The sequence below is a fragment of the Electrona antarctica genome, assembly GCF_951216825.1.
Source record: "Electrona antarctica genome assembly, chromosome: 6".
NCBI lineage: Eukaryota > Metazoa > Chordata > Actinopteri > Myctophiformes > Myctophidae > Electrona > Electrona antarctica.
This window is the reverse complement of record NC_136811.1, coordinates 35,785,286-35,907,181: the sequence shown is the minus strand read 5'-3', so window position 1 is coordinate 35,907,181 and position 121,896 is coordinate 35,785,286. Positions and strand designations below refer to the sequence as shown.

Here is a 121,896-nt window from a genome sequence, read left to right as displayed (position 1 = left end):
TGCAGTGACATTCTCTCTTGATCTATGCAGAAAACAAGGTCTGTGGTGAACATAGGCCCAGAGAGATCTTCACTTTTTGCTCTATGACATACATACACCTGTTAATATCCCAGCCATTATGTTTGAACGTGTTATGTCCTTTTTAAGGACCTTTGTTTGCAAATGTTCATAGTTTATCCAAAACAAACAAATGTCAGCAGTGTCAACCAATGGATTGTCCTGCCTTTATACTTCCTTTATTGTGATCAGGACAGTTAGCAGCGGCATCATGGGGATTCCCCCTGTCTACCACTGAAATTATGTCAGAGCTCCCCTCTATATGAAGACAACAGAAACTTTGATGCATATCATGACGTGGTTTCTGAGGTGGGAAAATTCACGTTTCAAAAGATTTTACAGTGGGTGCGCCCTCACTACCCACACATGATACACAGACTTGTGCATTTCCCCTGTAAACTTGTGTTGTGCACTTGCATTTTGCATCTCCCTGTTTGACTTTAGGCCTATGACAGTGTTGTTATGTTCTGATAAGGGACTAAATTATTTTCGCTCCTATGCCACCAAAATGTGGAACGCCCTACCAATAGTCATTAAGACATGCGAATCCCTTGACTACTTCAAAACCACTCTCAAAGGGCACCTACGGACAGCTGTAATTCGAAACTGGCCCCCGTAAAATCTGAATTCCCTGCACCACCCACCCACCCCTTTTCCCCCTCACTGTATATGTTTCTTTTCCCTTTTTACCTCCTTTATGATGAATTCCTGTTCTGTTCTTTGGCTAAATAGAAATGTATATTTGTACATCTCTAAATGTTTTGATGAATTGAACAAGGTGGACCCTCTTGTAGCCTAAACAAGTGTAATGCTTTATTAGGTCGTCCACTCACAGTTAACAGTTTTTGTATTGAGTTGTGCTTGAAATGTACTGTAATTCTGCAAACTGTTAATACATACTTCAATCAATCAATCAACTATCTATGACAAGCAGTTTGTACATGAGACTCTTTGGTTTTTATGTTGCTCATAATGTAATCACCTACTCTAAGTCACCGGTGGCGGCTTCCCTGTTGTAAATGTTACATTTTGTCAAAGGATTGTAGCGTGAACCGCCATTGCTGTGTGCTTGCTGGAAGCAGTCTATACAGTTGACTTACCGGTAAGTCAATATTTGGGCAGTTAGTGAAACATGATGAAACTTACAGGTTGTACCTTTAACATCCTCAGCACATGACTGAATAATCACCTATAGTCTATTGCATAATAGTGTCATATTGTGCTATGGTGTGCTAATAAACATCTAGTGCTAGGGCTATATAGGCAACCACATACAGTAGGTTAGAAACGCCACTGTCACTGTGCAAAGTGGAGATTGCCCAATCCATTTATTGACATACTGCAAATCTTCATTGGTTGGAGGCCAAACCAATCAAATGAGGCTTTCTGACAGAATTCCCTCTGGGTTAACGTCATGAACTGGAGTACTTCATGTACTGAAAGATTATCCATAACTTTCCTCAGTTTACACTAATGCCACTCAGTAACCGGTGTATGACATTTGAGAGTATTATAGGTTGTATAGCCAAAGGCATATTATTGTGATCCTCCTCCTGGCTGGCTGCATGTCGGCTCGGAGTGTGCTTGAGCAACACACTAACTGATCCTGATGAGCAGGTTTGTGCCTGGCATGGTTTCCTCCACTGTCAGTGTGTGAATGTGTGTGAATGGGTGAATGTGAAATATATTGTAAAGTGCCTTGGAAAAAGGCTCTATACAAATGCAGTCCATTTGCAATGTGTGCACTGCAAAAGAGCCAGGTGACCTTAAACAATCTAGGACATTTATATACTGTATATATGGCCTTATTGTAGTGACCATCAGCCATGTGCCATCAACAACCAGTTGTCCTTACTGTAGGTCCAGAGGCCTTGAACCTACATCCTATCAGGCAGAACATCCTATCAGGTGCTTCTGACAATCTTGAATGAGCTCTTGCGAGCTCCTTATTGCCCTATAGGTAGTTGCCTACTTTGCCCGTTCATACAATTTGGTCTTTTTGGACTAAAGGGTTCTGGAACAATGGGTTTCAGTTGGCCCTGATGTTGGTTCAGCAAGTACCCTTGAATGATGTCTCATCTATCATAAACACCGGCCTTTCCATCTGCTGGATATCGGCCTCTTTGAAACTGGCAACAGTATTGCTTCCCCAATCCCCACATAATGAAAAACAGAAACGGAAAAAAGGTTAAAGAGTCTGGATAATGTAGGGGAGAGGAAGTAAACATGATGCAACAATTACCTCACAAGTTGCAATACCTACCCAACCAGGCCGGCCTAAACTTTCATCATTTTAGGGGCAAGGCCACTTGGCTTTTGACGTTCTCGTTTTTATAAAACAATGATTCTAAGTCCACGGAAATAACGATTTATTTTATTTTAAAATGTCAGAATCTAAACAGAATACTGGTGTATTGAAAGCATATAGCATAAAGAGACAGGATAATAGGTAGTGTGGCATCAGAGCATATTATTTTTTGAGGGACAAAAAGGCCAAACTGAGGAGCCACTGCGGCCATGGCCTTCATGGCCTCCATGAAATTCCTGACAGATTTATGCCTTCTATTCACAGCACATAAAAATATGATGTTGATCTGACAGACAACAGAACTGGAGTGGAAAATAATAAATGTTGAGATAATAAACCAAACACTAGATAAACACTGTATGTATATGACAATATGACATAGCTGAAGCTTAGCCTAATCATGAATAGAATACACATGTTAGTCATCAGCACACATTCTCTTCAATTTGTATAATACCATTCATTGGGATGTCACTTTTAAAGAGAGTGAGCTAATGATCAACAACAATGGCAAACACATTGTCCTTGATGTGTAATTAATTTATTGGATAAACAATGAATTCGTGAACATCAATGTGCTAACTCAATTGAGTACCACAGACGAAAAACAGTCTTAAGTCCAAATTTCAGACTGACCCCTCCACGAAAAGGCCTCGTTGTCCTGAACCCTTATCTATCATTTATATATTATGGATCATTAGTGTGGACTTAGACTGTTATTCGTCTGTGGTACTCAATTCATGCTCACTCTGATCAAATACAATACATTATAAACTGTTCATTTGCTAATATTGTTCTGGCATTTGCGTCAGTGAGGTGTGAGGAACTGATTCTTGCATATTTGTTGTTTGGGGAGTTAATTTCACTTTCTATCTAATCCTTTGTACCTGTACCAGGCGCATGCACTGATGCACATGTGGAGCTTCCAAAAGACTGCATCCGTGTCAGGGACAGTCAACACAGACCTATTTCTCATTGCATTCGTACAGTTGAACTTTGTGATCTAGTGTTGTTACGCTGTTGATAGAGTGAATTGGAACACGAGTGAGGTCAATTGTGATGTTATAACTAAATTGACCCCAAGGTGTCAGCCAAGGCACATTAACACACCTGACTCGTGCTAACCATTTATTTTGTACTGTCAATTTCTTTGAATTATCCAAAATATACTGAAGATGAAAATATTTAATACCACAGAATACTTTTTCATACATAGGCTACAGTCAATGAGGATGATGAATGTACAGTAGCTGATTTTCTTTATATCCAACAAAGCATGAACCAAGTGAACCATACTGTGTAAAAGAAAAGGGGGTAAAGAAGGAAAAAAATAAAGAAACATTTATGTTGGATGGTCATTGTGAAGAAGATTATATCAATAACTATCGTTTAATTGAAAATGTTACACAGGATGTGTTTTACCTGCCAAAATTGAGCTGTACAAATAACTCCATGCTATTACTGACTTGAGTCTCTCCTACACGTAAAAAATAATGAATTATTGATTGAACAAAAATATTTAAGTCAGCCAACAATCATTTACCACTTGTTCAAACACATTCACCACCATCCCACTGACTGGTGTATATTTGTCTTTATCTACTGCAGTTTGGTGGAACATGCCTGCAGCAGAACATCCGTTGTACACGTCACCCACCCACACATTAGCGTCCAAATTGCATTATGTAGGCTATTGTAAGTAAAGTCTCACAGTAAGAGTCCATGTCAAGCCACAAATCCACATGTTCATGACTCAAATCAAGCCTCAAGTCTGCAGCTTTGGTTGCTCATCATCCCACACAGTGCATAACCCCTCTTACAGTAGGTGACAGAAACGTTAATGCATGAATCGCATAATAAACAACAATCCATGGATTCAGACAATTCAAAATGCATAAACAACAATCCATGGATTCAGACAATTCATCATTCAAAATATTATACCTCAGGTCTTCACATTTTTGGACACTATAATACAGTAGTTTGTTCAAGAACGTACTGTATAATGGTTTGCATTGTGATAAGTAAAAGTAATTACAAATATAGGACCAGCTCTGGAATATAATATTTCAGTATTTTAGAATATTTTGTTTGACAGAATGTACTACCTTAATTTCTTTCACTGTTACAGAGAAGGAAGCTGCAGTAAACATTAGTGAAGAACTCCTTGTGGTGCGTTCCAGTGACCAGAAGGTAAAAAAGTGAAGTTCAAGGAAATGTACCACAAAACAGCAAAATCCTGCAATGCATTGTGGAGATGAGTGAGACTACATTGCAATTACCTTTAAGATGTCAATAAAAATAAATATAGGATTAAAAAGAAGCATCAAAGTGAAAGAAACAAATCGTTACAAATACCTAAGTGGGTATGTGAGTGTTGACGACACGTCTACCTGCAAAACTCTGTAAATACAAATGTACAGTATAGCTTTCAACAAGACTGTTTTACAATCACAGACACACACACACACACACACACACACACACACACACACACACACACACACACACACACACACACACACACACACACACACACACACACACACACACACACAAACCTTTTTGTTGAGGTAGCCTGACGAACGCATCCATTCCAAGACAAGCTGATTCTTTTTTAAATGTTTTCACCACCTCAGGGTCCACATCACTCTGACGAGCTACAAGGAAAAACAGTTCCGTAAAGACACTGTTTTGCCCAGTTTAGAACATTTCTATACATTCTGATGCGTGATCACCATCTCCGGCTCTTACGCTAAGCAAAGCAAAGTTCTTTGTTTACCCAGGGTGAATGGACTAAGCTCGAGATGCTTGTTTACAGCCAGACCCTGCTCATAGAACACGCTGTTCTTCTACTGTGTGCTGCTCTATCAGGGAATATTGTGTATACATTCTATTGTATATTGCATAATATCGTAATTTGTTTGTAAGAGACTATTTTGGTTGTAGCATATTAGGTGGAGCCACAGCTGTATTTATATTAATTTAAGACAACGTGGGTTCATATATTTTACACGCATCACTTTCAAGCTCTCCTATAGCCTTAATAAAGCTCTAAATCCAGAATCCAGATCACAGTAGTGGGTCAAAGTATAATGAAGATGAATGACCAACCATATAGTAAAAATCTGCTGAGGGCATCTTCAGACTCCTTCTCATTCCTTGGGGGCTCTATTTCCTGGAGAATGATGCACTGGGAGCAATTCAACCATTCCCCACTCCACACCAGGGTCCGCCGCAAAGGACTCCCTGGATCAACACCAACAAAGTGGGAATTGTGTGTGTGTGTGTTAGGTTACTATTAGTCTCTCGACAGGAAAAGAGGGCGCTGTTTTTCTTTTGTTTTGCCAATGGGTTCCCAGATTGGGTTACTGATAATTACCTTCAAGTTCCATGTCATCTCTCCCAGGATGAATATGATAAGTCCATGTGGCATTGTGACACTTATCTCCACTAAAAAAGGGGCAATGAAAAGGGGCACATTGAATATCAAAGTAGTTTAATAAACCAATATAAATGTACCAAAAAACGAGTTAGCTTCCACAAAATATTGCAAAACTGAATTTCTGAAAAGCAGCTTTCAAACATGGAGATTATAAAGTAAATCACATTGTAACTTATAAGAAGTCATGATGTACTTCTTTGGTCAAGGGGTGCACGGACATCCACAAATTGCAACGGGTGCAGGATCCAAAAGAATAACTAATTAAGGAAAGACTACCTGACGAAGGCCCCTGAGGCCGAAACATATTGTTTTCTGCTCTGTTGTTAATAAATTGTTAAAAACAGACAGCCCTACCTTAAATATTCACACTTTACTGTAGTTATAAGGTTACCTGTTCTGACAATAGTTTACACAGATCTGCACACAAGCATAATATTGCTTTGGTTGTGTCAATAAAGAGGATCCTTTTGATCATCTTGTGAACTTCACTGAAATTCTCTTTTCAAACATACTGGCATGCTGCATAATTGGTTCATTTCTATAGGAACAGTACAGGTCATATTATCTCACATATGTATGGCTCCAGTTAGCAGCAGAGTGCCTTTGACTGACATCTCTTCTGCCATAAACACAGTACTGTCCATCGGCTTGAACATCTGGATATCAGCCTCTCTGTGACTGACCACTGCTATAAAGTACCATTTCCCTGTATACTGAAAAAAAGGGAAAGAATAGAGGATATTGTACAATCGCAGTAACTACTACTAAAACGGGAATGAACTGCATTAAGGCCGAAGAATCTAAATAAAAATGTGATTTTGCATCTTACCTTTTGAGTGGTTAAATTGCTGGCAGACAAACTGACTGGAGTGGAGCAGGACAGAGATTGTGATAATAAACTAAACACATGGAAAATGGATGACAATGTTTCATTCAACATTATTGTAGTCAGAACCTATTGTCAATTATCCTTAATAGAATGTATCTGTTGTATCTGTCCTGACACTGTGACACATTCAATTAGTTTTGACTAGTAATATCCCAGGATGTCACTTTTAAAGAGGTTAGAGAGCTGACATACAGTAGGTAATCATTAACACAATTGCAAATGAACACAACGTCCTTGAGGTTTGTTATGTGTTGACGATTAAGTTCTCTTCATTATTGACTTCACTTCTTGAATAAAAACACGTTACAAACGTAATGTTTCTTCAATACTGATACTGAATAATAATTCAGTATCAATAATAATTTACTAGTACACATATGGGTGACAATAATGAACAGTGGCAGTATACAGGCACAATAAGCTCTATGAAACACGGCAACGTAAATCGATTTACTCTGTTTACATACTCAAGTTAGTCTGGCAATCATTAAAGGCAGTGTTAAAAAATAGCTAATATAAAAATATATAATAGCTCTATATTCCAATAGCAACCATTGCTATGTTTGTTCAGTATACGTGGTCTCTTGGTCTTTAGTAAAGATACAATACAGTAATACACTGTCCAGTGTAATAATTACAATCAGAATATTTTTTAATTTGTACTTTTTTTGTCCCCACACGTCTCAATATTTGCCATTGACAATGAAAGGAGAAATTGGGTCAAACCACACAGCTCATATTTGCCATTGATAATGAAAGGAGAAATTAGGTCAAATGTCTGCCAAATATGACATAAATTTGTACGATGACAAGAGCGCCCCTCACTTCACACAGGTGATATTTTTTAAACAAATAATCTTGGATTTCTTCTGAAAATACTTTTGTTTGCAAGTATGAACTTAAGTACTATGTTGAAATTATACTAAACTTTATACAGTCATAAAGTTCAGGGGCTTTAGGCCCCTTGTGATGTGTAGGAAATAGGATGTTTTCTGCAAGGTTAGCAGAAAACATCCTCATGAGGGCTGTGCCAGGCTCTACTATGCTAAACAGCTACCAATGTTAGGGGTAAATTTCTTTTAAGTGTCACTGAATGCTGAAACATCCATAACAAGTAGTAAAGTTATGATAATAATCACCATGCAATGGATGCATCTCTTAATTTATTTAGGTAGACAGAATAAAGAGACAAAGTCTACACAGTGAATGAGATGTTTTTTTATTTTATATCTTCTAGGTGAGCAACAGGAAAGACTTGTATTGATGACTAAGTATTATTTAACCAGAACAGGTCTGAACAATTTAACTGCATATATATATATATATATATATGCATGTTTAGACCATTCTACAGTGCGTTAGAACTGTAAACCAATTACACAGGAGCTAGAAAGAGTGGGCACTGGTCCATGTAACAGTTGGTAGGGTGGCACACAAGAGCGGCAAGCCAGACCATTTGGTCTATGGATAATCCTGAATACTTCATCAGAAAGAAGAGATGCAATAAAATAAAGTCAAATTATTCTTCTGTCATATCTATCCTACTGAACGTTTTGCCAGAGAAAGAAAGGCAGGGGGTTAAGTAGGCTTACTTTGGCAAATATTATTCAGCTGCAGGCTTGAAGGGGAATTAATTTACATGCGCCTCTGAAAAGTTAATACCAAAAGTTTTCAGTGCACACTAATATAAGCCGATTAAGTGAATAGAATTCTATGTTGACCAGGTAGGTAATCTTCCTACGGTGGTGGTTCTATGTTTCTGGTTCTTTAGCAGTCATTTATTAGAAGAGGCTTCTCTGGACATGTGTTGTAGGTTGTTCATTCCCCCTTCAGCACGGACACTAGCTCTCCACTCTCCTTCAGTTCCTTGAGTATGTCCAGTCCTCCAATCAAGTCTCCCTTCACATAGAGCTGAGGGTAGGTCGGCCAGTTGGAATATGTCTTGAGACCCTGACGCACCTCTTCGTCTTGCAGAATATCAAACGTGTCGTATGGGACCCCTGTATTATTCAAAATCTCCAATGTCTGCCTGCTGAACCCGCATTTCGCTTCTTCCTTGTTGCCTTTCATAAACAGCATAACTGACCCCTGGTTGATTAAGCTCTTCAACCGGTGTTCCAGGGTGACACTCTTGGGACATGTGTTCTCAAGTTCCCCGGACTCGGCCAGCTCTTTCACTATGTCAAGCCCCCCGACCAGCTCTCCATTGGCATAGAGCTGAGGGTAGGTGGGCCAGTTGGAGTAGGTCTTCAATGCCTGGCGAACCTCTTCGTCGGACAAGATGTCAAAGCTGCTGAACTGAATGTTGTTCTCTTTCAACAGCGCCACTATCTGCCGACTAAATCCGCAGCGAGGCTCCTGCGCGGAGCCCTTCATGAAGAGCATGCAAGGCGCCGCGTTGAGCAGCTTCTTCAGGCGCTGGTTCATGTCGTCTGCGGGGGGCCCCTGGCCGCCGTCTTGCGGGCCCGACGACACGGCCAACCGTTGGATCTTTTTGGTCAGCTCCGGAGCGTGTGCGCCGTCGAGGCGGTCAACCTTCTCTCCCGACTTGAACAGGAGGAACGTCGGGACCGACGCGATCTCATACTTCTCGGAGAGCTCCGGCACGGCCTCGGCCTCCAGCTTGATGAAGGTGGTGTGCGTGTGTTCCTTGGCCAGTTCCGCCATCACCTCGTTCATCTGCGCGCACTGAGGGGCCCATTCTGCCTGGAAATGAACCACGGTCAGACATTTTCCAGCTTTGGCTAGAAAGTCTTCAAACTGCTGCTGGGACGTCGCCTCCACGAGATTCGCCATTTTCCTCGAGCTCTTCGACCGCTTCCAGTGTTCTTCAAACGTCACGTCCGGGCTGTTACATACATACATGTCGTTACAGGAAAATGGGCGACCCGTTGAAATATTTCACGACAAGGGTACCTTAGTGCGTTTAAGCAACGGCAGAAAAAGACTATTGAAATTAACTTATTTCTGATAAACATTACTGTTATAAATGTATTGTGAATAGAAATATGACGTCAGTAGTCTATGACGTATTACTCCAAATGTGGGCCAAATCCCAGCCCAGAGCATGAATAAATAAACAAACAAACAAACCAAAAAAAGTGAGTTTGTGCCATTGATCCGTCCAGTGGTTGTGAGATTACGGACACCGAAGGCCACTAGGGCGCGTTCGGATATAGCGCACTGAGCCCACTGCGCAATGCAAACTAATAGGCGAGTGCGCTCCGGTGTGGTATTTCCGAACGCGCCCGTTACAGTCCAAACTAACAGCGGTCTCTGGAGTCACACAATTCGATAGGTAACTAATTGCGGAGTTGTAGCGCCAGAAAAAAAAACAACAACAGCCCAAGCGCACAGCGAGCTAAGTCTTTTCTAGCAAGTACCAGAGAACTCAGTACCAGAGACTTAATTTACATGCATGGCACTGGAGATAAATAGCCGCATACGTTAAATAAGTTGAAGAAAGATTGCTTGACTTTCAAGGTAACTTTAACAAACACACTGTAAACCACATGGACCATAATGTCTTTCCAGCTACTTTCATAATGTAGCCTTCTTTACACTTCCGTTGTTACAAACCTCAGTGAGTGCACTGCTACTGCTAGCCAGGTGCTAACGGTAGCTGCTCGTTGTGAAATGTCCATATATTACACGTTGTGTTGCTGACACTGTATCCCACACTGGAAGGTGTCGTGTATGCAGCTGTCGATATTTACTCAACGCATTATCATAGCTAGCTGCCAACTGTCTATACGTTACTTTTCATTAGCTGACGCTAACGAACTGATTAGCTTCGATTTAGCAACCCCCTTGTTCGCATTATAGTAGGTAATTTCTTATCGTTTTATGCTCCCCTGCTGTGAAATGCACTCCGGTATATTTTGGTTTATTAATAAAGTTTGTGAAATTGCGTCGTAATACTCATTGACTTGTACGTTATAAGCCAACATATGGGCATGATGTGACTATTCTACATGGCAAACTATGCTGGCCAATGGCCATTTCATAAAAGCCCTGATTTCACCCTAATTTTATTACATATTTGTTTTAGAATAGCGTCTACTTCGGGTTTTGGTTGGACTCGTTACTTTTTCCAAGTTATATGAGAGGCATAAGTAACGTATAGACAGTTGGCAGCTAGCTAAAGTAACTGGATATCACAATCTCCTTGTAAGGCCATAATTACTACCAGTGCAGGTGACAGTCACGGATGTGATGTGGAGCTCAGCTACATGTATTTCACCTTTTAATGCTTCCCTGATGACACAGATTTACCATGGAAGAACAAACTGGTGACATAGAGGTGACAGTCAAAACATTAGACTCTCAAAGCAGAAGCTACACCGTACGTGGTCAGGTAAATATTCAATTCTCCTTGCCCTTATTATTGACATTTAGTTGTTTTCAATGAATTCAGTGTACTAGCAGTGAATGATTATGCCTGGCATTGTGAGCTTGTAGATCAGCTATTTTCACTATTTTCTTTCCTCCACCATTGTACAACGAAGTATAATACAGGGTTAAGTGGTTAATCACAACCATACTAATCAAATTAGTCAATTATAAAAAATCTATTCCTATTTATTTGTGTCAATCCAATCCGTTGGTATAAGACATTTTTTGTAAATTATATCTATACAATAAACGTATTTTAATCTACAAAAGCTAGCCTAAGTCTGTTATTGTTTCTAAATACCGGTTTTGATATATTTTCGATCAATTGCCCAGGCCTAATCCAAAGTGAATTTGTTTTATCTGGCCTGCCTCAGTTGACAGTGAAAGAATTCAAGGAACACATCGCACCTTCAGTGGGGATTCCTGTGGATAAACAGAGGTTGATCTATCAGGGCAGAGTCTTACAAGATGAAAGGACCCTGGCAGACTATAGTAAGTAATGCAGTAGCATTGAAAACAAAGCAGAACATGGTATTAGTATACAGCACTGCCTGTTGGCAAATCTCTCTTACAATCATTCGTCTTTGATACTACTAGATAGTACTTGTCTTGGCATTAGGACTGTGCTTTCTGTTATAGACATGTTCAGCTGAATTATGTTATTAAAGCATCACAGAACCTGTTTTAGGTCTCCTTCACACCTAATACTTCGGTAGACTCGATGCGAATGGGCGGAGAAGTTGCGATTCTTGCATATTTAATTTGCTGTGGTTTGCCTTCACACTGGCTGTGTCAAGTGCAGCAAGAAAAAGCGGCAGGGAATTTTATCAATGTGTTCAATTCATAAAATACACAGTGAAAGCTATGGTGTTAAAAAATATACTTCGAGTAATAGTTAGGACTTTTGACGTAAAGTGAGGTGTGTGTGTGTGTGTGTGTGCGCGTGTGCGCGCACGCACAGCGGAGACGGGAGTGCAAAATGAATGATCCGAAGTTTACAATAGTAAACTCCCAGAGTCCCATTGTTCCCACAGTGGAGAATCATTTGGAGCCTTTCACAGCTTTTTTATTGGCAAACTCTGAAAGTTACAAGTTGGTTTATTGTACAGGATTGTTCCTACTAGTGCATCCATTAGCTTAGTTATTTCTCTGCTGTTCTTCCAGATGTGGCTGGAAAAGTGATTCACCTTGTGGAGCGGGCGCCGCCTCCACCTTCCCAGCCCGGGTCAGGGTCAGGAGGCAGCTCAGCTGACAGTGGAGCCTCCTCATCCAACCAGGGGACCTCCCAAGTACATCCACATGACCGCAATGCCAACAGCTATGTCATGCTGGGCACCTTCAATCTCCCTGTTAATATCATGGATCCTCAGCAAATGCAGGTAGGGCTGTTGGGTTCATTGTATTTTGTATGTGTTTCTAGAAAGTAGAACATGCATATCCAAACTGGTAAACTGGTGCAGGGCAGAGATTATTATTATTATTTTATTTTTTTGGCTTTTCTGCCTTTATTGATAGGTTCAAGTGAAGAGTGACAGGAAAGAGGGAGGGAGAGACAGGGGGAGAGACATGCAGTAAAGGTCGGCATGAGCGGGACTCGGAACACGCGACACACTGTCGGGCCTATGCGCCTGGACCACTAGGCCGGCGGGCGCCCCAGGACGGAGAATTAAGAATTAATTAAATAGGTTAGCATTGAGATTCTGATAAACAGCTGAAGCCTTGTGATGCACTGAAATGAAAATTCTTGTCTGAAACTGAAACCGAAAATAAGGAAACACTTGGCTGAATACCGAAATACAGAGAATGCATGTTGTTTTTTGCTGTTCTAGCAGGTGATGAAAGATAGGCATATACTGTATAGTACTGTCTGGACAGTTATAATGTATTTTTAAAGATCAGTCGAATATTGTTTTATGTATATAGGTAGGTAACAGGTACTGTATGTCGGACAGTCCTAATATACACTACTCTGAACACACAAGGGACAAAGATACAAAGTTCGCGTGACAGAAGCAGAGATGAATAGGAACTAATGAACCAAGTTACCAGGTAGACGAACCTAACGGAAGGGGGAAGATAAATGGAGACGGAGAGATTTGGAAAGAAAGACAAGAAGTTTAGACATTTGCACCAGTAGCTTACTTATTGGTCTGGTGTTTTTTACTGAGAGAGATTCCCTTTAGTTTAGATAAACCTGAGTCGCAACCTCTTGTTTGTAGATCAGCTATATTCATATATATTCGACACAACATGTCGTATGACTAAATATAAATTCACATTGTCTATACAGCACCAGCCATTCCCACATTCATATTGGGTGATTATATTATTGGCATTGCTATTGTTTATTTTCAGCCAAATCATTTTGGCTGTTCAATGTTCGGTGCATCTCTACTTACAATGATTCTTCAACATTAAGCACAGTGGGAACAAGCAGCTTAACAGTGTGTGGACTCCACCTTTTTCTTATATGTTCATGTATGTTACCTTGTGTCAGGACAGCCACAATTATAGAAGGAGCATGAAATATATGCTGTTATCTCCTCCATTCAGATGTCTGTTCAGCAGATGGTTTCAGGCATGGGAGACAATGCCAGGAACGCCAGAGTCACAACCAGCACTGGGGTAAGTGGCTGGGCCAGCTGCATATACAGAAACACCCACGTCCCATTAGCCACTTTGTTGTTGAGTATTATTTATTTTCATGTATTTCTCAGACTAACGGATCCATGAATGTACACATCGATGTGGACCAGTCAGTGCAGAGTGAGCCCAGACTGAGGCTGCTATTGGCAGAGAACCTGCTTAGAGACACAACTACCCTCATCCAGAGAATGGAGGTAAGAGCTCAAATGTTTCAAGAGTCAAGACTCACAACTGGTTCAAAAGCACATCAAGCCAACCTCTTAATACCTGTCAGGGAGCGGGCACGCGTATGTGTTAAAATTACCTTATATGTGACATTTTCAGGGCCAGCCGAGTGATGCACCTGCCCAACCAGATTCAACTCCTGCTGCTCCTCCCCCGGGTCCCTCCTCCTCATCCACCAACTCCACTCCCTCTCCCTCTGCTCAGCCTATGGACACCTCCCCGCCTCCTTCCACTCCTCCTCCTCTCCCCACATCTTCTGCCCAGCCCGAGGGACCAACCCCCCATGCTGGACCCAAGTAAGACACCCTACACTTTGTTCTCTCTCTTTTTTTTATGACTCAATGTTTATTCCTTTTTTTCAAATTGTACACAGAAAAAAGGAGATGCATGTAAATACAAGAATCAGACATACAAATAGACAACAAATGAAACAAAAACAAGACAAAAAGTAAATTCAATACAGTACAATTGGGACCACCCCTAAGTTCCTGATTCTCCTTTAAATGAACTCCTTTCTTCATCCTATAGTCATCCCAGCCCAGCTGAGCTAGTTGAGATGCTGTCTGAGCTGAGGCGAGTGGAGGGGAGGCTACAGCCCTTTATCCAGAGAGCCCACACCATCATGGAGACAGCTACCACTGCTGAATACAATAATACAGTAAGCTTTATTCTACCATAGACTCATTCAACCAGTGAAAATTCCTGTTGCTATATACAGTACATAGCAACATCTACAATAAATGACACAGATGCTTTCCCGGTTTCCAAGGTATAACTACGTATAAGCTTTCCCGGTCTTAATGGCTTAAAAGGCAACTGCCCACATGTTTCGACCTCGGAAGGTCTTCGTCAGGGCGAAATTACTTATATATATATGTATTATATAGAATATGTTTTAATTGCGATACAGTTAAATGGAAACTTAAAGTGTACTACGTCAGTTCCATTGATCCAAGCCGGAACATGATCGATTGATCGATCATTAAAATAAAAATGCTCTGAAAATGCATCCGGCCTACCCATGATCTGACCATTCTCACAAAATGTTCAAAAATAGCAGATGTACATAACAAGCTTGCTTCGTGCCACGCTGTGGGATTGTACACCCTCTATTTTTGAGAACCACTGTTCTAAAGAGTTTACTGAAAAACGTGCTATACACTGTATGCTGGAACATGGATTTTAATGGGTTAAGCTGATGGGTGCTGTGTTAAGGCGTCAGATGAGTGGGCTGCGAACACCTTCGAGATTTTCAAGTTGACCCTGATCCAGTGTCGAAAGAATCAGGGGCATTCATAGAGGATTTTGAATTAATTTCACCATCAGTTGATGCTTCAAAACCATAATGAGTAAAGTCGCTGGACTCATTTGTATTGTTCAAACAGTTCTTATATTACATGATTTAAAAAATATGGGATCTATGGGATTTTGAATGGAAAAATATCATGTGGTATTTAACATCAGACTTCAGCACTCTATTTTGTGCCCTCGCACTCCATCAGGTCTGGTAATGCCAACATCCTGGACAGAGGCCTCTATCTGCATATCCATATATTTATAGTTGGGCAAGAATGGGGTTTTCATCTTTGATATACTGTATTTCAGAGGTGCTCAGAAAGTCAATGAACCAGATTTCATATCCTAAACAGGAGAGAGAGGAGGACCAGCGCATTCTTAACCTGGTGGGGGAGTCACTCCGTCTTCTTGGAAATGCTCTGGTAGCCCTGAGTGACCTGCGCTGCAACCTACTGAGCCCAACCCCCCGCCATTTGCATGTGGTCCGGCCCATGTCCCACTATACTAGCCCAGTCACTATGCCTGGATCTGTGCACCACCACCACATCCCACTGCATGTAAGTGAAGTTCTTATGTAGGTATGGAAAACAATATTGTTGTACATGAGCAGTGTTAATTTTGTTGACTAGTAAGACCAAAGGTCTAAGATGTAGTTGACTAAGACTAGACTAAGACTAAACCATTTCAGATGACTAAATAGGACTAAAACTAAATGGCATATTCAAAAGACTAAGACTAAATCAGAATTTGCTTTCACAATTAACACTACATATGAGCTATATTTGTTTTGGCAAGCAATTACTTTCAGTTCTAGTTCCACTATAGATTTTGTGGAATTTGTGTTTTTTGCTGATTGCTGAGTGACATTCTCTGAACAATACCAACAGGTCAACCTGGGTGCCACGGTGACTATGGCACCCAATGGCAATGAGGGACAGGCACCGCCCGCTCAGCCAGCCAGCCAGTCGGAGCAGGCAGGTCAGGGACAGACCTCTTCCCCACAGACTCCTTTGTCCAATCAGCAGGCTGGACAGGGACATGTTGGCCCCCGGGTCATCAGGATCAGCCACCAGACAGTACCGGTGGTCATGATGCAGATGAACGCGGACGGTGTGTTGTCCCATACCCGCCACTGATGGAATGCTCTACTACTTGCCCTGTGGCATCCCATTGGAATGGAATTATTGGTCTTTGCTATACCATCACACTGTGTTCTTTAATATATTGCTGCAAAAATCTTGTTGAATTTGCATTGATCCAAAGTGTGAAAATGTCTTAGAATTCTTTTAAATCTTTTTGTTGTTGTTGAATTGTGGCTCTGTAATTTTGCGTGTGGTGCATTGCAGAGATTATTCATTACTGCTGAGAGGAGCTTACATTACACTTTTGTGTTTGTTGGCTTGCAGGCCCTGGTGCTAACCCTCCAACAGCAGGACAACAGGCCCCTCCCCCACCTCCTCTTGAGCCAACCCCAGAGTTCATGCGAAACGTCATGCAGCAGATCAACCAATATGCTGCTGCCATGGCGGTCACCTATGCCAATGCACCCGTTGGGGTGGGCCAACCTGGCCCACCCCAGCCCACCCCTCCTGGGTCCACCTCTACGGCCACCTCCTCCACTACCACCACTGGGCCCAACACTCCCACCACAACCCCTACCGCCCCACCACCACCTCCCTATACCAGCCCCCACACCGCCCCACCACCACCCCCCTATACCAGCCCGCAGCCTCAGGCCAGGGTGGTGTTCACTCGCCCGGCCTTTGCACCTGGCATGCCCCCTCCGGCCTTTGGAACCCGGGGAGCCACAATCAATTTGAGGGCTGCCATGCCAGGCCAGCAGCCAGGACAGGTGGGAATTATACTGTAATTATTTGTCATCTCCGCCAGGCTGGAGCGGCTGGGAATTGTGGCTCAGAATGGTGGATGAAACTCAATATCAGTGTTGCAAATGCAAACAAACAATTCCTGTAAAACCATGCCCACTGCAGGGGTGTGTTAAACAACTCAAAGAGCAGTTCATTACATAACATTATTAATTACAGAGTCGGTAGTCTTTTTGCTGGAATAACTTAACTCACTCAGTGCCACAGGACGCCTTATGATGCCTCCCCATTTTATGTAATTCATTCATGCATATGCTAATTATGGTAGATTTATTTCCTCATGAAGGCACAGAACATCACAATCAACTGATTGTCAGCTGTAGTCTGTGCAATGTGTGCAGATGCAACCTTTTAACACCGGCGTCTCCCAATCTGATCTCGCAACACAGTATGTAATAATCAGGACACACCAAGCAGACTTGTTTGATGTGTCATGCCTTAAGACTCGAAATAATCCACTGTCTTTTTCCCACAGGCCTTCAACCCTGCTGCCCTCAACCAAATGATTAGTGGACTGGTTGGACAGCTTCTGGTGCCAGGCCAGATGGGTAAGCAAGTGCAATTGCAAGATTGGTGATCGGAGCAGCAATAACTCAGAAGAGATAATCACAAGTCATAATGAATATACCACTACTTTATAATTCTCCTTTATCTTCACAGCTGGACAAACGGTCACCTCCTCTCACACAACATCTTCATCGTCATCTTACTCATCATCTTACTCATCATCATCATCCTCGTCTTCCCCATCCTCCTTTTCTTTCTCGTCTTCCACCGGAGGCCAGGGTCCTCCACCCTCCTCAGATTCCACTGCTCCACCAGGCCAAGATGAGGCTACACCCAACCAGCCTCAGCCCAACTCCCAGGGGTTGCCCCCAGAGCTCAGCCAGCTCCTCGGCTCACTGCTTGGAGGCTCTGCTGCAGGAGGCATGACTGGTATGGGGCATGGCGGGGCCCCATCTATCACAGTCACCACATCTGGTGTTCCGGCCTTCATCCAGGGAGTGTCTGACTTTATGCAACAGGTCAGTGGTACATTGATAGGTGTGTAATCTGTACGATCCGCAGTGTTATGTTACACAGCTAAGACAGCTTGCATGTGGTGACCTTGTCAACAGGACACAGATGGGTCAGGAAAAATAAATGATCTTTCAAAAATAGAGATGGCAGGTTGAAAGTGTTTAATGAAGAATTCTTCATATCCTTTTCACTTCCAGGCATCCCAGCCTGTCTTCTCCACTCCCCCTTCTGCCCCAGGCTCCACACCTGTACCCCCCACAGGAACCACCCCTGGTCCTAATGTCCCCACAGAGGCAGAGGCCCTCAACCCAGAGCTGTTTACAGGCATTGTTCGGGGCGTCCTCACCACCATGATGGGCTCACTGGGACAGGCCCAGAATGATACAGAGAGTATTGCCCAGTTCATGCAGAGGCTCTCACAAAACTCCAACATCTTTGTCAGCCCTGAGGATCCTGCTGGAGGACCTGGAGGTCAGAATGAATCAAATCTAATGTCCTTCATTTTGTTGCTCATCGGTCACTAGTTGTTTTTGCTTTTCCTGTTCATTTTCTTGTCTTTTAGTCTATCATGTTTATTGTTTAGAGCCCTTTCCTTCCCACTCTGCTAATTTGCAACTGAAGGCTTCCCCATTCTTGGTTTTCCCCTTTCCCAAATGTTAACCATGTGAAAATATTATGTAATCATCTGGTGGAGTATATCATGTAAATATGTATACAGTAATTATCTGCTTTTGCTAAAGTGACACTTTATTTCCACTTTATTTACTCATATTGGGGGTATTATTGATATCTACTGTTCCCTTGCCTCTTCCCTCCCTCCTCAGGTTTCTTCAGTGAGCTGCTGACATTGGTGTGTCAGACGTTCACCATGTCAGACCTGGTGATGCTGCTCCATGGCCAGCACCAGCCCCTGGGCCGCATTCAGCCCCAGCTGGCCCAGTTCTTCACCCAGAACTACCTCACTGACAGGGAGCCCACTGACCAGAACATAGCTGTCAGTATCACTGACTCTCCACCTAGTAGTGCTGTTCAATTGACTGAAAATATATCCAAAACCGATATTTAGAAACAATATCCGACTTATAAGTTATAACCATATAATAGAAGCAAGTCTTTTTTGAATAAATGTATATATTTTTGTTTTTGTTTTGTTTTGACAAAAACAAATGTCTAATAGATCTACAAATAATGTGATTAACCACTTATGCCCTGTATTATACTTTGTTGTACGATGGTGGCATGCAAAAATAGTGTAAATGGCAATCTAGCTCACAATCTATCTGGATGCAACACGTGATTTTGCAGATCTGCTTTTTTATTGTTGTTTATTAATAGTAATCGAGACAAACATTGGAAATATAGCACGTGATGTTGATTTGAAGTCATATCGCACAGCCCTACCACCTATTGTACAAAACCCAGTTGAAACAACCCAGACCTGAGTTTTCTGAAAAATGTATTTTCTATGTTAGTGGTTCTCAAACCTATTCTGCTGAAACACCCAAAAATGTTTTGCTTTAAAATATTATTAATTATTTTGCACACATTTTCATGTTTCAAAAATAGATCTACAAACGCGATATGACCTTGTATTTGTATATCTGCAATTGTTGAATGGCCAAAGTATAAAATCCTGCTGTTTAGCTCAAATCTAAAATGACACTGATGCTTTCCCGGTCTTGGGTTAATATCAGACCTGACTCTGAGTTACTTTTTTCCTCAGTTGGATCTGTCCACCCAAACCTCATAAACCCCATCTCTATTTTCACACTTAGGCTGCTGCTGACACACTGGTCAACGAACTGGAGGAGGACATCACTGAAAGCTTTGTAAGTCTCCTGCGATACCAAATCTGGATTTTGACTTCATCGTATGATGGAGTATGCATAAAAACCTGTGAAGGTGTGAAATTTCACCGTACGTTCACCTTCTCTTATATCCATCAGAGAGAGTCTTCAGTCAGTGTTTTGGAGGGCGTTGATGTCACGCAGACCAACATGGCCTTTTTCAGACAGCAGCTGACACGCATCGCTACGCATATTTTACGCTGTACCGGTAAGCACTGGGCCCTAGTAGAAAACACTGCGTTGTCTCAATATTTATCAGTAAGTACTGGGCCCCTGTAGAAAACACTGGGTTGTCTCAATATGTACCAGTAAGCTCTGGGCCCCAGTTTGGGCTTTGAAAAGAGTTCAGTTGGCAGTAGGGCTGGGCAATTAACTGAAAACATACCGAAAACGATAGAACCAATTTCCGACTTATAACCGAATAATCAAGAAGCAAGGTTATTGTTTCAATATTATTTTTTGTATATATCAATGAATTGACATGAAGAAATGTTTTTAAGATATATTTTTATTGGATAGTACAGTATGGTGACAGGAAATGGGGAGAGAGATGGGTGGGGGGGGGGTGACCCGCAGCAAAGGTTGTCGGGATCGGTTGTCACATAACAGTTTCTGTGACGACCATATAAGGCAGCTTTAGGGAGTGATATTTGGTTCATCTTACTATCATTATTGCAGATATACTGTACATAAGGAACAACAAAACAAAAGAAGTATAATGTGTTGTGAATGAGAACTAGACGAGGAACCATTATTATGGTAAGTTAATAATGGTTAATTTGTGTTTGTTTCACACAGATCAGTCGTTTGGGCTCCGGCTGCTGCAGATGTGCAACCAAGCTCTGTTTGAGTGTCTGGCCCTCAACCTGCACTGCCTGAGAGGAGACCAGGCTGCCCTCACTGCAGTCATCAACCACCGCATAGTCCGTACACTCTCAAACATACCCTAACATACCCTAACATACCCTAACCCTAACCCTCAACCTGCACTGCCTGAGAGGAGACCAGGCTGCCCTCACTGCAGTCATCAACCACCGCATAGTCCGTACACTCTTAACCCTAACCCTAACCCTAACCCTCAACCTGCACTGCCTGAGAGGAGACCAGGCTGCCCTCACTGCAGTCATCAACCACCGCATAGTCCGTACACTCTTAATCCATTGAGACCTGGAACGCATCCATGTCACGTTAGCGTTTAACCACATTAACCATTAAACCCTTAAACCCTTAAACCCTTAAACCATTAAACCATTAAACCCCTTTTGGTGTTTTAAACATTATGTTATAATTTAGCTATTGAAAAATAGCAGATCTACAAGCTCATAGCGCGGTCTGGTATTTTTGAAAAATCGTAAAAATGCGGCACAAATCTATGAATATATATTCTTTCAGAGCGAACGTTTTTTTTATTTCGACGTCAGGCCTGAATGGGTTAAACAAACCCATTCTCACTCATCTCTCACTTTATTATTGAGTTTATTCTTAAGTACACACACACACACGCGGCGCATATATATATATATATATATATATATATATATGCGTGTCAGCTAGGTCGGGAGGTAACGGGGTGCATGGCCAAAAATGCCCTAAGGACCTTTCAGAATTGATAGTAGATTGATATCTTTTAAATGCTCTTCTGTCAGTCAGCCTTTATTTGATGTCATCAATCGGGACCATATGTCACGTTTAGCAAATCAATTGGTTTATGCGCCAACTTGTTAGCGTTAGATGTTTGGTAGATATTCAGTTAGAGCTTGATGTCCTACTGCTGCCCTCTTGTCATTCCAGCGAAGGATGTCGAGTGACATGAGCCCCAGTCTGATTAACTGGATGACCAGCATGATGACCATGCGGCTGCAGGTCATCTTGGAGCACATCCCGATCACACAGGAGCAGATCCAGACATACATAGTCCCCACTCAGGTAACACACACACGCATTCAAAAGGCACAGATTGGTTTCCCTATCTGTCTGTCTGTTGTATTCCTTTTATCTTAGATAATGCTGTTCTGCTAAATGCAACAGAAACACCCACATAACATGCCACACTGTGAGAGGAAAAGCATACCCATTTACATTGTCCCATGGCAGCCACAGATCCTGTTACATTAGACAACTGGTCTGAAAATAAATATTGCATGATATCCTTTCACAGAGAGACCAGTCTTCTGCGAGTGATACACCAGAGCCTGAACGGGCACAAAGTGTAAAGGTAAGCACTGTGTTGTCATCTACTGCCCTCGAACCTGAAATCAGTCGGTTAAATAAGTAGACAAGTAGCAACTTTAGATTCTTCTTGGTGTCTTCATTTTGTTTTGGTTTCTTTGCCCCAGATGGAGGACAGCCGTTCTCCGGCTCCAGCCGCCACAGCCGAGGAGGCCATGTCATCACGGGAGTCATCGCGGGAAACGGCGTTGCCAGGAGACGTTGGGGCCTCGGGAGGAGCTGCGCCATTGGGCGGAGCCATGGCTGCAGCAGGGGCTGAGGGAGGGAGGGAGGAGTCTGTCAGAGACTCAGAGGCCTGGACAGCTGCTGTACCGCCTGTAAGAACCCTTAACTGCTCTTTGTTCATAATGTGGTTTTTAAAGATGTGACCATGCAGCTAGTATATGCTGGACTGTCAGTCCAAAATGTACGTTCTGGTCTGATATGACCTGCCTCTGCTCTGAGCAACTGTAATAGAAGATGCTCAATCCATCTCAGTTGGGAGGGGCGTGCGTGCGCTGGCTTGCGTAGATGCACATAACACTTCGATTATTATTGCATCTAGTGTTTCACTGCTGATTGCTGAAAGTAAATGTACTAAAATGATCCCTGCTGAGCCATTGTTTATCATTCGCCTATGATTGTAGGAGTGGGTGCCCATTATCAGATGTGACCTGATCACCCAGAGGAAGATGAAGGCCCAGCCTCCGTTGTCTGATGCCTATGTGCACGGCATGCCTGCCAAGCGAAGGAAGGTAACGTGTTGCATTGTTATGAGTTGTGATGCTTTATGATCTGCTATATTTAAAGAATCTTGTAAAAAACATTAATAATTTTGAAACCTTTTTAACGTAGAAGAAAAAAGTCTTTATGCACACCTATGAAGGACTGGAGAAGTAGAAAAATGGAATCCCACACACTGTCTTCACTTACAGAATTTTATTGAGCAACGTTTCGGTCGTTCAGATCTTCATTAGGCATGATTGATGCCTGATGAAGGTCTGAACGAACGAAACGTTGCTCAATATAATTCTGTAAGTGAAGACGGTGTGCAGGATTCCTTTTTTTTCCTACTCCCGAAACCCTTTTAACAACACAAGGCTTCGCTTATGGGGGTTCCCATAACAAAATCTTTTCAGATGGAGGTCTGCTGCCAAATACATATCAACGAAACGTTGCTCAATATAATTCTGTAAGTAAAGACGGTGTGCAGGATTCCATTTTTTTCCTACTCCTCCCGAAACCTTTTTAACAACACAAGGCTTCGCTTATGGGGGTCCCCATAACAAAATCTTTTCAGATGGAGGTCTGCTGCCAAATACATATCAATTCAGTGGTCCTTGACATGAACAGGTTTGAGAACCACTGACCCATGTGTGTGTGTTTCAGACAGGACAGGGAAATGGAGCCATCCTCTCCCTCTCTGACGCAGTGAGTCAGGCAGCCAGGACAGCAGGAGTGAAACCCCTTACTGATCCTGACAGGCTGCAGGAGGAGCTAGAGGACCATGAGATCCAGGAGGCCTATGCAGAACAGGTATTATCATTCATCATTTGAATCAAGCTACTTTAAAACTGTAACTAGTTAAGCTACAGGTTACTTTTCATAATATCATCGCTGTTTTTTTTTCCTAATGTTTTTTCTTTTTACACACACACGCACGCACACACACACACACACACACACACACACACACACTTTGCCCACACACACTTTGACTCGACTTTTGAGGTTTATCAATTCAAATGATCGACATCTGCCATTTTGGAGAAATTACTTAGTAATGCCTCGATGATGTGCGGTCCGACATAATCAGAGGACCAGACAGAGAGGCGTGATTCTTGTCTCGGTGAAATGCTAACTCGACGCGCCCATTTCCTTGTCTGGTCGTCTCGAATCGCTTAATTGTTTTAAAAAAAATGACAGATCTACAAGCTCACAATGTGTTGCATTGCCACGTATTGTGAGCTTGTAGGTCTGTTTGGCACTTTTGTGTAAGATGACAAAGTAGGGTATTCATTTACAAGAAAAACAGCAACGATATGTAACTACTAAACTCTTTTTACTTACTTTTAGTAAGTAGCTAGCTAAATTGGGTTTTGTACCTAATATTTTGCTAGCTAAATTTGGTTTTGTACCTAATATTTTGCTAATGTGGATGATCTCTGGTCAATTCTGTCGGTAAGGAGTGATAATAATGATTGCTTTGTCCTCTTAGGTTAAAGCAGATCTCAAGAAGCGAGTGAGGGACGATCCCAATTTCAGCTCTCAGCAGTTCCCCAATGCACACAAAGCCTTCTCATCAGACTCATAATGTTTTTATTGCACACTTGATAACTTAACAAATCTGACACTCATAATTAACCTGCAAGCACTCTACTTGACCCTGCTCTTTGTATTTCTGTTAATTACCATTTAATGCAGCTTCACTACCAAAATGTAATAATTGTGTTAAGTCTTTTGATCAATTTTCACCTTGAGATTAATTGCCTCTGGCTAATATGTGACTACTCTCCTAGTGCCTATTTATTGGTTTGTGTTCATTTCTTTATTTTGGCCCATCTCATAGCTGAGATCATGCTCCTTAAATCATTTTCAAATACGTTTTCACTGAACCTAGTCATTTTATTTCCTTCGGGATACATTTGTATCAGTACATTGTATTTTCACGAACCATACTTCTTTTGCTTCCTGTTCCTTGTCTTGCCCAGTTGCCCTGTTAATTAGCTTGGATGATGATTATTTGGCTCTTATTTTAGCCCTCATCTCTTGATACCTTTCATGTCGAGAGTATACTTACATGTAATAAAATGCTGTTTGGTACATTAATGTACAGTGGGCTTAATAAAAAATATTGATATACACAGCATTATTCTACTTAATCATACATACAATCATAGTACATACAGCGGTGGTGGATCAAGGGTAGAGTGGCCGGTAGAACAGCTGGATGGGAAATGTGAGGTTCCCAGTTCGATTCCGGGCTCCCCCAGAGTTAGTGTCAAAGTGTCCTTGAGCAAGATGCTGAACCCATAATTGCTCCCAATGTGCAGGTGCCTTGCATGGTCCGCCATCGGTGTAAAAAAGTGTGTGAATGGGTGAATGTGTGCACAATCGCTTTGGATAAAAGCGCTATATAAAATGCACCATATTTACCATATATTGGTTCAATGTACATTACTTTGGTCAAAGGCCTAGAAGGGCCAGAATGAGCAGACAAAATAGCGCATTAAGCTTTTATCAAAATACTTTTTGTTTTAAGCCAAATATAACGCATTAGAATGTCCAAATGCGTGAGGGCTGGTATTTTGTACCATTACTTTTTCAGTTATTTTTATATATATTGTATTTGGAAGTGAAATATATCCCTAGTACTCATATAGCCTATTGAAAATTAGTCGCAGGTAAGAAATCTCTGTCCTTGCTTATTGTTTTGTGCACATGATAAGGTTTCACACGCAAAGTATTCATAGCATTCATACTAGTCATTTAAAAGTACCGGTTCGTAAATGTACGAGACAATCAGAAGATAAGAATGTTTTGACTGACACTATCTGTTTACTGTATCTGCCACATCATGCGCTACGACACTGGACACGGACAGAGACCGTGATCATGACGATAGGAGGAAACCGTATAAATGGAATGACTGAATATGTACAGTGTAATTTGACTACAGCCATTGTAGCCTGAGGTAAGTGACCGATTTATCAATTCTAGTCTTGTAGACTAATTGTTAGAGCCCAATTACACTGTACATATCCAGTCATACAGTTTCCTCCTATCGTCATGATCACGGTCGCTGACCGTGTCCAGTGTCCTATCGTTTCGTGGCAGATACAGTATGTATTATGTGATTATTTTGCTGAATTGTATCTCTTCTTTTTTCTTTAGAGTTTAGACCTTCCCATTACTTGGTGCTAATGTTTGGTATGGTAATAACAACCCTGGATATGTCCACTGTCAATGAAATGGGATGTGAAGGAGGAAGAACTGTGACGATATTGTCATGGAATGTAAATGGATTTCCAAAGAAAAAGACAGCAGTGTTAAATCACCTTAAATTCCTGCAAGCTGATATAGTGTTTCTTCAGGAGACTCATATTGGTACAAACAAAGACAACCCCCTATCTACTTTGACTGTTGACCACAAATTGAGTGCAGATTACAGCTGGGAAATCTTCACATTGTACAAAGCCAACAGCCGTGGGGTTGGGGTGCTGATCAGAAACAATGTGGGTGTGGGGGGGGGGGGGGGGGGTCAGGATTTCTGAGGATACTAAAGGAAGGTACATAGTCATATCTTGCACAATTTCAGAGGAAGAGTTTGTTTTTATTAACATCTACAACCCAAAAGATGAGAAGATTGACTTTGTTGGTAACAGTGACATCTCTTTCATGCATCCAAAATCTGGTAATTTGATAATAGGAGGAGACTTCAACACTGTCCTTGAGACACATTTTGATAAGACTTCTGATATTAAAAATCGTTCTCACATAGATATGTTAAAATCACTGAGGGTATTTTTAGAAAAGGCCAAGTTGGTTGACATGTGGTGAAGTCTTTACCCAGATGCAAAATGCTTCACTTACTTTGGTGACTCAAAAAAGGGGAAACCAAGACTATTTCTTTGTCCCGATAGAGGTCTTGTTCAGGGTGAGAGGGTGCAGAATTCATGACAGACCTCAACATGCAGGCAGGCAAGACTATATTTCTGACCATGCCCCCATTTCAATGAAGATTCAAATAGATGATAGTAGGTGGCAATTTAACAAGGCTATATTAGAGGAGGAGAACAGTGTCGAACATCTTTCAGCAACAATCCAAAGCTTCTCAAGAAGAGTCATCAAGAGAAAAGCAGACGAATGGCCTTGCTTGAAGGCAAGACTGAGCATTGAAGCTGTCAGTTGTGAAAACATTAGAAGTGAACAAACCGAATGTAAAAGACTCAAGCAAGGTGCAACATTTTCTGCTACCATAGCTAAACATGATGCGTCAGATGGAACAGCTCATAGATTGGTCTTGCAGGAGCAGACAGAATATGGAGGTAATCAAAAAATAAATACATTTGAGCTTGTGTATGTTTGTTGTTTGCACAAATTGTAACATGTATGTACCGATGTACAAGATGAAATACAACTTGTTTCTATCAGATTTTGTTTTGCCTGAAACACTGATTGTGCTTTTCCAATACCTGTACTGTAGGTTCAACCTTAATGAATGAAGGGGTTCCCCTTGCACCACAGCAAAGTAAGAAGACAGACCTTCTGAAGTTCTTGGATAATCTGCACAACAGAGGGAAATTTGAGGAAATAGATCCCATTCTAAATGCCATTTTAGGTGAGGGAATTTCAAAGAAAGAAATTCTGTCATCCTGTCACTTTGTGATTCAGATGAACCACACCCAGATGGCTTGCCTGTCAAATTCTACCAATATTTCTCACACCAACTCCTTGACTATCTTCAAATATTTTTCAACAAGCTCCTCAATACCAAAGCAGTCACTTTTAATTTCAGTGAATCATTCATTATTGATTCTTCTGCATCTGTTGACCACAGTTACTGCAAAGGTCTGTTACAGCAAGTGTTCAACTGTGACTATGAGATTTTGACATGGATTCTTGCTGAGAGATTGCACAGTGTTATAGATCATCTTCAAAACCCAGGCCAACATATCCCACATCATCATATTCAAGCTTGCATTGAAACTCTTGAGAAAGCAAAAGTCAGCAAAAGTCCTATCCTAGCAGTTAGACTGAAATTAAATCCACAGACACCGGATTTGGTTTATTTGTTACAGAGGCTGCAGTATCACAAGATACCAGAAGGATTTCAAACGGTTCTGAAGCTATTATTAAATGGTCGTAGTAATGACTTAAGGTGGCCTTACACTAGCCGATAATCGGGCATTTGAAATCTGACAGCACCACACACTACAGGATAATCGGAGCGGGGGCCGAGCAAATATCAAACATTCTTGATGTTGATCGGGCCGATCCCGATCGCGCGCGGGGGGTGCCCGATTGAGTCGGGCACCCCCCGAGCGTCAAAAATGCCCGATTATCGGCTAGTGTAAGGCCACCTTAGACTCACAGGAAAGAGGTTTAAGAACTGGGTGTCGTCTTACTCTAATTTTAGTACAGATCTGCCTGCATTCCCTTATCCAAGCCATTAATAGAGAGGAGACAGTTCAAAGTGGTGATAAGGTTAGGGACAGTGATAGGATGAGAGCATTGATGGACTCTGATAAGGCTGTGTTTTTCATTCCAAATCAATGCCAAACTGTTGAGGCCTTTGAGGAAGCACTCATGAGCTTTTTGGCCAATTCTGGCCTTGTGGTTGTCGATCACAGATGTTCTGAAATCCTCTCTGTTGGGTTTTCAGAATCCTTAGTATATTCAAAGGTGTTGAAGCAGTTCAAAAATGTCTCTTGATGGATTTTGGTGCCATGGTAACTTTATAGGCTAGAATCTAGAGCAGGGGTTCACAAACGTTCAGGACCCTACCTCACACTTGATTTATAGTGCAATTTCAAAGTTTAAATAAAGCATACATTGGTAGCCTTTAATGGGTACCGGTATATTTATTAGGATGCCGATTCTGTGTCTCATCAATGTAGTTTAAAGGTTACAGAAAGATGTTTCTGAAATATTACAGCTGTGCCAGATTCTGCTTTCATGTTCATGACTGGATAAAATATGTTGGCTAAAGTAGAATAAATAAACGAAATAACGAAACATTATGCTAACATGAACAAATGGCAAATGCTTGGAATCTGACTGAATTTCAAAATGTCTAACCTGCGACACACAGACACACACACAGTTGCCAATTATAAAAGGACTACACCTAAATACATATTTTAATTCTAAAAGGCACCTATTGATGATCAAAAAAATATACCGGTATATTTCCATGCTCTAGGCCTATCACATTTTTGCATATTGCGGGTTGGTGTCATCGATTGGCTAGTAAAGAAAGATTTCAAAACTTCTGCAGTGCTTTATTTTACAGAACAATTGAACATTGACCATACAATGCCATGCCTCCATGAGCAGAACAGAACACCGACTACATAACCAGAACGATTCATTACTCTGAGAGTAATACTCTTGTACACAGACCAGATTAGCACTGTGTACATGTCATGACTCTAGGGTCTCAACCATCAGTCTCAACTTTGGTCTAGTTACTCTAGTACAGTAACCTGACTCCGCCAGATGGGGCAGCAAAACTCTGCTGCCCCATCTGGCGGAGTCAGGTCACTAGTACAGTACATCACAACAAAATCAAAGGAAAGCACCACCTTGTGGCACTATTTAGAATTGCAGTAATACCATTATTTATAAATTATGACCGTTTTAAAGTACTAAAAACTAAAGGTCAGTGCCTTAAGGTTGTTTGATATCTAATGTTGATAGCTACTATGATGAAAGCATTCATTTGTATATACATCTTTAAATGTAAAATGGAATAATCAAGATACTAAATAATAATATAATATAATATTTTCAATGAATTGAGGACACCAATGGAAACAGGCCGAAAGGCTTTTCTGGTTTCATCCTTTTAGCAGACCTTGTATTGTACTGTACTTAGAACAACAAAACCATGAAATAAAGAAACTCAAACTTTATACAAGAGTGCAGATATTCCCTTTTTCTATTGTACTGAACTTCCCTGTGCCTGTCCTAAGGAACTGTTAATAAATGTAAAACACAACCGGATTAGGCACTGCAAGGAACACTTGGGATAGATTTAAATGTTTAAATTAGGGATATTTACAAAAAGAAAAAAAAGTGCCACATGACATTTTTTGGACAGTTAAATAAAAAGCATAATAAGCAATGTAAAGATTTAAACACATTTAACCAATTAAACTTGTTTAAACAGTGTTCCAGACTCAACAATGTCTTGAATATGCCTTGGTAAACAGGTCAGACCATCAGAGTCATTAGCTATTCAGGAATTTAAACAAAGTGTATTTCCTGGTTGCCATCCTGCTTGGGTAAAAAGGAATGTATCTTTGGCACCGACTGACTGGGTCCTGTGTCACTAGCTACTCTCTAATGGTTCAGAATCTTCTGATCCATAAAGCTACAGCTGATAATTTCGAGATGTCAGGTGTCTCCTAAAACTAGTACGCTCTTGAAAGTCCATGGTTGAGAGAAAGTTATCAGATTCCTTTCCTATTGTTAGCCATTAGTCAATAAAAAAGATGCAAGATCCTGTATGATTGGAAACCAATCATTCCAAATTAATCAACTACTGCTTGTTTTTATTAAATACAGCATTTCTAAGTGATTGAGTCTATTACTGCATTGAACTCTACACGGTAAAACCCTGAGTTAATTTAACTCTCGTTTACAAGATATTATGGTGTAGTTCAATGTTGTCAAAATGCTGTGGAAGCTGGGTTTGCATTTCTGTCTTTTAGACAACAGACACCACTGTGTGGTTACAAAATGCAAGCACAGCTTTGAACGAGTCCAGAGCTAATCCTGAAACATGATCTTCTCTGCACTCTATTTGCATAAGGTGTGTGGGGTTAGCATACAGCAATTCTCAACGTCTGTCACTTTGAGTCAGATTAGGATCTAAAGTGGTAGTTGTCCAATTTCAGAGAGGCCATTCTGTGTCAATCCCAAACTATGATAAAACAATTAACAGCATAAGAGATTTACACAGAAATGCAAGATTTGGTTTATTAAGACCTTAGATGTCACAGAAAGGCCTCAGGATTCGAACGAGGATCCTTCATATTTCTGTATCTGTGAGTTAGCCAAACTCCCAGGATCTGAAACAATGTGTAGAGAATCCTTATGTTAGGAAGTTATGGAAATATCTCTGTATAACTACTAGCCAAAAAAAAGAAAGATAAACTGATAATTCTAATTGACACCTTTTTGATCAACAGCTTACATGAGCACTAAAACCCAGTTTGCTTTGTCAACATGGCAGTTTACTCACCTCGGTAAAACTAAAGAAGAGCCCAACTCCGCCCACAAACTGTAAAACCGCCCCAGCATACTTCTCGATGGTTACTGAACAGGTGGCACAAGAGACAACACTCTCGTGGAAACAAGTCTACAGAAGGAAATGAAGTTACAAATTCAGCCATTGTAAGCTTCTATGTGTTACTTGAGATTAAGTTGCTGATGACGACGACACAAAGAAATTATCAATTGGAAACTTACAGCAGCACATGTGCCATTATGGTCCACATGAGTAAAGCCACAGCAGTTAAGTGTCTTCTCCACATCTCCCTGGGTGCTCAATGATCTGTTCCATCCAGCCTCCAGGAGGAGGTCCTATCGGGTGAACAAAAATCAAAGAGGAAAGACCAAATAATTAAAAACATAAGCACTCATTTAAAAAGGGCTACTTCACAAATGTCTTTAACCTGAATCCTATCATTCTAATTGTGAGAGAGTTAGAGTTAGGCTCAGCTTTTTTTGTCTGCTTTTGATTTTGTTCTGATTTTCACAACAGTTCAGGATGAAGACAAATCTGCCAAGTAGCAAATGTCTTAAGTGCAAAACAAAGCATGGAAAGAAAACATGATTAGATTTTTTCTTTTTTCAATATCCCAAACTTTTTCAGTTTATGTAGATGGGTGTGTAGACTATACACATCTGGGTTTAACCAAATAACTTACTGTAGGTCAGAAACAAAATGTATTTAAAGGGTTAGTTCAGATTTTTGGACTTAAAGGACAACTTTAGTTTTTTTTCAACCAAGGTTCATGTTTTAGGTTGTTATTAGAGAAAGTATAAGATGAGTGTTCTTTTTTTCCCCCCATTTGCTGCTTTCTTTCGTTTTAGCGATTTTAGCTATTTTTGACAGGGGGGTGGGGGCATTCGAATGGGGCTAAATGTATATATATATATATATATATATATTTTTTTACAAAATGTTATAGCAATTTTTTTTTTTTTAATTATTTACTATAGTCCTACTAGACCCCAGGAAATTACATCTGGCTACAAAAGATCTGAATGTGAAGGGGGTGACAAACTGACCTGTTGAGCCATACAACAAATTATGCTAGTTTTGTGGATTTATTTATTTTTCATGCATGGCCCCTAGATCCCCACCAAATGACCGGAACTACTTAATATTCACCAAAACCAGACCAGCACTTCCACCACGGGACTCAGGGAATACCTTTGCAACCACTATATTATGGGCAAGTATTTTCTCCAAAAATCCGAACTAACAGCCAAATATTCACAGCCCACCTGTGAACAAATATCTAAATCAGTGTATCCAAACACCCCCCTGGAACTTGGAAGGGTACCAATACATTAGTGGAAGACACTAAAGACAGTATTTATTTGAAATTCATACATTAATTGAGAATACATACGTACCTGTTGTTCTTTATTGAGAGTCAGACAAGCGCAGGACACAGAAAACTGCACTACAAACACCATGAACAGGATAACCATGTACTAGGCTAATTTAAGGACAATAAAACAATAGGGTCAGAAGGTGAGTGTCATTATAGTACCCTATCAACTATCAAGATTCCTGTTGTACTGTGTTACATCCTATATGATGCAACACAGAATAACAAATAGGCGCATACCAAACAAGCTAAGGAGAGAAGTATCTATTTATTTTTGTATTCCAAGGACAAGGCAATTAAGCCCTATATAATACAACAACTGCAATTCAAACTTCCTAAAACCTGACCTATTCCCTAGTTACATTAGTGGTACATGTGAATAACTTAAGCAAATCATTTTAGTTAACAGACCTAAGTGAACTGTGCTGGCACAAAGTGTTCTTTAAAACTACTATACAAGAGTAGTCTCTTGCTAAATAATAATAATAAAGAATACATATTAACTTTCTGCTTATTGTGCTTAATGTGCTCCTACACAAACAACCTGGACAAACATGATGCAGGATACAAAAAAGAGCAGGACTTGGTGGTGATTCAGAGCACCACAGAGGCCCACAAAGGCGACCAAAAACAGGAAGGTGCCCACTCCAAGAATCCCTGCCACCACCCTAATGCTGGAGACCATACCGAACCATTTCCCCCACGCTGCCACTCCAATCAGCATCAGGCTCACCATCTGAGACAAAACAATGTGGACGATGAAAGAAAGCTGATTAAAAATACTTTTAAGTTGTTAAGAACACTCACGCGACAATTTATGTCAATACACCATATGGCTTACAGGCGCCGCTTACAGCAGGCACGTACACGCAGTCTGAAACATTTACCTTGCAGCAGGTTATATTTGATCAACTTAAAACTACAAAATCCACACCCGACATATTCAATCACCCCCGGTCCGGAGCATCCTGATCACATATGCTACGTCTGCGTCATACGATACCACACTCTGTTCCAAACTGATCGAACAGAAGAACATCAGTTATTTTGTTCGTTTTCTCCCCCTTGTTTCACCCGCTTACATTTCAGATGATAAAACAATCAACAATGCCACACAATGGATAGTTTACTTACAACATATAATATGTTGAGAGCACACAGAGAAGTCCTGGTGCAAGTGTATCCACCACAAACCATAGTCGCTCGTTGGGATTGGGAACTAGTGGGAAGGAAGCCTCTTTTTCTCCAGCTGCTAGATGCACTGTGCACACACTGACACACACATCAGACAGAGTGCACATTGTGCGCAACAGGTGTAATCCATGGGGCATTGCCCAGAGGCGATGTTGCATGCTGATTGGACAGTTACCTCGAAGTGTCGCTTACGTCTCAGTACACTGTTTCTCAACGTTTGGTCCGGGGCCAAGCAGGGATCCAAATGGAAATATTAATAATAATAATAATAATAATAATTATTATTATTATTATTATTTTAATTTTTGGGAACACCAATCTACTCTAGATCTCGGCCAGCCTAATATAAATACAACTTAACAACTATTTAATTATATAAACTGCAGTCTACATCATGTCATATATGGGACGGGACTGCACATTAAGTGCACATGCAGTGGGGGCTGTGGAAAAGCCCATAGCATAGAGCCCAGGGGGGGTTTAAACTACTCGGTGCTCTGATCCGGTCAAGAGCCCGACTTTACCGTATCCGGTCATTTGCAGACACACACACACACACACACACACACACACACACACACACACGCACACACGCACGCACACACACACGCACGCACGCACACACGCACACGCGCACACACACGCACACGCACGCACACATACAATACATACGTATACGTTCAAGCATCGTTTTCGTATCCGCCCCAAGTCCAGGCCGGATCAGCAAACTTCAAAGAGAATTGATCCCGGTCGAATCAACTGAACTTTCTAGACTTCCGTGGAACGAACTAAACTTAAAATGAGAGGGGGGAGGGCTATTATGTGCACTGAAGTTTGAAATAGTGCTTAACTGTATTATTTAAGAATATATCATATCTATATAACCATCATTTGAATTCTTAACATTGCAAGATGAGTCATATGGTTGATGACCGAGATGTTTGAAGTCACTGGAATAAGTATGTTACCCTCACCCCTTAAATGATGGTACAGACCGAACGAGTGCCTGCCTGCTGTGAGTGTGCTTCTAACATGAGCTTCTCCCTATCACAGTACACAACAAAACACATTTAACAATTAATTTGGAGTGCTTATTTTCTTTCGCGCTGTCATAGTCTCCTAGGCTGCACGTAGAGTTATATCCACAATGTCTGCTCCAAAGAAGGGAGACTTATCCGTCTCCGAAAAGGAATTGTTTCAGGTCATTACTGCAGGTAAGCCTCTTTTGCTAATGCTAGTAGCTACTAAGATCTAATAAGAAACTCGCTAGCCCCATCCATCTGTGAGTCTGTGACCCCCCAGTGCCCCCACCCCCTAGCCTTGGATCAAGACTATCATAGACGTATTTTGTGGTTCCATATGGGGCTAGTACTAGTAGACATGTCAAAATAGATCAAACACATCTATGATAGTCTTGATCCATGGCTAGCTAAAAGCCAATGTTGAACAACCCATCTGTGAATATTTCAATATAGTTAAGTTAATTAACTTCACTCCTTTGGTAAGCATGTACCACTGTCAGATTGCTGTCAATCATGAATGTATGCATGATGCTAGCCGCAATTTGCAACTCTAGATTTTATTTTATAATGGGATGAATCTAGAGTTGCAATACCCTCTATTGACTCCCTACTCATCCAAATGCTTTTGCGATCTGCTTGTATTAAACGACGTTAAACTCGCCAACATTGCAGCTGTATAGAAAACTTGAATTATCCTCTTTCAATCTGCCAAGCGTTTGTTTCATAAAAACCCACCGTAGACATGTTATGAGCTACTTTATGTCAATAAATTGACAGGTGAAGTGTTGGAGTTTGGAAGCACTCGTTTTAATTAAAGGGTCGCGCAAACAGGTGGTACGCAGGGACGTTCAGTGACTTCGACGAGTGCTTCCAAACTCCAACACTTAGAAAAATAATCACCTGCACAGACTTTCTTGACAGAAAGTAGCTCATAACATGTCTACGGTGGATTTTTATGAAACAAAAGCAGATTGAAAGAGGATAATTCAAGCTTGGCCCAGAGCTGCAATGTTGGTGAGTTTAACGTCGTTTAATACAAGCAGATCGCAAAAGCAAATTAGATGAATGGAGGGTATTGCAACTCTAGATTCATATCCCATTAAAAAAAAATCTAGAGTTGCAAATTGCGGTTAGCATGATGCAACAATATATATTGTTTGTCTCAGGGAATGTTCAAGAGGCCTCAAGACTCCTGGGCTGTAAAGATGTCAGAGTCAACTGCTTGGATGAGGTAAAAGGTTCTAGATTTATAGACATTTAGGCTACAGAAAGTTTGCTCAATGTCATCTTGTCACCTCCTCCATAGTATTGCCCACACTTTGGTAGCCCGTCTGTCTGATTCTTATTTTTGTGTGCATTTAATGCAGTCTGGTGGTGATGTTGCAATGTTTTTATAATGATGATAACAACTTCAAGCAGCAGCAGCTTTGTGTGACAAAAAGGGAGTAAGTAGCAGTAGTAAGAGACTGAAGGGCTTTAGAGGAGGTCCTTTTGTGTTGGGTCTTTGTTAGTCTAATGCCTGTCAAAATCAGGTGTTAACTGAACCATGTAAATGTGTTTATTCTTTCACTAGTCTGACATTTGAACATTTCTCAGCATTTACTTTGTTTGCGTGTTCCAATTTTCCATAAGTTCCATTTAAGCATAATACATTCTGTAACGTCTACTTGTGAGCCTGTGTATTGAACGTTCACAGTTTATTGACAGCTATTTGGTCTCCTCCGCAGTATGGAATGACGCCTCTCATGCATGCTGCCTATAAGGGAAAGGCAGACATGTGTAAACTGCTCCTGCAACATGGAGCTGATGTGAACTGTAATGAACACGAGCATGGATACACAGCGCTGATGTTCGCTGGCCTATCAGGTACTGTGTTCAGATGCCGTCACCTCAAATAAGAAAGTGTATAGATTGGGGGGTGTGTGTTGTAACTTCCCTGCCTTTCTGTGCCTTCAGGGAAAACTGACATCACATGGATGATGTTGGATGCGGGGGCAGAGACTGACGTGGTGAACTCGGTTGGGAGGACTGCTGCTCAGATGGCTGCTTTTGTAGGTATGATTGATTGATTATTTTATTTACAGGTCCTGCACACAAAGTGCCCAACCCTCATTATACCTATAAGACACCATTTTACGTTTACGGCATGTACAGTATAATACATTCAATCACAGCCCAGAATTATACAGTGTTATGTCTTCTAACCCAAGCTTGACAAATCAAATCTGCCACAACAAAAGCTCCTTTAACAAAATAAACATATCTCAATTTTCGCATAATCCTCTAACTCAAGGAATTACTACAAATAACAAATGTCTCTATGTCATCATATTTAAAACAAAAAGTGAACCTCATTTTCAAGTTCACAGAGACAAACGGTATCTCTCTTCCTCTGAAGTGGCATTAAAGCTGCCAGTATCCAATGGTAATGTTCCTGACCGTATTGGTGCACAGAGAGATTGTTGTCTTTTGTTTAATTATGAGCCGTGAACATCTCCGTTATTATCAAAAACCTTAATCTGGGGAAATAATCTGAGATATAAGGGTTTAAAAAAATTAAGAGAATATGCCCTTTCTCATTCTTTTTTGCACCTAGTTTTATGCATGTCTTTATGTCTTCTCTCTCTTCAGGGCAGCACGACTGTGTTACTGTGATCAACAACTTCTTCTCTCGGGCAAAACTAGACTATTACACCAAGCCCCAAGGGCTGGAGAAAGAGCCCAAGCTGCCTCCCAAGCTGGCTGGGCCCCTCCACAAGATCATCATGAACACCAACCTCAGCCCTGTCAAGGTAAGACCAATGTCCCATCTAAAGCTGCATGCAGCTGTCGCACACTTCTACGGAATGGTTTGCGCACAAGAAATATCCGCAGCGCAATAAATAATAGTTGTGTATTGTGTCACTCGCTCACTGGCACACAAACATGTCCTGCATGTTTAGCACAATCCCCGCCGCCTTAATTTATGAATTAATCCTGTGTTGCCACGGTTTTCCCCCTTTCAACCCTTATTTTGAAGATCCAAAATACCACGACCGGAACCAGATGTTGACATAATGGTGTGTGTGTGTTGTCGGATTAGGTGTGGAATTAATAGCTAATAAAAAGGTCATGATTGTTAAGGGCTTGATTTCATTCTTATCTGTGCGGTACCACGTGCAAAACTAATTATATCAAGCCTAGGCATTATTTAACTGAAATATCCAGAGACAATTTCTTCTTCTTTTTTTAAGAACCACTAATTATTCCTATCCCACAGTTACCCTTATTCCATTGTCTTACTTTATACAACATTCCATTAAACTCAGGTTGTCAGATATACAGTACTGATAGAGCTGACATGATTATATGGGCACATTTCCTAATAATGAACTCCCTTTTCTGTGGAGTTTCTTAACCTCAGACTTCCCAGTAACTGACAACATTGACGTACTTCCACGGAACAGTGCAAGGTTTAGTGCACTGTTCCGTTTAAGAAAAAACAAAATCTTCACTTTGCTACATTACTAAATGCATGGTCAGGGACCACGTCAAGGTGGTTACATTGTACAAGTGAGATTTGTTTATTTTTGGAACACGGTTCATAATCTTATTCTTCATCATAGTATGTGACACGTCACACAATGCTAGGCTTAAAATGACCCTATGGTATTTTCAACAGAAAAAACTTCCGTGAGCCAGGGGAAAAACAGAGTGACGCCAGGACTTTGATACTCTATAATAGGGGCTGCCCCGTGACGATGTTTCTCCTTTTCTTCCTCATACCTTTTGATACTTAATCGCTTCCTTCTATTGCTCTGCATCCACCCGCTAAATATTAGCATGGCATCTTCATCAGGTTATCTGACAAAGATGTAATCTGACATCGATATATTTATTTTATTTATATTTTTAAGCAAACCGTCTGCAATTACAATACAAGTTTTTACAATAAAGAAATATAGGCATGTAAACTACTACAAATATGTAGTTGTATGATACCAATATATAATGTAATTAATAGATATAGTGCAATTTATTAAAAGTAATTAACTGAAGCTACTTGTAAAACAAAATGAAGAATTTGTCATAATCTAACGCTAAGGGGTTGGACAGGTGGTGCCAAGGTGGTTACATTGTACGGATCAGATTTGTTTATTTTTGGAACACAGTTCATAATCTTCATATATGACACGTCACACGATGACCCTATGGTATTTTCAACAGAGAAAAGAACTTCTGTGACCCAGGGGAAAACGGAGTGACGCTAGGACTTTGCAGTCTCCGGATCTGCAAGAATCCCCTACTCGCAATAGTCGCCAAACACGTTTATCTGCATTCACTAGAGAACCTGATATAACCTCCAGCTAATAAACAGTATATCATAGTGTAGAGCGCCGAAGTGCTGATGTCACTACTCGTCCCCTCGATTCCCCTGGTTCACGGAAGTAATTTCTCTAGTATGGAGAATAACATGGGATCATCTTAAAATCGTTTCATATAAGCAAGCTGTCTCGGACTCTCGGTGTTATTGTCATGGATGTGTCTCTGTATCGTTTGCGACCATCAGTCACTCATATATGATACAGTCTGTTTCTAACGAAAATGTAACTAATTCAGTAGCAGTAACAATAGCGTTTTCTCTGATTCTGATTCTTCATATCCATATGAGTGCAGCGGCCTGGATGATTTGTTTATGTTTCAAACACAGTTCTTATATGAAGCAATGCAAATAAAAAGTACATGAACCTGTGGATTTGAGCCCTCTACCGATATTGACGTTTTTACAGCATGGCTCTGTAGGAGGCTAGCCTTCTAGAAGGAGGTGTGTGTGTGTGTGTGTGTGTGTGTGTCTGTCTGGAGCTATTCTCGCAAACTGCTAGACCGATCGATCAGTAGGATGCACATGCAGATCCGACATGCGGAAACAACGGTCGGACATGCAGTCGAACATGCGCTGCTCCTGTGCTTGCGGTTATGGTTAGGTTAGGGTTTGAGGTAGGTTGTCGGTCTAATGACAGTCGGACCAATAGTATGTCGGAACTAAAGCCAAGCCTGTACCCTCGATCAGTGCCAAATGTTTTGTACAATTTTCCAGTAGGCCAACTTAAAGGACCACTTCACCACTTTTCAACCAATCTTCATATAATAGGTCCTCACTAATAATCATGATAAAATGGCACAATTCTTTTCTACTCAGTCTGTGTCTCATAACAGTGCTGTGGGCAGTTCAGAAACCCGTCCACCAGTGACATCGTTAGGCAGATCTTTTTTTACAAAAATGTTTAGATTTGTATTATCGTGAGAATGATGGCTTCCATTTTCACATTGCAACTTTTCAGGACTAGAAAGCCTGCAGTTTCTATTAGCTTGGATTCCCCATCCATCGATGGACGGGTTTCTGAACTGCCCACAGCCCTCCTATGAGACACAGAAATGTGTCTCATAGGAGGGCTGTGGGCCCTCTTTTTTCTTATTGTCTGAGTTATATTTAACTTCATGATGAGGTACTGAGGTATAGTGCAAATTTGGAAAGATTCTGGGTACGCAGACAGAGCTATAGTACACACACACACGCGCGCGCACACACACACACTTCATTACGCCTGAGGGCGAGAAGCGACCTGGCCCTAAAGGGTGAGGTGCAAGCGTGCACCTCGCATCCGCCTGGGTGACAGCAGATTGCTGGGCGAGTGCTGGTGCTTTGGAATGGGGGATCAAATCAACATATCTGCCTGGGTGACAGCAGACTGCTGGGTGAGCGCTGGTGCTTTGGCATGGGATCAGATCTTAATTTTCGGGCCTGTTGAGAACTCTAGTTTTCCGGCTGCACTAATAACTTTGGGGCAGGCTTGTCTAGAGTTTAAATGGCCAGGTATCAGTCAAAAGGGAGACATCGAAGAGGAAGGAAGGATGGATGGGGAAGGATCAACATATGGAATGTCGGAACAGGTCAGCTCCATATATGGAGACACATGGGCCTCAATTTTCAATCAACCAGCCACCAGTATAAAAGCCTGGGAGAAGCTCCTCATCAGTCTTGCCATCTGTTACCTGTTCTGCTGAACCTAGTCTGTAGCTAGGGTAGTGTCTGTAGGCTGTGTGCCTTACCTGCTTAGTTTGACGTTTCTTTATTTACTGTGTGTTAAAAGAACAGACCAACCTAGTAATCATTGTACGCAAACCGCTGTCAAAGTATCCCAAACCCCTTTCCTGTGTCAAAAGAAGGGAAGCTGTATGGTAAGGGTGTGCTGCTATTTTCTTTTGTTGCCCCAGTTTTGGCCCATTGTTTCTGTTTAGTCAGGGAGCCTAGATTGTAATTTTCTTTTTGGTGTAGTTTAGGATTGTTTCTTTTCTAGGTAGGGTTGGGGGGGTTTTGTTTGTTATTTTAGCATTAGCCACCCTGACGATATATATATATATATATATATATATATATACATGCTTGCCCTATCTTCTAGCTACTGTGAAATTATTTTCTCAATAAATGTACACATTTTTGCCTGAAGGGTAAAAGGGTTTGTGGTCAGATGTAGAGTTGCTGGCCAATATTGATGACATTAGGGATCTCCATATATGGGCTTAATATTAATGACATCAGGTATCTCCATTCCCGATGTCAAATGATGTCACGTGCTCCATGACTGATCATGGCACGTGATGTCACGTGCCCGACCAACACACTGACAGGAAATGCACGATTCCATGGGTAAATGTGACCTTTGGTCGCAAATATTTTTAAAATATTCAATATATATCTGTATAGCATTTACTGTTATTTGGCTCTGATCTCTCCTTCTCCAACCTAGATGGTGTTGCTAGTGAAGGAGAACCCAGTGCTGGCAGAGATTGAGGCTCTGGAGAAGTGTCGGCGAGTGATGGAGCTCATCTGTGAGAAGTGTGTCAAACAGCAGGACATGAATGAGGTGCTGGCCTTGAAGATGCACGTCATCAGCTGCGTGCTGGGAAAATGCTCCTCCTTCCTCAAGGACCGTGAAGACAAGCTGGATGGCCTCATTAAGAGGTAGAACATGTGTGTGTTTGACACGGAACACTGTTGTATTCTTGTGTATTCGTTATCACATTAACTTCTAAATGGTGAATAGACTAGTAGTACATTTATATAGCGCCTTTTATCCTAAGCGCTTTGCATTGCATTTATCCATTCGCACACACATTCACACACCAATGGTGGAGGAAACCATGCAAGGCAATGAAGGCACCAGCCTGCTCATTGGGAGCAGTTGGGGCTTCAGTGTGAGATTCAGGAGATCGAACAGGGAACCTTCCACTCTGAGCCACCCTTCTACACGGTTAATTGTAATTATTATTTTGTTCTAACAACACAACACAAGATCATTCTAAAATGCAGCCTTCTTATTTCTTATGTCACAGTTTGTTGAAGGGCCGGGAGATTGACGGCTTTCCAGTGTTCCAGGAGAAGTTTGTCAGAGAGTGCATCCGCAAATTCCCCTACTCTGATGCCACTCTACTGCAGCAGCTGGTGCGGAGTATTGCCCCTGTGGAGATTGTGAGTTTATTTATTTTTTGTGATTATGAATTCAATTACCATTTGGGTCCTAGATTTATTCTTCTGAGACACACAGGTGTTGCTACTGGTTAAGACACAGCTGATTTTTCTCTCCTTGCAGGGCAATGACCCCACAGCTATCTCAGTCCTGACCCAGGCTATCACAGGCCAGGTGGGCTTCATGGACTCAGAGTTCTGCACTACATGTGGTGAAAAGGGGGCTGAGAAGAGGTGCTCTGTCTGTAAAATGGTATGTCTCAAACACGTACTACTCACTGTAGCAATGCTATCTCTGCTCTCATACATTTAGCATATTTCTGTATGGCGGCAACAAACGCCAGAGAGGCAAAACGCTATTGGAGCACTCCATGGAATGCACACATTGGACACCCTTTTTCTGAATTAGAAATTTGAAAAACGAACAGAATCCCACACAGTCTTTACTTGTAGCCAAGAATCTTTCCTGGCGCAGCAAAGATATAAGCTCACAACACGTGCTGCATGTAACTAACGCTCGTTTTGTTTGTCTCCACTCTCAGGTGATCTACTGTGACCCATCTTGCCAGAAAATGCACTGGTTCACCCATAAGAAGGTCTGCAAGGCGCTCCTGGAGCAGAGACTGAAGCAAGAGGCAGAATCGGCAAATCTCAGAGAACAGCAAGGTATTTTAGGTCTTTGTCACCTTTATAGTTGACAGACAAAAGCTGAGCATAACTGGTTAGTTGGTAGTTATTCATGTTCGGATAATCATTGAACCTCATCTAAATGTATTATTTTGTATATTTACCAGTAAGACGCCCTGAGGGCGAGAAGCGACCTCACCCTAAAGGGCGAGGTTGCATGCACGCATCCGCCTGGGTGACGGCAGACTGCTGGGCGAGTGCTGGCGCTTTTGCATGGGGGGGGGGGGGTAAGATCTTAATTTTTGGGCCTGTTGAGAACTCTAGTTTTCGCTGGCTGCCGGGCGCAGCTGCACTAATAACTTTGGGGCAGGCCCGTCTAGAGTTTCAATGGACAGGTATCGGTCAAAAGGGAGACATCGAAGAGGAAGGATGATGGGGAAGGATCAACATGGAATGTCAGAACAGGTCTGCTACCATATATGGAGATCTAAGGGTTTGAGGTCAGATGTAGAGTTGCTGGCCAATATTGATGACATCAGGTATCTCCATATATGGGCTTAATATTGATGACATCAGGGATCTCCATCCCTGATGATGTCACGTGCTCCATTCCTGATGTCACGTGATGTCATGTGCCTGACCAATACACGCACTGGCGGGAAATGCACGATTCCATAGTTAACTGCGACCTTTGGTCGCAACCATCCATGTTAATTTGATTTTACAGACTTGATCGTGAAAATTGCCAAATATGATATTTGTCTGTTTCACGGTCTGTACTTAATTGGCTTAAATGTAAACATTTGATCAGATTTTAATTTATTTTGTCATTGTCAAGTTCTTCTGCATCAGTGTCAAAGGTTTTGATCCCCTGTAAAACCTACTTATGTCATGTGAATAATAGAGGGTTCTGTTCTGTTCATTTATTTGTATGTTTATTCACTCATTTGTTCGTTCAGAAGAAAGCCAAGCGGTGCAATTGGCCACAGAATCCATCCAGAACTTATCGGTGGATCCCCAAATCAAGGACTCCTGGGACCTCCAGCCCCCAGCAGAGGAGACCCACAGCCCTGCTGCAATCCCAGCATCCGACAACGCATAAAAGAAAACAACACTGGCCAATTCTCAACTTTCGTTCCTTCAAAGTCTTATAAAGGCCAACTGTCCATGAGACTAAAATCCTCACTGTGACACAGTATAATGGGTAAGGAAAAAGAACCCACACACTCCTGGAATAGTCCAGTGGGAAAGTCCTGACATTGCCACCAAAGTAAAATGAAACAAAAACACTAATGCACAGATTTAAGGGTTTGAACCATGTGTCAACTTGTATTTTTTTAATATATATACATATATATATTGTATATATATTTCATTAATATATATATGTTTGTTTTTGTACGTGAAAGATCTGTAGACCAATTGTGTGTATGTATAATTGTGTGTATGTATTTGGAAGAAGTTCAGGGGACGTGTGTTCTGATTAATTATAGTAATATTTACTTCTTCACATCCTTGAAGTGTAATTCTGCCTTAAGAAACCCAACCATTCATTGTGTAGTAGTTCGTAAAGAAGCTGTTTGGGTAGGTGTATATTATATACTGTATAGGTTTGTTTTGCCATAGAATTATCAATACTTTTATTTTATCTTATGACAGCAACCTTGTCACAGAATGTGAATGACTGAAAGGGCCTGGCGTGAATGGGCAGAGAATATTTGAGGTAAAATTACCAATAGCTGAGGATGAGTTCTGGCACAACTTGGCACACCCCAGTTGCAAGATTCATGGAATGAGTTATTGTGCAGGAAATTGTTTTCAATGATTTCCACCACACTTAGTACCACACAACTTAATTTGTAAGATCAGACCCAACACGTTCCGGCATGTGGCCTTCATCATTCTGATCTTCTCAATAAAAGGTGGAGAAACCAACCCTTCACCTTAGATTGTATTTAGGTTGAAGTTTCCAGGTATGTTACAGAACTTGTGGTTTCAGTAGTCTGTACTATTAAATAAAGACCAAGATCTGTTGGAGTAATAGTTAATACTGTTGCACTCAAATTGGACTTATTTCATCTTTTCTAGTTTTATTGTATTTGTTTATTTAGATGGTGCACCGTATATTGGCCATTGATCAATGCATAGCAATTTAGCAATGATACTCACTTTCATATGCAGTCCCCACAAAAATAGTGATGTTCAGGGTCTCATCCAGTGACATTCTTTCAGGTACAGTAACTTGCTTGCTGACATATTTTCTTAGGCAACAGTCATCTGAAATTCAATACCAATGAAAATTTGAGCATTGTTTCACATGTAGCTTTCTGTATGCCAATTTATCGTTTTACTAGATTATTCAAGCAGCTAGTCAAGTCAGCCAGAAGAAAGACATTTTATTCCAATCATCCAGAATTTACTTTGTGCACTCACTGCCAGTGGTCTTGGACAGTTGCACCAAGCTCTACAAATATAGAAAACTATCCCTAAGTTGGAAATGAATGCATCAAGACTTGAATTTGTAATCACTTGACACATTGGAGGTGGTCCACTGACACTGAAATACCCATCTGCCAAAGGTCACAAGCTAGGCGAGTAGGCGAGGACACAATGATGCTCTCCAAATATCTGGAAGGCCCTAAAGAAGTTCTAAAGATCAGACCTTGACCAATGTGGTTAGTTTACAGTAGTCTACATTACAATTTTGTTGAAGAGCAGTGGAGAGAGATGATTTTAATAGTAGGCTAAGTTTTTGGGCTTTGGTTGATTGATTGAATCCTTTATTAGACAGAAATGTAAAGGGCGCAGAGTACAGTCAACACTTGGTCTAAAAGGATAGCACCAAAAAAGTCCTTGCGGTCTTGTTTCCATTTGGTCCTGTTCATGTCAGGTTTGAATCAATGACATGACTGTGCTTGATTGATTTGATTTACCAATACACTGCCTTGACTTTCACTGAATGTAAAGTTCAGTCAAGCAGCAGCTGAGACTTAACCTGACTCCGCCAGATGGGGCAGCAGAGAGTACACTGGGTTCCCCCCTCCTGCTGGAGGAGGGGTAGCCTGGTTAATAAACCATCTGGTTTATTAGCCAGGCTAGAGGAGGGGAACCCAGTGCCCCAACTGGCGGAGTCAGGTTAGCTGAGACTGACCCATAAATCAACTATAATATATATCCACAAGGGGGCATACTTTCACCAGAATTCATGGCTTAATGGCTAACTACTGCCAAAAGTTATTGCGCTGCTTTTGAGTTGCCCATATTCAGTCAATATAGCCTTTTCCAAAAATAATACAAAACAATCAAATCATATTGTATTTCATCATATTGTAGGTATTTTATCATTCGTCACAATTATACTGTAGTTCTGCTCTGATGCATTTGCAGGCCATTTTGATTTTAGCGCCTCAATAATTATAATGGAATGTGCTTTTTATAAAATAGGCCTATTTATAAGTTACAGATTAATTTAACCCAGAGGAGCAGCCACCACGAGAGACACATGACCTGCATTGTCTGCATCACACACTGGCTTCATTTCCTAATTTTGTGCAACCATGACCTTTCTTTCTTGGCTTTGTTCCAGGTGTTATGCATTCCTGTTGTGCCTAGTATCCCCTTGCCCCACCCCACTATTACAACATGTGGGTACTTCCTGAGTATGTGTACACACTCCTGCCATGCTGCTTGTCAATATGCTATTAACTCATGACCCCTTCATTTCCCATAGGGGTTAGACTCGGCTCCTGTGTGACTGTCCCTCGGTCTGTAGGACAAGAGGAACTAGATCAGATTTCTTTTTTTCCCACAATAGGAGCACAACAGTGAGCCGTCTCATATTTACTATTCTGCATTCATTTATGAGGAAACTGACAATGTCAATGACAAAGGTGTCAAAGTCTTCTTGGAAGTATTGACTCTTTTTCTATTCTTTGCATCCCTTTCCCATTGTTTTCTTTCATTTTCTTTTCCTTTCTTTGTGTTTCTTGTTGAAACAGGGATACCTTTCCTGAACACCTTCAAGAACAACGGAATAACAACAAATACTGCTGTCTTAAAGGATAATCTATTATCTCCTGTTAAGTTATTAATTACACATTTTACACAAAATGGAAAGACAAATCTTTACATTGTCACGTATATCTACCACAGAGAGAGACCAGTTCAAATGTGCTCATATGATAATAGCACTGTGGGAGGCGTGATCACATATCATATTTCATTCACATGTTCGACAATTAGTGTCTATTTAGGACGCCTCTTTTCAAATCAGTAAGACAAGCCTGGATTGAATGTTACCCACAAAAGTAATTATATATCTACTTATTTTGTACAGAAGACATGACTCCAGTTAGTCTGGGCACATTTTAGACACACATTTTAGACAGAGATTGAGAGGTATGGAGAGAGAGAGAATGATGGAGAAAGACAGCAAATTATACACAAACCATATCACCTTTCAGTCTTGAATTTGGCAAGTAGCTGGAAAAGGCAAGTCAGAACGTGGTGAATAGCAAATGAGAAAACGAACAGGTCTGTTCTGAGGGCAAAATACACTTTGTGAGGAATACGCTATACAGCGTACACCAATGTATAGGCTTATATAGCCGTTTCATCTATAGACAAGATTTGGGTATTTGCAACTTTTAATTTGCTTCATGTATTTAAGTGTTGCTGTGTAACGATTGGGAGATATATAGAAGAGGCAGCCTCTGATGCTTGGAGAAGCTGTGTTTAAAAATAAATAATTAGTCTACAGCAAGGGCAGACTTTATGCCCTAATTTATAGACCCACTTCTTGTAAAAAAAAAATCAGTTATTTTCAGTGAGTGACAACATTGTGCTACAAAGTATAAAATTATGATCACGGCATTAACACCCAAGTGCTGACATTCAGTCGTGAATGTGTGTAACTGGATGAACATGATGCTGGACATTGAAAAAAGAAAGGAAGAAAGAAAAAGATGGATGACCAGATAGCCTCTCTGTGATAAACGTTCATGTGGACAACAGATGAATTTATTCCGTTGCTGCTGACAGAAGTCTCCAGAGCGCCATGATCCTGAGGAGAGAACAAAACAAGATGGACAATCAAAAAGCACAAAAGACTTGAACCCCAGCATCCATATTCAGGGGGGAACACTAGCCAAAAATAGCAGTGAGCTTATACATCTGCTATTTTTGGCAAAGAGGTTTGGAGTAGACTGAAAAAAGTACAGAGCCAAGCCAATTAACTAAGGTCCAGTTCAATGCGTTGTTTCTGCTCAACATGGAATCTGATCCCAGACCATAGGAAGGTGTGGTGTGAGGAGGTCCCTGAGGAGGTTCTCCACCTGAATCTGATCCCAGACCATAGGAAGGTGTGGTGTGAGGAGGTCCCTGAGGAGGTTCTCCACCTGAATCTGATCCCAGACCATAGGAAGGTGTGGTGTGAGGAGGTCCCTGAGGAGGTTCTCCACCTGAACACTTTTAATCTGATCCCAGACCATAGGAAGGTGTGGTGTGAGGAGGTCCCTGAGGAGGTTCTCCACCTGAATCTGATCCCAGACCATAGGAAGGTGTGGTGTGAGGAGGTCCCTGAGGAGGTTCTCCACCTGAACACTTTTAATTCATATCAACAACAGCAGGAGTCACTAAAGGCCTAGTCTCTCGAGACAGACTGTTGCCTGTCAAATTCAAAGGAAAAGAGGGGCGCTGTTTTTCTTTCTTTTTTGGCGATGGGTTCTCAGATTGCTAAAAGCTACATTTTATTACAGAGCCGACTCAGCGGAGCAATCATATTATCTAGTCTTAAAACATGGTGATCAGAGCTATCACTCTGATCTCAGCCTCAAATAATGTAGCTTTTACATAATTATGTTGTAACGTATTATTATAATTTCTTTAAACAAAAATAATAGGAATCTGGTTTATCACATCTGAACTAGGCTGTACATTAATTTAGACTGGATTTAGACATTTCATTTTTTTCCCTTTCTTTTTTTCCCCTGGAGAATTGATAGCCTACCTAAATTGTATTTCTATTCACTTAAAATGTCTTTATATTTTCTGTTTACAAATGCTGCTCACTTTTGCACCAGAATCCCAGTGTTAAAAAAAGAAACAATAACATCTGCATCCAGACTTTGTATGGAGTTGCCTACTTAAGGTGAAAGAGGAAAGAAAGTGGAATGTATTAAATTGGTATAAAAACAAAAAAACGAAACTAAAACTGAAAATATGAATACCGTATAGCAATAATCTAGGCCTAATCGTATCATCCATAATGGATATGTAAAGCATTGTTCTCACTTAATCATCGTCCTGCAAGAAGGTGATAATGTGTAATAAATCAAGAGATTCAAGACCCTTAATCCCATCATCGGTGAGTGATTGATTGACCCCCCCCCCCCCCCCGACATCAGAAGAAGAGGGTGAGGATGGTTTCGATGGTTTCCAGAGTTCAAGTCGTGGGCGGGATATCCAGCCAGTAAACGGCCAACCAGTCAGCCACCAACCAGTGCCTAGATCTGCACTGGGTGCACCTGAGCAGCTGCCAGAACGAGAGGCGGACTTGCTATATAAGCAACAGGCTAAGATATATCCCATGCAGTTCAGTTTTGCACACGACATCGGTGTAAAAGTTACCTGATTGATAACCGGACGTCGCACCCAATATCCTCAGAACCGACCATGCACTTGAACGCATTCGAGTCCTGCAATGTCTTATTTGTGTTTTCCATTCTTCTGAGGAGTTGCCAAGCCTTCAAGAATGATGCTACGGAGATCCTCTACTCACACGTGAGCGCACCGGTGCAGGATGCTCCGAGCAACGTTTCACTCAACCGTGCAAGGAACGGTGGGAGAGGACTCGGCAATACTGCGCAGGACAGAGCTGGTGAGCGCAACATGATATCCCATTCATGTTTTAACATAGGAAGCTTGATGATTTTACTCCATCGCACGAAGCCTGGTGTCCCTTTGACTGACAGTTGACAAAAATAATTGCGAGATGTAGGCGTTGATTGATAAGCGACACCGTCGTACGGAGTAGGCTATATAGTAGAGTTAGTAGCTCGAGCAGAGTAGGATATCTGCCTTTGCTGTAGTCAGGATGGACAGTGATGCTTGATTGAATTGTCTGATGGTGATTTTAGAATTGAGTGAAAACAGCGTACATTCAGACTGAGGAATTAGGCAATTTTTAAACAAAGTTAAGCATATTATGCTCAATAGCTGTCCATATAGCCTATTTGAAACATAATTGTAACACAGGAGTAGCTGCCGATTTCATAACTTAATAACCTGGGCGAATTAATTACTTTTGTCCATGAAATTGTTAAACCATCAAAAACACATGACCACAGTTAAGTGAGATGAGGTGAAAGCTTGATCCACAGGTGTGTAATGCACACCTTCCTGGCAGTGGCAGGCTTCCATAGGGCAGGGATGAGTGTCTCAGAGAGGCAAAAGCCGGTATTTGAGGAACCCTCATGTGTCAGTGCCGTAAATTGAGGTATGCTCAATGACTGCTCTATGCACAAGAAGCATGCGGTTGCAGCGTTGTTTGACTTGAGCTCTCTCAGTATATGAGCATGAAGGAAAGAAAAGAGAGCTTCAAGTTCTCCCTGCCATGTTCATTCATCAAACACTCTCTGTCATAGAGAGGGGTGGGGTGGGGGGGCATTGTCACCAAAGTGTATGGCACAGTGTGAATGGACACAGGTTTGGATTACAGTGCTAGGAGGGGGTGAGAGTTGTAGCCTGCAGCAGAACAATGCTGATAGTATTACCGGTTGCTCAGAGATAATCCCATAAAGCCCTGCTCCATTGACAAAGTTTGGAATGCCAAAGGCTTTCCTCTCGTGCAGAGGAAACACACAATTTCCTCAACAAGTGAGTTATATAGTAGGTTGCTAATGTGGGTCAGAAACTTCAAAAGATGCCATCGAGATTTAGATGAGTTGTGTGCAATATGTATAAAAATAAATGCTCTTACTACCACAGTCAAAATTGAAAGAGGCACAAATGTGCCATGCTGGAAATTGGTTCCATAACATCCATATAATTCAATATGTATATATTGTAAGATACATTGCTATAGTTTCTCATCATTTCCTATGTGTTCTTCCAGCAGAGCGGGAGCAAATCGGATGCAGAGAACTGAGGTCAACGAAGTACATCTCTGATGGCCAGTGTACCAGCATCAACCCCATAAAGGAGCTAGTGTGTGCTGGCGAGTGCCTTCCTGCTCAGATGCTTCCTAACTGGATCGGTGGTGGCTATGGCAGAAAGTTCTGGAATCGACGGAGCAGCCAAGATTGGCGGTGTGTCAATGACAAGACACGCACCCAGCGCATCCAGCTGCAGTGCCAGGATGGCAGCTCGAGAACGTACAAAATCACTGTGGTCACTTCCTGCAAGTGCAAGAGATACTCAAGACAGCACAATGAATCGGGCAACAAGTTTGAGGAGCCTGTCCTGTCCCAGCCCCAGATTCTCCACAGGCACAAGTCTAAAAGCAAGAGAAGGCTGGGAAAAAACAGGCTTAATGAGAACTGGCATGAAGCTGAACCCTGAGATCTTGAGGACAAGGAGTCAATGTCAGAATTATTTTAATTACCATGCATATAGACTGTACACAGGAATTATCATTCTTGGTGACATTGGTGCAGACTGCAGAGACATTACTGATAACTTGCAGAGACTGCAGTCACATTATGCTAGCGACTCTAGCTGTGGATTATCTCTCAATGTGACTGGAACTTGATTCACAGGCAGTTTGTGCCTTGCTATACAGCGGAGAAGCCAAAAGGACATTCTGAGGACATTTCCAGCTGTTCACACTGCTTATGGCCTATAGATATAAGTTGTGCTGTGTCAACAACAATGAAGTTATAGTTTTTATACAAATATCAAGCCACACTACCTGTCCAATATAATGTAGCCAGTGTTAACTTCCTTAACTTCTATATTATACAGAATGTAATTTCTAGCTTCTTGTATAGGCATACCATGGCATGAAAAGAAACAGCTAAAACAACAAAATATGTAAATACCTGTATATATCCTATCAAATTGTTAATTGTCTTATGAAGTACGATTATGTGTATAAGATTTTACTATATAAGATGTATGATGTAATATATTTCTTATGGCAACATTTTATAAGCTGTGTTGAATGTTTAAATGTCAACATAATGGCATAAACAAAGTGCTAATGTTGTAATGTATTCATATGAAATAAAATCATCTTCTTACATTTATTGTTGATACTGGCTGTCAGACTTTATCACCGAGGCATAGACACAGGAAATTACAGCTTTTGAAACTATTTTTCATTCATTTTCAAATTTTGATTGAGCCCATATATACTGTACAGGTGTATTGTGTGCGTGTGTGTGTGTGTGTGTGTGTGTGTGTGTGTGTGTGTGTGTGTGTGTGTGTGTGTGTGTGTGTGTGTGTGTGTGTGTGTGTGTGTGTGTGTGTAAGCAAGCCTGTTTTCTCTTTCTCTCTCTCTCTCACAGGGAGACAGCTCATAGATATTATAAAATATAGGGACAGCTACAGAAACTTGAGTGCGATCGCGCGAGAAGCGTTACCACGTGTAGCAGCTGTTGACATGCACTATCCTGTTTGACTCCGCCCAGAATCCCAGATTTCAGCGACAGCTCTGACTTCAAAACCTCTGTGCCGTTTAAAACGAATGGATTGGCGTCATTCATGGCCAGTGGCCATGCACGAAGATAGTGGTGACATTGATAGGCCTGATAAGCCAGGGTTTTTCTCAGACTATACGGCCGGGTTGTGCAGTCGTAAGGTGGGGGAATGCTGCATAGATTTCTCGGTCGCCGTGGTGCTTCCAGCCGGTGGCAGCGGGGAGAGAACAGGGCTAGCGACACCAAAACAGTTCTGCACGTTTCTCAATAGGCCGCTTATCAGCTACACTATTCAAGCCTTCGAAAGGTAGGCTAGCATTCATCAATGTTTATTCCGCTACATTATATGTGTGTGTAAACATATCACTCATCAACAAGACGCCCCGGTAAAGCTGGTGATCTAGTTCAGTACTGACGAAATTCACTATAAAATACCATAGCATTCACATTTCCCCGGCCTTGTTGGCTAGCTTTTGTCGCACTGGTCCAACCATACTGCCAGAAAACAAATAAACAGTTTAGCTTTGCCCGCCTATTGGGTGCTCTTATTTAGGCACATTCACCTTAGATTCAAGGGTGAATTGGTTTGATTGATTGAAAATGTTATTCACAGTATGTAGAATGGGTACATTTCAACGAAAGTACAGGTCAATACAAAATCTGCTACGAGGATACAACCAGAAAATGTACTGCAACTTGTTTACATCAGTGTCATCCATTTTCAATTAATCAGAACCCTCTTAACTCAGTTATGCCACATAATTGCGCTAATACATAGTTGAAGTCACTACTAATAATATAAAAATAGGCAACATCCTCATGACTACCATTTGATTGATTGAATATATACTTTTATTAGTCAGAAATGTAAACCACATAAGGTACAGTCAGACATATAATACCACCAGCTGTAAGAGTTCTTTAGAAAAAAATAGATACATTGTCTGTCTGTCTTTCTGTCTGTATACTAAACAGGAGGGTCTGCTCTCTGCATAAGCCTACTATTTGTATTTCACCATTGCACCACTGGAATTATCACATGGGCTATCAAGGCCAGAAAAGTATATTTTGGACACTCAGTAGGCGTTCCTGCATAACTTCCGGGTTTGATGATGATGTCACGCACATACCCTCTATTACATTGCTGAGGTAGTTGAATGCACTGTATCTCTCTGACAGGGTGCCATGGATCAAAAGCATTGTTGTAGTGGTTGCCAAAGAAAGCATGGCTCTGATGATGGACATCGTACAGCGCTTTCAACACAGGAAGATCAGAGTTGTGCAAGGCGGTTCTACTCGCCACAGGTCCATATTCAGTGGTATCCATGCCCTCAGTGAGAGCGAGAATGGAATGGCTCCTCTCAAACCAAAGGTGGTTATCATTCATGATGCTGTACGGCCATTTGTGGAGGAGGACTTTCTCTGCAAGATAGCCATGGCTGCCAAAGAACAAGGGGTGGGTCTAATCAGCATGTTTGCATTTCAATCTTTTTAACTTGTGTTTCTCAGAGCTGCAACTGACTATTTAAATTATTTATTTATTTAATTCATCAATGTGATTAATGTGGACCATAGCATTATGGTAAAATAAGGAAATATTGTTAAAAATGCTAAAGGCTGTTAATGCTGACAAGATGAGCTGGTGTGCAGATAGACCTAGAATGCCTGTGATCATTTAATTAACTTCGTAAATTTTCATGTATCATAGGCATAGAACGGTCGCTACTGTCCCTGGTTGATTTCAATTGTGTGCGGCCTGTGATAAATGCTCCGTTTGTACTCACCCATTAAATAATTCCAAAAACGTGGAGGGAAATATGGTCCTCTAGTTTTATATCCATGTGAAAGTTCTGGCACAAAACGTGTATTTAGTAAATTATCTCCACTTTTTCAAGAGATGCACACGGACTTCTTTCTCTCCGGCGAGGGGGGACTGGAATGATCGATGAACTGATTTTAGACGTCATCACCAATTGACAAGGGAAACACAAAAGTTTGGGTCACACAATTGGCAGGTGCCTTGCGATAGGTGCTGGGTAATTAATCACACCACCTGCCAATTGTGTGACCTAAACTTTTGTGTTTCCCTTGTCAATTGGTGATGACGTCTAAAATCAGTTACTGACCACTGATTATTTGATTAAAAAAAATCACACTCGTGTGAAGTGAGGGGCACTCTTAACATCATACATCATCATGTATCATCACATTCCAGCCAATCGCTTAGGCGTCCTCACTTTTCTGTCCTCGCTTTTTGAGGGGCGCTAGCCTCTCCTATGTCCAGCTTTGAGGGTTTACTTTGTGCACACAGTCATAAACATTGTGTTAACACAAACATTGAATGCCATTGACAATGAATGACCAGCTTTTGAGTGTTTCACAAACAAGCGCCCCTCACTTAACACAGCTGTGATTTTTATCCTCACATTCCGTGCTTAGCCAATCACTTTTGGTGTCCTCACATCGCTATGGGGTACACACAAAGCTGGGCATAGGAGGTCAATTAACGTGGATCTATTTTCAATATAAAAAATCAAACTCGTGTGAATTGATGGGCGCTCTTATCATCGTACATAATGCCGTAATATAGACACTATGCCTATTTGCTGACGTAAAATTCTCCATTCATTGTCAATGGGAATTTAATGTTTGTTTAAGACGAAGTTTGTGGACGGTAATCCAAAGCTGGATGTATAGAGGGGCTAGCGAGTGGCGACCCTCAAAAATTAGGTGATACCCCGACAAGCAAAAACAACGGAAAAATTATTGAATGGGTTCCCAGATTGAGTGACATGTGACGATGATGATTATAATTTATAACGGTCAAAGTAAGCTTTAAAGTCCTAGATCACTATTCACTACATACAAGCAAGTTCAAAGTCACAGCAGTCAGACAACCTCATTATCAACTGCTTTCTGCAGTATCTGTGGAAAGCTCAGTGTTATTGTTCCCCCAAATGATGACTCGAGGAGCCTAGTCTTAGCCTGGCATTGTTGGCCAGCCAGACTGATCACAGTCTGGCTGGCCCACATGATCACTGATCAGTCTGGCCAATGCCAGGCGGGGCAGCTTAGTCATTATAATGGACATAACAAAAACATATTCCAAGAAGTGCTTGATTGTCAGAATAATTATGCCGTGGCACAAACTGGAATTGTTTTTATTGTTTTATTTTTTAAGTAGGCAAGCTCTAAACAGGATATGCAACATAGCAAAAGCGAATCAGTCCCAGTCTAGTCAGACAATAGACAAAACAAATGTTCCTTGCAGCTCTGATGATAAAGTATCTTTATATTGGCTGTTGCATCCGAGTGACATATCCATTGCTCCCAAAGGTTGCTTTTAATCCATGGAAGATAGATGGAAGGCGTTTTGGAAGGTCTCATATCTGCCCCGAAGAAGACACTCACAGATTAGTTTAAAAATGATTCATAGGCTGAACCCCACTAAAAGATGTGAGAAAACATTGAATGCATGGCTAGAAGGTTACGAGTAATACCATGGATCTTGACAAGTGGCAAACATTTATGGTGTGTCTTTGAGGCCCTCCCTATGAGTGTGCCTGTGTGTGTGTGTGTGATGTGTAACAAACTCACAGCACCGCGTCTGGTCTTCATTATCTTGCCAGTATTCCCCATCCATGATAGAATGGCCTTCTCCACTAAAGAGCAGCAGATTCATTTAGATTTGAACAACACAGTATAACACGCAGAGCACAGTGTTTGCTTTCTTTTCATTTTGTGAGCCACTTTCCCCCAAACCACCTCACTGGCTGTGTTTACATTTGGCCATGCAGAAGATGACTTCTCTAGTCATGTGCCATGGTCGGATGAAAATATTATTACACATAATTTGTTGTTTGTTAAGAATTTACAAGCTGTTTTGGTTAAAATGGAGTTCATGTTAATTTGTTAAGATCATGGACAATTTGATAATCGATCAATTCGATATCAATCTGGCTGCATAGGTATCTCACTCCATCCACCATCAGTAATAGTTTTGAAAGACAGAAAATGACTATACCTAATTTGTCCTTATGTTCACAAGGCAGCGGGAGCTATCCGACCTCTTGTGTCAACGGTGATAGCCTCTACATCGGAAGGATACCTGGACCACTCCCTGGAGAGAGGAAAGTACCGGGCCAGTGAGATGCCCCAAGGATTCCTATATGACATAATCTATCAGGCCTATCAAAGGGTACAGTATACTATTTAATCCCTTTTGGTGGTGGTACCCTTCAGGATGGGAACCCCTTTTGGATTTCTTGTTGCCAATATAGCATATTGCAGCATCACATTTTTGTATTTTCTTAATAAATATTCAAAGTTTTTCAGGAAAAAAACTCAGGATTTAAAAGGCCTCAGTCCTAAATGGGTCTTTTCTTTGTTGTGATCATGGCTACTGGACTCCTTACCTCACTGTCATGCATAATCACAGTAAAGAATGTTCTCATGTGTTTTAATGTTTCTAATGCTTGTGTTCCGTCTGAAAAATATATTTCGAGGTTAGAATTAAAATAATGACGAAGCCACAATGATGGTTTACCAGATTCCTGGTTACCAAACTAATAAATACAAACACATTGTCTTTGACTATTTAATAATTGGTATATAGTTTGGATAATTAAGTAAGCTTAATTTAAACAGACACCACACCCAGTGTATATACTAAGGTACATATTCACTGGGTGTGGTGTCTGTTTAAATTTGTATTTTATTTCTTAAGCCTACACACAATTTCACTTTTAGTTTTAATAAACTATTCTGACAGAAGTGATGCATGAAATCCACCACGTTGCCATTTTTGGAATATTGGCACTGCTATACGAAGAGCCTTCCCGGATATTTTGGACATTACTCTTTCAAAATGTTTAACGGTGGAACGGTTTATTGAACACTTGGTTCCTATAGTCGATACCGCAACATTGATACCATGCCAGCAAAGTGATCTTCACTTACTGACGGGGAGAAAGAAAACAGAGTACCTAATACTACAGTATGTACAATTCGAGCACCATTCCTGCGGGTTTGTAGTGCTAACGCTCGGTGTCATATAATTACTTTAAAAGGTCTCTCCAATCGTATGAAATGACAGATGGATTGAGATTTATGCTTGGAAAATAATGGTGCCGCACACTGTCCCTATGACAAAGGACTCTATGGTTCTCATACATCACAGCAGGCTTCACAGTTCTTCATTGTTCAGCAGATGTGCCAGAACCTGCAGGGTTTCACGCTGAAGAGTTTGCGGTATGGGTGCTATCATTTTCACTATGCCTCGATTATGTCTGGGAAAGAAATGACACATTAATATACTTTGGCACACTGTAGAAGGTTTGTCTGCTGAACAAAAGTGAGCAAAGTCTTAACTCGGTAAAGAACATGGACCTTATGGTGAAATGGAGACAATTTAACATGGATACCTGGACAATTGAAAACCAACTCTCTAGTGCTGCAAACTAAATGCATTTATTCTTATCTTAATAGCACTGGGGACTATTACGCCGGATGGTGATGTATGAATCCGTAGGTGCAGAATCTTGCCCAATGTTTTTTTTTTTTTTTAATTCTTAAGTGCTTTGCTGCTTCAGCCTTGACTCGAAGATGGTGACATTGATGCAAATATCTTTCCATCATAAGGACACAGGAAACCTTGAGCTAAGAGCTAAAGTATGCCTCCAATTGGAGCCGCCATTGTCTGCAGTTATTTTTATTCTTGGAACATGCTGATTTCAGATTACTTAGGAGCAATGTTGGTTTTGGCATGGGCATTTTCAGAAAATTAGCTCAAATTCATTCTGCAGTTGTTGTCAAGATAAGTCAAGTTACGAAAATTAACACATTTGTGGAGATGTTTCAGTAAACGGTGGTGTGAAAAAGGGAGTTGTAGGGGCCACTGCTGAGAAGGTAACGGGTACGGTCGCCCCAATTCCATCTCGCCCCAGCTTTTTTCCGTCGACCTCACGCCGACAGCTCGGTGCGGCGGTTCTTGTATTCTTTATTTTGTTTTACTGAGAATAAGGTTAGAAATAAGTTTAGGGTTAGGCATAGTTTTACTGGGGTTAAGTTTAGGAATAGGGTTAGGTTTAGGCATAGTTTTACTGAGGTTAAGGTTAGGAATAAGGTTAGGTTTAACTGTTTAAGCATCATTTACTTAGATTAAACTTTAGGTACAGTTCCACCGGCTGTATGCCCGGGGCAAGTTGGTAAAGGGGCGAGTTGTTTTGTATTCGCTGAGAACATGCCCCCCCCCCCCCCCCCCTCCACCCCATTACTTCTCCCCTCTTCAGTCTGTCAAAATGCGGAAAGTGTACGGTGTCTGTCAGGTTAGCACTGTAGGACATGTTCATGAAAAATCTGCAGAGCTGCACCTATGCAGCTTGACATCCATTGAGTCTGGTTAGAGTTTAGGTCTGAAAAGACAAAGGAGAAGACACTTAATCCAGTCCCAGTGAGCGCTTTTGTAAGAGGAGAAAATACTTAAGGTTAAATTACCACAGGAGGAAGACCATATATCTTCCATAATTTCTCTTGCCCATTTCATGGTCCCTGAAAAAAGAAAATGCCCCCACTCTTTTTAGCCCAATAAAATATTACCCTATATCTAATCCTTCAGGTAGTGTGATTTGCCTTTGTAGTTCTGACTGTATCTTAAACCCGGCATATGAGCTCATCGCCTCAATCCAAATGTCCATGTGATCTTTTAAATAAGGGCAATCTGACCCCGGACAAGTTTTTTCCTCCATCTCCCTGGTGTAAACCCTCTTTTAATAAACTGTTCACATTCAGCAGTTTCTTTGCCTTCTATGCCATTTTTTTGTCCTTTCCAATACAACATTTAGGAAATGTGAAACTGTGTGGATGTGATTCTTATTGTCAACTTTGGTCAATGTCTCTTGTCTCCTGTCCTCTAGTGCAATGAATCAGACTTTGAGTTTGGCACTGAGTGCCTCCATCTGGCTTTGCAATACTGTGGCACCAATGCCAAGCTCATCGAGGGCCCAGCAGCGCTATGGAAGGTGAGCTAGCCTGTGGCCCCGTTTTGGGGACAGGGTATTTGGTGACTTTGTCCTAGCTGTATGCTCATTATTGGTTACAGGAACAAAGAAACGGGAACAAAGAAAGCTCACATGTCAGAAGTTATGAGTGACAGCTGAAGAGCACAAACCCATGTGTTTAAAGTTGTATCAAGGCTTGTTTTTGTTTTGTTTTCATTAGTTTGAACGCACATGTATCGATTATGTCTGGGAAAGAAATAACACATTAAAATACTTTGGCAAACTGTAGAAAGTTGGTCTGCTGAACAAAAGTGAGCAAAATCGTAAGTTACTGGTTTATCATACAGGAACAGAGAAAGCTCACATGTCAGAAGTTAAGAGTGACAGCTGAAGAGCACAAACCCATGTGTTTAAAGTTGTATCAAGACTTGTTTTTGGGTTTTTTTATTGGTTATGAAAGCACATGTATTGTATTGTAGTGTTCTGTACGCTATGGCCGAACTAGGAGTGTAATGTTAAACCAATCTGATTTGTCCTCTAGGTGACCTACAAACGAGATCTGGCTGCTGCAGAGTCCATTATCAAAGGTATGTTCCTTTATACATTTACCATTACATCACACTACAGTGTCTATACCGTATATAGTTGCAGACATGAAGTACATGACTACATGATTGAAGGCTAGTGCGTCTCAGAAAGGTTAAATGGTCAGAAATGAGCAATGTGAGAATCTTTGGAGATTTCTTTTCTCTTTTGAGACACTGGGGTTAGAATTTAGTTGAATAGACTACAGGGAACCTATAGATGTCTGATCTGATGATTGTATTTCAAGGAAGCCTGCTTTGTAGTATTGTTTAAGTTGGTTAGAATGAGATGGGCGTATGAGGTCTATGAATGCTACTTTGAACAAGTTGGGACAAGACAGACTGCACAGTTAGAGAAATGCACATAAACACAGTCCTGTATTTTACCTCTGTGAGCACCTGGACACAAAATTACCTACTTGATGATGACATGATTATGCTTGTTTGGTGAATGAATTCATTGTCTGTCTTGAATACATGGCAAAGAAATATTTAAGTTTTCACCTTAAGTATATGATGTCCTTTACTTACTGAGCACCTAAAGCCCTTTAATTCTAAACTTGTCAGAAGTGCTTTGGGTTTCACTTTTGGTACTACACGTGAAACCTATATTCTTCCACTATGGTGTATGCATGTTTGCGCACCCAACGCACATGCATTTCTTAATATCGGTCTTTTCATTTGCACAAATGAATCACAGTTGTGTCTGTGCCCAATGAATGGTCCTGTTGTTGATATGATAATTAAACATGGCTTCCTAATGGCATGCTAATGGTTTGCAGCCAACCGTTCATCTGTTTCTTTCCTTCAGAGTCTCTGTCCCGGTTGGCCTGTGTTATCACAGGTGGGTCTGCGCAGGCTACAACTCTGGCCAATGCACTGCACAAGACTTTGGGAGCTTTGGACACGGTAGGTAGCATGACGACCACAATGATTGTGATGATGACTGTGATGATGTTATGTCCATTATATTGATGATAATGATGATGACAAGATTGCTAAAAGCTTCTCATGAGTTCACCATATGTGCACTGCATCCCCCTGTCTTCGATTCTCCACCTCCGATCTCCCGCAGCGAAATACTGTGTTAATTTAACTCTTGAGAGTGTAAAAATTGACCAATAAGGGTCTCAGAGTTAAATTAACTTTGAGGATTGCACTGTGCATGTGCACCACTTGGGTGGCCTGGTGGTGAGACATGCTATCTGTGGTCAGACCTCTACTGGAGCCTGTCTGGCACATCCATGCACTCTTCCTTCTCTTAGCTTCAATCCTCCTACTTCTCCTTCTCCTCCCTTGCTTCTTCCACTCCCCCTAAACCTTCACCTCTCACTCCCCTGCATGAGGGAAAGCAGATGGCACTCATCTGTGCTGTGCCATGGGAATTCCCTTGATTAATTGAGTGTTTAGTGATGACTGTCCCCCACCCCAAACCTCTTCTCCACAGCTCAGTCAGAGATGATGAGCTCCCATTTTCCCATACTGTCCAAATGAATCTACACATTTAGCATGCATAATATTTCAACAGTATGGAGAATAAAGCATGTTATTAAAAAAAAAAAATGTAAGATATTTTTGGGGCTTTTTCTGCCTATATTGATAGATGAACAGGACATGGGGAAAGCAATGGTATATCTATTCTACGTCCGAGCATAGACATGGTAACGCCCCGCCTGCCTCTGATTGGCCTACCGACACTGCCCCATAGTCTCACGAGACTGTCCTCCGAGACGCGAGGTTACTCCGTGGTGGGAAACGATACAGTACAAGAGAATAGCAGCTTGGCACTCGCAACAGTAGTAACTTTTATTTTTGTAGAAGAGGCAAACTAATATTGTTTATGCCGTTTGCTTTGATTGAATGATTGATTGAACACGTACGTTGTATGCTTTCATTTTGGTATGTTCTAATTGAAGTGTTAGTGTTGATTATCGTGTATTAATCTAATTATTGTAAACTAATACTATTATACTAAAAAAAGATCAAGGGAAAGGAGACCTTTTTACAGTACAATAATGTTTCAAGTTTACACATGTATGTAAATAAACGGCATAAAGAATATTAGTTTGCCTCTTCTACAAAAATAAAAGTTACTGTTATGCGTGCCAAGCTGTCATTCTCTTGTATTATATTGTACTTGTATTATTTATTTACCAAGGAGTAACCTCGCATCAGACCTCGGAGGAAACCCTGGTAAGGCCGGCAGTCGGTCTATGGTGTCGGTAGGCCAATCAGAGGCAGGCGGGGCGTTACCATGTCGTTGGGATTGGGACTCGAACCCACGCTGTCAATCTGGATTACCAGCCTAGGTGCCCAGATGGCTACGCCAGCCGCCCGAGGGCCAAGCCATGTTATTTAACAGGCCTATTAAAACCCCAGGAGGGTCCAGGGGGAAAATCCGCAACATCGGAGTTGGAACCGGAGACCAATTGGGTCTCCATTGACCCGCTGAGCACTGTTCAGTAGGCATGTAACGATTCACTCAACTCACGATACGATTCATATCACGATATGAGGTTCACGATATGATTTTTCACAATATTTTAAACAAAAAATATTTTCCAGAAAAATTACTGTTTTTTTTATTTTATATAATTTATCTTCCTTTTTCACATTTTGTATTTAACTACATTGCAAAATAAGTAGCATTACTTTTGACAGTGCAGAAACATAATTTCCTTCCTTGATGAGCATCAACGACCATCATCACCTGGGCACAGTCACAGACACACACAGCTCCCCTCTACAGTGCTCTACTACTGAAAGTGACTCTCATTTCTCTCCAAAAGCACTTGAATATGATGGAATATGACTAAAGTTCACATTTCACATCACACACTAGCCCCCCTTTTTTTTTTGAAAATCGATTTTTTTATTTCAATGAATCGATTCATATAGTCGGGATTAATATCGATATATATCGATATACGATATATCGTTACATGCCTACTGTTCAGAGGTGGACAGCCGCTGCCCCCGCTGGCGGGGGCAATGGGGCTCAAGAGGTTAATCCTGTGGCATCTCCATGTTGCATTCCGTTGACGGGCTTCACTCTGATTCCAAGTGGTAAATGGTCTACATTTCTATACCGCCTTTATACAAAGAGCTTCATAATGTGCAGCCACTCTATTTACCTCCTGAGCCAATGTCTATTACACACTTTCATTAACCCAGGCTCTCATATCAGCCCCACATGGCGTTATGGTTACGAAGATGTGTTTCCTAAAGTAATATGTAATCCTAATGTAAAGATACTCCCCGGGTGTAGCTGTTGACAGAAGGTGGGGCACGATGGGTGGCAAAGCACGCCACATGATGTTTCCATGTTTCGCTACAAATCGAACATCTCATCCTCCTTTCAACCCGCTCCAAGTCCTTCATCAGCAGTCGGGGTGTCATACATACGGATCTTGTGTCTCAATACTGGATTGGGCCCCAGAGACGGATTGGTGTCCGTTGGCGGCCTCCTTGGAGCCGCTGATTGGAACCATTCCCGCCCTGTGCTCAGGTGGCTGTCGGGGTCGTGGTTTCCGGTGTGCACGTGTCTGGGCCCAGTTACATCCTTTTCAGTGGTTTGGGGAAGCAGGAGGAAGGGAGGGGAGATGAAAGGAGAAGCGGAAGATGAGGAATTAGCTTTGTCCCTGTGCCATTAAATGAATCCAATACAGGAGGGATAAGCGAGGTAGGGCTGCCCAAGCTGAGTGGAATGGTTTGAATACAGTGTTGTGTGTGTGTATGCAGGTGGGGGATTTGACTGTGTGCGTCCGTGCGTGTACGTGTGTATATATAAATATTAGGCGATTGTTTCAGCAGGATGTGACCTGAGTATGGAAACTGAAGCAACAAAACAAGGTTTGGCCTTTAGGGCTGAATACATAATTGAAAATATATCAAACCACAAGGTATCATATAGAACCCCTGTTCTGTCAGTAAAATATATTTCATTTTTATTTTATTTTAATTTGCAAAGACATAATTGGGAAAATTCTGTGTAGCATGAGTTTAATCCCTGTTGATATTGTTATCGCTGCGTTGTCCCAAAAATAATTACAATGTGATTACTTTGGCAATATCAACTCCTAATGTCTGTGTGTTCAGCATTGAGGTCTGGATGTGCAAGTGGATGAGTTTGTCAGTGATGGGCATGTTTTCACAATTTGACACTATCCTACCCTTACTTTGGCCCAGTAACAATGATGCATTCTGGCTGCAGTGTATTTTGAACAAAGGCAAAACTCGGGACAAGTGCATGCTTTATGAACACATAAAGACATGCACAGAGGAAGGGAGGATTTGATAACGACTGGCCAAATAACCTCCTCTTCAAGCCCTGCCTTGTCATTAATCCTTTGAGCTTGATGTATGATAGCAATCACATATTATGTCCAGATGAAAGGGAATCCTCAAACACGTGTATCTGGTTACATAGTTTTTTTTAACGATTAACCTCAGCCTATAAGAGGATCTGTCATTTGGACAGCCGGCAAGACATATTGTTGAATGGCAACCAGGCCAGGAAGCTGATGTTTTTGTCCAACAGCCACAGTGGCTGATCTTCCAGATTCCATGACCTGCCAAAGCGTAGTAGAGTAGAGTAGATGAACGTAACTGTCACTCAACATTCACCAGCATTTGACTGGTAGTTGGTGTTTGGTGTTTCTTTACCACCCTGATGGCAACAAAATGGATGAATGTGGTTGTCATTGTGGGGTCCGGGGAGTTCCTTGGGGTCCCCAGCAAAATGAGTTAATATAGCTTCAAAATTGGTTCACTTGACATGAAAATGTTTGAGAACCACTCAACTAGTCAGTCTACTTAAAGGTGATATAGACAAGTTTCCAGTGTTTGTACACAAAGTGCGTGAGTGTTTCCAAACAAATGCAAATCTAGCTCCACCCCCTCCCCCCCTCATTCTATTGGCTGAGCCAGGTCACTTCAGGCTATGGGATTGTTGTTGGTGCTGGGAGGGACGCTATGGATATTGCGCTCGTATGGCTAAATATGACATTAAAAAATTATGAATTTCTATCTATCTTAGTTACAACAATGACATTGAGTTGACATGTTTTTTAAGGGTAACTGTAGCATAATCACAATATCACACGACTGACACGACGAGTCCCTCAAATGAGGAAGTAGCGGAGGAGGAGACTCACTGGCTCTCAATTCAATTCTCTTTTATTTGTAATCGTGCATATAAAACATATTGCCCCTCAAATGCCCCAGCCACTACAGCATCGTTCATGTGAACTACTCTGTCCACGGTTATTCATTGCAATGAAGAAAAATCGCTATGATGATCCGCGACGGCTAGCCTGTCACCGCTGGCGAACACGGGTTGAATGCACGCTTCAAGCTGGCCGGCAGGCAGTCGCCGCGGTGGTCGTGGCTGGTGAAATGATACTATTACTCACTTCCACTTCCACCATTTCAACAAATAAGCACATACAACCCACTCCACATGAACGATATTGATGTAGGCCTAACCAGGAGATTTTATTGGGGTCCGAGTCGTTCTGTGACTAAGGATCCTCCGAGTTCTGAGGGGTGCTTGCTGCTGGTGTTGTTCACTAGTTTCACACCACCCAACCATGCACTATACATAGCGATTCTCATAATTTCAATAGGCTTACATATTAAATCCTAAACATACTATTTCACATGAACAATGTTAGTGAAACTAAGATATAATCGCATCGCGTTTTCATTATAATACTGCTGGGTTGAACACACCGTCACAGCCTCGCGCTGCAATTGGCTAAAAGTTTAAATCCCCTCCGACGTCCCGTCTAGTAAACTGTAGTGGATATAAACAGTGCATTCAGCCACAGGGGGACAAAGGGGGAGTGTGCTGTTGCAGGAGAACACCTCAGCATCATAATATAGGGAAAGATAGATGAGGAAAAGGCCAACAAAATACATTTATATATATTTTAAATTTTGGCTGAAAACTTGTCTATATCACCTTTAAATATTGAATCTCATACAGAGTTGCACATGATTGAACACATGATATTTAGGTTTGAATCTGACCCATGGCTGTCACATACCATCACCTCTTTGCTGTGCTGTCCCTTTTCACCCTACAGTATCTGCTATGTCAAAAACATAATCAAATGTAAAATATATTTTTCTTGTTCTTCCTATTTAAATATTTTTTAACTCCACAGTTCTGAATTAGAACCACTCCAAGTCATACAGGGCATACTCGGATATAATCTCTGCTTCCCTTTTTCTGAAAGCTAAACACATTTAGAATTCATAATAGTATGATTTTATCCCAGCGCTGAATACTGAAAGATTGTTTCTTTTCGGTTCCGAGAGCCAGTCTGTCCTTGAGCTACGTCGTCTTGGCTCCCCAGGCCGTACCTAAATTTAAATAAACAGTCCCACTCTGGGATTTCATGCCCAACCTGGTTTAGATCACGTCAACATTTTTAAATCTTGTAAATCGACAATTTGGACAGAAATGTTTTTCTCTCTTGAAGCCATTGGCATAGGCATTTATCTTTCAAGACCAATTAACCCCCCACATATGTTTTCTATAACCATTTCATATTTCCAATTTCCTTTGTTATTTTAATGGCTAAAACAAACTGTATGTTAATGTCAAACTCAGACGGTAGATGTTTGTTTCTGTGTTTATGTCCTGTGTGTGTGAAATGTTAGTACTGCAGGGCAATTACAGGCAAAACAACAAAGACAGACATGGAATGGACATGGCGTGCTATCCAGTTGCCTGGCGTTACACTATGTGTATGCCAGGGCACAATCTGAATGGAAAAATTACGAGCTAAAGTGTCCTCATCTTGGAAGCAAAGAAGGCTTTTACAATCTTTGGCTGCATGCTGATCTTTGACTCAATTTGCAGTATAATGAAATTTTACTTGGCTTGTGTAGGATTTCTGTTAACAGCTTCTGCATACTTTTGGACCTTTTTGCCAGTTCAGAAGTATAAAGATTTCACAAAATCTATTTTTTTAGTCATTTGTTCTAACAACCCCCATCCCCTCCTCCCCTGCTATGAGTCTCTGATATGTATTTAGATTTCCCTCTAATCAGAAATTGATTTATGACGGGAAAGCAGGTGGGTCTGCTTCTGAGTTAAATGATTGAATACGTGAGAGAAACAAAATGCAGAGGGCCGTTGACCCTCAAGCCCAGAAGTCATATAACAATAAAGCGTTGAACACACCAGAGGACTTTTAAGACTGTGAAAGAACTTGACGTCACACTTATTCACTGACTTTCACAGATTACACTTGTTGACAAGCACACTCCATCATAGAGGTGCACACAACATGAAGATTGACCTTCACAAACTACAGGATCACATTCAAATTTGTCCATATTCCAGTTGTAAAATGTAATCGTGTCGGCTCTGACTGGTCCAAGGCTCCAATGGAAGGCTACAGTTTTTAATCCTAAACCACTGACTGCACACTACAAGATAACGTGTACCAACTGTCCATGGTGATCTCCCTTATTTTGTGCATTCTTGTATTGTCAGCCATGCCAGTCATCATGGCTCAGGGTTATAAGATGGTTAAATCTTAAATCTTCATGCATGTTCATAGCATAAGATGAATTAGGTCGAGGATGCACACTGGATCATGCTCCCAAGTTCATTTGATGTATTTCCACCAAGGTGACATTTTGAGCATCTTAGCTCTTCCTCAGAGCTAAGAATGCAATGATTCAGTTTGTAGACTCATCTATTGTAACAGGTTTCTGCCATTTTATGATACCGTATTCAGATTCACTTTATTTGTCACTTTAGATGCACAGGTTAGTTTCATACATGTGAAAAACTTAAGCTTGGAAGCTTCAGTACAAGCAAGTGACATGCTGTTCCACTCCGTTACCTATGTGGATCCATACAGGAGGCTGTGAACTGCAGAATATGTGCCAAGAAAGTCCAGCTTTTAACATGTGAATGCTCCACCTTACAGCAGCTGGATGTTATCCCAGACATCAGGCATCCATCAAACCATTGGAACTTCATTCAAATTTCTGTGAGTTTTGAATTTAAGGACACATTTCTCTGAAGTGACATGTTTTCCTCAAGATCTGTATGTATACATTAAGTTTATAGTGGGCTTTTTCTGCCCCAGTTCTTATTTTTATTTTATTGCATACACCTCCCTTCCTTTTGATCTATGCAGGTGGGCTGTCATTCCATATCTCAGGTGAAGGCCGTAGTGAGATATTTGGAGGAGATGAATCAAGCCCTCCTCTACCCAGTGGTTGTCATTTGGGTGAGTTCACACGAGGATAGGTACAGTATGGCATCTAAGTAGGTCTGCGACTATCGCTATTCATTATTCTATCGATTCTTTTTTAAATTAATCAAATAATTGAAAAGTCTAAGTGTATTCTTTTATCTTTTGTGTCAATAAATTGATGTAACACAATTCTAATAGATCTTTTATAAGTTGTAGTCAACAAAACCTTAAGCCTGATTAACCCATTAAAACATGTGTGTGCACGTGTGTGCGTGCGGCTGCCAACACTGTTGGGATTGGGGTGCACCTCAAATCGCCGTGAATGTAGAACAGAGTCTAGGCTATTCTACACTCTACATTCACGCCATAGCGAATTGGATTGAAACGGATCCCAATTCCAGCAGCGCGCATGCACACAAACTCACACAGAGAGAGAGACGGCATGAGGAAGGAGAACTAACTGACCCGCCCCTCGTCTTCTAAGTCTGTTCAACAGACAATATGGATTTTAGAATGTAATAATTACAACGCAAGCATGTCTATTTTTTTTAAACCTATTTTTAAAGTTGAAGGGTTTAATATATACAAGCTCGGATCCTCACGGGTCCTTTCGGGTAACTGCATTTCAGAAGCCCATAATGATATCCACGGCAATTTGGAATGGATCCGACCCTGCCCGAGGGACAAGTCAATATTTTGGGCCCGAAACGGCTCGGTTCTCGGTTCGGCTCTCGGGTATTCGGTTCCGGGTGGACCCGTGCTACCCTTGAGTTACTAGTATGTACTGTAACTTACTGTAACATATTTAAAGTTGGTCACTGTGCTACAGTAGTACTATAAATCATGTAATCGCTATATACTTGACGAGGAGTCACCCAGTGGTCTACACCAGATATCTTTCTTGATTTATTGTAGATCTGCTATTTTCACCAAATGTTTGCCCCAGAATAGGGACGGGCTCATGCGGACAATGTTGAGCATACCTCACTATCATTTCCCACACTTTGAATGAACTTTCTTTACATGTTTATGAATACAGACATCTGGCACAAGACAGATCCAGTTTCCTTGAGGTACATGCACTGACTACACAGTCAGTCAACCTTTTTTTTCCGCTCGTAAAAACGTCACCTATAGTCCACCTCGGGTCCCTTGAGGAGCTTAGTTGCTACTTAGAAACCCTATGCCTCCCATGGGACCACCACAGCTCAGCCACACTAAAGCCAAATTATGCTTTGTCGTACATTGCTTGCCAAAAGGAACAGATTGTCATGCCCAAAAAAGTGACACATTTGCTGAGCCGCACGGCAACAGGGAGCTTGCAGAAGGACAACTAAAACAACCTGATTAACCACATAAACCCTAGCATCCCTATTCTTGTGCGAACATTCTATTTTCACCAAAGAGATGTGGTGTAGGGGAAAACGGAGCAGACCTACAGTACTATAGCCCCAGTCAAGTATATAATTGGTTGTATTTTTCTTTTCTTTCTTTGGTGTCTTTTGGGGGCTTTTTTGAGCCTTTGTTGACAGTTACAGTACTGTAGAGCAGGGGTTCTCAACGTTTTTGGCCGGGGACCCCCGGAAATGCTTTGGCAATGTCTCGGGACCCCCGCCCCGCCCCCTCCCGACCCCCAATATAAATTGACTGCTACAATAACCTTAAACCGTTTTGGGCGGGAACCCCTTTTGGTGTTTTAAGCATTGTTATAATTTAGCTATTGAAAAATAGCAGATCTACAAGCTCATAGCGCGCCACCGAGTGGCGCGCTACGAGCTTGTAGGTCTGCTATTTTTGAAAAATCGTTTTTTTTTTTTTTTTTTTGAAAATAATTTGGGGACCCCCTAAAATAATTTGGCGACCCCCCGAGGGGTCGCGACCCACGGGTTGAGAACCCCTGCTGTAGAGAGACTGGAAACATAGTGAGAGAGCAGGGGTGTGACATGCAGCAAATGGTCTGGCTGGCCAAGAATCAAACACATGTGGTATGGGACAACGGCGTAATCATTCAGGTATCGGGGTCGCCCCAAGAGGGTTTAAGGGGTTAAATCAAACCAAAAGAAACATTTTCATAGGACCAATATTTAAAATTAAATATGACCTTGTCACCTACAGTGCTTTGTGACTGCCAAAATTATGCTGGGCAATAGGCAAAATAAGCCTTGCAATTGCAGAAAATGTCTTGTAGCATAACTAGATAAAACCCCTGACTTGGTCTGTTTTAGCTACGCTAGATTTTCATTAAAGCTCAGAAAGCACACACACACACACACACACACACACACACACACACACACACACACACACACACACACACACACACACACACAGGCTGGGGCTGAGGGTTCAGGCCACATTTGGAAAGGATTGACTCCCTGCCACATGAGAACAAAAGCATGTGTTGCATGTCTTGATTTCTCACAACCCTCACTGTAAGACTTCTTCAACAGGTTGAGGGACTTAGCTATCAGTACAAGCTGGGGGGCGTGAGAATGAGCAGACATGAACAATCTGGAAATCCTTCAATTTCCACGGTGAAAATAAAGTATCAAAAGACTTGGGTGGCATCAGGTACCCCATTTGATTATTTATCATACATGGTAAAATTCTCAGTGTTATTTTATATACTTGTACCTCTCACAGTTTACAAATATTATCTCAGAGTTAAATGAACACTGAGGATTTTACTGTGTACTTGGGCTGAGTCAGCAGTCTGGTCTATGGTCTCATGGGGATAATCAGTAGAAAGAGTTTCGAGAAGGGGTTAGAGCAGGTGACTGTCTCCAGAGGTCAGGCAAGCAGGGTTATGGCTGACAGGTCGCCAGTGTAAATCTCGGACTGACTGGGGTTGGGGTAATCACGGTGCTGCAGAGAAAGTGAAGGAGAAACGGTATGTCTGACCCCTCACTTATTACCATCCAACCTTGAGAAAACACTTAACCTCAAACCTTCAGTAGATCAGATCAGTGGTTAACAGTAGAAGGAATTGGTTTCACTGGGATGCTTAGGTCTGGATATGTTTAGGTCTGGATATGTCTATATAATAAAGTGAACTAGTTTGTTGCTGTAAAACAAGACAGGGTCATAACTGTGGATTCCATGTGGATCTTGAACTTCATGTGACCAGCCTGTCATCAGTCATCCGCGACTCCGTATTTGGGCAGGGTTTTAGCTTTCAGTCCCATCCTCCAATCACCATTGTTTCATTTTTGCTTTAAAGTACTTCTTATTCTTATGCATGACGAGTTCTTGGGAACACAAGCCAACTGAATTTAAATTTGAGATAAGCAACACATGATGTAATGATTCTATTGAATAATGCATCTTCATGTTGTTATGCCAGCTGCCAACGACATGCCAACGACAGTTAATTGCACTGAATTAATCCTTTTAAGCCACTATTATGTAAAAGAGTTCAGCAGTGGATGCTCTTAATCCTAGTGAGTGTGAGTCACTGGGCTCGCTTTTTAATTCAGAAATGTCTACAAAAATAAACCCCAGAGCCCTTGAAAATTTACAGTACATCTGAATGAGTGTAATTGCAGTCTTTTACCAGGACCGCATCAGCCAAACGATATTTACCCTCACACAGCGACTTCCTAAATCTTCTCTGACTAGCACATTAAATAAACAGGCCTATTGAGTTGCAACAATTTTAAGCAGCCACTTGAACAATGAATGAGCAGCAATTACTCCAAAACTGCATAATCATTCTCATTGTAAGAGATCCCCATTATTGGTGAGCGTCATCTGATTGGGTGCGTGCGGTGTGTTTTGATAGGTGCTTTTGGATAATTCTGATGACTCGTCAGTCAGCGAAAGGACGGTAGAGCCAGCAGTGATCATGGAACTGGCCTCAGCAGCCAAGATCCAAAACCTTCTCCTCTATGGTATCCAGCTTCATCACTCAAAGGTAAGCCCCTCCCTGCCTTTTGCCAATATATTTCTTAAACAAATTTGATGTTTCCCTGGAATGTACGTTTAATACAAGCCAAACAAAACAGAACAGAACAGGACATGTCTTTTAAGTCTCTTGTGCCAAAGCCTTGTCACATATTTTGGCTTCAGGCAAGGTTGTTGACTTTTATCAGCCATGTTTGTGTGCGTGCGTGCACGTCTCGTGCACACATGAATGTTTGTCATGTGATGAGGGTGTATCAACTTTTAAGTCTTCTACTATTAAGTGTTTCTCGGTATTGTTTAAAACGATTAAAGGTGGGATGGGTCACTAGAAGTGCATTAGTTTATAAAGCCATTTAATTCTACGCCCACAAATTGTTTCAACTTTCAAGTGTAGGCCCAAACCACATGGATGGTTAAGTTTGTGTCATGGGAACCTTCTGCAGGGTGTTTGAGGCCTAGACTGCCAAGTCTATGCTGGAATTGTCAAGGTTGATGTGCTTGACCTGAAATCCATAACTGAATGTTCAGTAATTACTGGATTATATAATGTGGAATAATTCATCATGCTCAATAGAAGATGTCTGGATGCATGCTACTATTTAGGCAGTCAAATCACTGATCTGTTGAGGAAAGATGAATGTTGTTGGTGTAAGTAAGCCATCACTCATGATTTATTTGGATGTGTCTGGAACGTTGTGTCAAAGGAATGTTCCTGGCTGGTGGCGACCCCATCACTTCACAAATCAGTTAATAACACAACTGCCAAAGGCAACGAAGGGTTTCTACAGAGTAAAATCCTCTGTGTTAATGGACCCTTGACCACAGTTTTACACTCTCAGGAATGAATTCATAAAGACTGGATTCAGGCCGCTGATAGCATCATAAATTGCACATCACTTGCACCTTGCATCTGCCTCGTCTCAAAGGCGGATTCATGAAAATGATTGCACTAATGATATAACAGTGCAAACACAACCATAAAGGTTTGCAGCTGAGTGCAATTTGTCCTTGTTCTGTGTCTGATTGCAATTATCCATGTAGCAAAATATAAATGGTGGCTTTGCACTGCACTATTTATCTGTGTGCTGATGCATCTTTGACTGTCACTGAATACTTTGTGGAGCTGGTGCCGAGGCATGTAGGCCTAGAAAAAAGCCTGCCAATGGGGAAGGCCAAAGCATAATTATGGATTTGATTTGGAGCAAACTGTCAGCTGAGTTTAAAAGTTTGATACAGTGATTAACTTCTACATACAGCTGTAGAATAAATGGGGAGCATTAACAAACAGAGAAGGCCTAAAAATTCGACCTAATTCACAAAATAAGATTTCATATGAAAGTGTAGGTCTACCCTATAACATTTCCACAAACATAGCGACATTCATTTATATTGTCAGAATTTGTTCTTTGGTAAATGGAAACATTTGGTATTACGCTGATGTGGCTCTGCTTGCGTGTGTTTGTGCAGTTGTGCGTGCGCGTGTGGCTGGTCAAATATGACTGTCATTTTGGGCTTGTTTCTTTTCTCCACCGCACAGAACCATATACAGTATGTACAAAAAACACAACTCATGTTGATTAGGTGATGTAATGGTGATGTAAAACAAACGGTGCCAACACAAATATTAAATTGTCTTTATTGTTGATGGCATTTAATGTTTGTGTTAGGGACAAGGTAAATGTTCCCTTCATTGTCATTGTGTTTTTAAAACAAACCTTGAACTAAAAACAAACATTAAACCTGTATATAGGAGGGGCTAAAAAATGGAGCCCAACATCTTTTTTCCTAAAAGTTCCTCTTTGGGATGGAGGACACAGTTATCAATAGTTAAGCAAGTATTAATCATGCAGTAAAACGTGGGGACTTAGACTAGATGGTGAGGCATGCAAGACACCGCTGGTTCGCATGTGAGTCTGATTGTGCTGACGATCGGATGTTGGTCTCTGTCTTCAATACCGAGCATGCCAGAGCTTTCTTCTGAATTATGGATACTAATGTTGTTAATTAGTCATCCTGCCCCAACTCTTATGAGAGAAAAGGGGAAGGGAGTGGACAGAGATTATGTGTTTCACCATGATAAAATGCTTATTGTTATGAGATAGTGGAACAGCAGAATAAGGCCTCGCATAAATCACTCTGTTAGGTTTTGTTATAATGAGGATAATTCTTCCCAGATGGCTTCCCTCATACAGTACATGTCAAGGCTGTTGCCAACACTTCCTTTGTCAAGCTATATATATATATATATATATATATATATATATATATATATATATATAATTTCCACAATTTTAATTTGATGTGTGTTAAAATAAAAATACAAGATTGGTCCATTACAGAGGATGTGTAAGGTTGGCTGAATGGTTCTGGCAAATAATAATGATATTATTATAATCTATTATTATTAATAACAATATTGATTATTGCGACCGTAGTTTCGCAGATTACCTTACATCTGACCTCAAACCCTTAAATCTCCATATATGGAGCTGACCTGTTCCGACCACCCATATGTTGATCCCTCCCCACCCGTCCTTCCTCTTCGATGTCTCCCTTTTAACTGATACCTGTCCATTCAAACTCTAGACGGACCCGATCCAAAGTTATTAGTGCAGCCGTGCCCGGAGTTCTCAACAGGCCCGGCCCTACCTGGGCCCTCATCAAACCCTGTACACTCAAGACACTGCCCCACTGCCACCCAAAAGCCCAAACCACGCCAAAGGGTCGCCATGCAACTCCTTGGTTCCAAACGGTTGTGAGGAGTTGCTTGGTGACCCTTTGGTGTGGAGGACACTGTCCCCGCTGCCACCCTTAGATCTCCATATATGGAGCTGACCTTTTCTGACATTCCATATGTTGATCTGAACTCCTCAAACCCTGTACACTCAAGACATGCTATGTTGATCTGACCCCCCCCGTGCCAAAGTGCCAGCGCTCGCCCAGCAGTCTGCCGTCACCCAGGCGGATGCGTGCACGCTCAGGGCGTCTTACTGGTTTCTTGAATAATTTCCTATACCTTTGTTGCTGATTATGGCCACCAATGCCTTATTTTTGACCAATTGTTCTGTAAAACCTGGTTCTGTAATTAACCCTTGTGTAATGGCGTGATAGAAGATTAGGGAATGTAGATGAGGGAAGGATGCAACAGCTGCTTGAAATGCCAAGTATAACAATTACATTAGTGGAATTCATAATATCACAATGTGTTGTTATTTTCAATTAATTGTGCAGTCCTAGCTCATTGACAAAAACTTGGCCAACTCTACCGCCCATCCCCTTTGGAGCATATAGCACAATATATAGCACATATACACAAATTGCACAGGACAGATTTATGCAAAGCCTATTAACTGAAATGTACACTGCTAATAGTAATGGCCGGTACCAATGGTCGAAATGAAAAATGTACTATGGCCAAAACAGGCAATATAGTTAATAATTTTATCCAGATATATTTAACTTGCAGATCCGCACATTTCTTTGTTGTTAATTTCTCCCAGCTGTTTTTACAGATGAATGGAAACTATTTCAACGATTTTGCAACATAATTGCTGTAAGCTCAAATAATTGCGATCAGGTGATTATGTAATAATTGTGACGGGCCTAAATGCAAGGAATACAACTCTGACATCTCCAAGCTGGCTTCATTTAATTATTAATGAAAGTGTCTATGCAGCATATGTGAGTGTGCAACTGTCTCTATAGGACACAGGCTGTAACATCCATGACAGGATGTTGTCGTTTGTAACTTGATTAGTAGTAGGTAGACTGATACATTGTGGTTGCACAGTGGTCAGAAACTCTGGGTTGTATTTTCTGTTCCCTGCAAACAAAACCAAAATGTTCCTGTTTTGATGTCTCAAAAGTCAAAACATCTCATAATTCCCCAGGGAGCCAAACACAGACATACAAATATTTTTGTTATAATGTTGTGCATTGTTTTCTGTTAACAAGGAGTTTCACTGCGGTCCACCATTTATATAAATGTTTTTGTTGCGCCTTCTTCAGATTGTTTAAGTTTAAACAATGTGGCCATTATGGCCACTGTTTCATTGATTTGTAAAGCTTCATGTGACATTAATGTACATTGAAGATGAAATTAACTTATGGAACATGAAAGTCTGAGAGCATCCATTATGATATTATGGGAATTTGATTAAATAGTTTTCTTAAGAACTGTCATCACTAATGCATTAGAGATCTCTATTGGATGTAACAAAGTGAACAGACATTGTGTAAATCCCCAAGACAGTCTGACAGACCACTTTCTATGGAGCAGTTCCAGTCTGCACAGCTTGATGACAATTGACATCATTAGCCATTCTTGTCTCTTTGGTTTAAGTTTTCACATTCCATAACTGACTGAAGTCAGTTCAAGTCAATATCACATAGAATTCCTAAGCCTTATTGTATGGATTTTTAAGACTCAAGTGAGTTGTGTTTTATAATTTTGATATACAGCTGGTGATTTTATCAAGAGCAACTTAAAATAAGCTCACTAGGTACAGTTGTTGACATGTTAAAAGACTTTGAACCAATTGTTCACACCTACCGGCCTCATCTGTTGACATATAACTTTAGCAGATCTATAGAGAATTAATGTACCTCCACTTGACAAGTCTCTGCCAATCAGAATGGCACATTTGGTCGGGCCGAGGGTTCAATCATACCATGAAATACACAAAATGATACCCAATGCCTCCCTGCTTGGCGGCCCGCGAGACCGACCGGCTTCCCGCGAGACCAATCGACACCTCGCGAGAGTCCGACCGATAGGTGCTGTCCAGACGAGGACGTATTTAGCCGATCTACCCTTTCTGCCAAACGGAGACGGCGTTTTTGGGGACTTAACCGGTTCTTTTTGAAAACTGGCTCCCAGAGTGGCACACTTCGGAGACGCTACTTTGTCATCTCCGTGTGTACAGCGAATGCCGCCTATTTGCTGAAACGGTGACGCCATAGTCCCCTCGCCCCCTCCAAACTAACCTCACGTCACCAGGCTTTCCACCTCCAGTATCGCAGCTATTTTATATTTGCACATAAATCTCTTCTCCGAAAATAGCCGATCTGCAGCCCGTGAGCTTGTAGATGAGCTATTTTTGGAGAACAGATATGAATTATGGTGATTACCAATCTGGAAAGACAAGAAAACGGATGATCTACATTATTGTTACTAAATGGAGTAGTATAGAATAGATTAGTTTATAGGCTATAAAGATAGGCAGCGCACAGCCACCGCTGTCCGTCCCTCTCACAGGCAGGTCTCTCCTGCGCAGTGCACATCAGCATTCTGAAGGTGTTATCCATGCTTCAACTTGCTCTCTAAATTATATTCTTTGCAATCAAGCAGCCAAAATGTCACGGCAAAGCCTTTGTGTAACTTCAAAACAGCTTTGCATTGAGAGACCCCAGGTAGGATACACACATCGTTTACTGTCCATATTCCTCTATAAACGGCCTGTTTTCACTGTTTCTAATTCCTCTTTTTTTATACTTTTGTATAGTAGCCTATGTGTAATTTATCTTGTTAACTAGCTGCAGATTAGGCTAAATGTTTAGCACTGTGCAGGCAGCAGGTGGAATCAATCTATTAATGAGCATTTATCTGACATTCAGCGGTGTTGCGCACCGAATATATTCAATCTCCAAAGTCAAACTCATAAGTTCACAATGCATCATGCCGCCCCTCGTTGTGAGCTTTAAGATCTGCAAACTATGAATCTCATGCTTATGTATACTTTGTAGCCTACTTCCGGCAGAAGAGGGTAGTTATAAGAATATTAGTAGGCCTATGTAATATCATTAAAATTGTAATGATTTGTAATGAAAACAAAGAAAAACATCAGCTACAGTTGATTATGCCCAGTAGCCTACTGAATGATTATGCCACAATGCCACATATGCATTTTACAGGCAGTGCATAATAGCCTACACTACTACAGCTTTCTCTGGGTGTCCGGAGCGCTACCGCTCTCGTCTGGACTACATGCGTAATTAACAGAACAGCAATGTGGACGCTCAAAACTTTAATGCCGGCTTCAAACTTAAACGGGTAACAGCCCGAGCCGTGTGGCCGGGGCCTCAGTCTGTCGGGAAATTCACCTCGCCCCTGCTGGAAAGGCAGTCGGCATCAAAGGATAGATGGATAATTTATTGATCCCCGAGGGCAAATTCAGGTGATCCCATAACTCATACAGGCATACAATAAGGTTAAAAATGCAACACAAAAAGGGGGGGGGCACGCGTTAAAAGAAAGACAAATATATTAAAAATATATTATGAATAAGCATAAAAAAGAATTTGAGGGATTTAGTCCCTGCGACATACTAGAGTCATGTCCAGATGGCGTACTTACCTCATGGCCCAGGGATGTACATCAAGCCGCCTCACGCGACACAAACAGAAGATAGGCTGCTGACCTATGACCCTGGGCCACGTGCCTCTGGTCCTTAAGCCTACTGTCTACCGTCACTCATAGGCGGGTGAGGCTGAGGATTGGGAAGGCTAATGGAGGGTATGCGCGTGACATCATCGTACCCGGAAGTTATGAGGGAACGCCTATTCAGTTGCAAAAAATCACACCTGTGTGAAGTGAGGGGCGCTAATATATTAAAGTCTAACTCATGTTGATTAGGTGATGTAATGGCGATGTAAAACAAACGGTGCAAACACAAACATTAAACGCCATTAACAATAAAGAGGCAATATGACGTAAATGACACATTATCACTTAAATCTTCCCTTCATTGTCAATGCATTTACAAAACAAACATTGAACTAAAGACAAACATTAAACCTGTGTATAGGAGGGGCGGGGGCTAGCGCCCCTCAAAAACTACTTTCTGGCCTTGACAGCCCATACTGTACATCCAAACAGAAAAGTCCTATCTGATTGCATTAAACGACATTAAAGACGTTAAACTCACTTTGCCACTTTTTTTTATGCACTCACTTTATGCATGCACAATATCCTCTATATTTGACCAGCAATTTAACGACCGTGGAGGATAATGTCCCGTCTGTGCAGGGGACAGGGGTGGGTGTTCGGATGCGCAAAGAAGAAGGAAGAAGCAAGCACTCAGTTGAATAATTCCACGTAATAGTGTATCGGTTGCACGGTTCTGGAAGATTTGTCTATAGAAAATAATTACCAGCACTCACGTTGTATCCGATAGGATTCTTGTTTTATTCAGTTTCCCTCAGCAGCAAACAGTGCGGAAGTTTCGGCCCAGAGGCCTGTGTTCTCTACGTGTGTTTGTCCTTGTACATTGTAATGTTTACTGTGTGGGTGGGCTAGTTCCACTCCATAGTCCATAGCCTTGCAGACATTATATCCTATAGCCTGGAAGGACAGTGCATGCACAAAAAATGTTAAATAACATAATTGTCATTGATGCATTGGAAAGATGTTAGTGGTGTGTCTTCCTTGTACGGCTGGCAGCATGCGCAAACAGCTTGGAGTATTTTATTTTAACAGACACACACACACAAGGGTGAAAGCATAAGCTCCATCCCTGGCCTTCAGCGTGGCTGAGATAACAATTTCCAATAGTATTTTCTTTTCTTTCATGTTTTTTTTTTTCCTTTGCCAGTTACGGAAAGTAACGGAAAGTAATTGTTGTTGTAAGAACACTGTCATGTGATAAGGATCAGTACACAAAGTCTTCTAAATACACTCTCGAGTGCCATAATAACCTTGTCTCTTGTAGTGAACTTGTTTTATTTTTCCATTGACATCTGTGTGTGTAACTTTTGCCAAGATCAAATTCCTCATCCTCAGGACATTCACCTAGTCTCTGCAACTGAAGTTTTTCCGTTACATCAAGAAACATGGCTTCCAAGAGTCTGTGATGACATGAAGGGTAGAAAAAAGAAATCATTATGATGTCTGCCTTTGCTCTCCAGTCACTTTTGTTAAGATGACTTGACAGTACAATGTGATGTGTATATTCACAGTGAAAGCTTTGTTATTGCAAAGACTCTGACTGACTGGGGCTCTTATCAGGATTGAAATAATCTTGGAGCAAGTACAAATACTACTACCATTACTACGGGAAACATGTTTTTACTACAGGAAACCTTTTTTTAATGTATGTAATGCTCTACACAACACGCAATAAGACAATTAACATTAAATAGAAAAATGTATATAAGAAATTGTTTTGTCACTGTCTGAGGATTTTCAGCTACATTCACGTTATAACAGGATATAATCTCTTAAATGTAATTCTCTTTAGATCCAATTTCCAATTCCAGAATTAATATTTCATTCACCATTCTACAAAAGATAAAACATGCTCAATATAGTTGTCATCTTGAGAATCATTGATATTATAAAGGTGGTGTAAGTGATATTGTTTGGTTTAAAAAAGTATTTAAAATCTTAATGCTTTATATTCTGATAGTAATAATCGCTGTAGTGATTGTACACTAACAGGGTTCTCCCCACCTCTCAGTTCTTTATTGAACAGAAAATACATTTTCAGGTAGGTCACCAATTTCATCCACATACAAACGCTTAACTTTCACCCCATTTACCGCTTGTATTTTTCAGTAATCATCCAGAAATTGTTATTGGATGTTTCACAAAAGTTTGGTTAATAGAGCACCGAAGTCTGACTTTCAGTAGAGGGCGTCAATACACAGGTTCATGTATTTTTTTTATTTGCATTGTAATCTCCATAGGGGGATTTTAGGTCGCTTCATATAAGAACTGTGTTTGAAAAATAAACCGACCACCCCGGCCTTTCTGTCAGGGGAGTGGCTGTGCGTCGTTAATGATGTCCATTCATATTTGATACAGCCAGTTTCTGGAGAAAATGGAATTAATGTGGCCGCAAAAGCCTTGAAACTACATATGAAGGCAATGTCGCTGCTAATATACGTCACGTCCAGCTGTCAACACATTGCGTTCCTAAGATTCCTCGTTGACGTAAGCTCAGCTGGTGGTGACTCGACTCGTACTAACCACGAAACATTAAGTATCAATAAAATAAAAATAAACGTAATTAACATTCCGTTTCTGTTGTGCGACGGGCAGATGCAGCCACCCGCCTACCCGGAAATGTAGTCTCTGGGTTGTTTGGCTCGTTTCTAACGCTTATTTTGTTACTCTTTGGGTATATTTGTACATTTCCACCTTCAGTCGATGCTTCATATCCATATGAGTGAAAAGGCCGGGGTGATCGTTTTATTTTTCAAACACAGTTCTTATATGAGGCGATCTAAAATCCCCCTATGGAGATTACAATGCAAATAAAAAGTACACAAACCTGGGGACTGACGCCCTCTACTGACAGTGACGTCAGGACTTCGGTGCTCTATAGCATAGACATATATACGTAGACGCCCTTTCCGGCTCTGAGGCGTCACCATTGAAGGCACAATTTTCCCGACATTCCTTGCAAAGCATTAGCGGAAGCTTGTCAAGCTTCCGCGTGCGTAACATAAGTCCCGGAAAAGACGCGCTGTGATTGGCCAGTAGTCACTTGAGTGACAGCGAGAGACATGGAGGAGTCGCATGAGTGACGTCACTTGGGCAGCGACGCAGTCGCCTTCAGCAAATGCCTTCAGCACTTCTAAATAAGAAAGCTGCGGAGAACTGTTGCTTTGTGTTCACTCTTTAATGTTTTCTGTTAGTAATCTAATCCCCCTGGCTCTGATGTTGTATTGTTAATAACTTTGTTGTTTGTGTTTGTTTGTTTGTCTTGTTTTGTATTGTAATGTATATTGTCATGACTGTTATAAAGATTTGTTAAAAAAAAAAAAAGCCTTCAGCACTGCACTTCCGCCTTCATTGGGATACACGTCGCTCCAATGAACTGCAACGGCCAGTGAGGGATCTATTTCTTATAATATCTATGCTCTATAGGCCCTCGGAAGAGGGCCTATAGATTTTCTTTAGAATTGGTTGATTGAATACGTTTAACAGTTTGCAAAGAGTACTGTGGTACAATTATACAATGATGCAAAAGTGATAACAGAAACAGCCCTGAGGGCTTGTTTCCATTGTGGTCCTATGTATTCAATTCATCAAGACACAGCAGAATGAGGTAACTGAATTAGAGCAGTTAAAAACACTAACTCTCATTCCTTTCTAAATTATTTCAAATTCTGTTCATCTGGTTCTGGTCAAGTGTACAACCATGAGAGAGGACCTAAAAGAACAACATGGGTGATCCTATAATCACTTCCATTATGCATCGCCATCACACTAGTGGAGTAGAAGACCCACCCAGTGCTGTTGAAACGATTCATTCTATGGAATGCTGTGTTAATTCTGCGCAACATGAAGACAGAATTTGACTGATTAAAAGTGTCTCTGATACACAGGATGGTTTGAAAGCTAAAATCTTAGTATGTATTTTACTTCCACTTTAAAAATCCATTGTATGTATATACATTCCCCCCCTGTATTATTTCAAGTGAAGCTTAATTAAAATTAAGATTTCTACAGGTTTTATGCGCACATGATATTGTGTCATCTGGAGTGAAGTAAGGAAAATGGTCCACCTCATTGATCTTTAGCAATTCCTTGTTGGACTAAAAAGTTGTTCTTCTCAAATGAGCCATGACTGCGGTTGCATGTAATTCACAGCAACACCCATCAACAGTTGAGGTGCCGCACACACAGCTTGAGTGTTTACTTAAGTTACAGAGCAGAGTAAATTGCAGTCACGGACAATGATCGGCAGCCTTTTGTGAGACAATCTGTGATTAAAATGCATTCTCCAAATGTGGTGGTCTTTCACAGATGCCCACGGTCCAACCGCCAGGGTGTTGTACAGTACTATTTGAAAACCACACACCCAGTGTGTAATGTCTGGTGATGATGAGAGAGTGTGTGGACAGTGTTCTCATATGAGGAGCTGACATGACCTGTGTGAGCGCGGTGATGGTATTCACTATCAATGACTTGTGCTGCGATAGGAAGTGTCACCGGATCCCCCACCTTCCCCCACGGTACCCTTGCATATCGCTCTGGCGACTTGTCAGCCAGTGAAAGGAGGGTTGTCACTGTGATATATGGGTGTTGTAATCCCTGCAGTGAGAGCCCTGATGTTTACCCAACCCTGTGTTTCCTCCTCCTTAAAGAGCCCAGACCAGGAATTCTACACCTGAGAAGAGATTAGCCAGTCGGGAAGAAAAGGGAGAGAGAGAGAGAAAAAGAGAAAAGGAGAGGGCTCTATAGGTCTATTCTCTTCTAGCTGTTTAGATCTAGCTCCAGGTGAAACTGTACACGACCTTGTGAAGCTCTTGCTGTGACATCCATCGAGATGCACCCTGGCTGAGGTGGAGGGAGATCAGAGTTGACTGCCGCCTGTGGTTTAAGAACACTCCAAACTTTTCTCAAACTAGCGATTACCCTCCACTGAGTCCCTGGTATTAGTTTCTGTGATATGATTGGAGTACTATGTTGACAGGCCAACTTGTAGATGTGACGCATTATCTCCGCTAAGAGAAAGTGAACGCTTGTTTTGCTCACTGGATTTGATTGCTACAAATGCAACTTCTCTATTTAAATTATATTCCTCGGTTTCCTCCTGTTCTGTCCAATTAACATATCAAGGTACATTTCAGTTGGGACTACCTTGAGGTTGTGGTGGGGCACTGCTTTGAAATACATAATTTTTGAATGAACTGAAGATAAGCTAATATAAACATAGCAAAAACCAACCCTAATGACTTCAGATGTGGTGTCAGCCTATCTTGACTAGATCCACTGCACTTAGATTTACGATACCAATATCCACCCTCCACAATTCACACAGTATTTTCTCGTTATCTGCCTAATGATTCCCCTTTGTTCTCAAATCATTGTCTTCAAACTTGATTATTTAAGATTATACTGGAAAGAGGCACTGAGGTAACCAGCGTTCCCTTGGTGGAGTCTTGACATCTCCATACAGACAGAAGCACAGGAATTGGCCTCCCAACTTAGTGATGTATTTGTAGGGTGTTAAGGTCAGAGCCTTGGGAGAGACTCGCACTGCCACAACATGTGCAGGATATCAAGCTTGATCTTACGCGCCTAGAGTGCGCCAGATGTGTGTCGGTATGTGTGAAACTCAACCGCTGGAGCTTGGCTCGAAGACTTAACGCATACCAAAGCAGTGTGTTTACTCAGCTTTGATTTCTTAGATTAAAAAGACCAGCAAGAGCGCTCATCGGGCTGATATGACTTGACTCTGGGCCCTTACACCCAATTGAAAAATGACATACGGGGAGGCAACTGTTACAAACAAGAGGATGTATTCGTATAAAGAGGTTTAATGTGATCCAGATCCATGCAATTAGTTTGTAAACACTCAATCACACAAAATAACGTCAAAGCGTATGTATGCGTATGTGTGTTTGTTTTACCACTTGGATTTGAGTTGTCTGTGACCACCCACAGTAGTCGTGGTTTGAGTTTCCACCTTTTGAGCTATGTTGTGGGGAGCACAGCACTGCAGGGATTACTTTTTTAGTTTACAGGCTTCATCAAGGACTGTTTTTGTAGTGTTCACCTTTCAGCTCTGCCATGCTTTCGTTTGCAGGGGACCTCTCTGTACGCATGCTTGTTTTAGGGTTGTGGGTAATCCCTGTGGAATGGCACACCATGCCATGCGTAGTACCAGAGTGGGAAATCAACACAAGCTTGTTTGGCGATCCCGTTCTGTAAAAAGAAAAGGTTCTAGGTTCTCCTCCCTGATGGACCCAATTGAAAGTGCAGTGATTAGAAGATTAGAATGTCATAAACAATCAGATTTCAGTGTATGATTTCTTGACTTAAAACTGGTCCTGTGTAGTTCATGTCTTCAAATGAATTGCACACTTCTGGTGTGTTTTCACGAAGCACCACGTGAAAATGATTTCCGCAACTCCTGCAATCCTCTCTTATTCTCACACTACATCCGTCGGGCCACACGGCCGGCATACTCCTTTAATGTTTAGTCTGCTGTGAGTCGTTATTTTGACAGCAGCATAAAAACAGTGTTTCACCCTATGTTTGCATGTTTGGCTCACGGGAGACATGCCAGTGATTACACTCTCCTGCTTGTGTTAAGAATGGAAGTGAGGGTACTAATCCATGACCAGGATGTGTGCAGTTCAAATCCAGGGTGTGTCACGGTTGGTGGGTGTCTCTGTGGGAATATTCCTGTACCTGCACCGATTGCACCTGACCTTAGAAGCCCTGTGATACAGAGTCAGACCGTATTTTGTTTACTTGATTAATGAAGTGATGTAGAGTGATAAGCGAGGCATTACTTATTACGTATTTATAGCATGTGTGGATGTGGGGCTGCTTCACTCCATGTGGGGTACAGTATATAAAAAAATCCATCCCATGCCTTAACGCCTTCATAACTCCATAACCGAAGCTCCATTGTTCTGGTTAGTGTTTAGAAATATGTCTGTCGGTGGGACCAATTCAAACACAGCCATCACTCACCAGAGCTAATTGAGATAGCGCAGTATTCGTACTGAAAGGACCTGTGGAAATACAGGCTCCCTCTATTTTCTTTTCCCATTGTTTGCCAATTTCTGTGTCCCATTCTTACAAGTTTGCCTTTTCTAAAGAGGCGAGACAGAAGACAAGTCGCACATTATGCTTTAACCAACAAACGTTTTTGTTAGTCCAGGAGAAGCCCCTAGACAGGATATTTTGGAAACTTGTGTTGAAAGCTTTTCTCAATGTACCATGACCGGATTATGTGGCAGTAGTTGTGTCGATGGGGTCTGAAAAGCACTTATCAATACGCGCTCGTGTGTGTGTGTCTGTTTTTCCACGGCTGGAAAGTCTGAGAAGAGTCACAGTTGCACACAAAAGTGGGGTGGGATTGTAAAGCACCAATACGTTTTCATTTTTCCTACATTTACAATCCTTTTCAAATGAAGTGTGAGACAGATTGGGAATGACAAGGATATCTAAAATACAGACGTTCAGGCAGCGACACTGAATACTTCTACACTAGTCAATAAAAAGGATTCCCTGAAGACACTTCTTCCAAAAGACGTAGGAAATTTGGAGTTTTGTCACTGTCATCTCATCAATTTTCACCTTCTTATGCTACACTCTCATACAGGATCCATCCTTGTATTCTTTTTTATTTATTGCTGAGGTTTTGTTTTATTTAAGCTCAAAGGTATGCTCTTGGAGAAGGCAATTTAGTCTTAAAGCTTAGTAATATGAACGTGAAAATGGCCTCTTCCTACAGTATGTGCAAGTGTTCTCATTCTCCTCATGCATGTGACATCTCCACTCTACATTTTGCAACTTATCCACTACTAAACCAGAATATTCGCCCCAGAGCAGGGTTTCGGTGGCTAGCAAAGTTTGGTCAGGTGAGCAGTAGCCTCTGGTCAGTAGGTCTCTGACCCTCCCGCCTCTGTGCCCTTTTATGTTTCTCAACCAGCAGTTTGCCCTGTCCTTTGGAAGAGGCTCCATAGGACCCCAATGGTGTTGGGTATGGCACTCTAACCAGGCCCTTGCTTAGACCGGCCAGTAATTGGACCTGCTACCCCCTTCTCTCTTCTCAGTTAAGCCCCCTAGCTACTTCCTGTCTACACCGAGACACTACGGGAGCGAGGGCGGCAGGACCACAATACCCACTCTGGGACACGCTGTCAGAAACCCTGACATTCAATCCTCTCTCAAACCAAAGCTCATCGTGTTTTAAGGCCTATTGTATCACTGGGATGTATTGCACAGGTCATCTGGGGAGAACGTTGCTTCACTGTTTTCAAGGTAGCTAAATCAATAAAAGTGAGATGTTGCATAAAGTTCATTTTAGGTGGTGGTCTCTCTTGTCTATAACAGAGAATGCTGCATGGCTGTCATGCCAGTAATGCTACTGCCCTCAAGTGGTGTATGCTATGTGGCGATCATTGGTACTGTAGTACACTCATATCCCAAACATTTGTCAGAGCCTGAGAGGGATAAAATACAGTGACAATAAGCCATTTGGATGATGAAAGGTGGTGATAAAAATGTCTAACGTTCTTGGCCACTTTGGTTATGGTAGCTGGTGTGATTCTAACAACTCTTTCCAGTGTTCATGGTGTGGGCACTAGGCCAAGATTTTCCATGAGTTGTTTTTCACTCAGGAACCCAGTGCCCTTGGCACTTCATGAAGGGAACAGAAGTGGAAGCCCTAGCAGCAGTCCTCTGGGGCTCTGGATCTAGGGAGAATGACAGAGGCGTGCAAATTGTCACTGTTAAAACTCCTAATTGCCTGAATTCTCTAGCTTCAAAGCAGGCCCTTCTTGTGTGGCAGTGGAGTTGGTACAAGCTGCTTTTAGATGGAAAGGTTGATTGCATCTGTGGCATTTAAGAGTAGATTTAGTTTTGGGATTGCTTATTGTGTGGTCTGCTGATGCTTTATTCCTTGCTACCCTCTCCTCTGTGTTTCAAAGACCTGTCGCCTTACAGCTTGTCAAAATCCTCCCTTCAAAAAGTATGCAAAAATAGAACCTAATGATTGAAGTTCCATTCCGTAAACGCAGAAGTTTGGAATAACAAGCCTGTGCGCATTGGCTGCATGTGTGTGCGACGGCATGCATGTGGAAGTGATTGAGCGCATATTCCTTCGACTGATTTTATGATATGATTGTTTATGTATTGTGTTAGTTCTACGTCAATGCAAGATATTAGATTAAGGACCACATACCCAGTGTGCTCAAGCTGCTGTAGGATTTCTGTCCAATGGCATTTGTCCCTTTACAGTTCAGACATTATTGTTGTTGCTGACAGATCCTGTATTTGAAAGGTGAAAGACAAACCATATCAATGCCATATAGGCGACTGATGGATTGAATGTGTTGGTAATCGATGTAGCAGAGGCTTTTTCTGTCAGCCGAAAAAGGTGTCACATTTCCGAATGTAAATGTGTCCTGGCTCCCATTTTACTGTGGCATACATTACTGGTGACAGTCCTTCCACTAATGTGAATAAATGATGATACGTTTGGCCGGGGAAATCCTTTAAGTGAGGATTTGTGGCAGTTCATCATTCTGAAGTGGAAAGTGAGCTCCCCTCATGTCTAATAATGGCAAAATGAAACGGTGAGTGAATCTCGTAAAATTGACCCGTTTCCCCTCATGCCCTCCTACTGAATTAGAGTGCACTTAAAGCTTTTTTGGCACAGAGGAGATTTCTGTGTTTTGGCTCTACACTCGTGTAGAGCAATTTCTGGCCGTGTGGACAGGTGAATAATAACAACCAGCTTTCATCCTAAAACCTCAAATAATAATTATATTTTTGATTTTATCCAATGCCTCTGTCCACTGCCATACACAGCTACGTCTGTCTCAGTTGAATTCTCCCTCGCTGTTTACACCGTCTCTCTGGAAAAGAGACAGACAGTGGAAAACCGTCTCGGCCCTGGAGGACTTCTTATAGACTTGACTCGGATTGGGGCTCTTGAGACATGGAAATCCCTCCAGCTTCCCTGTGTGTGTGTGTGTGTGTGTGTGTGTGTGTGTGTGTGTGTGTGTGTGTGTGTGTGTGTGTGTGTGTGTGTGTGTGTGTGTGTGTGTGTGTGTGTGTGTGTGTGTGTGTGTGTGTGTGTGTGTGTGTGTGTGTGTGTGTGTGTGTGTGTGTGTGTGTGTGTGTGTGTGTGTGTGTGTGTGTGTGTGTGTGTGGATGCATTAGTGTGGACTGCATTCATTTGCTCAAGCATACACACAAGTATAGCCTATGTGTATTAATATTTACGTACGTTCTTGCGTGTGTCCCCACATGCCTTGCCTTCCTGTGCGTGTTTGCCTGCCCATGACAATGAGCCAGAGCGCTCCTCATTATTAAACTGCTTTATGCTTTCTGGATGGTCCCCAGCTGAAAGGGGAGATGTGAATGGAGTGGAGTGCCACCTCTGCCAATGGTGGAGGGGCCCTGCGGTAGAGGCCGAGTCGAGAGAGACGTACCTGACCTGTCATGTCTGTCAAGAACATCCACTTAGCTGGCTGAATTGTGGCTCATGGCTGTGCAGCGATTATTGGGGTCCCTATTTCCTCGCACTTGAGTCAGATAGATTTCAGCCTGAAAGCAGTTAGATATGCAAATGCGCCAGGTCCATGGGCTTTGTTGTTTAAGTAATTCTATATCCTTTTGCCTTGTTTTTTTTCCTTTCTCGCCCACATTTGAAGACTCTGAGTGACAGTTGTGACTACTTAAAGCTGCGCTGAGAGTCAATAAACAGCTCAAATTGTATATGTGTTCCAGTGAGCAAGCAACTACTTGATTCAATAATATCGTTGTATGAAGCATGAACCACATTTCAAAGATCACACATCTGGAGTGGAAATAATTCACATCTATGATTTAGATGAGCTTAAAACTTTGATCATCCTTGGTGATCTTGTGATGGTTAGCCTTCTTTTCTTTTTTTCTTTTTACATTTGTGTATGTGAACACACATGTACGCAGGCATGTGTGTGTGTGTGTGTGTGTGTGTGTGTGTGTGTGTGTGTGTGTGTGTGTGTCTTTTCCATTCTACCCATAACAAAACAGAGCTCTATGATAGAGTCATTAGCTGTGGGTTGATGGTTGTAGCTGTCTCCAATAAGCCCAAGGTTCACATGACTTTCCCATGGTCCCCATGGGTGGTACTGGACTGTTGATCGTCTTAGTTACGTTCATTATCCCCACAGTGCATGTTGCATCCACACATGTAACATTTTAATACTCTCCGTGTGAAGACCTGATTGCCTTTAGATAACAGTCAACGGTATGCTTTGATCTGATTGCTTATGATGCACGCCGTGAAAAGAGGCAACCAGATTGACCAGAATGCTTTGATTCCTTACTAAAAGCTCCCGACTGTACCCCATCACTCAAGAACCTACGTGTGTTCCTTTAAGGGGGGTGGGTGGTGGTGGGGGGAGGCGATGTTTGCGATGTGCCATATTCTGCTGACTGCTTACAGATGTATTGGCCCATCACCTCATAGCCCAGTACCAGTAATTAAGCTAAAGAACAATGACTTGGGTACATCTAAAAGAAAAACAGAAAATAACCACATTTTCTTCTTTTGGTTTGATTCTTCAAATGTCTGGCCAGTTGAAAATCACAAAAAACATATTAAAAAAAAGTACAGGAAATGCTGACACGGAACATTTCTGGAGTCCATTCAAAACTATCATATTTTGATTCCATCATGGCTTTCTTTTCTTTTTCTCTCCCTGTGTTGCTTTAATCAATGAGGGGCCGGAGTCACTGATCTGTCCTCCAGCGCGTTCGCCTCGGATCCCCTCTCAGTCGGTGTGGAAAATCCGTGTCATCTGACTCCGTCTCCACTGGTTCTGATTAGTGAGGAGTGCTCCAGGAGTACTGGATTGTGGGTCTCTAGCTCACATTATCCATGGTCGGGACCCTGATTCCAATCCACACTGGTCGCTCTCGCACCTCGTCTTTTTCACAATCCAACCAGTTGCCCGACTTGTCTGCTAGGAGTTTGCTGATAATGTCTGATTAGAGAACCCAAAAAGTGAGTGTCGGGAGGGGATTGGATTCCTTATGATGATATAGTCAGACCTGATCCTATTAGACCTTGCTTAAAGTGTTGACACATGAGTGTAACGGCTGGGGTACGGGAAATGCAGAACTAACGGTATGCTAAACAGTTTGTTCCATTGCACAAACCAAAATCTCTTCCAGACTTTTTTTTTAAACTTGGATATGTATTTTTTCAATAATACAAGAGATTTTAATATTTGGAGCCATGAAACTCCCCCTTTTCCTTTCCTTTTCCATGCTTGTTTCAACATCAAAAGCTTTGTCAAAGCCTTATTAAAATCTATTTATGAAAAAGACCAGGTAAAGCATTAAACATAAATCTATGTGCCGAACTCCTCTGGTGGTTAAAACAAAGTCAGCACCACAATGTCTTTGAAAGACGGAATGTGGGTCATTCTGAGGCCTCATCAAGTAACTAAATCAAAGTAAGGAGTCGTCACAGCCTAAGGAGTGAACTTAGAGGAGTGAAAACCATTAAAAGAGTATTGTGCAGGACGTTACGGCATAAAACAAATCACAAAAGCAAAACAACCACAACAGTAGAGTTTGCTTTTTAAAAACCAAAGAGACTGAGCAAATGAGAGAGTGCGTGGTCTCCTTGAGGCTTTATGTGTGGTTTTCGCGTATATCTGTCTAATATCATGCACCATAAACTGAAAAGAATGCAGGGTCTTTTGTAGCTCGCAAGATTAACAGGACCTGCAATTCAGCAGCATAGATACGAAAAATACTGAAAGTGCTCCGGTTTAACTACATTGTTGTTCCTCCACTTTCTAAAAGAATTGCTTCCGCCTGTTCACTTAAAGCATCCATAGAATAACATTCCGAGTTTGTGATTCTTACTCTTAAATTTGATCAGAGTGCATTGTGTTAAAAATGAGAGCTGCTTCATTTTAATAGGCAGAAATAATGATACAAAAACAACACAGTTGCATGAGAGAAGGTTTGAGTAGTGAACTGTAAGGAAGTCTTATAGAGACCACAAACCCACTCATTAAACCCACTCAGAAAAGGCAAGACAGGGACATTGTGTGTGATGTCACCTCTGATACGCTGTGAGCTTTCCTTTGTGTAATACTGATAGGTGTTGCGCCTGATTTATACTTTGTACGTTGGTGTCGCACGCAGAAAATGGCAGAAATTACAAGCAAAAATTTTAGACCTAGCTGCCACGTCTACATTGCACTGTATACATACGTTACGTATATGAGCATGTCACAAATAAAAAACGTTGAATTATTGAATTTGGGCTTTTTTTCTCTCCTTTCCTCTTGCTCTTTCTTTCCTGCCCCCTCCCCTCTCTCAGGAGGCTGATTGCTGGGAGCGGTCAGTGGGGAGGGTTACTGAAATCATATCTGCTTTGATCCGGGATAGAAGCACTGCCCTGGTTGGACAGCTGCTACAAGCATGAGGAGAACCAGCACACATCCATAAAAGCCCCTGATGTCCACTCCAGCCCAGACCCACTGCTGACTGGACCATTCCTAGGGCTTGGCGATATGGACAAAAAAATATATATATATATATATATTTTACTAAATACCTCAATATTGATATTGTGTCGATAATATTGCATTGTGTCAATAATATCCATTTTCTTTAAAAAGAAAATAAGAAATTCACAAAAGTATAGCCGAGCTACAAGCTCACATCGTGTCAGGTTGTGAGCTTGCACATCTGGTATTTCTGTTATTTTTGACAACTGCAAAATTTGAAGTGATTAAAAACGGTAAATATCACGATATTATGACATGCAAAATCCCAGATTATATCATGCCCAATGCCAAGTCATATGTTAGTAGATAAAGGCTCTGGCTGATTTTGCTTGTGCTCTCTGGGCGCTTTGGCACCGACCACCACTATTCGGTCCTCAAACCAAATCTGTGTGAAGCCTGCCATTTACAGTAATTGATAAAAGCAGTGTACTTATATTGGCTCGTGTTGGTGCCAAGTTGCCAACTGATGTCACTATCTGTTGAACTTCATAGAGAGTGACATCACCTGGCACTAATGCCAGCCAATCGCAGCGCACCAGTTCAATACCCTGCTCTTTTTTCTTCTATCTTTAAAGTTTGTGCATAATGACCCCCTAGGCTAAATGTGTAGTTTGTTTTTCAGAATGGTAAAAAGTGGAAGGCTGCATAAGGCTACAACCTTATTGTAAACTGTGATTGTAAGCAATGCAGCTGCAGTTAATACAATGAATAATAGTACCTGCACCCTACAGATACAGGCCAAGTTAATGAGGCTTAATAATAGTACCTGCACCCTACAGATACAGGCCAAGTTAATGAGGCTTAATAATAGTACCTGCACCCTACAGATACAGGCCAAGTTAATGAGGCTTAATAATAGTACCTGCACCCTACAGATACAGGCCAAGTTAATGAGGCTTAATAATAGTACCTGCACCCTACAGATACAGGCCAAGTTAATGAGGCACTATTATCAGAGTGCAAGAATAACCCTGGGGCTCCACTGCAGCCATCGGGCGTCGCGTCAACGTCAACGCAGGGAATGTTTCCTTTTTTAATCAATGAAGGGTGCTCCCCTGCCGACGTTGCGTTGCATTCAATGGCTGTAATTCACCCCGGTTATTTTTTTGATGCTGTCAGAATGCACCGCGACGCAACACAGTCAGTGGAGCTTCGACGTAAGATAAGTGTTTATATGTCAATTGTCAATACATCTTTGTGGTCATGACCAGGGCAGGAATTTCACGGCGGCCACGGCGGCCATGGCCGTCGTTGCCCCTCTCTTTGGCCTTGTGCCCCTCGAAAAAATATATGCCCAGACGGCCACAGTGGCCGCGGTGCCCATGTGCCCCGACCGGCGCCCACAGCAGTTCATTTTACCGTTTTTCCTCTGCGCAATTTTCCAGTCATTACGGTAACCTTCCCCAAACGTCTCGCGCAGACTTGTATTGTCTGTAGGCTATTTTAGTTGTGTTGCCATTTGCCAAGTGGTTTGATTCTTTTGCGTTACTTTGCCTCCTCCCTCCTCCTCCGCTCCATGCACGCATACACGCACTGACAGCTCTCACTCACACTGACACTCAGCGCTTCAGGATTATTATCACACAGAGGCAGAGCCCGTGTGTTAAGACCAACGTGACTCGTCTTCATGGACATATAAACTCACAAAACAACACCACGCAACAGCATAGACTGCAGGACTCCTCCACCATTTACCACGCTATCGTCTGCTACGTTAGTTGACAGAGTAAATTGTTTAAACAGCCAACGCTGGCCACTACACGGCTAATATCGCTAGCCAAACGCTAGTAGCCAAGCACCAGAGCGCGCTCACTGTACACCACGCGTCGCTCGCTTAATAATCATTCATTTCTGTATCAATGCGGACATAACGTGGTAAATGTTCATAAGCACACAATTGTACAAAATGCTTTTTACACTTGACTTATCTCCAGAGTCCTCAGTCCTGCAGCCCCACAATGCCATATGCCAGTCTAGCCTTAAAATCTACATTTATATGTTATTCAATATATTACTTTAGCACAAAATATAGGCTTTTCTAAACCAAGCCCTCATTCAAAAGTTATGTAAGTAATTAAGTAAATGTTATTTATAAAGCACCTTTTGAAACAAAGTTAGAAGGTGCTGAACAATTTGCACAGTATAAACAATAGAAGAAAATTAAAAACAAGGAACATATCACACAGTTGTGACTATAGCAGAAGAAAAACAAACAAGGCAGAACAGAAACATAGGGCTATACAAATGAATGTAGCCTATTTAAGAAGAACTATTCTGAACCAATGTTCGCCTTTAAATTAAAAAAAATGTAATCATCCTTAACCTTTAAGCTAAAATAATGATGACCGGGGACTTAAAATCATTGTTTTAATTGATGGCCTTCATGCCCTGGCACTTGGCCTTGTGCCCTCAAAAAGTTGACCACACTAAAGGCCAAGTGGCCTTGCCCCTAAAAGGATGAAATTCCAGGCCTGGTCATGACCTGACAGAAGATTGAAAGATCATCGTATTCTTGCACACTGATAATAAAGAAAAGGCTTTTATTGTCTGAGATGCTCCAGTGCCATTTTACCCTTTTGCTATGTGTGTCCTGCTCCTGAGACCAGCCTGAACCTGGTTTGGGGCACGGTGGAAACACCTTTGTTGCAGTATTGTTATTATTAATTATTGACTTGACTGAATTCACAACCCATTTTCAGCATGCCAGTGTGTCTAGTTTGGAGCACCTTTACAACACTATGTATTTAGGCTTACTGAATGTTTTGTTGTTCCAAACTAGACCCAGTGAAATACAGCAAATGGCACCTTCTGTGATATTAGCAAATTTGTTATGGAAATGTGTTCCATATAAACAACTCATTTTAAAGACAATAAAATGACAGTAAAGTTATGCTTCTCCGTCTCTTTTAACTTTTGCATGAGTCGTGTTCTATTTGAAGAATAATAATAACCCAGATCATTTTGGGCTTGTACACACCTGTACCCGGAGGAGGAGTGACAAAACGGATCCCCTTACAGCCAGCGCTTCTCTTGTCTCCCTATGCCCTGTGAATCTGCACTGTATGTACATCATGTTTAACTCTGAGTATACAAATGTTACTAAATTGACCTGTGTCCATTTGGTTACATTTGTTTGATGAATTCCTGTTCTGTCTATAGAAGTGTCTATTTGTACGTCTCTAAATGTTTTGATGATTTGAACATGGTGGACCCTGTTGGAAACAAGTGTAATGCTTAATTGGGTCGTCCACTCACAGTTAACAGCCTTTGTATTGAGTTTGTGCTTGAAATGTACTGTAAATTCTGCAAACTGTTAATAAATTCTTCAATCAATCAATCAATCAAACAAACAAATGGGTAAATTAACAGAGGATTTTACTGTAGTCTATATACTGTATATCCCAGGCTGAAAACAGTGCCAATCACCCTTTGTCATAAAGAGCAAATGTCAGTGTTAAGAAAAGAAAAACAAAATCATAAAACATCAGACCTATATATCGGAGACCTCACACATCACTGTAGTCTTCAATGAAGGAGCTTAGGATAAAAGACTCCTGTTTCCTCTAGTAAAGTAGGTCTAATATGAGGAGACCCTGAGGCATTTTCTTTACTCTTGTGTTATAGGCTGATGATAGGTGAGAGAGTACCTTAGGTCACTGGTCCTCAAATCTTTTCATTTCTTAACTTCCATAACTCTCAGTTACAAACCTGTAAGCGTCCATTTGGAACCCCCTCAAAGACCCCTGTGGGTCCATGAACTCCCTCTTTGAGAACCACTAAGGTTTATCAATGACGCAGAAATATTGATCCACGTCGTCCAATATAGCCTACTGGTGTATTTAGTACTCCTTTGCCTCCAAACCTTAGCCTGAAGCTAAAGAAACGTTAACATAATTAATTTCTGAAATTATCGTTTTTTTCATCACTAGGGAGTAGTGGGGGAAACAGTTGCTAGGCTGGGAACAGGAAAAGAAAACGGTATTTGCTAAGAAAATGGCAGGAAAATTTAGGTTTTCTTCTCCAGTGACTCCATAAGATTCTTATTTTGACCAGAAAGTTCTTATTCAGGCTAAACTTTGTAAAGTTTTTCAAGGCATCTGAAAACGGTAAACGTTACATTCTGCAAATTCAGTTTAAATATAGCCTATGAGTTACTTGACTCATGAAATTAATTGCATTGACATTCTAATGCAACGCAATAGCTGTATATGACCTAGCTTTGGGTCACGCCCCACAAGTGTGTGCACCACTGCTTTGGGCGATAGTTTGTGTGTGTGCTGCTATTGTGTCGAATGTTTTGAAGCAAAGCCCAAAGTGTCAAATAAAAGAGAGCCTATAGGTCATTAGAGGTGATCAGGGCTTATCCCACTTCTTAGCTATAGGGGTAGGGGTGTGTGTGTGCATGTTCGCGTGTGCGTGTGTGTGTGTGCGCGCGCTGTCCTCCGGATACTGTGGACTGTATGTCACAGGAGGTGAGGAGGAGTGATGAAAAAGCCACATACATCAAAGCATCTTTTTAGTTGTTGATCACCAAACATTCCAGTGTGTGCGGCACACATCCCCTGTTGCTTTGTGTTCACTTCTCTCACACTTCCAGGGCATCTCCAGTTTCCTGCATCTTAACATCCTCCACAAAATGAGTGGAATTCCATGTGTTGATAGAGGCCTGCCTCGGGGTTGACAACCTCTACTTTATTGTTCGGAAGGGATGAGAGGTGATCTTTAAATAGATTTTTGAAATGTATTTGTGTGATAATTTAGGCATGTCTCCTTACATGGCTTGTCTCCTTACATGGCTTGTAGTAGTAGTGGTTACGAATGTTTGATTTTTACATCTTAAATGTGCTGGATCCATTGACTACTTAAACTCTCTTGACTTAGTAAACTGGACCTGAGTTTGCTCTGCACTTGGACTGCTTTCTCCAAATCTCTTGCCAAAAATAGCCGAACTACAAGCTCACAACATGTCCAAACATGATACATTGTGAGATTGTAGATCTACTATTGTTGGCTAATTCTCCACAGAATATGGTAACTGGGGTTTGAGTGGTAAATTATGTGATAGAAATCATATTTAAAGTTGATCTGTTCGGTTAGGTTATGATGTTATGTTGATATGTAGGTGTATGGGGACACCTGCTGGACAGCATGGCCATGAAGTCTTCTACTTAGTTCGATTGTATTAGCATTCTATTTCCAGCAGAGGGCTGTATTGAGCCTTCCTCTAGACAGCACACTACACAAAACGCTTCATCATATTTGGGGTGAACATGTTTACCGTAGAGTCCAATACCACAGAACTGGTGGCTATAGTGTCATTACAAATTAACATCTCTTTGACTTAGTATCTAGCACAATTATGGTACAAATCTATTTGTACGAATGTACCTATTATAATACGCTATCCTGGAGGCCCGTCCTGTCCTTATAGTGGAGTTGGTTTTGTTCTAACTTCTAAGCCACAGGACAGGTTTGTTTAGCACCACCACTGGTACTGAAGGTTGACAGGGAGAACCAACTTGGATACCACAGTATGGCTGTCTGCAGGTCTGCCATTCCCAGACAGCACGTCGTCACCCTGGCCAGCCAACCACAGAGCTCTGATTATGGCCTTGATGCTGTTTTGCCCCTGAGCCATACTGTGTTATGTGTACTGTGTGTGCTGTGCATGCCTTACCAAAGCTTTAAGTCTTGTGTGTATGTGATGTGTGCACAATGTCCATTCGTGCACCCAAAGATACGTCTATCTTCCTACCCAAACTACCACGTTTGGGTTCACTGGGGCCAAAATGGTCCCCAAGTCTCAAGCACAAAGGAAAGAATGCCTCGCACACCAATAGACAATCCACAATAAACACTTCCTGGATACTTTAAAACAAACATAGAAAGGGGTCAGAAGAGCATACAAAGCATGTAGCACAGAATATAACGACCAGCCAGGATGCTGGATTATGTGGAGTACCAAGTACAATAGTGTTAGACAAGAATGCTGGAGGCAAGGTGTTTAGGAATTTGACCTAATGAAGTCATTCTGAACCTGGAGAATATGGTATCCACATGAGTGTCACTGAAAAAGGTGATGTTTACTGTTAGGCCTTGTGTACAGTTACATAAGAGTAACATGTATTCTAACGATTTTAACACAGTTGTCTTTTTTTCTTGAGGTGAAAGGAACATGAGTGCTTATGATGTGTGAAATGTTAGCTTATCATATAAATACAGTCATTGACTGTCTTCCATACAAGGGTTACTATGATATGAAAACCTGCATCTCCCGTCCGTCACCCACGTAACGCCTCGTAACATCACACCTCCATATATGGTCATGCCTTGTGACACGTCACGCCACCATATATGGCCATCTCCATGAATGAAGATCACGACACTGACCTCATTATGATCTAACCCTGGATAACCATACATGGATCATCACCTAGATCTGGATATGGAGCCGGCCATCAACTCTACATCTGACCTCAAACTCTTAGATCTCCATATATGGAGCTGACCTGTTATGACATTCCATATGTTGATCTGACCTCATCAAACCGCATGTACACTCAACTCGCATGTACACCCTCCATATATGGCCAGTACAGAATTCATTCCATATGTTGATCTGAACCCCCATGCCAAAGCGCCAGCACTCATCAGCAGTCTGCCGTCACCCAGGCGGATGTGTGCACGCGACCTCTGTCGCTTCTCGTCAGTAAGTCGTTAGTAATATATTCAATAGTATATATATATATATATATATATATATATATACACAGTATGGTCCTCATTCACAAAGGAGAAATACGCCATAGTGTAACGGAAGCGTAACGGAAGCTTAAACAGATGCGGGAAATTCCGTCCGATCACGCAACGTTGTTTTGCCGTGCAATTCAAAGAGCGGTGTGTACCACAGGTACGCAGGTGTATGTTGTGAGGTACGCAGGTGAATGCGAGCGGGTGCCAAATGATCGGAAAATCACCGGATAACTTCATTTGCATTGATCCACGCCCCATTTCACACCATAAAAGGCGTCAAGCATGACTCAGCAGACAGCAGTAAAAAAAACAAAAAAGAACTATAGGCCTTACAGCTCAAACGAAATAGAGGTCCTCCTGACGGAATGCAACAAAATAATGATATTTTCCAGTATAGTGGCTTCACAAATTAAAATAGAAATGATTGCTGGAAAGAAATTAGGCTATATTAGGAAATTAAAAAGTTAAATTAAAAGAAAATGATCTGACCATGTCAAGCGCCGGAGCGACGACCACCACCTGCAGTCTCTTTTTTTACATCCATATACCATTACATTTGCGCGTGATTCTTTATATTGTCTATAGCATACCATTAAACTATATAAATCATTTTCCCAAGCTTACAAAACGGTGAACGCTGCTCCGCACCGCTGCAGCAATGTCAAGCTGGCTTACGGCATAAAATGCAGCTTGGCCATTTATTTATTTAAGTTCGGGACCAAGGCAGCAAGCTATAGCGTATACTTGGCAATTATATTATAAAGCCTTTTCTTTTCTATTGAACAATTGCTCACTCACACCTTTGCAGAGGTAAAACATATATCCGATATTTTTATCAGAGCTGCATTGATTCATGCGGGGAATAGATTAATATCATCTCACTGTCATCTGTCTGAATGCCATGTGGAGAATGGATTTGTTCTGATCATGGACACGTAGGCATAGGCCTATAGCTATTTAAAATTTCAACCACGGCGGGTAGCCTCCTCTTTGTCAGATCTAAGTGCAGGTTCATTTATGATGATGTCGTCATATTAAAATGATTCGCGAATTTCGCGGGACATTTGGCACCAAACTTGATTGATCTCATCAATGTAGTAGCCTACAACAGCCTAGCTATAAGTTCCCCATATTATAATTAATTAAGGTGCACTGGCTTAAAACTATGACTGGCCGAATTGCACGCGCTGATGCAATAATGTGGACTTCTATTTTTTATAGGGCTAATTAGCCCTCGTGACTGCTGTCTGTCTGTCAGACTGTCTGTGAACCATAGAAATAATCTGTTGTGTCCGGGCCGGGCTCACCGCACCGTTATATTCATTTTCCAATGAATTCGTACAGTGCAGAATGCAGATAAGTGTATGTTCTTATTATAATTGTGAGTTTGTTTTTTAACATGCAGCGCGAGTCCACGAGAGCCGATCTACAAGCTCACAACGCGTTGCACTGCGAGTAGAAAGCTGTCAAGTGCAGCGCAATCGCGCATGCTAGAAATATCCTAATAAATAAATAAAAAGGTGTCGGGTTTGCAGGGGCAGTTTCTGTATGGGACTCTAGGCTAACCTGCCTCTAGAATGCATGCATTTAAGGCATCCAAGTGATACTTGGCTTTTATATAAGCTATCATTTGTTTATGTGCTGACCAATGCTTTGGACACATGCCTACATATTTTATCTGAGATTTGGGGACTTTTAATTGATTCAGAATGAAGACTAAAGCCTTCTGAATAAATCTACGCAAGCAGTACACGACCCTCTGAGGTGGCGCAGCTTATAGCGGAGTTTCCGACCAAACAACGTCACCGTAAAGTTCACGTTCAAGTTCATGAATTCCCACGTAATGTGGGAATCCACGTAAATGCCAGTCCGCTCACGCTCCGCTCACGTTACGTAACGTTATGAGCGTAAACGCCGTTGTGAATGAGGCCCTATATGTATATATTAGGGATGCCAGAAAGTGACCATCAGCCAAATCGAATAATCGACAGCTCTGCCGATTAATAATCGATTAATTGAACCCCCCCCCCCCTCAATATCAGATAAAACTTTTAAGATTTTATATTATGCACATGCCATGGTCACATAACCATTATATGTTGAGTGCATGCTTTGATGGTTACAGTTTTATACAGTTTTGATGAGTAAACCTTTGTGGAGATCTTCTCAGTTCTCATTATATGCTAGTTACTGCCATGCAGGTTGGAAAATGAAATCCATTTGGATTTGGGGAGAAGTAGTTTCATAAGGGGCTGGTATGAAGTACTTGATATTAAAAGAAAACGTTCAGTTCACTAGTCTACACTCTACTCTACAACTGCCTTCATTTCATCTGATTGTCTGTCTGTCTGGCAGGCACTTAACAAGCGATCGTTAACTGTGTCTGTTAGAGAGAGGGGCAGAGAAGAGTGGCTTTGCTCAACTTGATTTATACTTATATTCTCCACTCTGATGAAGGTACATGTTCGATATATCATGCAGCCTTACTTATTAGCCTATATTTTGGCTATTAAATTTGTCTGAGCAAATCGGCATATGTATGTCAGTGGAAACCCTTGGCCAATAAGGGACCACCATTCTTGATGATTAGATGATGTACGATGATTAGATAAGTAATTATTATTATTACTTGCGCAAGCAGAGCGTGCAAGTAATGTTATCAGTCAGGTGCTACGATGCGCGTGTTCGGGGCCAGCACATGTTATGACGTCATATGCTGGCACGAAGCTGACCGTGCAGGTATGTTTTCCGTCATGCTACGAAGCAGATGTCCCAAGATGTGATGAAGATATGTACCAATGTCCCTTAGAATGCACGTGATATGATGTCATACGGACATACTGAAGCTGACCGTGCAGGTATGCTTTCCGTGAACCGTGATGAAGATTATGTACCAACGCCAGGGTATAATTGGTTGACGATGGTGACGTACTGATGATATGTTTCAGTGTCAGGGACATACGCATAAAACCACCCGAGTAACCACATTATACCACCAACCACTCAGAAAGTACATATACATACATATAGACATATACACATATATGGACATATGAGCATATGACGTGATGAATATATGTACCAATGCCAGGGTATAATTGGTTATCGATGGTGACGTAACGATGACATGTTTCAGTGTCGGATGGACTAAAGGTAATGCCCCTACGTATGTAATCTGACACCACTGCCATAACAGGCATAAGTAATCATTCATTACCATACTTCAAAATACTACTTTTTCTCCTCCAAAAGCAAGGTACGTAGCAAATAGCTAAACCTAATAATTCAATATTGCAAACGTTCCTTCACAGAGAGGCTGAGATTTGAAAGTTTGTAGCGGTCTACAGTACTTGCACGCTCTGCTCGCGCACTAGTAGGCCGTGCAACAAGCAAGTAGGCACTCGACAGAGTGCAGTTCTAGTTATTATTATTATTAAGGGACCAAGAAGTCACGAAGTGACTTTGGTCACTTATTGTTTTTGTGGGGGTTTTTTTTCTTCTTCTTTAAGGGACCAAGAAGTCACAAAGTGACTTTGGTCACTTATTGTTTTTGTGGGTTTTTTTCTTCTTCTTCTTTAAGGGACCAAGAAGTCACGAAGTTGAACCACCCGCGAATCACATGTCGCGGGTGGTTCAATCAACCAAGTTCCAAAAGCAATTCCATTTTCATCCGCAAATGCGAGAAATGTAACCGTTTGTCGCAAAAACATGATTTTTGGGGGATAAATCCCCTCCGAATTAGTTACGCATGATCGCAGGGGTGACGTGACATTGTAATTGGCTGGCAAAATTAGTGGGAGGGCCTATGTAAGCGACTGCAGCAACCACACTTTTCTAGTTGTTTTTGTGTGTTTTTTTCTTCTTCTCCTTCTTCTTCTCCTCCTTCTTCCGCCAAAAATGTGAAGCCCATGACGATTGACCAGACGCCTGGTTTCCGCATGGCCATCCTTCTTTCTGGTGCACCGTCCAACGCGACATGTCCTCACAATGCAGTTTCACGTCAGAAGTCTTGTTCAGGTGTGAGTGTTGACAAATAATCTTCAGGAGAACTCGCTATAAAGGCAAACGGATTGGTAGAACTTGCTAAAATGACCGTTGTGTAGAGGTGAATTCATTTTAAAGTACATTGGGGGTTGTGATAACCACATTGTCACTGTGTGACATCACAAAGCTCCTCATTGACTTAGATAGAGCATCACAGTCCCGCCCCCTTTCAGAACGACGAGGCACCAGGAAATAATTCCCCCTTCATTTTTCCCATAGACGTTTTAAAAAGTATTTATTGCCACCGCAGGGTAACTATGGAATCGTGCATTTCCCAGTCAGTTGGTCACACCCCGTAAATGGTCATGCCTCGTGACATCACGTGATGTCATCAATATTGAGCCCATAGAGATCCCTGATGTCATCAATATTGGCCAGCAACTCTACATCTCACCTCAAACCTCAAACCCTTAGATCTCCATAATATATGGAGCTGACCTGTTCTGACATTCCATATGTGGATCCTTCCCCATCCAACCTTCCTCTTCGATGTCTCCCTTTTGACTGAAACCTGTCCATTTAAACTCTAGATGGGCCTGTCCCAAAATTATTAGTGCAGCTGCGCCCGGCAGCCGGCGAAAACTAGAGTTCTCAACAGGACAGAAAATTAAGGCCCGGCCCTACCTGGGCCCTCATCAAACCCTGTACACTCAACACACTGCCCCCGCTGCCACCCTTAGATCTCCATATATGGAGCTGACCTGTTCTGACATTCCATATGTTGATCTGACCTCATCAAACCCTGTACATTCAAGACACGCTCCATATATGGCCAGTACAGAATTCATTTCATATGCTGATCTGACCCCCCATGCAAAAGCACCAGCGCTCGCCCAGCAGTCTGCTGTCACACAGGCGGATTCGCCCCCCCAAAAATTGCTTTGTCATGATTTTGTCAACTCGGCTGTTGGCTTTGTCCGAGGCTTAAATGTCTTTAAATAAATACTTTTTGAAACGTCTATGGGAAAAATTAATGGGGAATTATTTCCTGGTGCCCTCGTCGTTCTGAAAGGGGGCGGGACTGCGACGCTCTATAGGATACCTCTTTATTTGGGCTTCCCCCTGAAGCTGCAAACAAGCCGGACGTTTCAGCCCGGCCGGATTTAAGCTGAGGAAGGCCTTCGAGCCAAAACGTCCCGTTTGGTTGCTGCTGGGGGAAACCTAAATAAACAGGAATCCTATTGGTTGCTGCTGGGGGAGACCTAAATAAACACCCGTATGCACACACCACACCATCACATGTGAAAAATTAATTCCCACCTGATGTTGTGTGGGAGTCCAGACTGCTCCAGACCGTGCTGAATAACTGCTAGTTTGCACAGCATCTTGAGACTAGGACTCAAGTCTAAGATGTACAGGCCGTCCAGTGTTTTGGATCCTCCAAAGAGGACGACACGATCTCCCACCATGCAACAGCAGCACATGCGATTTTGCCGTGCCCCTCCACTTGGACCCAGGACCTCAATCTTCTTCCAGGAGAAGGTGTCTGGGTTGAATACAGCTCTCCTTTGTAGGCAAAGGCTGAGTGAGCCCTGTGGGCTACTTGAGGAGGCTGTGCAGAAGGTGTGCTCAGCCAGAGGTCTGTCTCTGTGTCAAACACTTCGGTACATGGGTACGCATGGGCCCCAAATATAAACATCTTTGTCCCGATGATGGTGGCAGAGCGATATCCTGAAGCAGTTTGTGGCGTGCCTCTGGCGTTAATTATAGTCCAGACCATTGTGCTGGTGTCCAACTTGTGCATGTCATTAGTCCATCCAGTCTGCTTGACAAATCCTCCATGGATAAACATGATCTTCCCCAACACACAGGCTGAGTGGTCCCTCCTCGCCTCTGGAACAGTTCCAGAAACCGTGGGCTTGAACCATCTGTGGGTGTCCACATCAAATGCATAAAGCTGGTTGTGTTCCCCCCCCCCCAGATGTAGACTGCACCTTCTACCAGCACAGCTGTGTGGCCGTAGCATAGGGTGGGAACCTCAGTGGGACGTTCTCCCCTTCTGTCGGTCACCGGGGGCAGCTTCTTCTAGCACAAAGACATCAGGTTGAAAACGCGCACGGCCAGCTGAGGGCCGCATGCACCTGCACCTCCGAAGTAGTAAACCTCGTGTCCCACCGCGACATACGCCTGGTTTCCGTGCTTCCATCCTCCTTTCAGGTGCATCGTCCAACACAACATGTCCTCACAACGCAGTTTCACGTCGGATTCGCAGTCTTTGGTGTCCAAGAGGGTTTCTGGTAATCTCCCATGCTAGGAAAGACAGAAGGCAAGTCTTGTTCAGGCATGAGTGTTGACAAATAATCTTCAGGAGGACTCGCTATACAGTCAGGCAGATCAGTAGAACTTGTTAAAATGACCGTTGTTCTTCTTCTTCTTCTTTGGGTGTAGAGGTGAATTCATTTTAAAGGACATTGGGGGGTTGTGGTGACATCATTGTGATGTAACTGTGTGATGATGTCAAAATATGCTCTTGATTGGCTTAGAGCGTCGCAGTCCCGCCCCCTTTTTGAGTGGTGTAAACCACTCCTACAACTGGCTTTGTTAGTTTACGTGTCTGTCTGTCTGTTTGTCTGTCTGTCTGTTCGTACCAAAAAATGAGCATGGTTGCTATGGTCACCCAGTTCACACGGTGTGATTTCATTACGTCAGACATTACGTCAGACCACAGCTGATCAGTCTATATAAGACCTTACACCACTCAGTTCACACGGGTGTGATTTTTTCAGGCACCAGGAAATAATTCCCTGTTCATTTTTCCCATAGGCGTTTCAAAAAGACATTGAAGACATTTAAGCCTCGTACAAATCCAACAGCCGAGTTGACAAATCATGACAATAAACACATTTTTTGGGGCCGAACAAATGTGACCAGATTTGACTGAGGGGCTGCCATCGTGCAACCTCCAGATTATCACCAGCGGAGAAAAACTGGATGTATTTATATTTTCTCCAAAATGAGTTAATAGCACAGGCAGACTCTTCACATACTAGAGCATGTCTGAAATAAATATCAGAGCTGAAATGTAAATATTAAATAAATGCTTAAACATGTAGCTAGGTATAATGTTAGAGTCCACATAAGTGAACCTTTCAAGCCTGTTTTTACAACTCGCTGTTTCTCTGCAAGACATTACTCTATAAGCCATATCTCCAAAACTGGTGGGTCAAACTGAACAACCAATATGTCAATTGGGAGCTATGATTCCCTGCTTTCGTATGACGTGAAAAAAACGAAAATTCAAAATAATCCAATGGTAGTCCCTCAGTCAAATTTGGCCACAAATAATTAGGGGAAAAAAGTCCCCTGTAGTCCCCCTTTTTAACGGACCAAGAAGTCCCAAAGGGACTTTGGTCACTTATTGTTTTTGTGTTCTTCTCCTTCTTCCGCCAAAAATAGCACTTCTGGCTGAACCGTGCAGTCGGTTTTCGCGAAACACGGGAATCTGGTAGAGGGCCATGCCAAACGGTGACTATGCGAAGCCCATGACCATTGGCCAAAGGGTGGCGCTATAGCACTCAATTGAAAATGAAAACTTGGACCACGTGTAGCTCATGACCGTTTGACCGTCTTCTCTGACTTTTGACCTCTGACCTTTAGATCACCCTCCATTTTGAATTATATCAAAAACAGTTCAAATGTATCCCAGGATCTTTGATCAAAATGTACAAAAACGTCTACACATGAACTTTGGACCTATATAGACAAAATAATTGTAGTAATTTTTTTTATGAGCCAATGAAAATTGCTGTTTTGTGAAAATTCTTGTTCTGCCTCTAATACATACAGTACATGCAACGTCATATGCTTATGAGCTGTTCTGGCTGAACCGTGCAGTCGGTTTTCGCGAAACGCAGTAATCTGGTAGAGGGCCATGCCAAACGGTGACTATGCGAAGCCCATGACGATTGGCCAAATGGTGGCGCTATAGCACTCAATTGAAAATGCAAACTTTGAACGTGCATAGCTCATGAACCGTTTGACCGTCGGCAATGACACTTTGATACACATATGTGTCTCCTCATGCCGAACAACTTTCGTGTTCTGACTTTTGACCTCTACCTTTAGATCACCCACCATTTTGAATGATATGAAAAATAGTTAAAATGTATCTCCTCCCAGGATCTTTGATCAAAATGCACGAAAACTTCTACACGTGAACTTTGGACCTATACGGACAAAAAAATCGGGTACATTTTTGTTAAGTGAAAAAATGTTTTTATGAGCCAATGAAAATTACTGGTTTGTGAAAATTCTTCTTCTGCCCCTCATACATACATGAACCGTTTGACCGTTGGCAATGACACTTTGATACACATATGTGTCTCCTCATGCCGAACAACTTTCGTGTTCTGACTTTTGACCGCCATTTTGAATTAAGTTTTTATGAGCCAATGAAAATCGCTGGTTTGTGAAAATTCTTCTTTTGTCCCTAATACATACATGCAGCGTCATATGCTTTTGCAACTGTACAGTATGGTAGAGGGTCATGCCAAATAGCACTGAAAGCAGTCTCCAATAGGTCAAAGGGGGGCGCTATGACAATTGTTTGAAAATGAAACCTTTGAACAGGCATAACTCATGCCTCGTTTGTCCAAAAGTCATGGCACTTGTTTCCACTTGTTCCTTGATTCATGGGGAACATATGTGTCACTTTGATCAGTAAGCTCCGCCCTCAGATCTTCTGCCACTTTGAGCAGTTTAAAAAACGCTTATACCTGATTTTCTGTTTTTTTTTTAAGCAATTTGCATGAAATGTTCATTGTCTCTGTGTAGCTCAGTCAGTAGAGCTCTTGCCTTCGGACCACAAGGTTGTGTGTTCAAATCCGGGTACTGTCAACTCAACTCGTCAATTGTATTTGTGCATATTGTTCTTATTGCGTATTGTCTTCTTTCTTGGTCCCGCCTTATCACTGCTTGCAGCTATATTTATTATTATTATTATTATTATATAAGAAATTATTCAGTTAACCAAAACGTAATCGTGTCTTGATTTGTGTTGTTTTCTCATTTAACATGTAATAAATAGAACGTTAAAAAAAGAGAAATAAATCGTAATCGATAGAATAATCGCTAAGAAAACAATCTATAAGTGCAACCCTGATGTTAATGTCACATTAATGGCTTGAGGGTTTCACTTTGCCATTTTAAGTGAACTGTGTTTCTCTGTATATCATCTTACTTAATTCAAGCTCTGTCTTCTGGTAGCTATTAAAGAGACTGGTGAGGAAGGTTTTCTGCTCTGCACATCTGTCTTGATGGTAAGAGTGAATACTGTTACTGTACTTGTGATTGAAATTGGTTAAGATTTTATGGACACTAGTGTGGGAGCCGTCTGTCTGCTTGTCAGCATTATACAAGTCATCAATGACCTTTTCTCCCGTGTGGAGTAATCTGTTGATTTAGGCAGCATTCCCATACCACACGGACGCAACCTGGCAGAATACCTTCTATTGTATTTTCTATTGTGTGGTCCCCCCTGCTAACCCACATGTGTCTCTCGTCCCCTAAACCTGACCACTTGTGCTGGCCAAATGAATTCCACATTTTCTCCCCTCCTGTGCTGTCATTGGTCTGCACACATGAGGCTATCCTTATAAATGGGACACAGCAGGACGTGGGCTCTTGAGCTGACAGCCTGGCCTGAAACAGCTTGCTGGAAATGGAGACTCCATCACTCAGTCGGTCGAGCAGCCATCCAGTCAGTCAGTCAGTCAGTGTGTGGCTTCATATGACATAATGCCTGATTCTGGTTCAACCCAGTACCCATAGTGTCCAGAGTGAATAGGGCCGGGGGCCCATAGTGGTGCTGTGGTGAGCCACAATTGTGCGGTGAGCAACCCTCTGATGAGTGGCAAGTTCTGAAGAGTTCCCTTTGTTTACTGTGGCTGCATTACGGTTTTGTTCAGCAGAATGAAATCAAGTCAAATGTATTCATGAAATGCTTTTTAGCAAAGTAAGTCACAAAGTGTGTTATAGATTGATGTCTTGTCCACATGCATCATCATTGTGCGGAAGTGCATGTTTTATTAAGAACACATTCGGCAGTGGGAAGGAGAGTAGAGCAAGACGACTGGAAAGAAAACTACTTTAAATGTATGTACTTCCATGAAGTACCGTGCACCTGTTCACCTGTACCAGGTTGTCAGTTTGAACCGCTAGCTAGCCTATGCATTGTAGTCAGTTTGTGTTAGTAAGGTAAAAGCATGCCTAAAATAAAAGAGGAATCATTAAGTGTAGAAATGCAAAGGGGGGTCCAGCTGGTCACCCACCACCACTTAGGGTTAGGATTCCCGGCAGTGATGCCTCCGGCTTGGCTGGGTGCTCCGATAAACACAGTGTTGGTGGGTGGGAAGCCGGTAGGACACGGAAGCCGGTAGGACACTGTGTCCTTGTCACTGCTGCACTAGTGATTTCAACTGATTGATCAGGGTGCCTGTTCAGCAGGGAACGGAGCTGAGGAAGATACTGTGACCCTCCATATTACACTCTCCTGGAGTCCTGGTGAAATTCATATAAAAAAGAAGTGGCTGTCAACTCTGTGTGTATCAGTGGAGGTACAGTATGTGGTTGTATACACTCTCTGACAGGTACCAGTGTACACATGGGGGGTAATTGGCATCTGTGATTTTAGCCTCTGCTAGCTGGAAAGGGCAAGATTTTGCCATAAAAATTAAAAAAAACTATTTGCAGTAATGCCACTGTATACTGTATGCCAATATCAAATCTGTGTGAACTTGAACTACTTGTCCGTCTTTTTTATGCACATTCTACAAATTATGATAACATTTATTTAAATAATTTTGTTCATCAGTCTAATGTAAAGTACAAAATTACAACTGTCTCCACCAGCCGAAGGCATGGGGTGAGTATGTTTGTCTCCACCAGCCGAAGGCATGGGGAGAGTATGTTTTGCACTCTGTCCATCCATGTGTCCGTCCATCCATCCGTTAACAGCAAATTTTCGCCACCGTTAACCCGGTCAATGCCAAACTTTGTGCACACACTCCCTGGATGCCAACGATGAACCTCTGGACCAAACTTTCCAGAACGGCCTGTTATAGCGCCACCATGAGGCAGCCTTTCACATTTTTACCTATAACTGCACCGATCTGTGTGAAAGATAGATAGATATATACTTTATTAATCCCCAAGGGGAAATTGAAGAAAACGTTGCAAGCACACTCCCTACAGGCCAAGGACAAACCTTTCACCTGCATTTTTTACATCTGCCTTTTATAGCGCCACCAGGAGGCCAACATTTGTAAAACACATTTTTGATATTTCTCCTCCAGATTCTGTCCAAAAATCCCACAAATCGTTACACAGTATCTCTATAGTCATGTGCTCAAGACGGATCTGTCCGATATCTCATATTTCATCCTAATTGGTTAACATTGGCTTTCAAAGTTTGCAGGATTGGCCCGTTTTGAACAAAAAGCCTCAAATCGTGAACGCAGCATGCAATTTACGTGAAATCTTTCACAGACTTTCATACTAGGCTGAGGAATATATCCCACCCTTTTCACATTGGCCTGTTATAGCGCCACCAACAGGTGGAGTTTTGCAAAACACATTTTTGGAACAAAATGCCGTCCAATTGCCATCAAAGGCATAAGAAGACATGGCACCCTTTTCACATTGGCCTATTTTAGTGCCACCAGGAGGCTGCAACCTGACCTGGCCTGGTGGAGACCTGTGCCCCGAGGGGTACTTTTTCTAGTTGCCAATGATTAAATTGGACAAAATTAGAATAACAGAGTAGCGTGGCTTCCCTGTTCAATCTTTAGCTCTTCATTGTTAGTTAAGTACTGTACCTAACATGAACAAGCTTTCTCTGTATTATGTAAACATTAATACAGACATCATTCGGATAGTATTGTAACAGAGCAGGATCCCCCCCTTGAAATAGCATTGAAATTTATTTATCCTACTCAATCAGCTGTTGCCCTGCCCAGCAGCAATTCCAGCGTAGTCCCTCTGGGTTAAAATATGAACAGCAACAGCTGATGGGGCAGCCCCTTCCTGGTAATGGCAACGAAAACCATAAAGCGTGTGCAACATCTGACAGTATTTCCTGATAAGATCTTGAGGAATTCTTTTCATGTTGTATTGTTTTTCTTAACAATACATGGCGTCCCTGTAGGGTATGGGAACGTAACAGTTAATGCATGACAGAGTGACACTAACATGGGGTCTAATTCCCTGTGAATATCTGACATTATGTTGAGGTTGGCGGAACTGAGATTATGAATTCACAAAATGTGAAAGATATTCACACAAAAGAATATTTCACAATATGTGAAAAATATTTGGTATTTATGGATGTAAATTGGCCTATTGGCAGCGTGCATAAGAAATTTGGCACTGATCAGTACAGTGGTTTGAGATTAGTCACAGACACGAACACTCTTCTAGAGTAGATGCACTGTAAATGGCATGTATTTTGAAAAATAATATGGTGATACTCAGCATTGACAAACAGTGCCCTTGTGGGCATGTTGACTAGTGTAGTGATGGTCTGTTTCCTTTGGACAAATATCGATCTTTATAATGCTTCACATATCAAGTACAGGTTTTTTTTACATGCATAGATTATGAAGTAAGACCCCATTTGAACACATGAGTTTCTCATTGACACTTCACTTAATCAGGCACTTGCTTGTTGTTCAAACTGTTTCTTTGTGTTTATTTTGTTTGCAATTATTGCTTTGTATTTTTGGGAGAGTGTAGAGAGAGACCGGAAGTGAGGGTAGGGAGGGAAAGATGAGCAACACATGGCTTGGGCTGGAATTGAACCGGAGATGTGGTAACCATATTGTTGGCGCGCTTACCATTCACCCACCCATGTACTGTCAAACAGACAAACGTTTGTTCATGGCTAGAGGTGGTGCAGTATCGTGGCGGCATGCACTTAGTGGCATGAGCTGTGATTGGTCTACTTTTGTAGATATATTATATACACATACAGACATCTTGTAAAACATTACACCAACCAGCACATTTCTTGTGCATGCTGATATACTGTAGTTGGCCCAGGAAGTAAATCCCTGAATATTTTATTACCTTTAGAACCTTCATTTTACACTGAAAGTCAAAGAGGGTCAGGTCAGACTGGTCTGAAACTTAGCCTCAATAAGTAAACGACTGATGTCATAGTACTGACGTTATAGTACTGACATAACATTTCACATTATATTTGTTTAATTTCACGTATGTTTAATGCTCGTATTTTGATTCTCTCCATAGTGATTAAAATGTCATAGTTTTCCATCAAATACAGAGGTACTACACTATACGACAAATAAGAACAATAACAAATTGAGGTATGTTCTGACTGACCGCATCGCTTAAACTATTATTATTATTATTATTCTCTCCCATTATTCTCGTCCCTGTTTTGCTTGGTTTCTCCATGGTTTTTTACATAATAATGTAAATCCTTTTATGCCAACTTTGGCATAAAATCCATTTTCTATAATCATGTCGTAGATAATCAATTATTTCAATCATGTTCCAAACCTTTTTATTTTATTTTTTATATTATATTGTAATCATGTTATTTGTAAATTATATGTACTGTATCTTGTTTACAAATCATGTTTTTAAATGTTTTTTATTGCGTTATACATTGGCCGAGGGCCAAGGCCTCGTATAAGCCCTTTGGGATTCTTGCCTCCTCCTGGCACTTTCCTTTTTATATTTTCCATATTCTTTTGTATTGTTTTTTAATTGTGATAAATCAAATCAAATGTCATATTATCAAACACATCTGAAAAACGGAGTCAATCTTGGCTAAACTACACTACAACGTTGATTCCTCTTCAAGATAAAAGGACATGAAAGGAACTATGCTTGTTTTCATCCTTCTTAAAATCTTGCTCAGCTTGCAGTACCAATAAGCCAAATTACCGATGCCTGGCAAGTCTCACAGTGAGGTTCTTTTTTTATACACCTTTAGTTTTCAACATTGCGGTGGTAAGGACCAAACAAACGATTGATGTAAAAAACAAGGCCATTTATGGGAAATCTGTCCCTTTCCCGTACATTTTGACCACATATACTGTACTGTACATGATATCTCTGTAAATATGTATCAAACTCATTATGCATAAACATCCGTATCCGTCAATTTCAACCACATATACATAAACGTAGACTCCACGTTTATGTACAGTATATGTGGTCAAAATTGTGTCGACAAATACTGACCTCCACTTCAGCAGGAAACAAATATACTGTTGCACTCACGGAAAACAATAAACAGACAATAAACCATCTGGTTAGCCCTGGGGTAAAGTTCCTGCCCTTGTAGAGACTGGCGTTCGAAATCTCCACAGTGCCTCTGGCTTGGCCTGGCACTCCAATAAACTCAATTGGCCATGTTGGCAGGTTGCACGCCAGATAGGGAGGGCGACCTCTGTCGCTGCACTATAGTGACTCCTACAGGTTGGTCAATGGTCAGCAGGGCATGCAACTGGAAGGGGTCATGCAATAGCCAGGGGTCATGAGGGGTCATCAGTATGTCCAAATGTGTCCGTGGCAAGACTTGGCCTCTTTCTATAGTTTTTGCACAACATTGTGATAATCTTATTTTGGTGTTTCAGTAGGCAGGAACTGGGGGTGGCAATGAAGGACCGGGAAGTCTGGCGTAGCATTGTGGAATCCATGATCTCGACCGCGGTCGAAAAATGATGTTGATGATTTTGATCATAAGACCTAATTGCTGAATGTCAGTCTTTACAATTTACATTATGTATGACACATTAGGAGTCCACTAGGACCCCCATAACTCTGAGAGTGTACAACATTTGTACCAAAAATGTGTTCCAAATGGACCCGTTGGTTCTGGTCATTTAGGGCTCTTGTGTGTTTGTGTACTCAAAAAATGGCAAAATGTCCACCACAAGCCAGCATGGCATATGTTCCTCCTCATATATTACACCCTCCTGGTGACACTGACCTGTGCACAACATGAGAGTATTTATAAGAGAAGACACAAGGACAAAGACAATCAGTAGAGTATAGTACTTGAATGAAAAACTTCGGGATAGTAGTCAAATGAAGAGGAATGGCAGGGCAGAGTGTGAGATTGAAAGACTCAGTTTCAGCTTCAATAGAGAACACACACACACACACACACACACACACACACACACACACACACACACACACACACACACACACACACACACACACACACACACACACACACACACACTTACAGCATCAGCAGTTACAAACCGTTTGTACATGTGCCAACCAGTGATGTGTAATAGTGAATTTAGTAATGGTGTGAATTGGCCCCAAATTAAGCCCAACAATTATCTATAATTACCACGGTGGGTTGGTCCTATCGCTCATCAACACTGATTATTTGTGTTCGGACAGGCTGGGTGCTATGGGGGCTTCATCTTAGGTGGGGAATGGAGAAAATGACTCATACTGTATGCTGTGTGCAGTGTGAGCATGCCTATTCTCTAAATGTCTGCTCTGCAAGTTTGTGTGTATCAATATATCCAATGACGCCACTATGGGCTGCATAAAATAATGTATGTGCAACCTGTAAGAAGCAAATGACAGTGATCATCATCACAGAAAACTCAACAGTCATGAATTCTTACAAAAACATATCTAGGGAAGAATGGATGTAATAATTATTTAACATATTTAGAGCTGAGGGCGATTCTAAAAGGGCCTTCTAAAACCTAACCTAAGTTTTCTGAAAACTTCAAATTCTCATTGATTGATAGATTTTTCATGACATGTATAGCAACAATGAGACACAGAGGTAGCTCCCGGATTGAAAGGTATAACAACGTATAGGTCACAACAGATCTAAATGGGTTAACGCATTTTGCGTTACGTTTTAATGATTTTAAAAACGCCTTCTAAATACTGAACTAAGTTTTCTGAAATTGTTCAAGTATTAATTCAAAAATTACAAAAATGTTATGCTGCTAATACTGTACAATAGCAACAAGAACCTCAAAAGTGGTTCCCATCCTGAAGGTGTAAAACACCAAAAGGGATTCCCGCATAAAATGCTTCACTGGAAAGATAGATTTTGATCATTCTAACTAGAAACCTGAATATTCTTGGGATATATAGGTGCTTTGGAGGGTGTGTTTGCATGTGTGCAACTGTGCATGCATGCGTGCGTGACAGCGTGTGTGTGAGAGCGAAAGGGGGTTTAGTTGGAAGCAGCTGTGGATTTGGCTGCATGCCTGTAAGAGCTCCTTACTGACAGCCAGTGTTTCGATTTGTAAAAAAGAAATAATAATAAAAAACAGAGGGGTGGACATTGTCTTAACCACTTAAGCCCTATATACTTCATCGTACGACAAATAGCAAAAATAGACCATCTACAAGCTCACAAATTCTGTCAAATTTTGACATTTGCCTAAACAGCGCTCGAGATCTTGACTCTCCTTCATGAGACTGTATCCACCTTCGCTATTTTCATTGCTCCTCAGGTGCCAGTCAATCACGCTGAGAGCAAACATGTGAGCATTATGCCACGCATCCACACAAGTAGGCCTACCTGTAAACGCAGCATGGACATATACACATGCAGGCATGCAAACACACTTACACACGGTGCTTACTTTATGCTTGACAAACGTATTGCACAATAAATGCAGACACAAAATAATGACCCTTAAGTGCACTTTTATCGCAGAAATAGAATGAAAATACAACAAGCACACATGCGTGCGTGGCCATGCACACGCACACACACACACACACACACACACACACACACACACACACACACACAGCGAGTTGAATACACAATGCAGATGAATTCCCCAGATGATCCCATTATCATTTATCCTCCATTCAGGACAACCTTCACGAGGCCTGAGCTATGGACCTGTGCTCCCGCTGGACCACGTTGAAGGATTGTATCCATTTTCTCTACAGCAAAACCTCAAACACAACAACAGTTAAGTTAGTCATCACGGTCTGCCATAACAACTTGATTTGTGTCATAGTTGGAGCAACACGCGCACAGGCACGCACGTGCGCAGTGCGCGCACACACACACACACACACACACACACACACACACACACACACACACACACACACACACACACACACACACACACACACACACAGCACCACACTGTGCAGGGAGCATACTGTTGCTGTTTGACAGAAACCTTGTATCTCCAACTTTTTTATTATTTATTATATTTTATTATTACATTATATATATATATATATATATATATATATATATATATATATATATATATATATATATATATATATATATATATATATATATATATATATATATATATATATATATATATATATATATATATATATATCCCTCCACCCATATGCCCTACTTCTTCTTACAGGGTGACTGTGGCTCAAGAGGTAGAGCAGGTCGTCCAATGATCCATGGGTCGGCGGTTCGAATCCCGGCTCCTCCTGGCTACATGTCGAAGTGTCCTTGGGCAAGACACTGAACCCCAAATTGCTCCCGATGTGCTGGTTGGTTACCTTGCATGGCTTCCGCCGCCATCGGTGTATGAATGTGTGTGTGAATGGGTGAATGTAATGCACAATCTATGTAAAGCGCCTTGGATAAAGGCGCTATATAAATGCACCATTTACCATTTATTTTACCATTTACAGGGTCACAGATGAATTTTGCTATTTAAAATGTGTTTAATTTAATGTGTCTGCTGGTTTTATAAATATTTAATCAATTAAAAGTGTTAACAAGACTAAATAATAACTACACTGCCATTGGAACACATGTTATTTTTTTCCATTTCCTGAAAAGTAATCCTTTTGGACATACCCGGTTTCCACCGGACAGCGACAATACCCTTCGACGGCCGACTCATCAGTTGGACAAGAAGAAATCTCTCTGGGTTTGGGAGATCCCTGGATCTTTCTGAAATGATTTATGAGGCCAAATCACTCATAGCGCTCACTTCCTGTCAGTGAAATCTCCAGACGTCCTCCTCTATTTTATACTGTCACGTCCCATCTAGATGGCTGGCTGTGGAATTTAGTGTGCGGCTGGATCAAGTCTTGTCCACACATGTGTTTCACTGCGGGAAGTTCTGTGCCATCTGAACTCTTCATTTAGTTTTTAACCACGGCTTTTTCAAGGGTTTTTATGTTGCATTGCCTCTCCAATTGCCTGGTCATCTCTCTTGGTCGTCTGTGACTTGAATCGGTTTGCACTGAAAGTGTACAGCTTTCATGCTGCACTGGTCAAACTCTTCAACTGGAATTTAGCTTCTTCAGTTGGCACAGGCTTCCCTTGATGAAGCCTTTCCTGATGCCACAGTGATATTTTACTGCCTACTGGTCAGACAACAGAAGATCTTGTAATTTCACTTGCGCGAGAGTTTTGCAGTAAAAAAAAATAAGGGAGTAGAACAGAGAGTGGGAGTGTGGCCAGTAGTATTTCTGTGACTCCAGTATATGTATGCATCCTGAATGAGAGGTCCCGTTCTCTTTTCTAAATAGCAAATTAAGTTGAGGCCTCTGAGTAGTGCCATGCTCGGGTGAGATTTATTGATCTGCAACAGCCCCTGGGCTCCTAATTGGCTGTCTTGGAGCTGACCCGACCCATGATGGTTCTCTCAGCTGCCACCCCCTCAAAATGGCTGCCCAGCCACAACGCTGCGGTGTGTTAGGTTTGCCCAGCACTTTTCATAGTGCTCGGCCGTAAATCCTCCCTTTCTCTTTCCTACAATCTCCCTCTCCCTTGCCTCTTAACATCTCCATTACCCAAGTCGTTTTGTCAGCACACCATTGGGCGTAACAGAATACCATGCTAACCGACATTTAGGTCATTTCCTCATCTTACGACCAGATATTACAGTGCCGCGAAGGTAGCCAGGGTTGCCAGTTTGGAGTGCTGGGTTGCCAGATTGGGGACCCGGCTAATCTAATTAGAGAGTGAAGGAAAGAGGCCCATGAGGCCCGCAGGACTGGGGCCACGATGGAGCCAGGAGTGGTTCCCCCTTCTTAAAAAGTCAGCGCCGCAAAATACAATGTGGTAATGTCTGAGGACCTAATTCTTCCGGAGGAGGGAGAGAACAGGGCTCTGTCCTGCAGGCGGCCACATCCCTTGCTCTGACTTCAGAGAGAGAGACGAGGGGGTTGTGGGCAAGAAAGAGAGCCTGGGCATGATTTATGTCCTGCTGTGTAGACACAGAAATAAATCCAGCAGTGTTGTGCAGAGAGTGAAGCTGGATGTACTGTATGTACATCCTGGAAAGCACAGGATCAATTCTGAACAGGCTCTTTTGAAAAAAAAAATCCCAAATGAGCTATATTCTCCCTCCAAAGCCAATGGTTTTGTTTTATGTCATCAAGCCCTTTTATGATTAGTTCCCGTTCTTTAAAAAGGGTGTGTGTGTGTGTGTGTGCGTGCGTGCGTGCGTGCGTGCGTGCGTGCGTGCGTACGTGCGTGTGTGGGGGGGTCTCTGTGTAAGTACTGTATATGATATATTAGGTTCTGTCTTTGGAGTTGAACCCTGGGCTCTCTGAGTTGATAATGAGGTCTGCAGTCGTGAATGCTTTGATAGTAGTGTATGGGAGGCCTCATTAAAAAAGCACTACTAATTTGACGCGTAGGAGTTATTGCACTTATCACCCCACACCACACACAAGGGATCTGTCTCTTAGCAGTTTGGTGTCTGCTGTTGAACACATTTGCACACACACACGAACGGACACACGCACGGACACAGAAATACTGGCGGACACACACACGCACACAGACCTCCAGGTGGCCAAGAGCTGTGCATATATTTCACACACTTCATGCTACGATCAATTTCACCTTGCATGCGTCCTGTTAAGTGTGCAACTTTTACAAGGGCTAGAGATCAATTTCAGACCCCCATGAGAAATCCCAACTTCTTTCCATCTCTACAGAGTGAACCTGATGTTGACCAGTAAAACGATCAGTGGGTGTTTTTAGGTGTGACCTTTTGTGCCCACTGGGAACGCAAATGTTCAAACACACAGAACTATATAATATACACATGATGATGAATATTATTGTGAAAATGTCTTGCCATATTGTAGAAACCAACTGTTCAACATAGTAAATGAACAGAAATAATTTTACTGGCAAATGAAAGCAGATGAAACGGGGAAAAAAGCGCAGGTGAAGGGCTACCTTGCTCTGTCTCCTCTGGGTGACATGTAACTCTGAGGCAGGCCTTCCCTCTTGTCTCTTTACCATTTCTCCTTGTTCGACTAATTGGGATTCGTTGTGATTAAAGCCGCCAGATGCTCTGGCGAGCATTGTAAAAAAAGAGGGAAAAAAGGACCAAACCCATAAACTCACAGCTCTGTTTCTCCGACAGCTCTTTCTTGTGGAGAGCCCCAGGAATGTCAGCCATCTTACCATCAGCACAAGACGCCACAAATACTCGATTTTAAAATGTGTTTACAGTGAAACGTCCCACTAATGTGGTACAGATTTATTACCTATTTACTCTCCGGCTTGGCTCAGGCATTTGTTAGTCCAATTTCTGATCACTTTGACTACCTCATGCCAGACCGCGGCATGTAAACACACCACATGCAAGCTGGATAAGAGGAATGTATGTGTTAGTGTTTGTGTGGGTGTGAGACTGAGACTGTGAATCTGTGTATTTATGCCAGTGTGCATGTCCATGTATTTGTATGTGTTTTCTTGCCTTCAAATATGTGTTCTGTTTCATGCTCTGTGTGTGTGTGTGTGTGTGTGTGTGTGTGTGTGTGTGTGTGTGTGTGTGTGTGTGTGTGTGTGTGTGTGTGTGTGTGTGTGTGTGTGTAATTATCACATTGTAATCAGCCTCCAATGAAAGGTCAATCAGGTGTAAGGTAAACATGGCAAAGTTGTCTAATACTGTACACTTCATTAAGAATGAAAATGGAGATGTCTGCTCTGCCTGATCACTGCTTGGCAGAAAAGGCACTGTAGTATTTACACCAGTCGTGAGAAATATCTCCAATCTTACATGAGGCCATTGAATGTCAAATTAATATATGTCTATATATGTGTGTAGATTGACACGTATAGTCTCCTGTACATATCTTGCACAAGCCCTAGATTGCAGTGTGAGGGCCTGTTCTACTTGTATATTTCCTGTATCACTAAGTTATCAGGTCTTGACTGTAGTATACACCTATGCCACCAAGACATTCCTAAGCATTTATTGTACTTGGCACATGAGATGATTCTGATTCTGATGAGGTTTATTTATCGAAGAGAGAGAGGAAAATGGCATCATGATGAGCATCAGTACCGCCACTGCTGTGAGTCAGAATGAGCAATGGGGTGGTTTGCGCTTAATTGTTTGTGTGCTTTCTCCTCTAATTGAAAGTGGTTCCATGTTAGTGAAATATGTTACAGGTCAGGAGAGTCGGCATAATAAATGCTTTGTCTGATGGACGTTGAAAAAACAAGAGTTACCACAGGGGGTTTCAGTATAAAGAGTTCTGATTTGTATTCACAGAGTGTGCAAAATACAACTTTAAACAGAGTCCAGTGTTTATTTGTTCAGCAGTTTAGTTGGATTGTATTTTGCATACATTCACAATAAAAACAAAACACATTAAAACATCAAAAGATGATTATTTTCAATGTGGTCCACACCAAACAGTACCAGGAAATGTTATACACGCTGCAAAATAAAAAATGATAAATAAGGAGGTTCACATCAAAAAAGAAATACAGCCACATGAAAGGTCTCGTCGATTGGGGTCATAAAAGTTTCAGTTATATTGTTTAACCTAATTGCCTTGTTTGTAAATGGTTATTATTACCAAACTTCTCATAACTTAATCTTAAAATTCATATTCCAACTGACAAGATTAGAATAAAACCTGCATTTATAGCCTACTTGTTTTATACGTGGCCTGATTTTCGGAATCTTATACCAATATCGACTTATTAGAACTTTTGAATGTCATTAATTATGGCCTTCTATGAACGGTGATCATTTGTGCATCAGAGATCAACAAGATCCAAAAGTAGGATATTTTCTTCTAAATGGACATCTCCAAAAATACAGATCTATAATTCAAACTAGTCCTGTATGAGCATTTTGTCAGTGTGAAGATGCAATATTTTGTCTTGTGAGAAACGTTTTTTAGATCCAAGTGGCAGTCTACCGCATTGTTTCCTGAGTGGGCTTGTTCTGTCTCCCCCACACTGAAAACCTCCCTATTGTTTCCTGCTGAATGACTAACGGTGCTAAAGTAACTGTCACATCACTGGCCTTTCCAAACCTTCACTCACACCTCGTTATTCTTTGTATCTTTACTCTTAAATCCATAAATCGTGTCTTGGTGTTGTGTTTCTTTCCCCAGTAGTCACATCTTGTTATATTTTGCACATTTGCAATTTGTTACATCACTTTTGCTTCTAAGCTGCAGCATGAACTTGTTACTGTAGGTCGGCTGCCCTATACTCCTGAGATAATCTTTGAGAAGTTAAAGTGATATGCTCCTTGCCTCCTCCCAGCACTTGGAAGGAATATTGAGTCATCTGGTAACCTTCAGAGATACATACTGTACGGTATACCCTATGGTATTATATATAACCTACTCTGATCTTTCGCAAGAAGTGAGAACAAAAATGTTGAAGAGCCGAAAATAGCAGATCTAGAAGTTCACTATTGTGAGCAAAGCAATTGTGGGCTGGTAAATCTCTGCTATTTTTTTGACACGCAACAATGTCATATGATATGACAAAGTATAAATCAGGCTTTAATATGTATCTTCATAATTTACATTTACATCACTGCATTGTCTGTTCCTGTGTGCTGCTGTTTCTATGGGGTCATGGGTG

The 121,896-nt window shown here is 41.6% G+C and overlaps 6 protein-coding genes and 1 long non-coding RNA gene across 11 annotated transcripts in view; 4 read left to right on the top strand and 3 right to left on the bottom strand.

Moving 5' to 3' along the window:
* Positions 1–7,724: 7,724 nt before the first annotated feature.
* Positions 7,725–9,688, bottom strand: glrx3 (glutaredoxin 3). Its single transcript, XM_079504108.1, has one exon. It carries the CDS (start codon positions 9,562–9,564, stop codon positions 8,518–8,520), a length of 1,047 nt encoding a protein of 348 aa, XP_079360234.1. The 5' UTR covers positions 9,565–9,688; the 3' UTR covers positions 7,725–8,517.
* Positions 9,689–10,019: 331 nt separating this feature from the next.
* bag6 (BCL2 associated athanogene 6) lies at positions 10,020–25,086 on the top strand. Of its 2 annotated transcripts, none has more exons than XM_079504072.1 (24): positions 10,020–10,182; positions 10,969–11,056; positions 11,469–11,586; positions 12,259–12,473; positions 13,648–13,719; positions 13,812–13,934; positions 14,065–14,261; positions 14,494–14,623; positions 15,615–15,818; positions 16,149–16,239; positions 16,668–17,113; positions 17,623–17,695; positions 17,808–18,172; positions 18,365–18,638; positions 18,992–19,161; positions 19,943–19,996; positions 20,114–20,222; positions 20,813–20,937; positions 21,806–21,940; positions 22,173–22,229; positions 22,351–22,560; positions 22,870–22,977; positions 23,612–23,758; positions 24,441–25,086. In XM_079504072.1, exons 2-24 carry the CDS (start codon positions 10,976–10,978, stop codon positions 24,534–24,536), a joined length of 3,600 nt encoding a protein of 1,199 aa, XP_079360198.1. In that variant the 5' UTR covers positions 10,020–10,182; positions 10,969–10,975; the 3' UTR covers positions 24,537–25,086. The 2 variants fall into 2 exon arrangements, with proteins under 2 accessions (XP_079360198.1, XP_079360197.1); XM_079504071.1 differs by having other exon boundaries at positions 10,022–10,182; positions 16,149–16,371.
* Positions 25,087–30,914: 5,828 nt separating this feature from the next.
* On the bottom strand, positions 30,915–33,933 carry tspan13a (tetraspanin 13a). The gene is made up of 6 exons (XM_079502663.1): positions 33,709–33,933; positions 33,143–33,310; positions 32,597–32,677; positions 31,421–31,534; positions 31,194–31,310; positions 30,915–31,020 (listed from the first exon to the last, which is right to left on the bottom strand). The coding sequence occupies exons 1-6, from the start codon at positions 33,769–33,771 to the stop codon at positions 30,946–30,948; spliced, it is 618 nt and encodes a 205-aa protein (XP_079358789.1). The 5' UTR covers positions 33,772–33,933; the 3' UTR covers positions 30,915–30,945.
* Positions 33,934–34,531: 598 nt separating this feature from the next.
* Positions 34,532–44,972, top strand: ankmy2a (ankyrin repeat and MYND domain containing 2a). Of its 2 annotated transcripts, none has more exons than XM_079503965.1 (10): positions 34,532–34,982; positions 35,957–36,021; positions 36,518–36,656; positions 36,747–36,845; positions 37,422–37,582; positions 41,579–41,793; positions 42,165–42,300; positions 42,422–42,550; positions 42,840–42,963; positions 43,887–44,972. In XM_079503965.1, the coding sequence occupies exons 1-10, from the start codon at positions 34,916–34,918 to the stop codon at positions 44,024–44,026; spliced, it is 1,275 nt and encodes a 424-aa protein (XP_079360091.1). In that variant the 5' UTR covers positions 34,532–34,915; the 3' UTR covers positions 44,027–44,972. The 2 variants fall into 2 exon arrangements, with proteins under 2 accessions (XP_079360091.1, XP_079360090.1); XM_079503964.1 differs by having other exon boundaries at positions 34,537–34,982; positions 43,884–44,972.
* A 4,564-nt stretch (positions 44,973–49,536) lies between these two features.
* Positions 49,537–52,169, top strand: sostdc1a (sclerostin domain containing 1a). Of its 2 annotated transcripts, none has more exons than XM_079504697.1 (2): positions 49,537–49,801; positions 51,041–52,169. In XM_079504697.1, the coding sequence occupies exons 1-2, from the start codon at positions 49,597–49,599 to the stop codon at positions 51,481–51,483; spliced, it is 648 nt and encodes a 215-aa protein (XP_079360823.1). In that variant the 5' UTR covers positions 49,537–49,596; the 3' UTR covers positions 51,484–52,169. The 2 variants fall into 2 exon arrangements, with proteins under 2 accessions (XP_079360823.1, XP_079360822.1); XM_079504696.1 differs by having other exon boundaries at positions 51,038–52,169.
* Positions 52,170–52,521: 352 nt separating this feature from the next.
* On the top strand, positions 52,522–93,062 carry crppa (CDP-L-ribitol pyrophosphorylase A). Its single transcript, XM_079503364.1, has 10 exons — positions 52,522–52,869; positions 53,742–54,018; positions 56,611–56,760; positions 59,477–59,581; positions 60,102–60,147; positions 60,956–61,053; positions 68,097–68,159; positions 68,310–68,402; positions 72,151–72,282; positions 92,078–93,062. Exons 1-10 carry the CDS (start codon positions 52,610–52,612, stop codon positions 92,180–92,182), a joined length of 1,329 nt encoding a protein of 442 aa, XP_079359490.1. The 5' UTR covers positions 52,522–52,609; the 3' UTR covers positions 92,183–93,062.
* A 27,520-nt stretch (positions 93,063–120,582) lies between these two features.
* LOC306925516 overlaps positions 120,583–121,896 on the bottom strand; it is a 7,269-nt gene continuing 5,955 nt past the window's right edge. For both annotated transcript variants that reach the window (XR_013790258.1, XR_013790259.1), the window contains one exon: positions 120,583–121,896. This exon is cut by the window's right edge and continues 738 nt beyond it. This is a non-coding gene — a long non-coding RNA (uncharacterized lncRNA).

Excerpts from the sequence above, each read along its gene's own strand:
- glrx3 (XM_079504108.1), bottom strand. The coding sequence starts at position 9,564 with ATGTATGTATGTAACAGCCCGGACGTGACGTTTGAAGAACACTGGAAG.
- bag6 (XM_079504071.1), top strand. The coding sequence starts at position 10,976 with ATGGAAGAACAAACTGGTGACATAGAGGTGACAGTCAAAACATTAGAC. Across the intron at positions 11,057-11,468 it reads GCTACACCGTACGTGGTCAG|TTGACAGTGAAAGAATTCAA; the intron begins GTAAATATTCAA and ends GGCCTGCCTCAG. Across the intron at positions 16,372-16,667 it reads GATGCAGATGAACGCGGACG|GCCCTGGTGCTAACCCTCCA; the intron begins GTGTGTTGTCCC and ends GTTGGCTTGCAG.
- tspan13a (XM_079502663.1), bottom strand. The coding sequence starts at position 33,771 with ATGGTTTGTGGTGGATACACTTGCACCAGGACTTCTCTGTGTGCTCTC. Across the intron at positions 33,311-33,708 it reads CTCTCAACATATTATATGTT|ATGGTGAGCCTGATGCTGAT; the intron begins GTAAGTAAACTA and ends GTTTTGTCTCAG. Across the intron at positions 31,311-31,420 it reads ATAATGGCACATGTGCTGCT|ACTTGTTTCCACGAGAGTGT; the intron begins GTAAGTTTCCAA and ends TTCCTTCTGTAG.
- ankmy2a (XM_079503964.1), top strand. The coding sequence starts at position 34,916 with ATGTCTGCTCCAAAGAAGGGAGACTTATCCGTCTCCGAAAAGGAATTG. Across the intron at positions 36,022-36,517 it reads GAGTCAACTGCTTGGATGAG|TATGGAATGACGCCTCTCAT; the intron begins GTAAAAGGTTCT and ends TCTCCTCCGCAG. Across the intron at positions 42,301-42,421 it reads GTATTGCCCCTGTGGAGATT|GGCAATGACCCCACAGCTAT; the intron begins GTGAGTTTATTT and ends CTCTCCTTGCAG.
- sostdc1a (XM_079504696.1), top strand. The coding sequence starts at position 49,597 with ATGCACTTGAACGCATTCGAGTCCTGCAATGTCTTATTTGTGTTTTCC. Across the intron at positions 49,802-51,037 it reads TACTGCGCAGGACAGAGCTG|CAGAGCGGGAGCAAATCGGA; the intron begins GTGAGCGCAACA and ends GTGTTCTTCCAG.
- crppa (XM_079503364.1), top strand. The coding sequence starts at position 52,610 with ATGGATTGGCGTCATTCATGGCCAGTGGCCATGCACGAAGATAGTGGT. Across the intron at positions 52,870-53,741 it reads ACTATTCAAGCCTTCGAAAG|GGTGCCATGGATCAAAAGCA; the intron begins GTAGGCTAGCAT and ends TCTCTCTGACAG. Across the intron at positions 61,054-68,096 it reads CTTTGGGAGCTTTGGACACG|CAGCTGGATGTTATCCCAGA; the intron begins GTAGGTAGCATG and ends TCCACCTTACAG.